The 144,179-nt window shown below is 43.5% G+C and overlaps 2 protein-coding genes across 2 annotated transcripts; both read left to right on the forward strand.

Moving 5' to 3' along the window:
- Nucleotides 1-21,710: 21,710 nt before the first annotated feature.
- FIBIN (fin bud initiation factor homolog) lies at nucleotides 21,711-22,331 on the forward strand. The gene has a single exon (XM_059826148.1). The coding sequence runs from the start codon at nucleotides 21,711-21,713 to the stop codon at nucleotides 22,329-22,331; it is 621 nt and encodes a 206-aa protein (XP_059682131.1).
- A 16,689-nt stretch (nucleotides 22,332-39,020) lies between these two features.
- BBOX1 (gamma-butyrobetaine hydroxylase 1) lies at nucleotides 39,021-84,272 on the forward strand. Its single transcript, XM_059825817.1, has 7 exons — nucleotides 39,021-39,445; nucleotides 41,141-41,255; nucleotides 69,383-69,581; nucleotides 77,789-77,894; nucleotides 79,548-79,744; nucleotides 80,419-80,585; nucleotides 82,231-84,272. Exons 1-7 carry the CDS (start codon nucleotides 39,062-39,064, stop codon nucleotides 82,389-82,391), a joined length of 1,329 nt encoding a protein of 442 aa, XP_059681800.1. The 5' UTR covers nucleotides 39,021-39,061; the 3' UTR covers nucleotides 82,392-84,272.
- Nucleotides 84,273-144,179: the final 59,907 nt, after the last annotated feature.

Here is a 144,179-nt window from a genome sequence, read left to right on the forward strand (position 1 = left end):
TCTCAACTGGGAATTAATTGCCACAGCACTGGGGAACCGCTCTTGCGGGGAGCCACAAGCCCCTGTCTTGGTTTCAGTGAAAATGTGCTGTAACTGAGACACTCCAAAGAAGCATTTCAGGCCCAGTCTTTTATTAGGTATTTTTTTCTGATTCTGTTCCTGTGTTCACATTTGCATTTGAATTCCCATCTGAATTACCCCATGGCTAGTACAACACAGTCTTGTTTTAACTATTTTTTATTTGAGTTACAGTTACATCCAGAAGAATCAACTATGTCCTTGGGCTAAGGCAGCACTAGAGAGGGTGTCTGTCCCAGAAACTGGACCCCGTAAGGTGAGAGCCCTGTAGTATCTGATCAAGATGTATTTCATCCCATATGGTTTCATTATCTTGACACTTATGATCTAAATTTTTGCATTAGGGTGTGAGTTCCAAGAGCATGAGATAAGCTGTGTTCCTACAAAGACTTGTCCTATGAAGTGCTAAGAAGCACCCATGAGCTCTCAGAATATAAATAGTACACAAAATTAAGTGGCTTGTACACAAGTATAGAGGCAGAGCCAGGAAAATGTCAAGTTAGGGAAAAGTGAGGGATTCCTAACTCGTGCTGTCTCCACCACTTGCCCTGGGCAGGCAGAACAGGCTCTCAAACTTTGCCACCTGCAAACCCCTGTGAGGTCGAGTGAGGGAGACAGCCACTGAGTAAATTATGACTTAATATAAGAATCAAGGGAGATAAACAACTGGTTGTGCTATGCAGTACATTTTGGTAGTCTGGGAAAAAGAATAGTCTTTCAGTAGCAAAACCAGTACGTATTGGTGACAGCGCACAGAGACACAGAGCTCTGGGAATGCAAGATTTTCATTCTTGAAATAAGGAAGACAACTATCTATTTGCAAGTAGGGGGAAAAACTGATGCACATGGCTGTAATCTGGGGAAATATTTCACTGCAATCTAATCTAGGACTAATTTAAAAACAAGAACAACAAAAAAAAAAACACCAAGAAAAACGGCATCTATTATATTAGCACCCTTTTTTCTTTTTTTTCTTTTTAATACAGTCTGGCAGCTGTGTACAAGTCTGTTGCTGTGGCGTGTGACACAGTGATATATGTCTGTGACCGCTCAGGGTCATGACAGAGATGCTGGCCCCCAGGCCATCTTTGCCCCCTGGGTGTTGCAGAGCTGCTGCCCCCTCGTCCCAGCGCTGCTGGGGTGGGCTCCCTTCAGCAGCACCCGGCACAGCCTCCTGCCGCGCCACACCGCACAGGAGCACAGCGGCCCCTCTCCCCTCCGCTCCCGGCCAAGGCAGTCAGTCTAAAGTCACTGGAGGTGATGAATCGCTTTCTTGTTTCAGAGGAGGAGGAGGCGGCTCAGCAGCGCAGCCTTTAGACATGTGATGCTCAGTGAACCCAGCAGGGAAGGTGCTATGGGTAGAAGAGATAATGCCATGATTTTCCAATTCTTTTTAGCTTGCAGGATCGTAAGTGTCTTCCTGAGCAATAGGTGTTTAAGCAGATCTACATTCAAGCTAAGCACACACTTAAAGGTCAGGAACCAGGCTGCATACTTTGCTCAGCATTGAGATATCTTGATTTCATCACACCACCTCTGCTTTATTTCTTCTCTACTATTAGTTCACTGCAGCAGTGAATGCAAAGATGAAAATACCCCTCCAACTTCAGTTATTAATAGTAATAGCGATTGGTATAATAATTTGATAAAACCCCTCAGCTGCTATTGGGTCTTTTGTTGATGTGGAAACCATTCTGGATCAGATCTGCCTAACGCTAATGTGACACGGGCAATGCTTTCGCATCCTGAAGGGCTGCCACCAAATCATTCATCTCCATTAAAAGCTGTTGCCATCTTTCAGATAACGTTTTCTTTCTGTCTGATTTTTCATCAAGCAAAAAGTTTAGCCATGGCACATTAGAAATACAATGAATGCAATTTAGTTTAGACCCTGTGATTAAACTTAATTCCCTTCAGAAGAAGCTGCTTACACTGGTTAATTGCTCCAATCTGAAAAGGGAATCAATACCTTCTGGCAGAGGCAAACGAGCAAATCGCATGCTCTGTCTGAAGAACAGGAAAAAGGTTATGAGCTTCATCACACCTTAGGTGTGATTGCACAAGCATGTATTGCTCTCACGTGGTAATTTTTAATATACTTTTGTAGAAAATTTGGTAATTAAAAAGGATTCTCTCCTTATTTTGCAAAATAAATTGATACATGTTTGTGCAGCATGCAAGAAAAACACAAGAAAAAATAATACTAAGTTTGTGCTTAACTTAGAGCACTTTCTTGGAGTTAAACCCTCAGGTAACTGACTTGCTGAAGGATGGGCCAGATCCATAAAGAAAGAGATCATTTATAGGCTCCTGAAATTCTACTCCATTAGCAACAGATGGTAAACACAAATACATTAAAAAAAATATTTTTGCAAGTACATTCGATACTGCCTCTTTAACTTTTTACAGAGCTGCTTCACATGTCAGACTTCCCAGAGGGAAGAGCTAGGCTAGATCAGCAAGTTTGCTAGACAGGCGTTCTGTGACTACATATGGGTTTAAAAAGAAACTTAAGCCGCGGGAGGCTTGAATAGTAGTATTTTGCAGCTATGAATTTGCAAGAACTAGTTGAGCTTCTTTCTATGAATTAGCATGACCAGACATTCGAGGCAGAATTGTTTTATTCAAGAAGAAAGTGAACTTGCCTCGTTGCCCCATGGCCGGGCGTGTGGGAGCTGCCCCTGCCCTGCTCCCTGTGTTTCAGCGTTCCCAGCCCTGCCGAAAAGCAAACAGCTTAGGAACAGCAGTTGTTTTGCCGATCAGCTCTGCCGAGAACTGAAAATACATTTTAAAAGCAACAGCTCTGAAGGAGATCAGTTGCTTTCTGCAAACTCCGTGGACTGTTTAGACATATAATTAATGTAGTCTTGCCTTACGGAAACTTGGCCTTTCTGCTTGGGATGGTTTTGGCGAAGGGTGTGTTCTTGCTGCTTTTTTTTAAGGAAGGAATGGCTTGTTATTTATTGCTGAGCGAAACGGCAAGCGCTATTAATATTGTAGTGCTGACAGAGAAAGCATTTTCCCAGTTTGCTGTTCTTTTTTCTTTTTCCCTTGAAATGCTTGTTCTCTTTCCATAAACAGATGCAAACAGACCAAACGTTTCCTGCAAAATAAGACAGTGAGTACAAAGTAGCAATAGCAGGGTTATCTTGTTGATGAAAAGACATATTTTATTGTATATCTGCACACATCGAAGCATAAAAATGTCACCGGGATGAGAAGTTTCTGCATAAAGGTGTTTGCCTGCAACCAGTTTTATACTGTGCTGTACAAAGGTGACAGGTATTCAGGCGTGAACTGATGAAGTAGAAAGTTTTTGGACTCCTGTCTCCGCAGCTACACCATATAATGCTAGTTTTTTGCTCTGAGACTTGCAGCTACACAGCCCTTTTGTGAATACCAGCTGCAGCGGTGCTGCCCTGCCCTGCCCAGAGAGCAAGAGCTCTGCAGGAGATGGGGATGCTCGTTGGGGGCCTGAACACGATCACTGAGTCTGACCGCACCAAAATTGTTATAATTGGTCAAGCCTAAGAAAAAATAAGAGTTTGGGGATATATATCGTTGAAGACTTTTTTAGCCAAATGTCTGATATTGGGCAGACTCGCCCTACCCCCAGCGCACCGAACCACACATACCAAATTTCAGGGCAAACTGAGTTCAAGCCCCTGAAACAGCGACCTTTAAAGCGAAAATGCTTTGCAATCCCTGACTAGTCAAAGCTACCACAACTGAGTCAGAGAGACATGCTGGGAAAACTGAACATGAGCATTTCTCATTGCTATGAGAAGAATGATACGATCTCAACCTGATATTTTTCATTCTTCTTTTTTTTTTGTGCTGAATGTTTACCGAAGCTCTGTCCTTCCTAGCTGACGCTTTAAACACAGGATTATGTTGCCTAGAGGTTTTTTCCCCTGGCATGAAGAATATGGCAAATAGTCTAGTCTTTATTCCTTCAGTTTATCCCTGCTTCCTATGCCAGGATCACGGGAACTGTGAAACTGCTAGCAGCTTCCTAGAATTGGACAAATACAGGTATGACAGTAACTGCAAGAAAGAAAGGAGACTAGGCTGTTACAGGGAAATGCTGCCTTTACAGTAAGCTTGTGAGCCTATAGTGAATTATATTATGCAACCAGAGCTCTACAGCTTTATTTCCTGGTCACATGAGCTTGAAGCCACAGTACAGTAATTCAAAACATTGGTCAGAGGCAAGAAATGTAAGAAAGGATCATTTGAGGAAATAAAATATTTTAGACTAAACTGTTAAATGAGATAAAGAAAGTAGTAGCTTCCTAAAAAACAAAAAACCCCAAACACGCTAGAAAAAAATAAGAAGCAGAAAGCTTCTTATTCATTGGAGAAACAAACAAAAGAAGCCTTCATTTTTTAGGCTTGAGAAAAAGTAGTAAAGACATCTGAAGTCTATTTTACAAAAGAGCTCTTTGAGAGCTTATCATTTAATTTATGTGTTCTTCTGGGTAGAGATTGTCATTTTTTGTTGTTTTTGCAGAACTTATTGCTGCAGGGTTTTATTCATAAGCGGAGCTTGTTGGTGAAAAGTAAGTAAGAAACGGCATCAGGAGATAGTAAGAATTGCACCAACAGCCCAATGGTACATCAGTCTCTTTTCCCACATTTCACATTCCCAGCACTTAAATGTACGCAGGGCTTAAACTGGTTGGGACTTCATGCTCTTATTTGGGCCGGGTAACAGTAAGGCTGTGGTTATGCCCACACAAAAAGGCAAGCAGCATAGGTGAAGTAGAAATGGCCAGCTCCTAATAGAAATAAATCCTAGTGAGTTATATTTACGGGTTTCCCAGACACCGTTCTTTCCAAATCCACTGTGAACGACTCACCTTATTCCAATGCACAGGATTACGCTAACCCAAAGACCTCTTAAACTATTGTATTTGTAATGCTTAATGATTCTCTTCTCATTTTCCCTACATACAAGTGGAAAGTACCAGAGAAATAATCCTGTTCAGCCTCCTCTGCGGTGTATTGGAAAAAGCGCACGTGCCTGGTTTTAGAAGTGGTCTCAGCCAGTTTGAAGCAGAGGGATGTTTTTTCGGTTGTTACCTGCTAGAGCTGTCGTTAACAACTGCCTTGTTCCTCTCAGGTATTTTGTTTTAAAGAGCTTAAAATCCGAAAGTGCTGGGGTTTTGACTGAAAAGAGTTTTTTGGGGTGTTTCAGGTTTTCAGTAGCGTGATTCTGGCTCAGCGAGTTATGTGGGGATTTAATTTTCCTCTGGGTTCCTTGGAAACCTGCTATAAATGGTTTAAACTTACTAGGCTGGTTTCTTTAGTCTGCCTGGTTCCTCGGAGTGTGCTCTCCATAAAGTCTGCCTTGGGTTTTTATCACCTCATCATTGCTCCTGGTTCACTGATAACAGCTGCCGATAAAGGAAATCTCCATGTAGGCTAAAGTCCCCCTCGCTCCCTCAGTGCTGCTGTGATACAAACTGCTCAGATTCTTTTCTTCCATAGTGGCTGTCGTTAAAAAAAATGAACAGATGGCAGACAAAATGCTTAACCTTGCCCTTGTTATCATCCCCACTGGGTGTTTCCAGCGAGGATGCTTTCACCAGGCTAGCCTTTTTTGCCCCATATTGGGACAGAACATTGCTTGAAGTTTGAAAAGGCACTTCTAGTCGTATTAATACAACCATAGCTGTGGTAGCTGGTGCAGCTGCAGGAGCTAGCTGTGAACCAGCCAGCTCTGTATCTATTTGCTAGCAGCGTAGCCTTTGCGGTCCAGAACTCACTGCAATCTGCAGTGTCATGAGTGAAGCTGGGTAAATACCTGGACATTTATCTTGAGCTGAGATCTGGCCACAACTAGCTGCTATCGGTACTCCCAAGATAACGCAAGTCTGGAAGCTGTGCCTGTATAAGGCAACCCAGTACGTTTTGACGGCTGGCAAAGACGGCGGTAATCCCAAGGATTTCCCCAGCATGGAGCCCAAATCTCTGATTTATCAGCTAATGGCTTTCAGTCTCCAAGGTTATCATTCTGATAACTCTCCTGAGGACTAGGATTTATACCTTCAACAAGCAATTAGGGAAAGGGCATGTCTAGCTGAACTCTTGATGGCAGTATTTTTTTTCTTTAAACCGATGTGTTTCTTCCCTGACGCCCTTCCAGTTCTCAGAAATCATTGGATTCATGCCACTAGGTCCATCATGTGAAAATTCAATTATATGTTTCATTTCAGGCAGCACTCAGGATCACAGAGAAATTTGCCATATTTACAGAATATATAAGCAATTACAAGACAGCTTCCCACTACTATCTAGGAAGAGCAAGTGTCCAAGAAAAATACAGCAAGAATAGTACAGCTTGATCTTTGTTAGCTCGTATCTTAGAAGAGTCACGTGGTTGATGTGCAGCACGCATTTCCACCTAAATAATGATGAGAGCCATCAAACCGAGGTCCTTTCTTCTTCTAGAGTCGTACGCTAACTGTCCTGAAACAGATATTGTTATTAAGGAGAATTACAAAATTATCATTTAAGGAAGATAAGCAAGTGGAGGGGCAACATCTGTGCATCACGTGCTAAATGTAGTGCAGGGGGAAAAGGACCCAGCAATTCAGAGAAAATATAAGATGGTAAAAATAGTGAATCTCATCCCACTCTTGATTGGAAGGCACTGTGGTTTTTTTCTTGGATAAAGGGAAAGGGGAAAGAAGAGCTGTTCAGCTTATTTCTCCATGGCCTTTAGCTGTAAACCTTATCTTCGTGAGAGCTGACACAGCGCTGAGAAGGATTGCAGCCCGGAACCCCACCTGCCATGGAACAGGCGTGAAGGAATGGGCTTTCTGGGCTGCATTTTGATGCCTAGCGCTCAGTTCTGAAACCGCAAACTTTCAGCACGCCTGTTTTCTGTGGAACGAGTGTTTGTCGGGAACAAAAAAAACCCTAACTCATTGGGATCTCTTGCACAGGTGACACTGGTGTGGGGAAGCAGATCTCTCGAACAGAATGGCCGGTCGCTGTCTGGATGGTGGTGAGAGCCTCCGCTGCAAGGGTCCTTGCAACAGCATCTTCAGCTGGATCGGGTGAGACGCTCCAGGCTGCTGTTCTGCTGCATGCTTATAAGCAGCTGAGCTGTGGTCCCATGGGACCGCTCTGGCAAATGCATGAGCTGTTTCTATTACCTTAAACTGTGAACTAAGCATCTCCTACCTATATTAGCGATGTACACAAGACCGTCCTACGCGAGCATCTGTCGGAGCAGTTTCTACTGAACATCTGTAATTCTCTGTGCACGGTTTGGTCAGTTCTGCAGGCAGAAGGGCTTGGGGCAGCTGCTGGGACTGCCAGGTTCTCCACCTGGGCTGTTGTTCTGCATGCTGGAGCGTGCAGCTAGTGCCTATCAGCTGGGCTCTGCACAACAGGCGCTGCTCAGGGGGATTTCTCTGCCTTCCTAGACTTCCCCCTGGAGAGGTCCCGCAGCAATAAGTGAAGCGCTGTGCTGTGCTATGGGGTGACTCCCTGTCCCAGGTCAGCTCAGACAATGGGTGGAGATCTGGGGACATCCTGGACCACCCCGGGAGCTGATGGCTGAAATGCGGTGGGTGTACGCACAGGCGCTGCCCTGATACCCGGCTACCCCGTGGTTGTAACTGTGGGACAAACTTGAATTTGTTGTTGTAATTTATTATTATTATTTAAATTCCACATATCTTGCCACGAGCCTTTCATGGAGTGTTGCTGTGACAGTATTCATACTACCACTGAGATTGTTTTGTTTGCATTTTTTCTAAAATGGACTCTTCTCTGGGTAGCTCTGGAACTGACTGTCTCAGATTATTCATATGGGCCTCAATTTCTTCAGCAAACCAGTGAACTAAGTGTTATAATTTGCATCAATAGGAACAAAATTGCTTATCTCAGCACTGTGTACCTTTAAAGGCCCTCTGAGCTCCCACCCTGCTGAAACACATATCCCACAGAGTAACTCAGAATGGTTTGCAACCCTGCTCCGTGCTCCTTGTCCTGTTTAAGGGCAGGATGTGGCTGCTAAGGATTTGGCTGGTCTATGAAGGCATTTGAGGCTTAGGTCAGCATGGTCCAACCAGCTGCCTTGACCGCAGGCAGACCTGGCCCATTGCCCTTCTCCTGGAGGAGACAAGGAACAGCTGCTTCAGCTGCAAACTCAAATGGGGCCGCTGAAGGTTTCCTCCTGCACCGGCCCAGATGCCGGGCAGCGGGAGTGATGGCTTCAGAGTGGCGTGGGAGCAGCCGGGCAGCGCTGCCAGCCCCAGGGCACGTAGGTGGCAGCAGCTGGGCTGCCGGGCTGGCACAGAGGCACCAGAGTCTGCTGGTGGGGGGAAAAGGCTGTGGTTGAAAGAGGAAACTTTTGTGAAATGGAGGCCTGGGGCAGCTACCTACTGAGCTACAAGGCGCTCAAGTTGTCAGCCTCTGAACTGGCACTATAAGCCTGCAACTATGTATATAGAGAGAATATATATATACCCACACAGAATAGATTCTGCTATAGAGTGTTTCTAACTGTGTGCATGGCTAAGAATTAGTGCAGGGAACAGATTAGTAGCAAGCGGTGCCTGAACATGTGCTTGTCCTCAGATATTTTAGCAAAATAAAAGGGATTGCATTGAAACAGCAGGGGAAAGTTGACTTTAAAATGAGGAGATGTGTATGGTTTAAATATTCCATAGTGATGTCATGGCAGGAAGTTAAGTCCTATTTTTTTTTCTGGTTTAAACTTAATGGAAAGGGTAAGAAAATATTTCAGCTGTACAGCTACTGCTATGCCTCGAAGTGGTGTGCTGCACGGAGCAGCTGTGTCTCTGCATGTGCTGTAATACACAGCATACATCCCCACGCACCCTTGGTGCAGAAGTCACTGTTCCCCTGCGGTTACGAGGAATTACACTGCCATGATCCCATTGCCAAATACGGCCCACAGAAGTCAAAGTGTACACATAAAAAAACCCACTAACGAATCCTTGCAAAATCCAGAAAGGTAAAAAATATGTACTGTTATCTGTGTCCTACAAGGGGATGGGCCAAAAAAGAGAGAACCTGTCAGTGACTACTTGTAAGTCTTAAAGCCCCCAAATCTATGAATCACTACTTTCAGTGCTTCCCTGGATGTCATGGTATTTTCTCAAGGAGGCAACCAGCCTCATATGCACTAAGGGCAAAGCAAATTTCTGTGCTAAATATCCCAAACTGCATACCAGATCAGGTTAGGTATTGATGGCAAAATGAAAGATGATTCCAGAAGATAATGTATTGCAAGAATCGCACTCGGTCTGATCAAAGAAACTGTTTCAAAACTGGATTTAAACCCAGAGCAAGTGCTCAAACACCCTGCAGTGAGACAGGCTGCCCAGGCTGCCCCTCTGCCCCAGCCCTCTGTGCCGAACAGAGGCTGCGTGCGTTACTTAGCTGAGGGCAAGCACTGCCTGGGATCTGACACAGCAGCAGTGATGAGAAGTGGGGAGAGAGAGAAAGGAGGTATTACTATTCCTACTTACACCTACTTTTGACTCTCCATGTTTGTATGGGCCTTTAAGCTTTTTATAGTTGGCCCAAGTGCAGCGAGAACAAATCAAGCAAGTAGCTGGACAAAGCCTTTGCATATCTGACCTGTGCCAGCGTGGGAGCATCCAAGCTTGCATCCAAGTGTGCCTTGGGATCCAGCAAAGCTTTCAGGAAAGATTTGACACTTTCTTTTTCATGTTTGAGTGGTGCAAGTAGCAGCAACCCTGGATATTGGTTTGTTAGTAGATTGCGTTATTTGAAAGGCAATGTTTTGATTATATTAAGTAGCTGTCAGCCTCAGATGTTGTTCAACAATTTGAACTGTTGATCTTTTACATGGATTTTTTCCTGAAAGAAAATATTTAGTTAACGCTCACCATTAAATCAATGAAAAAAATACACTTTCCTGGCATATATTCTCTTTGATCTTTAGTAATTTGCAAGCATCTCTGTCCATACTTGTGTTTATCATCTCCATAGTCACTGTGAGAAAATGCTATTTTCACTTTTTTCTGGCTTATACTTGTTTATATTTGTTCTGACATGGTCAGCTTCTAGTATTACATGTGGTTTAAACAGAAAAGACATGGTGGTAAAACAAAATTTCTATGATTATTTTGTGGGTTACCCTTAAATTGACCGGTATAGCTTCAGAAGTATAAAGCAATTAGTGGGAAAGGGAGAAAGGGCTGAGGCGCCTGGAAGGGGCATGTGGTCAGCCCGTTTTCCAGAACTCCTCTCAGGAGATCACCCATGGTGTTTGAAACTTGCTGGCTCACCAGGGTGACCCATTGGTGGGGATGAACGTACAGAAAACATCTGCTTCTTTAGACCCTTGTCTTGTGAGGACTCAGCATATGCTTCGCTCCCTGACCGTAACTAGCCCTGCTGAGTTTGGTAGGACTGTGTACATGAACACAGCTAAGTACAGATGGGAATGTGGCCTTCAGCATTCATTTGTCCAAAAGCACAGATGGAAAATCAGGTCCATTTTTTTCTCCTTACGAATCTCGATAGGAATTATCATGTCATAGTGTGCTCTGTCACCTCAAGGTATGTGGAGATCAACACAATTTTAACCAGGCACATAAACAACAAATGGAAGGTTGTATGACAGCTTTAGAAGAGTCCCTTGGGGCTGGGAATGTGTCCTGAGTCCTGCCCGCGTCGGTTCAGGAGCCACCGAGAGGTAACTGAAAGGGTCTTCTCACATGGCAATCTGCACAGGTGCAATACTGGCCTTTCCAAAGTCAGTTCAAGCTTCTGCTTGGTGTCAACGTGGCCAAGATTTAACCTTAAATAGTTCTAGTATTTTGGATAGACACTGCTTATTCTTTGGAAAAAAAAAAACACAAAACCCAAAAACCAGAATTCCCATAGATTCCTTCAGAAAGGACTATTACCGTGGTTCTCACCATGCCCTACGTGCTCCTCTCAAAATGGCATTGCTGCCCAAAGTGTTGCTTCCTAAGCAGAGAGACTGCAGGTACATTCGCCTGGTGGGCAAGGTACATCTCCGCCCCCATGTTGCCCGTCAGGCTTTTCTCTGCCACCCTCTTAGAGATCCAGCCGTCTTTTGCTGGTTTTCACTGCCATTGCTGATTTACTGGTGATGAGTACTGAGGAACTCTCGTTTTGGGTTTGTTACAGCGTCACAGAAACGTGTGTGCTGGCTGCTCTCAAAAGACCTGGTGGTTAAGCCTTTCAAATCCCCCATGAACCCTGGCATGGACCAGCTCTCTCCGAAGAGACACCTTCAAGATCCAGAGTCTTGGACTTGGCAGTGGAGCCTCCTGTCAACATCTGGTCCAAGAGAGGAGGGGAGGTAGGACTGGAAGGGTATATTTCTTGTGCCTGTGCTGTCTCTCACAGATCCTACAGCTGCTGATGGTAGTGTTCAGAAGTGTGAATTTGGGCAAACCACTGAGGACTGCTGAAATTTTGATGCTTCTAGAGGCATTATTTTGAGGTCTTAAAGGTCTGTCTGCTTACGTCAGAACGGGTATCCACATTCAACACATGAGTATATTCTGTTTATTAACTGTTATGTATTAGCTTCAACAAGCGGGATATGGTTTTCTTCATACAGTCTTCCTTCACCTACAAACCCTTCTGCTTCTAATAGACACGGGAATATGATGAAAGAGAATATTCTGTGCCATTCCAGAGAAGATTAGACACATTTTTGTTTGCTAGTGCATTCCACTTCCAACATACTTACTGCTGTAACACCTGGGCCAAAAAAGATATTTGGTAACCAGAGAAGTAACTTGATAAAGTTACGACATCTGGAGGGGATTGCTATTGCGTTGCTATGTGTTAGTCCCACACGGTGTGACTATATATACAGTCAGTTAGAGTCCCAGGTTTATATATTTGATGAGGAGATGAAAATGGGATTTTTAGTAGGAAAACAACAGAATGGAAAGGCTTCAGAGGGGAGATAGTTTATTCTCTAAATTAGATTTTTTTTTTATCATGTGAGGCAATGAAGTGTTTTGTTTGTATTAGTTAAGAAATTGTTGTAATCGCTCAGCTGTTCCTAATCAAATCATACAGCTAATTGTTTGAAAATGTTTGATAACCAAAACCATTTGTAAATGCCAACACTTTTGTACACTTCAGCAGAAATGAACCTCTGCTGAAAATTTGTACCAGAAGTATTCTTCGCCGTGATGATTTTTCTCATGCAGCAACTTTGTCCCAAGGCTAGCCATCACGGATCAATAATTAGTACCAAATAGCTGGTGGTCAAAGAGAACTGTTAGAAAGCATTGTGTGGGCCGTAATTTGATTAACAATAGCAAATTCTTTTTTGTAAATCATCTGGAATTAACACAATGAACAATCTAGGAATTACAACTCATATCTGGAAATGCCTAACATTTCTGGAAACTTACGTTTCCAGAAACAACTAATGGTTGCTGTGTTATTCATTGTGCTGATTCCCAGATGACTCGCCGCCCAGAAAAAAGAAAAGAGAAAAGGCTACTGTCTGCAAGTAATTTGCAAGTAAGCCAAGTGCAAGCAAGCCAGTTACAGTATAGAGCAAAATATTTCCAAGATTCATCTTCGACTCTGCCCCGTTGAAGGCATGGCTAAAGTCCCCATCACTTTCAGCAAGAGTTAGAGAAAACTTGTTTAGAAAATGCAGTCCTCAATGTCTTTTTCTGAGTATCTTAGTTACTAAGGTAGTTATTTTCTCCATTTATGCTGAAGCAGCTTTGGACTCCCTTTTTGTCACTGCAGCAGAAGCTACACCAGCTCATGGCCAGAAACCTCTCTCAGAGGTGTGTTCACATTCTTGGCAGTGAATTAAGTTTAAACTGATCCCTTTCAGAAAAAAAGGAAGGGAAATAATACTGATAAATGGAATAAGACAAACAAAAGATTTTATAATGTGCAAATAATACAATTTAAATTATTGCCACAGAATTAGTGGTCCTAGTTATGATGTATAACTTGCAAGTCTTCCCAAAAGCTGTAGTACAACGCTCATTGCTCACTTTAACACTTTTGAAAATCCTGCGCATACATTTTCAGGAATGCGAGAAACCACCACAAAATAAGCTTGAGATTGCAGCCCGTAGTTATATATGATCCCAGCTGGACTAGTTCAAAAGAAAGGTAGGTTAGTTTTAATAGATGTCTGAGTATGTTTTGGTTAGTGCATCCAGCTCCTTGTTAGTCCACATTACTCAGTTTTACAAGTAATCAAAAGATTAACAAACTACCATCCAAGGTTATTCAGACAGTAATGTTAGAGAGCTTGGCTTGATACTTTGTAGGTTGGATCAGTTCCAATGTATACTGTTTTTTTAAAAATCAGCAATAGGAGAAAATGAGCAAAATGTAGTTCTTTGAAGATAAATACATAAAAACGTATAAGTATGTTTAACGGCAATGCCTCTTACTTGCAGCATGAGAGGCAAATCCTCAGAACCGTGCCTGGACGGCAGCCCGACCCAGCAGCCCCTCTGAAAGCGCCGTTTCCTGGGGCAGCAAAGGTCAAGCACATCTCAAAACTGTACTCTGCACAAGTGCTTTGGGAGGTAAGTGTGAAGATAAGTAGAAAATGGGAGAACCTGTGTGGTTTCGTTACCCAGAGAAATCTCTGCTGCTATTCCCAGCGGTTTTGTTTGTCCTTCATCAAATTTACACACAAATGACTCCAGTGCAACAAGAGGTTAAGAACACACAGGATACGTCACCCCTTGCCATCATCCGATGTGCAGACTTTCTACAAAAAGGGAGTGATTTTTAAGTCCGATGACATACCACTCTAGGAACATAACCTGCAAAACATATTGTAAGAGAACAGAGTAAGTAGTGATTTAGCAGGTTTGAAACCAAGGGTGAATCCCACCTCCCACCAAAGGTGTGGCACAGTGCCAGGGGCCAGGTTTTACCCGGAGGTTATTGCTGGTGTATCACACTGTACAACAGGGGAGCCAGAAAGGGGACTATTCATTGCCTTTTTTTTTTTTTTCAAAGTAATATTTGTGCCTCTGAATGTGTCTGCCCTAAGCTATTTGGAAAACGGGGTGAAAGAGGCCACACGCTCCCGCTATTCCTTTCTGGTCGGCTACTGTTGCTGCTACCTGCAGATTAAGTGCTGGAAACGTTATTACACAGGGTCTTCCTTGGGAGAAGAGTGGGAGGGGAAGGAGAAGCAACCCTGTAGTTGTAGAAAGGCTCCCTCTGCTCCGAAGGCTGCTGGCACCCGATAAACAGCGCGTGTAGCAGCCGTTTAACCCACGGAGGTGTTCTGCCTCTTGTAGAGAGGATGGGTTGTCCAGCCCTGCCTTCCAGACACTTCTTGGTTTTGAATGTACCCTCTTAATTTTAATTTCAAACAGTTGTCACAGCATTGCTTTGGTTTGGTTGAACCTTCTTAGGGCTCCGAATAGGAAAGTGTTCTAAACACCTCCGAAGTTGCCTACTGTGAAAGAGAAGCGTTTATTCTGTTACCAGAGGGAAGCCGCTCTTCTTTGTGCTTCTGTGGGTTTGGGCGCCGAGATCCTTCAGCAAATTTACGCTCAGGCGTCACCTGCCTAACCCTGGAGGAAATCCTCCCAAGTCTGCCGCAGCACTACAGCGCTGCTGTCTCGGGCTTCCCAGCGCCCCGGCAAGATGGTCCCTAGGGAAAAGCAGGTTTATCAGCTGGCACAGGCTCCGGGAGCATAAACCCTAGTGAGATTAAAGCACTAGAATGGACCGATTTGTGAGATGAAATGTGGTGTTCAGAGGCCCTGAATGCCAGCAGCAAGGCTGGGGCTTACTCATCCAATGCAACCAAGCTGGAAGAGCCATATATTTCCTAAGCCTAAATTAGCCCGCAAACTTTATTCAGTCCAGCTTCTTTCCATTCCAGCCGATCGTACGTCTTTGCTTCTTGACCGTGAATGTGGAAACAGGCGGGTTGTGTTCCTGCAGCTCTGCAGAGCACCCCGTGCACTCTGGTTCCAAGTCAGTCGTAGCAAAGGACCATGCTGGGGCTCCAGGTCAAGCTGCGGAGGCAAGTCTTACCAGTGCCCATCGCATCCTCTGCAGAAGGGCCCACAGAGCCACAAGCAAGTCATCTCGAATGCCGGTCCCTAAGCCATGCTATTTTGAATAAAAGTCATAAATTGTAGTAGAAGGTATAAATCCCCTATCGATATTCTGCACCAGCCTCAGGCATGGGAGAATAACGCAGTGTTAGGGCTGCTGAATGAGTGCTCTGTATGCACCGAGTCATTAAAAACCTGGGGAATAGTCAACCATGACTGCACAAAAATAAATATAGAGCCGACTGTAAATAGTACCCCTTCACCTGCTTCTTCAAGTAGAAATTTATAAGAATGTTTGTTAAAGGGAATAATTTTTTTTTAACAGGGAGATTTTGGTCTATTTCAATTGGAACCATATGCTTGGTCTTATGCTGCTCAAAAACAAAGTCAGTCTAGTTTTAAATTTAATACACTGTTAAAAACACCTAAATAAAAATCCGAGTGAATGTGTTAGGATACAAAAAGGATATTTTCCAACTCCTAAAAAACACATCTGGGAATACAAATGACTTTTACTATAGAAACGTGTTTTGTTTTATTCTTTATTTGCTACTTTGGGAAAGGTATGGGTAAGAGGAGATTAAACCAGTTAAATCCCAGGATTTTATTTTTTGTCATTTCCATCTTCTCTCACTTTTATCTGCACAAAGGATACTATTATAAATCTTTCATTTTTGTCTGAGGGAGAAAATAGAAAAGCTAAACTGTTGTGGAGACATGTTTAATAAAACTATGTACAGTTGGTTAGCCTGAACATGTAGGCTCCCACTCTAAATTCACAAGCAGGGACTTTAAAGAATTGGTGAGAAGAGGAAATTTGATGACTAGTCAGTAAAAAAGGATCTAGCTTTTATTCAGGAATTCATCCCTGATCTTAACACCTAAGATTATGTGTGTAAATCAGAAAATGCCATCCTTATAAAGGTGGCAAAACTGGAAATTATATAGTGTAAAATCTGCATAAATTGTTGGGGAACCGACCTAGAGAATAGGCCTGGTGAAATTCAGTTTTTAGAAAATTTAGATGTTTTCAAGACCCTGCCTCAAATGAACACATTAGATCACAGGACTGCAAATCCTGAGCAACTGTATCAATGGATTAATCCCGTTGGAAATGACATCAGCATTTCTCCAGCAGACTCTCTTAGATTTCTTCCAAGGCTTTTATTCAAATTCTTTTCCAACCCTGCCTGAGCAGAACATGTCAGGTTTTAAGCTTTTTCTGTTTTGTAAGAGAGGGAGAGAAGGAAAGAGAAGAAAATTTGTGTTTTTTTTTTTAAATCCTGAAATAAATATTATTTTATTCCTCACAGGTTAGAAGCAATAATATCATGAATAATTAGTGAACTATGTTTCTGTAACATCTGCAAAGTATATGTTTGCACATACAGCCTTTTCATGTTCACGTAGAGCATTAAATATAACACAGAAAGGACTGAAAATCAAATCAACATTTTAACAGCATGATACGCTGTCTCTGTAACAAACCACATCTACAGTAATGGGAAAACTTCTCCCCGTGCTGGCCAATGATGATGCTTGTTAAAGTGTTTTCATTTCCACCGCGGAAATGTTATTACTTCCACTTCGGGAACCTTGCTGAAGAAATACTAGCGATATCCCTTTGGGGGTTCGAGGTTTTTCATCAACAGACAGCAACTGCACTAGTATAATACCAGTAGATCTTCATCCCTCTTCATCTCTCTCTTAATCTCTTCCCTTCTTAGGAAGCATCCAGCTGCATCACTTCTCTTTTCAAAAATAACCTGAGCACATCCTCAGTTTTCTGCTTTAAGCAAATTATATTTACATAAAGTAAACCAGCACCCGCTACAGAGAAGGGCTGTGGTAAAATCTCTTTCTGTATTTTCCTGCCAAGGTTGAGCTCATTTTGGTGTTGGCTAAAGTTGAAGTAGATTCAATACTAATTGCATATTCTTCTGAGGCAACCAGCCCGACAGACTCTATTAGTTGTATTCACTTTAAGCCTCATACCCAACACTTCCTTTAGCTACTCGTGCTTTTTGAATTCGTTTTACTGTATTGCTTATCCAAGAAGGGCCAGTGCTACAGGACTGAGAGGACTCTATGCCCAGACACAGCTGTGGTTTCAGCCTGAAATCTGTGAAGAAGAAAAGGGTTATTGGAATCTGTCAGCCTTAAACATAAGCTAACAACAAAGTTGTTTTCTCTACAAAGTTGTATTTGAGAAATCTCTTGTTCGGCTGTTCCAATTCTGAATTAAACGCACCTTTCTGAGAAATTCAAAATCTCAGTGTAACCGCAGACAAGCGCGCTGGTCCTGGAACATTCAGTACGGTTCGTACTTCAGCATATCCATTCCTAATTTCTGTTGTATTCCAAAGTTACACTGAATGAATATTAAGTGCTTTATAAAAGTTTCATTCGACAAAACTTTTTTTATTCTGCAGAATTTCTGGTATAGTCTTATGGCAACTTTCCTACAAAAAGCTGGCATTATTCTTTCATGGGCTATTTCGTGCCCACCTAACTCGATGCCATTTGAGCATTTAGTACTACACCCTACAATTAGAAATTACACACGCATACTTGTTAGTCTCATGTTTAAACAAGGTATCTTTATGTAAAGCTATAGAACAGTTCCCAGCAGGAAAACAGAAGCCAGTAGTCAGAAAACAACATTTATACCTTAAAGCCTGTGGGGCCTTTAGGACCATATAACATATATCTGTTCTCCAAATTAATGGCCATTTACATCTGAAACATTCTGATGCTGCAAAGTTTACCGTCATCTGAGACAGAAATAGCAAGCACATGTGAGCCAAGAACCAAAGATGAAGCACTGCTTGCAGAGGAAGATTATGCAAACGTCACCTGAAATCCAGTGCCGAGCTGCGTATTTGCCATCAGTTTATAGGCAATTTCTGGACTGGAGGCTGATTTTTGGTGCTGTTGCATAAGAGGTTATGCGGAGTAAATTCTGCAGTTCTTTATAGTACTATAAACCTAATACTGTTCAGTGGAAAAACAATGGCTTTACCACAGCAGAGTACATCATGCCAAGTATTTGTAAAAAGACAGTATCAGTATGCTGCTTTATTTTTGTTTCCAGTACTTTTTCCTCGTTTTATGCAAAAGGAATTTTTAAATGCTTGAGCAGGCACAGAGAGTAAAATACTGTCATGCTGAAATCAATGGGCCTTTTGACAATGCCAGGATTTCAATGAAGGCCTTCATGGGAGCGTGCCACAAGGAGCAGCTGTTTCTTGGATGCATCCCAAAAGCTCCCCAGATATCTGATCTCATACAACTACCCCTATGGGTTCCCAGCAGAAAATGCAATGTTCAGCGGAAAATGGCTTGCTCTCCTCTCCTCCCTGGTTCTCTCCACCCCGCGTTTCTGGTATTCCTGAGAAATTCCCTTCTGTCCTCCTTGGGTTTTATTGCCCTCTGTGCCTTCCAGATAATGCCAGAAATGACTTTTAAAAGCTCTGCATTGACACTGATTTTTATGTTGTTATTTCAGCCATTGCTGTGGTGTTCCTGCTGCTGTTAACTGTGATGAAAATGTCTGACCCTCCAGCCCAGGTCTTGATGGATAAAGGTAATCGTTACTTTCAGTGTCTGTCTTTCAAAAAAAAAAAAAAAAAATCTGATTTTCATTTGTATGCACGTGGTTTTATGGACAGTTTAAGGGTATTCATGTTAGAGTATCTCACTGCAGTCTTAAGACTTTTGTCTTTTAGATGTGATTTTGGAATGAGTAATGGCTACTCAGGCACAGTATTGTTCTGTCATTGTGAGCCTACACGTTTTCCATTGTTTGATGCTTTTCAGTTAAAACTTAGGATTCTGTTGCGTTGTAATCCTGAACCATAATAGGTATTGCCTTGGATCAGGCTGGTGTGTATTTTTCAGCAAGCTCCAGCTTTTACCAAAGCTTTGCCCGCTGAGCCACCAAGGCTGCAGATCCCGTATTGCAGACTTCCTTCAGAAGCAGACATTCCCAGTGGGTTACTTGGGGAGAGACTATTTTGATGTAAATTTTAAATAAAACTTGGATAATGCACGTTGGATCGAAAACAGCAGTGGCCGGGAGTCGGCAGCTGCAGCAGGGAGCAACAGACACCTCTTAGACTCTTAATGTATGAAGAGACGGAGAAAAAGTATTTACTAAGGTTGAATTTTTTGCCCACTGTGGCACTAGTGAAAGCATAACCATGCTGACAAAGCTATAGCTGAGTGATTTACAGTGTGGTACTTCCATGAAGAGACCTCAAAAGTGGAGTCCACCACAACCCAAGTATCAGCCAAACCAGTCAACTGGCAGCAAGGCCAGCCGGGGTGGAAACTTATGTAGATAAAGTACTATGGCTGGCAAAGAATTGGGAACCAAATAAAATATTAGGTGAAAGAGGAGCGTCCTGGGAATAAAATTGTTTGAAAGAGCCCCTGTTGGCAAACACAGACCAAGGACGAATGCCAAGCAGGCTCAGTTGAATAAGCTTTAAGCCTTTTATAGAAAGCTGAAGCACAAAAGCTTAGCCTAATCCAACCTATTTATATGAGTGTTTTCTGAACTTAATTACAAATTTAAAATGTTTCCAAATGTGTGGAGTGTTTCTGTTTGGATAGCTTGTCTGGCCGGGGTTCTCAGCAGTGCAAAAGAAGTTGCCTGGACTCTGCAAACATTGCTCACCTTGAGGCGTATGTGCGCGTGGCCTTAACGGACTCTGGGGCTCGGAAAGTCTACTTAAAGCAATTCAGCCAGTGAAGGGTTCCACTATTACCCTTGCTGTCTCTGGGTTAGGCTTTTGTTGGTTGGCTGACTGGTTGGTTTAGTTTTTGCTCTTGTTTCTTGGTGTTTGTTAGTCTTATGACCTCCTGCGCTGACGTAAAGCACCTCAGTAGGTGCTGAAGTCAATAGCTGGGAACACTGATAGCACAGGGTATCATTAAGTATTAAAGGCCACACTGACAGTGAGAACTTGCATCCAGTGCTGCTGTGTTGTACTTGAAAGGGCCTGGCCACGGAGTTAAGCCCCATCACTGAGCTCCCAGGAACCTACCGACCTACCCATTGGTAGCGGGGCACCTGGGAACAGAATCAGCAGCCAGCCCCCAAAGCCAGCTACGTGGAGAGAGGGGCCTCGCCGGAGCCTCTCAAGGAACAGCAAGTGAAGAAAGGAGCAGCTTGTGGAGCTCGGCACGCTTGAGCTGGAGAAGAGCAGATGGTCTCTGCAGCAGCTATTTTCTTCACATGTGCGCAGAAACAGGATAGCTTGCGACTAGGGAACGAAGCCGCCACGAGGGAAGGGGCTGGAGACTCTGCGTTTGAAATGTAGGTGTCTAAAGTCATGGCAGCAGGAGAAATGGTAGAGCTGAAGTCCCCTGAGCCGCACAAGGCTCTAGTCTACAATGCCCAGCATAATAGTGAATAAAGCAGCGATAGAACATAAGCGCCTGGCCTATTTCCCAACAAAGTTAACTGAAAGCATCATAGTTACTTACAACATGCAGAAAGTATCAGGATGACAGTTAAAATATTTACAATAAAGAGGCGATATAAATATATTTGCATGCAAAGCCCTCACAAACAGCAGTGGGAGGGAGTTTTAACTCTGGATGACTGCAGGATTTGGTATAATCTCTGCTAGCTGGTGCGCTTTTCCATGAAAGAGGAAAGATGATGTGAAAGGAGCTGGTAACTTTACAGACCCTTTCTTTTTGTGATCTCGCCTTGATTTAACAACTCAAAAATAGTAAAGGCAGATTTATACTAGTTACGTGCAAGGTTCAACCCTGCTGTAATCCAGCTACTGGATTCATGCAGAATATCGCTTCGTGAGAGAGAAACGCTTCAACTTTTACGTAGTCAGCCCCGTAGGATGAACTGTGTTTGGATTTTCCTAAACTCAACTGACATTTTGTTTAAGAACAGATTTTGTGTGTCATTTCCCCGTCTTTACCCTATCAAGGTGTATCTACTTCAACCTGCGTCTTTCTCCGGACGTTTTTAATCAGTGACAAACCACGCGCCCTCAGCGACCAAGCGCGTTCGCAGCTCTGCTGTGTTCCTCTGCCCCGCACCCTGTGTTTGCTGAGGGGCACGCGGGGCCGCCGTGAAAATTAGACTGTCAGCAAAGTAGTCGTTTCTAACGGGAAAGTGGGAAAAGCGGAGCAATTCCAGGTTGGGGGGGGGTGTTTATTAAGGGGAGAAAGGTGTACGTGCCTCCCCGCCCTCCCCGCGCCGGACAGCCCCCGAGGGGGGCGATGCCCGGGGGCGGTGCCCGCCGGGGCCCGGCGGCCGATGCCCGGGGCGGGGGGCGGCCCGGCGCGGCGCGGGGGCCGCTTCCTCCTGCGCGGGCTGCCCGGCTCTTAAAGGCGGCGCGCCGGCAGCCGGCCCCAGAGCGCCGCCAGGCCTCCGCCCGCGCTGCGCGACGCGACCCGGCCCGGCCCGCGGCGGAGCCGGCCGTGCCCGCGGGGCGGCAGCGGCGGGGGCCGGCGAGCCCCATGGGGCGTGGGCGGCGCGGCCGGGGGCAGCGCGGCGCCGCCCGCCCCTAGGCTGCCCGCAGCATGCCGGCAGCGCTGCGCCTGCTGTGGCTGGGCTGCCTCTGCAGCCTCTGCCGCGGGTACTTCGAGGGCCCGCTGTACCCCGAGATGTCCAACGGCACCCTGCACCACTACTTCGTCCCCGACGGGGACTACGAGGAGAACGACGACCCCGAGCGGTGCCAGCTGCTCTTCAGGGTGAGCGAGCAGCGGCGGTGCGGCGCGGCGGGCGGCGGCGGGCTGAGCCTGCGGGAGGAGCTGACGGTGCTGGGCCGGCAGGTGGAGGACGCGGGCCGGGTGCTGGAGGGCATCGGCAAGAGCATCTCCTACGACCTGGACGGGGAGGAGAGCTACAGCACCTACCTGCGCCGCGAGTCCGCCCAGATCAGCGACGCCTACTCCAGCTCGGACCGGTCGCTGAGCGAGCTGGAGGGCAAGTTCCGCCAGGGGCAGGAGCAGGGGGGCCGGGAGGAGGCCCGCCTGGGCGACAGCTTCCTGGGGCTGCTGCTGCACGCCCGCGCCCTGCTCCGGGAGACCCGCCACATCTCCAGCGGGCTGCGGGACAAGCACGACCTCCTCGCTCTCACCGTCCGCAGCCACGGCGCCCGCCTCAGCCGCCTCAAGAACGACTATCTCCGCGCCTGAGCCGGGACCCCCCCGCCCCGCCGGGGGCGAGGGGCTTCGACGGCGCCCTCCGCCCCCGGGAGGTGCCCCGGGGCGAGCGGAGGGCGCAGCGGCGGGGCCTGGCTGGAAGGAGCACCGCCTCGCGCAGATGCATCCTTCAACCCAGAGAAACTTATTTATTGTACTTGACTTCCTAAGCAAACGGTGCGTTTCTATAAACCGGGAGGTTAGAGGTATGTTTAAGTTAATATCCCGTATTTAAAGAAGTACTCTGTGTTATCTGGTTCGCCTTTGGGTACAAAGCGAAGTAAGCTTTCTCGTCTCCGATTCCCTGTTGTCGGTTTATGTAGCGCCTTTTCTACCGCGGCTCACCTGCCACAAGTGTGGGTAAAGCGTGGTGCTCGCCAGCCGCGTCCAGACTCGCGTGTAGCGGATACTTAAATTTCTTCCGTTGTTACTCTCCTCCAGGGTGACACCGCTGGCCCTCTATTACCTTTCTTAAACTTTTGTAACGGTATGTATTCTACGCACGAAAAACATTGTTCTACTACGCAACTTAAGCTGTGATTGCCATTCGCGTTGTGAAAGACGGGAACTATTCTGGCAGGATTTGTACTCTTCTAGGCTTGCTTATCTGTGACTCTAAGCTATCGTAACCCCCAGAGCCAGCCAAAAAGGCTTATGTCAGATCCTGACAATGCCGATGCGGATTTTTATAGTAAGAAGAAGGAGCCCGAGCAGTGATGGTAGTTTCAGATCCCAAATTTGAGAGGCGGGTGTCTTAGAGCATGTTTCTAAAGCAGCCAAAAACGTTTTGTCTGTGCCAGCACAGTGACATGTCTTGTTGGTGCCTTTGTACTTTTGCTAGCTAAGCTGTTAATAAAGTTATTTGTGCTCCTAGACAATAGCAAAAGTGCCTCGTGGGAATGAGGGGGAGGATTGTTTGGGGTTTTTGACTCATTGCTATTTAATTGTCAATTTGGGGTAATATGGCTACTAGGTTACAGATACTGCAGGCAGAATCACTGTTTGGATGAAAGAAGTTCATATGATGTTCTAATAAATATTTGAAAACAATGTTAAAGCGCTTTTTTTTCTTTTTATTGTTCTGCTTGAGACTCTCTTGATTTAAAACACGCTGTTACGTAATATGTCTTTTCAGCAAAAAATTGGGAGTATGTAGGTCTTGCCAAAAGAAATAACTTGCTTTTTAGTAAAAACAAATAAAAATTTACAGACTCAAGAGGTAACCAAGTTTTATTAAAAGCAACGATACAGAAGGGCGCGTAGGGTGGATTTCTTTGGAGTTTGTAAGCCTTTTTAAGAAACTAGCAACCTCATGGCACTAGAAGAGAAGCTGTTTGCACATTTGAGGTCTGATCTTGTTAACCCTACTTGCGTTCAGTTGTACTTCAGTCTGCAAACCATCCAGCTGGTAAGTCACTCGGAAGTGCAGTAGATCAACAGAAGTCGCTTGGGACCAGAGCGCTGAAGGCACTGGGAAACGTCTGATGAAGGTACGTGCTTACAGAACCTCTGGACCATCCAGGCAGCTCACTTTTGCTAAAGGCAGCACGATGTAGCTCCCTAGCAGGTTACTTGAGATGTCAGTTTGCACCTTTAGATCCCCAGTATTTTTGAAGGTTTGCCTGAAAAAATGGAAACATTTTATTGATTGAGTTCATTGGAACAATTCAGTGTTATTTTCAAGCGTGTTGTCAAATGAGAAGGTATGACAGGTTCTAGCTCTTAAAAATAAATTCATTTGTGATACTTTCCTTGCCACTAGGGTTAGATGTAACAACACCAGAGCGAAAAGGGCTGTCGGAGTCACTGAGTCTTCTCTGCCCGCTATCCCGGCAGACATACAGCGTTTCTGGGATGGACCAAGTTCTAGAAGTGCCTGAGGGTTTCGTTCTCGTCCAGTCTCTCCTTTCTCTCTGCATCTTATCCCTTCAGAAGTAGGTGCCACAGATGTCGTGCGGTTCCGTTTGTGCCCAGATGTTTCTTAAAAGACATTTTAGTCTCTGCTTACTCACTTTCTGAGTCACTGGGTATAACATAAGCTGTAAACATCAGTAAAGAAACTGAAGTGGCAGGCCATGCTGGTTTTCTTAGCCATATGAGAACAGTATTAAAATCCTGATAGAAAACTAGTAGCAGTAGTGTAAAATAGAGCTTCTTGAATAAGCTTGGAGCTGCTTGGCTATTCTATTTGCAGTCGCAAACTCCTAGTCAAGCTCAAACTATCCCAAAGTATTTAGCATACCAAGAGGGTAACCGTTTGCAGAGCGCTTACTTTTCAAAGCAGGAGATTACGTGACAGGTGGAGATTTACAGTATAACTCGTTCCGCTCAATACCCCGGTCTGTAAGTTGTCATCTAATGAAACAAAACTATGGTTTTTCAAAATCCACGCTAATGTTTCGTATGATAAATATGAATATTTTGATAAATATCTCCATTGATTTACGTTTCAGCAGAATATAAACATTTTTGTATTTGAAATTGAAACAAAATCAGAATTCTGCTCTATGACATTGATTATAAAAGGCTTTAAATGTACACATTTTCTTTGTAAAAGAACATCTCAGTCTGGTCTATGCATAAGTTCACATGTTTAGTAAAAAGGGTCAGTCTTATGTGGATTTTATAAAGCCAGTGCAAAACTTTTAGGACATTTCGATCTACGTGAATTTGATATACATCATTTTGGCTGATCTAAGCAAATGTATCTGTTAAACGTATCTGTTAAATATATCAGTTTTGAGTCAGAGCTGACACCTTAAATGGCCTTTCTAAATCTGCAGTGCCTGCAAGAACTGGGTGTTCAGTGAATCCAGCAGTTTTAAAGTTTTAAATTTAAAATATTTTTTTAAAAACTATGAAAACTACATTGCAATCTTATAATTTTTGCTGCTTTTGCTTTTTTGTCTGATACAACTTGCTTCATTAGAAGAGATGAAGATCCTCGGGTTTTATACAACCTACTTCAAATAGTAAAGGGCTTTTTGTCATTGAAAACTCGGTAAGGACATTTAAGCAGAGAGCTTTAACAGGATGATTGTAGCAGCTGTTTTGACCCAATAGCTCCTTCTGTTGTGTTTAAATATTGCATCAGTATTGGGCTCTTTTTTTCTTTCCTTTTTTTTTTTTTTTAATGCAGAGGGTTGAACTAAGATTAAGCTGACTTGGTCTTTTTTTGTCGTGTTCTGGAGATTTTTCAAAATGATATATTGTTTTCTGAATATTAAAGAATTAATAGTACTGAAGAGCAGATGACAATGTTTTCTGGAAAAAAAATAATCAAGTAATGCAGTGGGAACAGTCATGGAGAGCTTACTTAATGCTTCAGTTTTCTTTGCTACTCAGCCTGTGATGTAACTCATCAAGAGTCAAAGCAAGACATTAAGAGACAAGCCTCCACTCCTCTCCAGGTAACTTACTTTTGAAGGCAGTGCTGTGCTGTAGACATTCTGCTGACTACTGATAAACACACGGAGAGGAAGAAGCTCCAAGTGTGAACATGGAGCAAACTGTGCTGTCTCCCATCAGCACTAATAAAAGCTTGGAAAAGAAAAGGCTGCACAAATGGCAGCATTTGAGAACAGCCACATCCATGGCAAGTCGATGGCTAGGAATTCAGGGGGGTGGTGGTGGAAATTGCAGCTTTCTAAATTGCAACTTCCAAAGTTTCACAGGTTGACCTACCCAGGGCCATTCTGAGAAACAGGAAAGTCGAGGGAAGCTTCCGAAAGCACGGTAAGCCTCTCAAAGAGCCTGTCTGTGCCAGGCTGGGTGTATGAACTGAAGGTAAGTTGTTGCACCTATAGGTTGTCGTCTGCTCAGATGCAGGTTGCCGAGATGTGTACCTCAGAAGCAAAAAATATACTTGCTTAGTTAATAGACACAACTTGGTGAGCTATAAAGAAAGCATCAGCTCTCGTTATAACCTTACCTTGAAAACTTGTATTTTGTGGAGAAATTCTGTTAGGTCTGTCTGTTACTGGTGGTGTAGTTGTTTATTCAGATGGGCTTCGTGTTACTTTACCAGCTTCTTGCTCTTGCTTACGGGATATTGCTTTTCTGGTTGGTAAAGAAGTTTTCTGCTAATGCTGAAGTGTTGTTGAGTGAAATGTATTTGACAGCCATTATTCCTGAAGTAATCCTGTATGTTCACAATCTGGCATTTTTCTATCTTTTAAAATGTATTTTTACTTACAGCCCATTGGGGAATTTATTTTCTATTACTTTGATTTTTGGCAAGCCATTAGCAAAAATTGAACAATTTGTGTGTCCGTATTTCATTCCTGAAGTATGTGAAACTGGCAAAAATACTGACCCCACTACATCCTTTTTAAAAAGCTTTTATTAGAATATATACATATAAAAAGACTATAACTCTGTGCTTATTTTATTTTCTTCATAAAGTTGTCATCCTGCCTACAAGATCAGTTTACAACTGGAAAAGGCAGAATCTAATGACTAATTCTGTAACAAGAAAAACATATGGTCTCTATAATCATTACATTTTTAATGATGTGGCTTGGACAGAGTCATTCATGGCTTGTAGGGTCATTCGTCCTTGAAAACTGCCTTACCTTAGGGAGGTATCGCTGGCAGTCTCCAACATGCCATTAGCATTCTTTCATAAGAAAAGACAATGCCAAGCGTATCATATTTTCTCAGATTGCAACCTTCCTTAGGCTGTATGTATACTTCTTCTAAGTGCTTAGAAACTGCCTATGTAACAGTAATTATTCGTGTCTGAACTCTCTTGAGGGGAAAAAAAGACTCCTTGGAGAAGGCTGGCTTAGGGAGAGATTCATTATCCAGTGCTAGATATTGGCAAGTGCAGGATGACCAAAAAAGCTAGGTACCTGCATTGTATTTTTCATACTTTTTCCACACTGCAAACATTTCACTGTGATGGGAGTTACCGCCATAAATTAGTTTTAGTGTAAATAATAGAGACTTCACTATAGACAGACTGTCCGAACTGCAAGATGTTTTTATCTGTCTGCTTATCCTCTCTTCTCAAAAATAACATGACCAAGATTTTTCAGTTTAGTGCTAGGTCCAAGACAATTAGTTCAGTGGGCCTTTGGTCTTCAGTTCTCGGGTTTCTTACTTAAATTTATCTAAGAGCTTGTTATGCCTTTACCTGGGTAATGATAAAAAAATTCTTTCCCATATGCTTTCTGTGTTGACAGCTCTTTGGATAATCAAGAGCAGTCAACTTTTCTTGCTAGCAGGCTTTGTCCTTTGTTATGAATATGAATTTGTTTCTAATTTCATGTGATTTAACTGAGATTTGTGTTAAAATTCAGAGTAATATGAGTGCATATGTTAAATATCTTGCAAATTATTTTTATGTTTTGATGCTTGCTTACAAAGTAAGACTCTGGATTCTAACAGAGGCACAACAAAACACACGCTAGTTCATAACTGGGTCAGCACACAAGTCAGGATGCTATTAAGTTTGTAATTTTAAATAATAACTTGCATATCCTCTAATTTCAGAAAAGTAACCCTAGAAAAAACAGAGTGAATGAAGAAGAGGTAAACCACACTCAGTTATTTTTCCTGATACGAGCGCAGAGGGATAAATCTGACCGTGTGCATCCAGAATGAACTGAAGTTCACCCTGTGCTCATTTACCTTAGAAGCTAATTTGCAACCGGTCCAAACTTTTGTTTCTAACATTTCTATTTCTGTGGCAAGTAGGGTTTTCAAGAAGCCAGGCACACGTGCAGAGCTGAAGCTTACAGGACCAGGAAAACATCATTATTGTTGGTACCTCTGACTCAATTGGGAATGCTGGTCTATTTTTTTTTACCTTTTACTTTTTACCCTTTTCTGTCATGTCAGGGTAACAAATTTATTGGACGAACATTAGAGTTTGCTGCCTGAGGATGTTCTGCTTCTTACGCTGTTTGCATGTTAGCCTGTGACTTTAAATTTTGCAATGCCCTTTACCTACTAATTGCTGCCATCCTTAAATTTATTTGGCAGTAACTTACTGCATAGCCTAGCAGTCGCATGGAAACCTACAGCATAACCCCCACAGTTATCGTACTTCCCCATACGAATGATAGCAACAGAGTAAAGCCCAAAGGGAATCGGTGAACTGATCCTGCACTACAGGATTCAGCAAAACGATGTTGTGACAGTAAAAAGGCACCATGTAAATGTACTGTAAAATAAATAAGGTCCAGATTTTCATTATATAGCACTTCTGACATACCTCTTTTAACATTCATTTTTTTGTAGATCCTCAGCAAATACAAGCACAACACTAATGAGTCATATTTTGCTGAGTTATGTCATCTTGAAGGCAGTTTGTTTTTATTTCCACTCGGATAGGATACTTTTCCACTGGCGTATTATGTAACACTCCTCATAAAAATAGAGACCCGGTCTTGCAAACACCTTGGAGCGCTCCTGTTACCAAATGAGACTTAACGACCGTTTCAATACTCGCACCCTCCTTATTATGCTTTTAATACCTCGAAACCTTCCCCTTTTGGCTTGAAAAAGTTCTCCATTCTTGGTCTATGTACAGCTTTTCCTCCTAAGGTCTAAACAAAATTTCTTCTGGTTCTTTTTTTTTCAGCCTGATGGGGATTTATAATGTATGCTTGTATACTTAGTTTATGTTAATAACAGATTTCGCTCATTAAAAACCTCTAAATATATTATTTAGACACAACTTGATTTGTTTCTCCACACTTGAAACAAATTGATTTACTTGATTCTCCCTTTCATTAGTAAAAAAAAGAAATTAATTACAAACGTATACAATATAAAATGTTTTCTTTCAGCCAGTATGCATTTAATAGGGTGTGCGCTGGTTCTAAAAGAAAACAAAGAAGCAAAAATACTTAAGAAACCTAGTGTTAATGTAATAAGGAAACTAAAACCACGGCTTCTCAAACAACAATCTACATTCAGCACAGGCAAAATGTTCACACTGCCCTTTCCTAAGAGCTGCTACTTGCAGATTAGCGATTGACACAAGGAATAAGGTACGTACTCTTTATAAAATATCTGCAGGTACAGAATTCTCTTTTTTTTTTTTTTTTTTAATGAGGAGTAATTAAAACTCTGGAATAAATACATAAAGCAATTTGAAAACAGTATATATTTTGTAAAGAGTATGAAATGAACCCAGTTATCTGCCAAACATCCAATCTATCAAACCTTGAAAATAATTTAGTGTTTTCAAGCTCCTGGTTTCAAATAACATATTTAAATGGAGGGGGGAGGTATACATTTGTTACTTATTAAGAAAACAAAAAATACAGGAAGCCAGCTATGACAACCAAGAATGTGTGTGTTCCACAGAGCAAATGGGTGAAAAACGAGGCAAGAATGTGAAAGAAAGGTGGAAAATGGATTTGGGACCTAATTTGAAATCAACTGATTCCTACCACTCTTTCCTTAAAAGAAAGTAATGCATCCAACTCCATGCATTACAGCACTGCTTTGGCACGTGAACATAGCTTTTTATTGAAGATGTTGAATGATAACTACCAACAAAAAATATTTAATTTCCTATAAGTCGCAGACTCAGTCTTAGCCCTTTTTAACTGCCAAAATGCTTAGTCTCTAAACAGTCATTGAATATTTTCACTTCTGCATGTACTTGTTTCCATCCAACTAGCCAACTTTTCATCTTTGTCAATGCTTTACTGTCTGTGAAAAGTGCTGCTTAGGCAACATTTATGTTGAAGGTTTCCCCTTTATTGGTTATACTGTGGCACCAGGACTTTTCTGGGTGCTTTGCAGACCACAGTACGGCCACTGAGCGTCCAGTGGAGCAGGTGCCTCTTGCACAGCTGGGAAAAAGCTTCCCATCAGGAGGAAAATAAAGGTTTTCCTTTTCCTTTTTAGTTCAGCTCTTCTTTTTCATGTCGGTCATGCCACCAGCTTATGCATACTGAAGAAGCTGCGGATTCCAGACCGGTACAAGCTGAAAACTTGAAGACCAACATGGGCCGCTCCAGCCGAAAACTGGTAAGTGCTATGTCCCACCATTGCCTTCAGCAACACAAGCCATATTTCTGTCTGTTAGAACCTCCATCCCTTCAGCCATGAGAAACACACTGTTCAAATAAATGCAGCATTAACGTGTTTGCCAGCCACAAGGTATTGGGCACTAAATAATGAGGGTATGTTAATGCTGTTTTTAAATTTATTCCCAGAAACTTATCTGCCTGAAGCTTACTGCTCACAAGACTTATGTGACAGGAAAATAATCTCATAGTATCATAGAATCATTGAGGTTGGAAAAGACCTTTAAGATCATAGAGTCCAACTGTTAACCTAACCCTGCCAAGTCCACCAGTAAAGAATGTCCCCAAGCACTGCATCTACACGTCTTTTAAATACCTCCAGTGAGGGTGACTCCACCACCTCCCTGGGCAGCCTGGTCCAGTGCGTCACCACTCTCTCAGCAAAGACGTTTTTCCTAATATCCAGCCTAAACCTCCCCTGGAGCAACTTGAGGCCATTTCCTCTTGTCCTGTCACTCGTCACTTGGGAGAAGAGACCAACACCCACCTCCCTACAACCCCCTTTCAGGCAGTTGTAGAGGGCGATGAGGTCTCCCCTCAGCCTCCTCTTCTCCAGACGGAACAACCCCAGCTCCCTCAGCCACTCCTCATCAGACTTGTGCTCCAGACCCCTCACCAGCTCTGTCGCCCTTCTCTGGACACGCTCCAGCACCTCAGTGTCCTTCTTGTGGTGAGGGGCCCAAAACTGAACACAGTATTCGAGGTGCGGCCTCACCAGCACCGAGTACAGAGGCACGACCCCCTCCCTGCTCCTGCTGGCCACACTCTGATACAAACCTGCACCATTAACGCGGAGGATACAGACAATGGCCGCTCCGTCTGAGACAGCAGGGATGCTTTATGCCACAGCATAGGCTCTGTTTGGCCATAGTCCCACTAAATGTTGCCTGTAAAGGCCATCTTTCGTATTCAGTGATGTTTACTGTAGGCTACATCTGGCATATAAAGACCCAAGTTTGGTTTTGTTTTTTTTTTCTTTCTTTTTTTTCCTTCTCCCTCTGCTTCTGTTGTAATGGCATGCAGCCCACCACACGGAGTGAGGATAGCCAGGACACCCTGTGGCATATTTCCTCGGTCCTCGCTTTGGTCCCGTCCACCAAAGCGGGTCCTTGGTCTGGTCTCTCTCTCTCTCTCTCTCTCCTCACCAAAAGCTGCAGGCCTGAAATGGCTGGGAAGTGTTTGTTGCAGACAGAGGAGAAGCAACCACGGGGAACGATGGCTTTTTCCACCCCTTCATCCTCAAATCAAGGCCAAATGCCTTTTTGAAAGCCACCCCTCAGTCAAGCGCAAGGTCAGTGCGGTGGTAACAAGGAAGGAAGGGAGCCCGGTGCTCTCTGGCCTGTTTCAGAGGGGAGTGCGTAGTTTATGAAACCCCCCCTTAGCCTGAAAGAGACGCCCGAGCCCAATTCCCTGCGCAACACCACGCGCGGGAGGGCTGCTGCGAGCCAGCGTTCCCGGCGCTGCCGGCCGGAGGGCGCTGCGGCGGGGCCCTCCCCGGGGCCGGGGCCGGGCCCGCCGAGCCGAGCCCCGCCGAGCCGAGCCCCGCCGCGGGGGGAGCCGGGCGGCGGGCGGGCAGGTAAGGGGGGCCGGGCCGGGGGGCGGGAGCGCGGCCCCCGCCCGGCGCGGGGGAGCAGCGGGGGCGCAGGGCGGGCGCGGCAGCCCGCGGCGGGGCTGGGAACGCGGCTGCCGCCGGCAGCGCCATCGGCCGCAACAGCCTTCCCGGCCCCGCCCGGGAGCGTGGGCACGGCCGCGGCTCCGCGGGCCTCGCGTCCTTCCCGCTCCTCCGAGGGGAACGGGCAGTATGGCGTTCGCATCCCGCCTCCTCTGCGGGCGCTGCCGGCGTAAAGGCGCTGCTTTCTCCTTTACTCCGGTCGCGCTCGTTGAGCAGACTGAAAGCTGGAGCGGGAGTGGAGCCGGACTCCCACGCGGGAATCCTCCAGACAGGGTCTCTTCCCGGGCCGTCGTACACAGCGCTGTGCAGGCGTGAAGCTATGTAAATGGGTAGATTTTTATTTTTTTTTCTTTATGGTACATATTCATGTCTTTCTGTCGTAATCTGAGCTAACAGTATCAGGCAAATGTTTTCCTGCAGAGGCTTTTTTGGTACACTTGTACACGAGATGGTATAATTCAGCCTTGCAATCAAAGGCGGTGCGTGCGCTGTATTTAGTCTAGGGTTATTCTTTGTCTGAAGTTTGCGTTAATTTTTGACTTGGGCAATACTTACAAGATAGAAAACCTCAGTCCAGACAGAGGCCAGTGCCGGCTCTTCCCGCAGTCATCTGAGCTTTTACGTGCCCACGGTGCCAGCGCAGGTGCCAGCGGTGTTAAATTCTGTTACATCCCGCAGGGCGCTGGTTACATTGACCAGCTTCTGATGCAGCAAACTGGTTTTACGGCATGGCTAAGACTTGCTTATGACACAAAATTATACCCTTCATTTCTCTGCAGCTTCTTATCTTTGTGTGAGGAGAGCACACGTTATACAGCGTAGCTCAGCTGTCTTGAAGTACCATTAACCAGAATTGTATTTTAAGTAGCCGCGCAGGTAAAGCTAATAAATATACTGCTGATGGCAGCAAACAGGGGAGTCTGGATGATGTCTAGTGGGGTGAGGTTTGAGGAGACTGAAGGCGACAGGTTTTTGAGAAAGAGAATAGCGAGCATTACCTTTTAACTGGAGAGCTAGGGAAGACTGAAAGCATAGCTTCCAGGTGCTGGAGATCTCCTCAAATCGTAATTGCCTGTCAGCATCCAGGCTGACCCTCGCCTCGTCACGCTGTTGGGGATTACGAAATCTGTGAGCCTGAGACGATGTTCACATGGGACGGGGTTACTCGGAGGAGCTATTAATAGTATTTGTTTTAAACTACACAAATCTGAGGTCTGATAACTGAGCAGAGTTAGGTAGGGTGTCTTCCAGGTTCATGCAAACAGTAGTTCAGAGACCAGAAATGGGGAGAGCTGTGATGCAGGGAATTTGTTTTGCATTATCAGTTGCTCTTCGATTTGACCGTGGTTGTGAGCATGCTAACTTTAGGTGAACTAGTCAGTTCTGCTTCTAGCTCAGTACAGAATGCAATTTCAAGTGTAAAATAGCAGCACAGGGATAAGCATCTGCCTGAAAATTTTGAGGGGGCAAGGGGATAAAAACTCCTGAAACTCTCACTGGTAACTTAGCCTCCATTTCTTTAAGATTAGCACCTTACTTTTACTGTAAAAATGAAAAAAAATGAACTAACAAGGCAAACCTCTAAACAACTGTCAAGAATTTAAAAACTACACTCAACATGGTAAGAGAATGTTCTGTGATTGTCTCCATTGAGCGTCTTCAATAGCCTCCTAGAATAGGAGATGTGTTTTCTGCAGTGGCCTGGCACCATCAGCACCAAGCATGTGGATTTGTTCTTCTTACTAGCAGCTCAGCTGTCTTGGACTCCAGGGGTTTTTTGAGACATAAAGTTGTATTTTTCTAGTATTTAGTATCGTATCTTAACATAAAGGTTTTGGGAAAACAAGCCGTATAACGCAGTAGTTATAGTTGTGCAGATCACTGATTAGGAATGGAAATGCTCGTTTTGCCCAGTTACACCATTTATAGATACGCTTACTAGTAAAGGAGGAAGAATGTTTTCGTTGTCATCAAGTGGGAAGGTAGTAGTTGGCTTCTGTGTGGTACTTTTAAGCATGCAATTGCAGGATTTTCTGAAGGTATCGGTATGAGCACTTCTGAGTTCTTCACTGCCATTTGCAGACTCACCTTAATGTCCTATATGTGCTCAATGTAAAGAAAAATCAATTAGAAATCAGGAACAACACACAGTTTCCAGACAAATCCACCCAGTCTATGGATGTCTTTCCTTACAGCGCCCTGGAAACATCAGAGCCGTCAGACGGGTTTCTAGTTCACGTGGCAGCTAGGGGCTTGCTAGTGCTGCTTGTGGAACATTTCATCCCAGCTCTATGCGTTCTCTCACCCATTGCTCCAGGAAGGCAGAATGCCAGCACCGGGCTGCCTTTGTCATTCCAGCAGGAGCTGGTAGTTACCCTCTTCCCCTTGCTGGTTTGGGGCGCTGGAGGCTGGTGGTCCCTGGGAGGGACAGAGCGGCTGGGTGCTGCATCTACGACCTGCAGCTGGATAGCCTGACGGTCCAGGGGTTGTACGGTGCAGGTGAGAAAGAGGGGGCTCGATGTGCCCGACACTCACCTGGCGCAGAGGTCCCAGCTGGGAAGGTTGAGCACCGTGGTAGAAGTCGTGACTGGTTGGTGTGAAATGCCTTATTGGAGTAGTCCCGTGAATCTACACCGGGTGGCCTCTGTGGAGAACTTGACCCAGAATACTCTAGCACCTCATCGATGCAAATTGGAAAAAATCCTGCTCAAGGGAGAAGTTTCTGCTGTGGTGCTGTGCGTATGGGACAAAAACTAGACTTGCAGATCTATTTAGGTTTTTTATTTAAGAAGAAAAAGATCTAGAGGGCATGCTATAGCAGATATTTTTAATCATTGTCATCTGGGTTTTCATTTTAATAATGACACCATGATATGACTAACTCAGGGAAAACCATAAACAGCCTTTTTATTGTTACAAGATTTCTCTCAGTAGGTGGCTAACCCGAACAATTGCTTTACAGCGAAGACAGAAGTTTAATGCAAACACTGTGGTGTATTTAAAGAGTAAATGCTTGACTTCACCATGAGGGAAATCTTTATGCTATAGTAATTTTCGTGGCTTCCTCTTGCATAACCAGCAAACTGAATAATACTAGAGCTGGAGGGCCTGATTCTCTCCTAATTAACAGTGGTGTTATGCAGGTACAAGTTCATTGACTTCAGTAAATAGGCATAAATGAAAGAGCTGAATACGTTTGGAGTCTTGGGGCAGAGTAACAGGAGACAAAGGAGATCTGCATATTAAAAAATCCACATATAATGATTTTTATTAACATTGCAAAGCGTCCACTGGAATCGTTTCTTACCCTAAACCCATCGAAGGCTCCTGCTGCAGCCTGTGAAGAAGATCCTCCCCTCTCTCTGTGGGATGCAGTGCTGTTTCAGGTTTTGGCTATTAGGACTGGGAGTATTTCAAGGGAGCTCTTTGTGATGAACAATAGGTTTGACTGACGACACCAAAAACTGAAGTCTCGTGGAAAAGGGGTACCACCACCAGCAGCGTAGGCTTTCTCTGGCTGGTAGTAAAGTTTAGGGCTGCCACCATTCACGATTCTCCCAGCAATATGGTGTTTAGTGAGTTGTACCTAGCGACGGTTGTTAATCATAAAATTAATGCCATGAAAAGTAGTCTTGCTGAATGCGAGCACCGACGGTGTAACGTCCACGTCGGAGCTAGTCACTGAGGCTCTTTTCGTAGACAGTGGAAAGAAGTAAGAGTTCAGTTCGTCTCATCGTCTCAACCTAAAGGAGGTTTCTGACAAGGTCAGCTGAATTGTGATCTAGATGTGCCTGTTAGGAGTGTTGGGGGTGGTGTGTACGGTGTTCGGGTGTAGGTCACTATGGTACGTGTCCGAAGTTAGGCCTGGCGAACCCGGCTGTACAAGCTTGTCACATCCAAGCAAAAGTGAACATTCCCATTTGGCTTATGGCCTTCACCATTGTAACATAAATTACATGTAACTCACCTCAGTGGGGTCCAGAAGTTTTATTATTCTTTTTTTATCTAGAAATTGTGTCTGGCAGGATTGGTTGCATCTGGGTTTTTTAGGTTGACCTTTTGTTCCCAAGCATTTACAAAACTTACTGTCACGGATTTAGAAGAGATTCTGCTTGACATGCATTTTGTGTGACTGAGTTATCCATTACCAGGTGAACAAATACCAGTTAAGCGACATCTGTCATAGGAAGACAATAAACTCACCTCAGTTTCTAGCCATACAAGAAAATTCTGGCGTGGTTTTCTATTACTGCTAGTGTTATGAGAAGTCTCTTAGAAGCAAGTTCAGATTTCTTAATTGACTGGTAAAATAGATGCCTAGAAGCCCTTTGAATCTGGAAAGCTTCATGTAGGACTTTTAAACTTAGTGATGAAGCTTTCCTGAGAGACAGTCAGAAAGTAAAGGCTTTTTTTTTTTTCTTCCTGTCCCTTGTTTTGCCATTTTGAAGAAAAATATTTATAGTAAGTTCATATACAATGTCTGGGTAGTTACAACCTTCGTGCTAAAGAGGAAGAGCCTTTGCTTAAGTTGAACACTAAGCATATGAATAATACTTTGTTTGGTGAGCCACTTAAGTAAGATGAGAAAATTGTATGCAAAACCAGTACATGAACTACTGGATGGATGGATGTAAGGAATGTATGAAATACGTTACAGACAAACTATGTCATGAACTATTTAGGGGGGTGTATTATGTGTATCCAGTTGTCAGAATTTCCCCTGCCCCGCTCTGGTAAGCCAGAGGAGCTTTCTGGGGCCTTAAACTTCAGAAGCAAATTCTGGTTCTCGTGGTCTTGTCTTAAGCAGATACCTACAGGAGTACCTACTTATATTTAGTACACAGAGAAAAACATGCGTATCCCCAAAGGAGCTGGGTAGTTGGTTCTGGGGAGAGTGGTCTGTGCTTGAATTCTTTTTACACTGAAAGACAGGTGGAATAAATTGATCGGACCGTTTATGTTGCTCCTATGCTTTCTAGCAGTGTTCTTAAATTCAAGTGGATGTGAGTGCCATGCTTTGTGCTGGACAATTCAGCATTGTTGTCCAGATGTCAGGAATTTTCTGTCCTTGCTTACCCTAATGTGCCTTACAGGTTTTCTGGTGTGCAGCTACCTCTCCATCAATCTTAGGCAAACTGGATAAGGGGTATGTGTGAGGATACTCAGTTCTGTCTGTACCATGCTGACTTTGGATATGGGTAGTATTAGCATTTTAGGGATTCAGGTAACTTCATATGCAGAAGGGCAAGCATCAACAGCCTCTGAGTTGCCTAAGCAGTTAGCCAATGGTTTTGTGACTTGCGCTCCTGCGCCTTAATTGTCCTAATTCCATCTAAACTATATTCTGGTTGCTTAAATGTATGTGTGGATCTGACCCATTACCATCAGGTAATCCGCTGCCTTGAACAGGAACTATCCTGAAGCAGTACAGATGTCGCAAAAGTTTACAGTATGTTAAAATGGTTGTCCTCTTTTTTTTTTTTTTTTGAAACCAGATATTCTAAAATTTCAGTATATTGGAAACATTTATTGTGTTCCAGTACTAGTCTTTTGTTTTCTTTTGTTTCAAGGAGATTAGAATAAGTATCCAATTATCACATGTTAAAATCCCTAAAACATACCACATATTTGCAGTCACATATAATAAAATTTTGTCCAAGAAATCTCCGAAGGAGACTGCAGCCAGTCTTTTTTACAGTTAGGAGGAAGACTGCAGTACTTGAATAGTGCTTTACAATTAAGGTGGGATACACGTGTATATATATATTTACATATATATGTTTGTGTATATATTTTTATATATATAAAAAGAAAGATATTGATATGAACCCCTTTTTTCGGATAAAAGAGGCTTAAGTCTGTACACACGAAACTGTAGCTGTGGCTTGGACTGCATTGCAAGTGAAGGTTGGTAATTACTGGGTTCCGATGGGACTACTGCATGCAAAGAAGAGAAAGTAGAAATCGATGTTCTGCTTTGCTATACGCAGTCAAATGAAATTAACAAAAAAGGAGACGCAAGGGTCCTGTATAACCTAGTTATAACTTGTAGTAAAGGAAAAAATAAAAAAAAAAAACCTTCTGACTACTCCAGTAGGTCTTAGTGAGTCAAAATGCTGAAATCCATGAGGTTTTTTCCTGCAGAAAGACAATTGGGAAGACTTTGGTCCTGGCAGGGCATCAGTATTTTGCCCTGTGAGCTTAAGAACAAAAACAACAGAAAAAGATGCTGAATAAATATGCAATATTTGAAATGGTTAAACAGTCTATTAAAAATACCTGTAATGACTTATTGATTCAGGGGAGGCTAAGTATTTTTCTGAATAAGAAAAACATTAGACCAGAACTTCTTTGGTAATTTAAGATTTGGATGCATCATCTTTCTGCAGTACAGCGTGCAACTAGCTTTAAGTAAAAGAGTGTACCTACAAGAAGCAGTCTGACTGTGAAAGGAGAAAGGAGCGCTTGCAGAACTTGCAGGACTCTTTGTCTGCAGAACTCTCTTGCTGTAGCTAAAGTCAAGTTTACAAAGCTTTTCCTTGCAGGGAGGTGGATTCTATGCTCTCTTTTCCGTAGTATCCACAGCAGGAATTAAGGTATGTGTACTTTAAATCTTTAGCTTTTGAACATGGTTGGTAGCAGCTCCTGCTTTTGATTCGTGGAACTCATCTGGAGGTGTCTTTTTGAAAGACACTATTTGTGCAATACGTATTGAACTGACTGCAGAAACAAAAGACGGCCAAGATGATGAATCAAATTGAAGCCCTGCTAAACTAAGGGATTTTTTAATCGGTGGGTCTGAGTACACCCTCCGCACCTCAAAAAATGTAAGCAACTGATAATGAATGTTCCTAAAGGTCTAGGTAGGAGGAAGAGAAGGGATAATCATCTCAAAATGGTCTTTGCTATAGAGACTCTTTCAGTAATAAACTGCTTTTCATGGTGTTTTAGGAACTCCGCGAAGGTGTTCTCCCTCCGACGATTTCATTAAAGAAGCCAAAATGTGGAGGGCGGTGGCGAACGTCCTGCGGAGGGCCAAAGTCCCCGGAGGCAGGGCGTGCTGCCTGCCGCCAGCGCAGAAGGGCAGGAGCCTGCTCCCCGGGACCACCCGGCACCGCTGGCGGGACGCTGCTCTGGGGCTCCACGCTGCCCGGCCGCTCAGCATGAACCCGGGGATACAGAAGGTGGAAGCTTTGGACGCGGGTCATTTCATCCGCGTGGAGTGGGAGGACGGGAGCGAGAGCCGCTACCCCTGCGTCTGGCTGAGGGACAACTGCCAGTGTCCCCGCTGCTTCCTGCGCTCGGCCAGGGCGCGCAAGCTGGTCCTTGAGGACCTGGACGTGAACATCGTGGTGAAGGAAGTCGCTCTGGCAGGTAGAAAAAAGGTATTTGAAGCAAACCTTCATTCGCCTTCTTGTGAAACTTGTCTGACAGTGCTCGTTAATCTGTAGATTAGAGGCAATCCCGGGTTATACTGTAATCATGATTTGTTCATCTGCAAACCCTACTGTGTATTTACAAAGCTTTTAGGAATAATTGCAATTTGGGGAACTCAGACCTTCCCACCTTTATACGAAACTTCACTTTATAGATATTATGCAGAGGCCGCAGAAACCCAGGCTGCGGTTTTTAGAATATAGTTGTGCTTTTTAAAATTCTGCTGCGTGTTTCTTCATCCCCAGATGTTGAAAAGAAAATAGAGGCATTCCCCACACATTTAATTACACTTACGCTTTTTTTCCCCTCTTTATTCTATAAGTAAATGGATTGAAAATCAGAAAAACAAATGGCAAAGTGATGATGACCTTAATCCATAACAAAAATATCAGTTTATTAGCTAATTTCCAATGTGTAAAAGACTTAATCTTAGAGCAAGCAGTCAAACCAAGGTTGAACCCAATATTCAGAGTTGGCCCAGTGTCTGTATCTATATCTGTATCTGCATTAACATTTGTTCACGAAAAAGAGGAGGCTACTGGGCAAGAGAGGACAGGAACTGCCCTCCCTATGAATTTTAAGCTTTCCTGCCGTATAAAAACCTAATACATCGTTTAGATTTTATAGGTTGTATTAAAAGCAGGATATGGCTCCTTTGATATGCAAACTCATTTCCTTCATTTTACACTTAAAGATGTTTTAAACATGTTAAAGATGCAGCAGTCAACCCTGTAGCAGCTGGGGCAGCCTCGCTGCAGGGTGAGTTTGCAGAGGCTGACCCGTGCGGGAGCATGGCTCAGCCGCAGGGTAAGGGTCTGGATTGAGGAATTCTGGGCTCCCAAGTTTATTGTTAGTTACCAAAATCAACACCGTGTAAATTCGTGCTTTGAGTAGGCAAATGTGTTATGATAGTAGAGGGATTGTCTGCTTCCACTTATACTCAGGAACTGATGAAAGCACAGCAGTCATCCTAAAGTGATACGCTGTTTTACCATCATGTGAACGAGCAGAATTACGTGAAATGGGAATCACTACCTACTCAACAGCCTTGAGAATTCAGCTGAGGGTGTGTGCTGCACTGAGCTCTTTCAGTTCATGACAAGCAAAGCCGTATAGTTTCTTTCCATGTTTTTTTCAGGAATTAGAAAAACCAACACCTTTTTAAAATTTGTTTGAAAGAGGGAAGACTTTTGAAAACTAGGAGAGGCATTTCTCTCCTAGCATTTCTTTTTTGCCTATCTTTCTTGTCCTTTTTCTTTTTTAACAAGCTGTCAGTGTTTTGGAAGATATTTTTGCTCTCTCCTGAGTTGTGGTGTGGCACTCTCCCCAATGATACGTGCCAGCTTCTGTGCTTCTCCTCTTTCTGCTAAGCACAGCTCCCACAGTGAAAGCAGCCCACACAAACCAGCAAATTAGGTCATGGGTTCATGTGGAAATGACTGTTTATAAAAGGTGTCGGAATTTGGATGATGTTCAGGTTGGGTTTTCATTACTCATTTGCCATGATGCTACAGGGAAGGCTTAACTGTGATATTGATCTAAATATTAACATTTCTGTACTTTCTAAGGATACTTTTAGTTGTTTTGGGTGATGTTTTTTGAAATTCTTTGTTCTAAAATTATCTTTCATTTTATATTGGAAGATCTCTATTACATGGCCTGATGAACACGCGAGCGAATATGAAGCTGAGTGGTTGAAAAAACGATGCTTCTCTGAAGAAGCCAGAGCAGAAATGCAAGAAGACTTATTTTTACCAGGTAGGAATTAAAACCACATCCGTCATGCTTGTTTCACACACGAAGGGTCTGACACTGACAGTCCTGGCTAGAGGTCCCTGTGTGAGGACCAGGTCTACCCAGCTGAAGCAGTGGCAACCGCTCTTGTGCCAACGGTGTGCCAGGCTGTGCCTGCACAACGGGAACCCGTGGTTACTCCTTCCCTCTTCTAACCTCTGGATCTGAGAGGAGTTCAGCTGCTTGGGCTCTGTGTGCTTTCCTAAAAGACTTTTCCCTCCAGAAAGGATTAGCAGGTCTCAAGGTCTCTGCAGGTCCACAAGGTCTCTGCTTGTGGACCAGCAGTGGTCTATGTGACAATGCAAGTGTGTGTGTGCTGTTTAAATTATTTAGATTTTTGTTTTTAGAAAGATTATTTAGAATTGCAAGGGAGTTATAGCTGAAATTTTAAAAATTCCCTGTCCATGGCCTTCTGTTAAAAAGTAACTGTGTAGCATAGCGGTGTCTAGTGCTAAAGTTCAGGTTGTGTTTGCTCTGCGTCCCTACTTACGGCCGTAGTCGACTGTCTTTTGGTCATGAAGCATTTTGTGCAATTGGCAGTGTAACATTTACCCAGGGCAAATCACTTACCCTTTTGAGTGAGTAATTATAAACCCACTAGGTTTGTCACGATGCACATCATCGTTTCTTTGGCAGCCTTTCAGATTGTGAGCATGAAATGTGTGAAAACTTGCAAGATTTCTGCTGTTGCTCTTGACAGTGTTCCTGTAAGATCTGCTGTTGCAGAAAGTTGTGGATCTGTGTTCAGAGTTAAGATTGCAGCCGTTAAAACAGGACATTACTTTAGAAAAAAGAAACTAGAGGCAGGCTGATGGTGTGAAACTCAGATCCAGGTATCGGTTTCCTCAGAGCTCAGCAAAAGGCAAATCCGCGATTGGTTTATGCTCCTTTTTTGGGTGGTTTTTATTCTAACAGAGAAAAGAAAGTTTGTTTGGTTGGGTTTTTTCCCATGAAAGATGAGAAATGGGAAAATACGTGGCCCTGTGTATCTCCTGCATCTGAGCTTTGTTTGCGACTTTAGGGAGAGCTGAAGGGACCAGTTATCTTGCCCAGTTTCTGCAGGTCAAGTATTCCTTAGCTCCTAGCACCCGTTCTGCTAAACAGAAGTCAGTCCTTAAGATTCAGCGTTTTATATCTGGCTTAAAACTTAAGTGATGAGTAATATTTCCATTCATTTCAGTGAATCATATAACAGACTCTTCATAGCTAAGAATGGAACTTCGTCCCCCCAGTGATATGAAAGTTTGTGTCCACTTTTGCTTTGGCAAGAATAAACTATTTACTATTAAACTATAAACTGTTTACTATTTTGGAGGGTTGGACATGTTCCCAGAATGAACGTGGTGAAGATGCAAACCTCATTCAGGGAAACTAGACTTGATTTCTCAGGTAGTAAGAATTTTTATTTTGAAAAATGAAGATGCTGTGGAAGCTAGCAAGATGTTTTGTAGCCTTTGAGGGGATCAACGTAAATCGAACATTGCTTTAATTAATTCCCGGGCAAATGAGTCTAGATCTCTGGTTATGTTTATTAGCAAAGGTGTCAATAACTGAGATTTCAGATGTAAAGCTCCTTTTTTTCCCCCATAATGAAGTCTAACTGGCTGTGATTTGCCTTCGTACACACACATTTACACAGTGCTTGCTCTCAGCATCTAAATACAATGCTTCTTTTGGAGGCCAGTTCTCCCCTCTGCTAACGCTCTTCTCCAGTGGAGCCGTCCAGGTAAAATATACACCAAAGATATGTTTTATTCTTTGGGCAAAGCTTTTGCAAATTCTGTTTTCCATAGTAGGTCTGAAGAAATACATTTATAAAAGTTACACTAAATAAGGGCCTGCATTAACTTTGGCTTTGTTTAGTAGTGTCACTCTGCTCCTCCTCATATTCTGAGAGAAGACCTGGCTGATTATGACGGACAGCTTCTCCCAGCTTTTCTCAGGTTTCTGTTGGAAAAAAGGCTGCAGTTATAAAGCACGTGAGTTTGCTTGCTGGCTGTTTAAGACCTGTTTCTCATTGTGTATCAGGGTAAGTTTAGAATTTGCTTCCTTCTGGTCAGTGGAGTTATACAGTGCAAATTACATGCCCTTAAGTAGCTAATCATACCCCAGCAGTATAGTATTACAGACGATGCTATGGAATGCCAGCCCTGCACACTGGTTCAACAAATATAAGAGCAAGCTCACCAGACTGCTGTAGTTAGAGGTTAACCTTCACTGCTGACATTATCACAGCTGTGGCTTTTTTTTTTTGTTCTTTTCTTTTCTTCCTTTTTTTTTTTGCAAGTGGTTATTTGCTTTTCATGTTGCTTTTATGATGTTTTTTCATCATAATTTCTGATTCAAAAAACTAGATGTCAGGCATGTGTCAAACCCGAAAAGAAGAGCAGGTCAGATTCTCACTGCACGATCAGAGTGACTATAAATAGCTCTATGGCAATATGTCAACATTCCCCTTTTAAAAACACTGCCAGATCCTATCCGTGTAGTATGCAAAGTCCGCTATTTGTGTCTATCAAGGCTCTTTTCAGCCCAGCTTACAAGACACCTCCAAAAGAGCAGCAAAAGAGCCATCTTCCACTTCTCCAGCTCTGATGTCTCAAAGATGCTCTTTTTTCCCCTCCTGTTTACTTGCGTTCTCCCCAACAGATGTCACAGGAGTGATTTACCACCTCGTGCAGTCTCTACTCAGTCTAACTCAGATTTCGTGTGTGGTAGGGGAAGTTTGGGGGAGACACTGAGTACACCAGGTGCTTTCCAGTATCCAGCCTCTCACTGCATTGCATTGCGTTTGCTGAAGCTCATTTTCCAAGACGCTGGCATCCCAACGACAGGATGGGAGGCAGGGGGGGAAAGATTAAATAATATCACAATGATATTTTCCTATTGGGTGGAGGAGAAGAAGATTCAGCAGAGGTAGTACCTGGTGCTACTTAATATTTTTAACCTTAAGTTAGGTTAAGGTTTTAACCTAAGGTTAAAGGTTTCAGATGATGATTGTCCTTTAAAATGTGAATATGATATTAGAGATATATCCAGCTCCACTGAAGTTTGAATCAGGATGTTAACAGTGGTGTTTCTGTTTTTCTGCTGGGTCCTGGGAGATGACAATTTTAAGAGGAAGAAGTTAAAAGGGTTTTTTTAGTAAAAGAGTTTGGTCATTTAAATTTATCCTTTAGTAATAATTAATAAGAGCTGCCCCCATGAGTTAGGCTGCCATATATATAATTCACAATACAGCAAAAATACACTTGGCCTTCAACAAACATTAAAACATACATTGTAGACAAAATAATTTTAGATGAGTAAGTTGACCTATGATGTCTAGACATTATTTCCCACATGACTCCAGTACAGAAGGTTTTGACCAGCACTGTCCCAACCTGCATAGTAAATGCTGAATAATTCCAGTGTTTGTTGATGCATGCACACCGTCTGCAGGAACTGGGCAAAGGCCATCTTCTCATTTTGTGCAAACTCTAGCATAGGTGGCTTTTTCTGACTAACCTGGTATGATCAAGAAACGAGATTCCTTTTTTCTCTTCCCCCTCCTCCCCCCAAATTATTGTTCTGAAATGAGAAGAGGCAGTGACTCGTTAATTCTTTCAGAAGTATTTCATTCTTCCCATTTTGAAAAGCACATAGATCTGGGGGTTTATTAGTCATAATGTAAATGATCAATAAAGACACAAAATAATTCTACAAGACCTTTCTTTTTATCCCTTACGAATTGTTCAGCTACAGTTGTAAAGATAAAGATTTTTAATTTGGCAACTGCAACTGTGCTGTGCAAGTGAGACTTAAGGCTGCCCTGCCACTAATGGCTCATTCCTATCTTTTTTATCCCTTCAACTTTTAGAGCTTATGTTCTTAGATTTCTATTATAGTACAATAGAAGCTGTATTAACTGTGGTTACACAGTGGGAAAAAACATGCTATGCTGACATGATAAAATACTGAAGAACGTGAGTGGGATCAGTTACCACCAGGAAATACTGGGAAAGAGTGCAGTCCCTGTTCAGTGCAGCTTCTTGACAGATTTTCAGGATGAAGGGTTTTTGTGGATAAAAATGGAAATAAAGTTCTGTTGTTTGGTATATGGGAGAATAACATGCCCTGTGGGGCACACAATTTTCTAAGACTTTCATATAGACTTTTTACAAAATATTGTTGAATGGAAGATCTTCACGTCACAGGTTCTTTTTCTGGTTTTATGATGTGTGCTTTCCCGTCTCTCTTCCAAAGAATTATGGACCTGATAATTTGTTAAATTGTAAATATTTGACAGTGTATAACATTTTCGTCTGGGGCTGAGGAGAATGAAATCTTTATAAATACTGCTTATTTTAGTGTAGACCTATTACTTGTCTCCCTCCTACTACTGTTGTACTTACCTGGCTGTGATGGTCTCTGGGATCGGTCAGGAGAAGAAGTCCTTCACTGCTTTTCATACAAATATGAGTTGTTTAAAAGTAGGTCATGCGTATATCAGACATAAGTGTTAGAAATTAGACTTCAGATCTATTGCAGCTACTAGAAGGATTAAAAATGGCACCAGTATATTTGAATTAAGCTCTAAGATCTCTCTGAAAAAACCCTACTGTTACTAATATGTAAAGCATAAAGATTAAAAAGGCTGTAGGAAATTCTGTGCTAAAATGATGAGGAAGTCACCATAGAATCTGCTCTCTGCAACTTACTATATGCACCTGGTGTATGTAATTGTCTGATAGTCACTGCAGAAAGGCAGTATGATTGTCAGCCAATTTCCTCTTTGCTAATAGTAAAAACGCTTATTATGCATAGAGCCTTGAGCTGGGGTGTAAATGCTGCAAGTTTCTCCCCATTTTGTATGGCTTTATTGCTGCAAATGAATCACTTCATTTTAGTCATGGCTTTAAAATTTTTTCCACTTCTTTCTGTTCATGGAGGTCATGGCTTTCTAATATTTTAAAAGGTTTATGCAGTGCTGTAAAGACAGTGGTTTGGCTTGTGCTCTAAGTATGCGAGTTTGTTCTCTGATTGTTTTTCATCATTTTCCTTGACATATTTAGTATTAAATGAAGTGCTTACATTCATATTCTTAGAGTAAACCATTTGACTCTGTTGCACGTGAAATTGTCATGAATGTGCTAAGGAAATGTGTCGTCTTTAAAAAATACTCGGAGTAGCTGTAGTGGTTTACCATCAAGGAAGACGGGTGTATCAAGATAGGCTTTGTAAAGGTCTGTGCTCTGTGCAATACTGTTCCTTATTTTTGTCCATGACTTCAATGGCAAGGAATAGCCACATTAAATTTGCAGATGACACCAACCAGGGGTTGACTGGAAATGTGCTGAAGGACCAGGGTTACAATTCTAAACGACCTTGACAAATAGGATAAATGGTAAAAACATAAAAAATGCGTTAATGGGTGGGGTGACTAGTTCATCTAGCCTAATACTCAGTCTCCAGCAGCACTGTAGTAAAAGCATGTGAGCCAAGCCACTCTCTGCAGTCCGTTTCCTTCATATTTCTTCAGCATCCACGGTCATTGCATCAGGGTTTCCTGTAGGATACTGCAACTTGGCAGCCGTTTGAGTGCAAGGTAGGGAAAGAACCACCCGGGTTGGGGGGGGGTGGTACTGATCACAGGTTGAATGTGAGCCTAAGCTGGCAGACTGGTTTGGGATCAAGGCAAGCATTGCTTTCAACTGAGTCCAAAGAGAAGTCTAACCTGCAGAAGAGATGAAGTAGTCCTTCTGCTCCATTTGATGGAGTAAGGCTTCTGTAGCATGTATCAGTTTTGGGCACCGTACATCAAGAAAGACTACATAGTGCCCATTGGCAAGCACTGTACATGATTAGTGATCTAGAAACATGGAATAAATCAAGTGGGGGGAGAGAGAAGGAACCACCTGTTTTCCATGTTCATGGTAGATACAGCACTAGACAAATGCATGTGTACATTTGTGAACAGATCTTCTTAATGCCGTTCAGAATAGGTAAAAATTTGAGCTCAGACAAACTAGAAAAAGTTTCAAATGAAAAAGAGGGTTTTAAGACACCAAGTGAGGGCATGTTTTTAATAGCAATAACTTCACAAGCTGCACTGGATTTTTTTTCCTCCCAGATACTGCTGCTGCGTTCCATATATTTCCCAAGATTAATAATACTTGGAGCTGTACACAATGCGTTTTCAGCTTTTGGCGTATTTACCACAGTGTCATTACAGAGTGCATTGGCAAATGTCAAGGGGGAAAGGTTACTCTTGCAGTAGCTCAAAGACTGCGTTCTTGGCTGCAAGATGCCACTGAAGGTCTGGGAACTTGGAGCCTTTCTTCTCTAAAACATGAGGTAGGATTTATAAGCATTTGTGTAGCAGCCTGCACCTTTAAAAGGAAAAACAAACCCAAACCACTAAGGATGCTGCCTGCACTTGTCACTGGAAGTCAATTCATGTGGGAGAACTGGAACTTCGAGGACAGAGTTTATAGCCGCACCAGGCAGGATTTAACTGTATTTACCACTTTCTGTCTTTGTTTGAGCTTGGGTTTTTTTAACACAAAGTAGCTAAACGTCGAAAAAAAGCCCAAAAACCTGCTTTACTTGAACCGTTTCTCAGTTTTAGTAACTGCCTGGAGAGTATCAGTGAACAGTTCAGTTGCCTTGAAATGTTGCAATTTCCACATCATAGCAGTACTGTGAAGGTTAAACACCTCTTCAGGCAGTAGGCAGTGTTGACTCCTGAACACACTGCAGAGTCTGAGAAAGGACAAATTCCCAGCCCCTTAGCAGGATTCACGTCATTGATAGTTTTTACACAGAGAAAAGATTGCTCTTGCAGGTTACTTACAGAAACGTTTTGAATTGAGCTTTTGTCTCCCTCGGCTCCATAGAGTTGGAGATGTGCGGCCAGATGACAGCCACCACTGCAGGGGATCTGGTTGGGAGGAAGACCAAATGGGTTGTTGTTCCTTGAATGTTCTCCACAGGTCAGCTATAAGGGTTGGCAGATCTGTTTTACCAAAATCAAGGAGAGCCCCAGACAGGTATGCTGAGCGTGCACTGTCTTGCAGTACTGTTGCAAAGCGTGTGTTTGCAAGAAAAGCCAAAACCACCCCAAAACCCAACACCACAGCCCATGTCCATTGGCCGCAGAAGGGGCATCGCGTATTAGGTGGAACTTCTAGCAAGCACAGTGGGAATAAGGAATTTAAATGAGGACTTTACAGTCCATGTACTTGGGGAAGCCTGGGGCTCCTGGAGCTGCAGTTAAATTCCAGCTGCGTAAATTTATTTTCCAAAGTGAGGAAAAATCTGTTGGTATATTCCTTGAAATACTCATATTTCTCTATACCTTGTTTTATGTAAGGAAGATTAGGAAAATTTTTATCAGCAAGACAGTAAGAAAGACTAGGAAGGAAAAGTTGAAGCTTGAATATTCCATTAGTTTTCACATGGTTATTTACATGCACCAACGCTGAAGCTTAAATTTGTCTTTCAAAGGATATTCTTGGCAGTTCACCCAGCATACCTAAAGCTATTTTAATTTCATAACTTTTAATATAGAAAAAGGAAAACAGTCATATTTTATTTTTCCTCATCTTTCAAGGGTGTGAAAGGATGTATATTCAGTTAAACACACTGGAGCAGTGAGTAGCAGGCCATGGAGTGGTCTCAAAAAGGAATTTAACGAGGTGAGATTATATCCCTCCTCAAGGATTGCGCTTTTTTCATTTCGTGAACATGTCGTGAAATTCAACAGCTTGTCAATCATACTACAGCTTCTTTGAAAGACAGGGTAGCGTATAAAAGATGGTCTATGTGGATAGCTTATATTTGGGTGTGTGCGTTGTGTTTCTTGGACAGTCTTTAAGTAGCCTCAGCCAAAGGGGAGAGGAATAGCAGTGGTTGGAAATTTGCAGACTTTGCAACTGTTGAAAAATGTTGTAACTATGTAGTGTCTGGGTTGGCTTTTTTATGAGCATGTTGCATTTTGTACCTGCTACCTATACCTAGAGAGAGGGGAAAGTCAACCCAAACCTGGCTCTTTACATCTCTTTGCAGCGCAGCATGTCCCTCAGTCACCAAGTGAAATCCCCAGAGCTCCCATTCTGAAACTGCTTGAAATACATAATAGTTTTTATTGGCCCTGTCTGTTGAAGGGATGTTGGAATAAAGAGATATAGGTGTTTAATAAATTATGCCATCTACATTTTTCAAATGTTTGTGGTCTCATTTCCAGTATGTAATCTCTTTGATTGATGATTGGACAAGTTAACTGAATATTAGCTAAAATAGCAGGTAAGCTAGATGTGATTCAAACAAAACAAATATTCTATGGAATAGGTAAAATCTTTTCATGCTCTATTGTGCACTCACTAAAGAATAAGCAGCTTCAGATGAAATATATCAAAGCAGGGGAAACCAATTATGGCTTTACTGTAAGAACAGGAGCTCTGATTCAACATCTAAGAGAATGCTTGCCTTAAAACTAATGTTTAGAGTTTTGCAAAAGACTAGAATAAATGTAAAATTTATGCAAAGCAAAATGTAAGAAATAGCATCTTTGTCCTGTTTACCCATTACTGTGCAACATCTTTGGTTTGAACGTGTGTGTGTGTTTATTTGTGCATACAAACTGGTAAACTGGCAAATTTATGAGATATTACGAGTGGAAATTAGTGAGAAGAGAGCAAGGAGGCAGACAGTGTTGTATTCGGGGAGTATAAATCTGAAATAGGTCCTTCATACAGGAGAAAAAGGAATTACCCCGCATCTATTTCTGTGCCTTACAGTAACTTCGAAGGGCGGGTGTGTATGTCCAGTGGTCTTTTGTATCTGCCACCAGCACTGCTTTTCAGATGGAGTGAGCAGATCACACCTCATTTCCTCATTCTGCAAATTAACGTGTACCATTATTAATACCCCCCAAAACAGTCTGAGATATCTAAGACCCAAAGTTGCTACCAAAGAGCCTGGGGAATCGCAATCACCAGGGTTATTTTGCTTCTGAAATCAGCCGAGCCATGGCAGCTGACGGCGAAAGAGACAATAGTCATGAGATCGGTGGTTGGACGCTGCCACTTTGTGGTACCACGGCAGCCTGGCTGAAATCGGTGGAGGGGACAACATGTTGTCATGGTGGGGGGTTATAAAGGCTTGCATGCTCTCTATTCAATGATAAAACGATTTCTTCCTGTGAATTAGAATTGAATACACTGTGTGAACGTTTTGGGTGGTAGCAGCCAGTGTGAGGGGAGGTGGGAGCAGAGCAGAGGTCCATCGAGCGGCTGGCGCTGGGGGTACGGCTGTGCAGAGCCTCGGAGCTCGGCAGCTGGTGGCTCTCCGGGCCTGGGCCACCCATCCCCTCAGCACCTTCCGCTCCAATCCCCCCTCAGGAAATGAATTACGCTGTTCCCCAGGCAGAGCGTTGTCACCCCAGAGATTACACAGCAACGGGAGAGGCTGCTGGTCGTGTCTCAGTGCAAGACACCTGCTGCCAGTTTCTGGCCATTTATACAAAAAGGGAAAAAATGTTTACAGTCTGATGATTCAGTTAGAAGAGTCTCAGTGTTTTCTGGAGCTCTGTCGCTTTTCTTTCAGCTCCCAAGCTGCCAGACTGAGGTACCCCAGCTCTCCTTACTTGGCTCCAGCTTTATTGGCATCCAGCAGCAGCTTTTACTCAGTCTCCGGACCCAACTTTTTTCTACCACCCATCCCCTATGTCCATTTCCCTGACTTTTTCCCCAGGTAATGCATCTCTTTCTCCTCCCTGACAGACGCTCCCGTCCTTCAGTTCACACCTCGCCTGCTCTGGGCCCCAGGAGAGAGCCTCTAACAGACAGCACAGGCATGGCTCAGCTCACAGAATCATAGAATGGTTTGGGTTGGAAGAGACCTTTAAAGGTCACCTAGTCCAATCCCCCAGCAATGAGCAGGGACATCTTCAACTAGAACAGGCTGCTCAGAGCCCCGTCCAACCTGACCTGGAATGTTTCCAGGGGTGGGACATCTACCACCTCTCTGGGCAACCTGTGCCAGTGTTTCACCACCCTCACTGTAAAAAATTTCTTCCTTATATCTAATCTGAATTTACCCTCTTCTAGTCTAAAACCATTACCCCTTGTCCTATCGCTACAGGCCCTACTAAAAAGACTCTCCCCATCTTTCTTAAAAGCCCCCTCTAAGTATTGAAAGGCCACAATAAGGTCTTCCCAGAGCCTTCTCTTCTCCAGGCTGAACAACCCCAGCTCTCTCAGCCTTCCTTCCTTCTTGTCTCTCTCCATAGTTTGCTGCACGTGCAGGCAACCTCCTGCAGCGGGTGGTCGGCTGCCTGGGCAGCACAGTGGTGGGGACACTTTTGGGTGTGGAGCTGTAGGAAGGTCTGTTACCAGGTCTCATTGTGGACTTGTACCTCAACAAGCTTGGGGGGGTTGTCAGAGGAGTCACCAAAATTTATTTGTGACATTGCCTCAGTCACCAAAATTAGAGGAATTAGAGCCTTTGCTGGAATTTTTTCAAGTATGAGTAAAAAGTGTCCACCCATGCTCAGTCGTGTTCTAAGAAACAGCCGATCCTTTTGACTGATTGTTCTCTTCATAAATTCAATATAAGGGATCTTTCGGCATAAAAAATATCAGCCCAAAAGATTATATTTTGCTGAAGTTGTAAGCAATTAAAAGCAGAGTTTTACTATAGAAAAAATGTGTTCTGAGGAAATGTTAGTACCACTATTATTAACAACTCTTTCACCGTTATAGCTACTGGTATGTGTGGGGTGTGTGTGTGCACTATCATAAATATATATAGATCAGTGGTAGTGCGAATACAAGGGAGAAATCAATTACTGATGATGCTTTCTACCAAGGCAGCTTAAAAAAAATTATATCTCAACCTAAGATTCATTTACACTAGTAAATCTTGTAGTCATTTCAGTTTAAATGTACTAACAATGCTTGCAAACTCAATCCGTAACAATAAAATCACTACCAAATCCCTGTGGCAGCTTTCTTTCAGGTGCACAGGCAACCATTCCACTTGGCTTTAAACGTTGTACTATTTTAAAATCCCCGTGAATAAACAAATAAACAAAAGACCAGGGTGGGTTCAGTGGTCCAGGGACACCGTGTGGTTTTTTAGGATGTTCTTCTCTGGAATTCTTTCAGCTGCAGAAGAAAATCTCTATTAGTTGTAAAGTACCAAATGTGACCCACAACTGTGGATTCCAGTGTCCTCTGCCAGTAGCACAGACAAATTAAATTAAAGTTTACTGCGTTGACAAATGACAGACTCCAGAAAGTATCCTGGTGAGAAGCTGTGCTTTGGGCTCCGTGATTAATTTCCTGCCTTCTCCCTTTCTGTCTACATTACGGATCCCTTGAGTTCTTGGCTGAACGCACTGGAGCCATTAAAACTTAGCTGCTATCTGGTTCAGTGCTGTCTAGCAAAATTAGTCCTGGCAGGATTAGTCTGGGGGGAAAAAATGGGGGGGGGGGGTAGAATCTTGATTATTTTACAAAATTTTCTTGGCCTGTGAATATTGAGGCCAAGATAAAGAAAGAATCATGGGGTTTAGTTTTTGTTATGTGTTTTTGCCTGGACTAATGAATGGCTGCAGCACTGCCTTTTATTGAAGGAAATGAATTTGATTTTGCAAATACCTCTGAAAATCTTAAAATACACCTGTCTGGAGCATTTTTAAACAGATGATGGTTAACAAAGAGGTTCTTCTTGCAGCATCCCGATTTTCCTAGCATCTCCACATGGACAAATTACTCTATCAGTAGCTTTTTTCTAAACCTCTTGTATGCTACTGCTATGATATGAACATGATTTGAGTTTGTGCGAAATTATGTGTGGAATAATGGAAAGTATGGATGTTGAGCTGATGCTCAGATATATGTCAGTCTGGGGAAGTCAGTGACACATCCCGTCACTTGAAGAAGAACACTCAGATTGTTATTGTATGTCTTTTCAAACTTCAGAATATTCTGAAACCAACAGGCAAGAGAATTCCCAGGGGAACAGATGTTTGAGATTAGAATTACACAATTTTTGAAGCTCACAGATGGTGCTATATTTGGCCTTGTTTCCTGTGAGTCTGCTAATTTTACACAGAAATTACTTTCCTCATCTGTGTTTTGCAATGGTCCTGCTATATCCCTCACCCAAGCTCTGGAGCATACTCAACGTGAAAGGAATATTTGGACAAGTCCACTGCCAAATTGAAAAAAATGGCTGTGGAGCATCTGCAAGGTGATATTTTCCAAAGCTGTAACTATTGGCCAAACTTGACGAGTTTCACAGGAATGGCAAATGTACATTCCTAACACGTGAACAACTTATTTGCCAAAATGTGACACTTGAAAGAATGAAAACACTAAAACTTCGCTGCTAAGCCAATGTAGAAGTTTTGACTCGGCTACACTACTAATTTTTCACTGGTCTAGGCTTCTAGTCCATTTTCATTGTTGGAGAAGCTCTCACAAAATTTTTTCTTACAGTGTCTTACGATGAGGAGCGGCTGAGGGAACTGGGGTCTGGGGAAAAGGAGGCTGAGGGGAGACCTTATCACTCTCTACAGCTACCTGAAAGGGGGTTGCACAGAGGTGGGTGTTGGTCTCTTCTCCCAGGTGACTTACAAGAGGACAAAAAGAAATGGCCTCAAGTTGCGCCAGGGGAGGTTTAGGCTGGATATTAGGAAAAATTTCTTTACTGAGACAGCGGTGAAGCATTGGAACAAGCTGCCCAGGGAGGTGGTGGAGTCACCATCACTGGAGGTGTTCGAGGAGTGTGTGGAGGTGGCACTGCGGGGCATGGTGGTGTTGGGTTGATGGCTGGAGTTGATGATCTTACAGGTCTTTTCCAACCTTAATGATTCTGTGATTCAGCGGATACTGCCGTGGAAAACCTCAGCCCAAATGGTTAAGGTTTACCAAAGTCACAAGCAAGTGAAACACTCCCAGCGGGAGGTGCAAGGCAGCTCAGTGGGAGCGAGCTCCACCAGCTGTGCTCCCTCACGAAAAATGTTTCATGGACGTGGCCAAGGGAAACTGAAACCACTGCCCTCAGGTTATTGAGCAACCTTCTTCACAGAGCTCTGCCAGAAGTTTCAATAGTACATAATTTTCCTCTAACATATTCTGTATGTTTGACGCACATTTTTGAGCTGAAGGAGTAAGAGGCAGGAGCTTGCTATGGAAAGATGGCGGAGGAAAAAAATCCATAGCTGTCCATTGAGGAAGTCCTGGATATCTCCAGTCAGAGTCTTGGAGATAAGCCATGCAGAGAGCCATAACCTTCACTATTCTCTGGATACATCTTTCCTTGGCCATTAGAATAAATTGGCCTTGCTTTCAAAGGGGCCAAACTTTTGGTAAGAGGTAAAAATCACTTTCAGCAGGGAAAAAGTTTCAAATTATTCACAGCTCTCATTGAAAATTATTTTAAACCTGGCTCTTTTATTCTTCCAGTTAGTACATACATAGAGAGTTTATTATTGTTCTTGGCACTAGTATGCTTTCCACCAAAATGGATGGGTTTTTTTGTGGGATGATGCTGATCATGTTCATACATAAAGATGTTCTGGGAGCTGAGGGTAAAAGGCTAAGTCAAATCGAGTGTGTCACAAACCCTACGCCTTATAGCTGAAAGGCTGACAGTTTCAAATGGTTGGAGGAAAGCTCCATACAGAAAAGAAATCTTATTTACTTGCACTAAAAGGAATGGAACTATTAAATCATAAAAAAGTCAGTAACAGCATTCCTAGGGTGAAGGCATCAGAAAACAACCTGCAGCGGCCAATGCGGGCAGCGCTGGCTTGTCCTGGAGAAAGCAGCTAAAAGTGGACACACGGCTCCTAGGGTGTTTGGAAAGCCGGGGCCTGAGAAACTCACTGGGGAACAAGCGACACTGTACCGTAGCTGCCGCAGCAAGCTGGGCGAGGTTTGAAGAATTAGAAACTTGGGTGAGCCCAGGTGACAGAAGCGTGGTCCCCAGAGAGGAGACTTGACCTCAAGTAACCCCGAGGACTAATTGGTTGACCTCAGGTGACCCCGGAGTGGTCCCCAGTGAGAATACATGACCTCAAGTAACCCCATGGGCTAATTGGTTGACCTCAGGTGACCCCGGAGTGGTCCCCAGTGAGAAGACTTGACCTCAAGTAACCCTGAGGGCTAATTGGTTGACCTCAGGTGACCCCAGAGTGATCCCCAGTGAGAAGACTTGACCTCAAGTAACCCCGAGGGCTAATTGGTTGACCTGAGGTGACCCCAGAGTGGTCCCCAGTGAGAAGACTTGACCTCAAGTAACCCCATGGGCTAATTGGTTGACCTCAGGTGACCCCAGAGTGGTCCCCAGAGAGGAAACTTGACCTCAAGTAACCCCATGGGCTAATTGGTTGACCTCAGGTGACCCCAGCGTGGTCCCCAGAGCGGAAACTTGACCTCAAGTAACCCCATGAGCTAATTGGTTGACCTCAGGTGACCCCAGAGTGGTCTCCAGAGAGGAGACTTGACCTCAAGTAACCCCATGGGCTAATTGGTTGACCTCAGGTGACCCCAGAGTGGTCCCCAGAGAGGAGACTTGACCTCAAGTAACCCCATGGGCTAATTGGTTGACCTCAGGTGACCCCAGAGTGGTCCCCAGTGAGAATACATGACCTCAAGTAACCCCATGGGCTAATTGGTTGACCTCGGGTGACCCCATCATGGTCCCCAGACACACAACATGACCTCAAGTAACCCCGAGGGCTAATTGGTTGACCTCAGGTGACCCCAGAGTGGTCCCCAGTGAGAATACATGACCTCAAGTAACCCCATGGGCTAATTGGTTGACCTCGGGTGACCCCAGCATGGTCCCCAGACACACAACATGATCTCAAGTAACCCCGAGGGCTAATTGGTTGACCTCAGGTGATCCCCAGCGTGGTCCCCAGAGAGGAAACTTGACCTCAAGTAACCCCATGGGCTAATTGGTTGACCTCAGGTGACCCCAGCGTGGTCCCCAGAGCGGAAACTTGACCTCAAGTAACCCCATGAGCTAATTGGTTGACCTCAGGTGACCCCAGCGTGGTCCCCAGACACGCGACATGACCTCAGGTAACCCTGAGGGCTAATCGATTGTTCTCGGGTGACCCCAGAGTGGTCCCCAGAGAGGAGACTTGACCCCAAGTAACCCCATGATCTAATTGGTTGACCTCAGGTGACCCCAGAGTGGTCCCCAGAGAGGAGACTTGACCTCAAGTAACCCCATGAGCTAATTGGTTGACCTCAGATGACCCCAGCGTGGTCCCCAGAGAGGAGACTTGACCTCAAGTAACCCCATGGGCTAATTGGTTGACCTCAGGTGACCCCAGAGTGGTCCCCAGAGGGGAGACTTGACCTCAAGTAACCCCATGGGCTAATTGGTTGACCTCAGGTGACCCCAGAGTGGTCCCCAGTGAGAAGACTTGACCTCAAGTAACCCCATGAGCTAATTGGTTGACCTCAGGTGACCCCAGCGTGGTCCCCAGACATGCAACATGACCTCAAGTAACCCCGAGGGCTAATTGATTGACCTCAGGTGACCCCAGCGTGGTCCCCAGAGAGGAAGCTTGACCTCAAGTAACCCCGAGGGCTAATTGGTTGACCTCAGGTGACCCCAGAGTGGTCCCCAGTGAGAAGACTTGACCTCAAGTAACCCTATGGGCTATTTGGTTGAACTCAGGTGACCCCCAGAGTGGTCCCCAGAGAGGAAACTTGACCTCAAGTAACCCCATGGGCTAATTGGTTGACCTCAGGTGACCCCAGTGTGGTCCCAAGAGAGGAGACTTGACCTCAAGTAACCCCATGGGCTAATTGGTTGACCTCAGGTGACCCCAGAGTGGTCCCCAGAGAGGAGACTTGACCTCAAGTAACCCCATGAGCTAATTGATTGACCTCAGGTGACCCCAGCGTGGTCCCCAGAGAGGAAACTTGACCTCAAGTAATCCCGAGGGCTAATTGGTTGACCTCAGGTGATCCCCAGCGTGGTCCCCAGAGAGGAAACTTGACCTCAAGTAACCCCATGGGCTAATTGGTTGACCTCAGGTGACCCCAGCGTGGTCCCCAGAGCGGAAACTTGACCTCAAGTAACCCCATGAGCTAATTGGTTGACCTCAGGTGACCCCAGCGTGGTCCCCAGACACGCGACATGACCTCAGGTAACCCTGAGGGCTAATCGATTGTTCTCGGGTGACCCCAGAGTGGTCCCCAGAGAGGAGACTTGACCTCAAGTAACCCCATGAGCTAATTGGTTGACCTCAGGTGACCCCCAGAGTGGTCCCCAGAGAGGAGACTTGACCTCAAGTAACCCCATGAGCTAATTGGTTGACCTCAGATGACCCCAGCGTGGTCCCCAGAGAGGAGACTTGACCTCAAGTAACCCCATGGGCTAATTGGTTGACCTCAGGTGACCCCGGAGTGGTCCCCAGTGAGAAGACTTGACCTCAAGTAACCCCGAGGGCTAATTGATTGACCTCGGGTGACCCCAGCATGGTCCCCAGACACACAACATGACCTCAAGTAACCCCGAGGGCTAATTGGTTGACCTCAGGTGACCCCAGCGTGGTCCCCAGACAGGAAACTTGACCTCAAGTAACCCCATGGGCTATTTGGTTGACCTCAGGTGACCCCCAGAGTGGTCCCCAGAGAGGAAACTTGACCTCAAGTAACCCCATGGGCTAATTGGTTGACCTCGGGTGACCCCAGAGTGGTCCCCAGTGAGAAGACTTGACCTCAAGTAACCCCATGGGCTAATTGGTTGACCTCAGGTGACCCCAGCGTGGTCCCCAGACAGGAAACTTTACCTCAAGTAACCCCATGGGCTAATTGGTTGACCTCAGGTGACCCCAGAGTGATCCCCAGTGAGAAGACTTGACCTCAAGTAACCCCGAGGGCTAATCGATTGGCCTCTGGTGACCCCCAGAGTAGTCCCCAGAGAGGGGACTTGACCTCAAGTAACCCCATGGGCTAATTGGTTGACCTCAGATGACCCCAGAGTGGTCCCCAGAGAGGAGACTTGACCTCAAGTAACCCCATGGGCTAATTGGTTGACCTCAGGTGAACCCGGAGTGGTCCCCAGTGAGAAGACTTGACCTCAAGTAACCCCATGAGCTAATTGGTTGACCTCAGGTGACCCCAGTGTGGTCCCAAGACAGGAGACTTGACCTCAAGTAACCCCATGAGCTAATTGGTTGACCTCAGGTGACCCCAGCGTGGTCCCCAGACATGCAACATGACCTCAAGTAACCCCGAGGGCTAATTGGTTGACCTCAGGTGACCCCAGAGTGGTCCCCAGTAGAAGACTTGACCTCAAGTAACCCCGAGGACTAATTGGTTGACCTCAGGTGACCCCGGAGTGGTCCCCAGTGAGAAGACTTGACCTCAAGTAACCCTGAGGGCTAATTGGTTGACCTCAGGTGACCCCAGAGTGATCCCCAGTGAGAAGACTTGACCTCAAGTAACCCCGAGGGCTAATTGGTTGACCTGAGGTGACCCCAGAGTGGTCCCCAGTGAGAAGACTTGACCTCAAGTAACCCCATGGGCTAATTGGTTGACCTCAGGTGACCCCAGCGTGGTCCCCAGAGAGGAAACTTGACCTCAAGTAACCCCATGGGCTAATTGGTTGACCTCAGGTGACCCCAGCGTGGTCCCCAGAGCGGAAACTTGACCTCAAGTAACCCCATGAGCTAATTGGTTGACCTCAGGTGACCCCAGAGTGGTCCCCAGAGAGGAGACTTGACCTCAAGTAACCCCATGGGCTAATTGGTTGACCTTAGGTGACCCCAGCGTGGTCTCCAGAGAGGAGACTTGACCTCAAGTAACCCCATGGGCTAATTGGTTGACCTCAGGTGACCCCAGAGTGGTCCCCAGTGAGAATACATGACCTCAAGTAACCCCATGGGCTAATTGGTTGACCTCAGATGACCCCAGAGTGGTCCCAAGAGAGGAGACTTGACCTCAAGTAACCCCATGGGCTAATTGGTTGACCTCAGGTGACCCCAGTGTGGTCCCAAGACAGGAGACTTGACCTCAAGTAACCCCATGAGCTAATTGGTTGACCTCAGGTGACCCCAGCGTGGTCCCCAGACATGCAACATGACCTCAAGTAACCCCGAGGGCTAATTGGTTGACCTCAGGTGACCCCAGAGTGGTCCCCAGTAGAAGACTTGACCTCAAGTAACCCCGAGGACTAATTGGTTGACCTCAGGTGACCCCGGAGTGGTCCCCAGTGAGAAGACTTGACCTCAAGTAACCCTGAGGGCTAATTGGTTGACCTCAGGTGACCCCAGAGTGATCCCCAGTGAGAAGACTTGACCTCAAGTAACCCCGAGGGCTAATTGGTTGACCTGAGGTGACCCCAGAGTGGTCCCCAGTGAGAAGACTTGACCTCAAGTAACCCCATGGGCTAATTGGTTGACCTCAGGTGACCCCAGCGTGGTCCCCAGAGAGGAAACTTGACCTCAAGTAACCCCATGGGCTAATTGGTTGACCTCAGGTGACCCCAGCGTGGTCCCCAGAGCGGAAACTTGACCTCAAGTAACCCCATGAGCTAATTGGTTGACCTCAGGTGACCCCAGAGTGGTCCCCAGAGAGGAGACTTGACCTCAAGTAACCCCATGGGCTAATTGGTTGACCTTAGGTGACCCCAGAGTGGTCTCCAGAGAGGAGACTTGACCTCAAGTAACCCCATGGGCTAATTGGTTGACCTCAGGTGACCCCAGAGTGGTCCCCAGAGAGGAGACTTGACCTCAAGTAACCCCATGGGCTAATTGGTTGACCTCAGGTGACCCCAGAGTGGTCCCCAGTGAGAATACATGACCTCAAGTAACCCCATGGGCTAATTGGTTGACCTCGGGTGACCCCATCATGGTCCCCAGACACACAACATGACCTCAAGTAACCCCGAGGGCTAATTGGTTGACCTCAGGGGACCCCAGAGTGGTCCCCAGTGAGAATACATGACCTCAAGTAACCCCATGGGCTAATTGGTTGACCTCGGGTGACCCCAGCATGGTCCCCAGACACACAACATGATCTCAAGTAACCCCGAGGGCTAATTGGTTGACCTCAGGTGATCCCCAGCGTGGTCCCCAGAGAGGAAACTTGACCTCAAGTAACCCCATGGGCTAATTGGTTGACCTCAGGTGACCCCAGCGTGGTCCCCAGAGCGGAAACTTGACCTCAAGTAACCCCATGAGCTAATTGGTTGACCTCAGGTGACCCCAGCGTGGTCCCCAGACACGCGACATGACCTCAGGTAACCCTGAGGGCTAATCGATTGTTCTCGGGTGACCCCAGAGTGGTCCCCAGAGAGGAGACTTGACCCCAAGTAACCCCATGATCTAATTGGTTGACCTCAGGTGACCCCAGAGTGGTCCCCAGAGAGGAGACTTGACCTCAAGTAACCCCATGAGCTAATTGGTTGACCTCAGATGACCCCAGCGTGGTCCCCAGAGAGGAGACTTGACCTCAAGTAACCCCATGGGCTAATTGGTTGACCTCAGGTGACCCCAGAGTGGTCCCCAGAGGGGAGACTTGACCTCAAGTAACCCCATGGGCTAATTGGTTGACCTCAGGTGACCCCAGAGTGGTCCCCAGAGAGGAGACTTGACCTCAAGTAACCCCATGAGCTAATTGGTTGACCTCAGGTGACCCCAGCGTGGTCCCCAGACATGCAACATGACCTCAAGTAACCACATGGGCTAATTGATTGACCTCAGGTGACCCCAGCGTGGTCCCCAGAGAGGAAGCTTGACCTCAAGTAACCCCGAGGGCTAATTGGTTGACCTCAGGTGACCCCAGAGTGGTCCCCAGTGAGAAGACTTGACCTCAAGTAACCCTATGGGCTATTTGGTTGAACTCAGGTGACCCCCAGAGTGGTCCCCAGAGAGGAAACTTGACCTCAAGTAACCCCATGGGCTAATTGGTTGACCTCAGGTGACCCCAGTGTGGTCCCAAGAGAGGAGACTTGACCTCAAGTAACCCCATGGGCTAATTGGTTGACCTCAGGTGACCCCAGAGTGGTCCCCAGTGAGAAGACTTGACCTCAAGTAACCCCATGGGCTATTTGGTTGACCTCAGGTGACCCCCAGAGTGGTCCCCAGAGAGGAAACTTGACCTCAAGTAACCCCGAGGGCTAATTGGTTGACCTCAGGTGACCCCAGCGTGGTCCCCAGACAGGAAACTTGACCTCAAGTAACCCCATGGGCTAATTGGTTGACCTCAGGTGACCCCAGACTGATCCCCAGTGAGAAGACTTGACCTCAAGTAACCCCATGGGCTAATTGGTTGACCTCAGGTGACCCCAGAGTGATCCCCAGTGAGAAGACTTGACCTCAAGTAACCCCGAGGGCTAATCGATTGGCCTCTGGTGACCCCCAGAGTGGTCCCCAGAGAGGGGACTTGACCTCAAGTAACCCCATGGGCTAATTGGTTGACCTCAGGTGACCCCAGCGTGGTCCCCAGAGAGGAGACTTGACCTCAAGTAACCCCATGGGCTAATTGGTTGACCTCAGGTGACCCCGGAGTGGTCCCCAGTGAGAAGACTTGACCTCAAGTAATCCCGAGGGCTAATTGGTTGACCTCAGGTGACCCCAGAGAGGGTACATGACCTCAAGTAACCCCATGGGCTAATTGGTTGACCTCAGGTGACCCCAGAGTGGTCCCCAGAGAGGAGACTTGACCTCAAGTAACCCCATGGGCTAATTGGTTGACCTCAGGTGACCCCAGAGTGGTCCCCAGAGAGGAAACTTGACCTCAAGTAACCCCATGAGCTAATTGGTTGACCTCGGGTGACCCCAGCATGGTCCCCAGACACACAACATGACCTCAAGTAACCCCGAGGGCTAATTGGTTGACCTCACGTGACCCAAGTGTGGTCCCAAGAGAGGAGACTTGACCTCAAGTAACCCCATGGGCTAATTGGTTGACCTCAGGTGATCCCCAGAGTGGTCCCCAGAGAGGAAACTTGACCTCAAGTAACCCCATGGGCTAATTGGTTGACCTCAGGTGACCCCAGTGTGGTCCCAAGACAGGAGACTTGACCTCTAGTAACCCCATGAGCTAATTGGTTGACCTCAGGTGACCCCAGAGTGGTCCCCAGAGAGGAGACTTGACCTCAAGTAACCCCGAGGGCTAATTGGTTGACCTCAGGTGACCCCAGCGTGGTCCCCAGACAGGAAACTTGACCTCAAGTAAGCCCATGGGCTAATTGGTTGACCTCAGGTGACCCCAGCGTGGTCCCCAGAGTGGAAACTTGACCTCAAGTAACCCCATGAGCTAATTGGTTGACCTCAGGTGACCCCAGCGTGGTCCCCAGACACGCGACATGACCTCAGGTAACCCTGAGGGCTAATCGATTGTCCTCGGGTGACCCCAGCGTGGTCCCCAGAGAGGAGACTTGACCTCAAGTAACCCCATGGGCTAATTGGTTGACCTCAGGTGACCCCAGAGTGGTCCCCAGAGAGGAGACTTGACCTCAAGTAACCCCATGGGCTAATTGGTTGACCTCAGGTGACCCCAGAGTGGTCCCCAGAGAGGAGACTTGACCTCAAGTAACCCCATGAGCTAATTGGTTGACCTCAGGTGACCCCGGCGTGGTCCCCAGACATGCAACATGACCTCAAGTAACCCCAAGGGCTAATTGATTGACCTCAGGTGACCCCAGCGTGGTCCCCAGAGAGGAAACTTGACCTCAAGTAACCCCATGAGCTAATTGGTTGACCTCAGGTGACCCCGGAGTGGTCCCCAGTGAGAAGACTTGACCTCAAGTAACCCTATGGGCTATTTGGTTGAACTCAGGTGACCCCCAGAGTGGTCCCCAGAGAGGAAACTTGACCTCAAGTAACCCCATGAGCTAATTGGTTGACCTCAGGTGACCCCAGAGTGGTCCCAAGAGAGGAGACTTGACCTCAAGTAACCCCATGGGCTAATTGGTTGACCTCAGGTGACCCCAGAGTGGTCCCCAGAGAGGAGACTTGACCTCAAGTAACCCCATGGGCTAATTGGTTGACCTCAGGTGACCCCAGCGTGGTCCCCAGAGAGGAGACTTGACCTCAAGTAACCCCATGGGCTAATTGGTTGACCTCAGGTGACCCCAGCGTGGTCCCCAGAGAGGAGACTTGACCTCAAGTAACCCCATGGGCTAATTGGTTGACCTCAGGTGACCCCAGAGTGGTCCCCAGAGAGGAGACTTGACCTCAAGTAACCCCATGGGCTAATTGGTTGACCTCAGGTGACCCCAGAGTGGTCCCCAGAGAGGAAACTTGACCTCAAGTAACCCCATGAGCTAATTGGTTGACCTGAGGTGACCCCAGAGTGGTCCCCAGTGAGAAGACTTGACCTCAAGTAACCCCATGGGCTAATTGGTTGACCTCAGGTGACCCCAGAGAGGGTACATGACCTCAAGTAACCCCATGGGCTAATTGGCTGACCTCAGGTGACCCCAGAGTGGTCCCAAGAGAGGAGACTTGACCTCAAGTAACCCCATGGGCTAATTGGTTGACCTCAGGTGACCCCAGAGTGGTCCCCAGAGAGGAGACTTGACCTCAAGTAACCCCATGGGCTAATTGGTTGACCTCAGGTGACCCCAGAGTGGTCCCCAGAGAGGAGACTTGACCTCAAGTAACCCCATGGGCTAATTGGTTGACCTCAGGTGACCCCAGAGTGGTCCCCAGAGAGGAGACTTGACCTCAAGTAACCCCATGGGCTAATTGGTTGACCTCAGGTGACCCCAGAGTGGTCCCCAGAGAGGAAACTTGACCTCAAGTAACCCCATGGGCTAATTGGTTGATCTCAGGTGACCCCAGAGAGGGTACATGACCTCAAGTAACCCCATGGGCTAATTGGTTGACCTCAGGTGACCCCAGAGTGGTTCCAAGAGAGGAGACTTGACCTCAAGTAACCCCATGGGCTAATTGGTTGACCTCAGGTGACCCCAGAGTGGTCCCCAGAGAGGAGACTTGACCTCAGGTAACCCCATGGGCTAATTGGTTGACCTCAGGTGACCCCAGAGTGGTCCCCAGAGAGGAGACTTGACCTCAAGTAACCCCATGGGCTAATTGGTTGACCTCAGGTGACCCCAGAGTGGTCCCCAGAGAGGAGACTTGACCTCAAGTAACCCCATGGGCTAATTGGTTGACCTCAGGTGACCCCAGAGTGGTTCCCAGAGAGGAAACTTGACCTCAAGTAACCCCATGAGCTAATTGGTTGACCTCAGGTGACCCCAGCGTGGTCCCCAGACATGCAACATGACCTCAAGTAACCCCGAGGGCTAATTGATTGACCTCAGGTGACCCCAGTGTGGTCCCCAGAGAGGAGACTTGACCTCAAGTAACCCCATGGGCTAATTGGTTGACCTCAGGTGACCCCAGCGTGGTCCCCAGAGAGGAGACTTGACCTCAAGTAACCCCATGGGCTAATTGGTTGACCTCAGGTGACCCCAGAGTGGTCCCCAGAGAGGAGACTTGACCTCAAGTAACCCCATGGGCTAATTGGTTGACCTCAGGTGACCCCAGAGAGGGTACATGACCTCAAGTAACCCCATGGGCTAATTGGTTGACCTCAGGTGACCCCAGAGTGGTCCCCAGAGAGGAGACTTGAGCTCAAGTAACCCCGAGGGCAGAAAGATAAAAGAGCTCCAGCTCTGGCTTTTCTGTCTGGTACCACCGAGTCTCTGCGTATGTCTGTCCATACATATCTTTACCATTACATACCGCAGTTACAGATTTGGGGATATGTTTAAAAGACATCAGCACAGTTTGAAACTTCACACCAACGCTCTAGTGGGTTGACATTCATTAACAGTACACAGCACCGAGGATTAGGCCTTAATCGCCATCAACACAGAGGTGAACAATTAGTCCTTAGCAAGCTTGTGCTAAATCATCAGCAAGTATAAAAGAGCAGAGATCTGCCATACTGGGCTTAGCAGCTGTGCCTTGGGGTTGGTGCTGCGGTTTGTACAGCTTTCAAGGTGAGGGGGGAAGAGCACCTTTTGGTGAAGGAAGCCAGACCAGAGTAGCATATTTTCTTGGGGTTTTTTCTTTGGTTTTTCTCATTGTTTGTTGGTGTTTTATTCTTCTCCTTTCTTCTTTGAAAGGCTGGGGGACAGCACACCTCCTCTGCACTGAGTTGTTTTATTTTTGCAACCAGGACTTGCTTTGCAGGTTTTTTTCCAGCATGTTTCCTGTTGTCCTGTGGGGTTACTTGAGCTTCACAAATTACCATCTTTACTTGCTCTGTGTGTGGGTTTTTTATTCTTTTTCACCCTTTACTTCTACTTGTTTCCTATATTTCACATGCAGTTGTCTTCCTTTTTAGGCTTTCTTATTCTGTATGTATTTTTTCTTACCTATTTTATAAAATGCCAGTTGCTGATTTTGCTATTAGAAGTGATACTGTGCTATAAAATGCTGTACACACAGTCACTGGTTACATTATCTTAACGTGCCTATGTCTGTGTTTAAGGCAAGCCTTATATCTTGCTTAACTTGCTTCTACTTCTTGTGTGCAACAGGCCACCACTTTGGCTACCTTGCTCTACGGTGGGTGCCATTCAGCCACAGTGGTGAATGTCCCCATTGGAGTCCTCTTGAAGGACTATGTGTTTACTTAGGAGAAAATGTCAAGAAAATATCATCCTGGGGAGGTTCCCAAGACTTACTTTAGACATGGATGCCCTCAGACATAAGTAATTGGACAGGCTTTCCCCCATCTGCTGTTGTGGACCACCTCTTTTCCTGAGCCCTCTCTGAAAGGAGGGCTCCAGCAGCACCATCGACCTGAAGGGCTGCTCTCCTGCGTAATACTTTGCTCTGGGCCAGAGCCCAAACGTCTCTGCAAGCGTCACAGGAGCTGGTGAGGCCTGGGCTGGGAGAAGAGGTTGCCTGCTCTCGTCTCCTGGCTGCACTTCTGAACTCCTCAGGGATATCTTGAGACTTGGCTCACCCTTGGGTGAGTGCAGGCGCATTCCTTCACCATTTGCCATGAGCCATCCAAAGCCCTGAAAATGAAGAGCAGTGAGAGACAAGTTCTGAATTCTTCATCTCCTTGTGTCTGTATCTCACCTAGAGAAAGCTGAATGTTGCCTGTAATTGGGAGGAACGAAGTGGAAGGCATGGGACTTCTGTCCTGGGACAGAAAGGATGGAGGAAAGGAAAAGCTGGTTTTAGGTGCACGTGAAGGCATTACCTACTCTGTAAACATTTGGACCATTCCTATGGCTCATGCCAGAATTGAGAGTGCCTCCAACAAAGGCTAAGACAACCCACTCCATTTAAGAAGATTCTTCATTAGACCCACCGATAGAAATTCCTTCTTACTTTTGTATTCAAGATTTTATGAGTGAGATAATCCCAGTCTTGACATCTCTGCTTGAGTCAAGGCCTCAAAATTCAAGGTTGCCTCATGGAGAAGGAAGGAAATGCATAGGAAAGAAGACACAAAATAAACCAGTAAGAAAAATAAAAGCAAGAAATAACAAATAACTGCACAGCCCAGAATCTGAGTAGGGGCAGCCAGAATTCAGATGCATTCATGCCTTAATGCCCAGACAGGTTTTCTAGCAAAGCAGAGGAAAAATACCTGCTCCTAGGAAGACAGGAGAAGCTAGCTTCAGCTGAGTTTCTCTCCCACTGCCTGGTGGGAGCTGTCCTCTTCACATCTAGTGCAGCAGTTCAGAGGATGCTGGTTTTGGTTGTCAGCATGCACCCAAGTGACCTGCAGTGACATACCAGGAGGTCACAGAGAGGGGGGTGCTGGTCTCTTCTCCCAAATGACTAGTGACAGGACAAGAGGAAATGGCCTCAAGTTGCGCCAGGGGAGGTTTAGGCTGGATATTAGGAAAAAATTCTTTACTGAGAGAGTGGTAACACAGTGGAACAGACTGTCCAGGGAGGTGGTGGAGTCACCATCCCTGGAGGTATTCAAGGAACATGTGGACATGGCATTGTGGGACATGGCTTTACGGGCATGGTGCTATGTGGTGTGTGTGGTTTTTTCTGTGGTGGTTTTCATGTGTAGGTGGTGTTGTGTTTTTGGTTTTTTTTGTAATGGTTGGACTTGATGTTCTTACAGGTCTTTTCCAACCTTAGTGATTCTGTGAGTTACAGGCAGCGTGTGCTCCTGGAGAGCAGAGGGGACAACCAAGGGCTTTGCCATAAGGCCTTGGCTACAGTAGTCGAAGTTATGGCTAAAGCTTCACCTTGCCTTCGGTGGTGACCAGATGCCAAGATCAATGCTAGAGGAGTTGTATAGTCTCCCCTGGGGAAGCCTAATCAGGTGAGAGACGTATCCCGACACTTCAAGTAGGCAGAGTAGGACTTACACTGCGAGCAGCCACTGTGCCTTCCCATGGCGTGCTTGGGGGCTTCGTGTCCGTCTGCCTGGGTAAACATGGAACAAGCCTTTCCTTTTCCAGCTGCAACCTCCAGCACTGTAATCCAGATCAAAATTTTAAGTGTACAGTTTTCTTAAATGCAGAACACTGTAGGCATAATTTTTAGAACTTACTCATATTGGAAGATGAGATTTGGATTGGGTAACCCATCATAAAATGAAAAATCTGCCTAGATTTCATGATCTTACCTAATTATTACTTTTGTCACCGTATGTTTATGTTTGTCTCTTGTGTAGGTTACCTTTACAAATGGATATAAGGCCATGTTGTGTGACACCCGAGTACATTCTTCCTCAGAGAAGAATACTATTAAGAGACAATACTTGTTTTTTTTCTAGTTACGACTCAGTATTTTAGGTTTTTTCCTTCTGTTTGTATTAGGTGACTTACCTATTTGGGAACTCTCCAATTCAACCAGAATGTGATTGCTTTAGGATAGGTTATGAGATTTTTAAAAGGCATTATTAAATCAAAGCAAATAACAATTACAGAACTGTGATACTAGAAAATAGTAATAAGAATTGGTCATGCATTAAAAATCTACATCCATAGATACAGGTATAGATATACTGTTAGAGAAAGGTACAGACTTAGCAGTATTTGGGCAGCTGTAAATGCATAAAAAGATGAGGCTAACCAGCATTTCATTTTAAAGCTACATAGATTTTCACTGCTTTTATAGCTGTGGATGATGTGCCATGCAGCTGCTGCTGCTTTGAGGGGACAAAAAGAAAGAAGAGGGGAGCAGCAAAATGTCTGGAAGAAAGCCAGGCTCAAAAGCCCTTTCCATTCTGCCTGCAAGTCTATACCTGCCTCTAACAACAGCTGTGGGTTTCCACCTTTTATATCACAAGGTCTATTCAGCAAGCAAATACCTGATTGTGGTAGAAAATAGCAGTTCTTAGACTCTTCTTCTATTGTCATTTGCTCTTATAATCAATTCTGTTTGAGAATGGGCATGACATAACTTCTTGCTCAATCTTTCCATCATTTTCTTTACCTTCTAGCAGTGCTTGGATTTGTTAACATCTTGGGGTCTCCTTTGCATTTTCCTGAAATAAGATTAATGTTCACAAAAAACATCTGCAGAGGAAAAGACAAGGAATGACACCAGCCTGCAGAATTTAATGTAACTGGACATCATTTTATGGCGACAAATCCACAAAAGAAAATTGATTGGTCACTTATGCAATTGATGTAGTTACTCTGCTTCTAAGCTGTTATATTGATATATGTCTACTCCTGTCCTGCATCAGGAATATAATCATTATTATATATGCATACCATAATACCTCTGAGGGAGATCTCAGGGTGCTCCATGCTATTTTACCCTAGACAAGAAACTTTCGAATAAGTCTTACTTTCAAATTTTCACTCTTGTGGTTCACCAGTACAGACAGAAAAAGGAATTTGCACATTTCTGATGTCCTGTTAACAAAAAATATCCCTTTCAAATGGTCTTTCAATCAACTTCTACTTTAAAATTTAACTGCAATGTTTTGTTGAATTTTGTCATAAAGATTGCTTGTTATCCATGCAAACTCAGGGACCCTGTTTCAGGTGGTTGACTGCAGGCTTGAGGACGTATTCACAAATGCGTAGAAATCCCATTAACTTCTTATTTCAACTATGTCCTGAGCTTTGATGCTAAAACAGCTAAGTGCTTGTTTTTCTTCCTTCCCTTTCAGAACGCCAGTACTGGGGCTCAGACCTGCAGCTGCCCAAAATGCCTTTTGAAGAAATCATGTACAGTGATGAAAGCGCATACAAGTGGCTGTGCACCCTAAAGAAAGTAGGAATTGTGCTACTAACAGGAGCTGCTGCTAGGCAGGGAGAGTTGGTTAAACTTGGCCACAGGATTGGGTTCCTGCGTCTCACTTTTTATGGGTGAGTTTGTTTTTTAATATCCTTGCTTTGCCGGCTATGTAATAACCTCTAATGTACTTCACTTCAGCTTGCTAGACCTATTTTGTAGATTAATTTATTAATACAAGGTGAATTTTTTTCTCTGCATGTTAGAAAATGTGGCGCCAATTAATATTCTATGAGAGGATTGCTTTGCTGTCACAGGCAGGGTACATAAAGAGCAGCAGCAATAACACGAACTGCTGAGAGAAGGAAAAATGCCTGAAAAAAGATGATGTCAAATAAAAGATAACCACAAGACAGCTGTACTTATTTATACCATGGAACATAATCAAAAATCCCTAATCCAGTCCCTTCTAAAAAGAGGAAGTTATCTGTACTGAAACTCTCTCTTACCCTGAGCGCAAGTCATGGAAGTAGCTTAGACTTCTATGATGCTGTTGTGTCTCACACCACCGAGAAGATGGGCAGAGTACCCATTTCCCTGCTTTCAACTGAGCCTGCTCTGGAAAGCCACAACCAGTCCCAGCAAGCATTTTTTTAAGGCTGCTTTTTTGCAAAAGTAAGAGCTCAGCCTGTAGGAATGCAAGCAGGAACTTGTAAATCATCCTTTTAATGCCAAGAGGTGGTAAACTGAACCTCTGTCTCCTCAAGCACCTACTAGGCAAATAAACAAATGGTGATGGTAGCTCATGTCTTGCTGAGCTGAGTCAGTGACCTCCATCTAGCCAAGTAAAGGAGCAGCATTATTAGCTGACGTATTGCCCTGTCCCTCATCCCCAGCTGTTGGTATAATTTTTTTACGATGTATATTAAAAAACCCTATTACTTGGGTGTGTGCTTATTAAAAAAAAATTTGACAAAAATAGATAGTAACATTTAAATAAAATTGTGATTTCTTGGTGCCTGAATAGCCACCAAAATGAGAACATTCAGTGTTTCCCATCTGAAAAGGTCCCTTCACCCCCACAGTAGAATAAAAGATAATAAAAATTACGGCAAGGGTTCTCCTTCACTTGGATTTACCTCTAGTTCAGAGAATAAGCAAACAAAGCATGTGGGCAATAACCAGTGCCTCCTCCTTTGTCTAAAAAAAGCTAAAATAAAGGGAAGCGGGGAAAAAATTTCAGCCTTGGCCAGAAAGACCACCTTCCCTCAAGACTGCAAGTCAGAAGGAAAGATTTTCTGCCCCTTAACACTCCTGTGTGAACGCATGTATGAGCCCTGCAGGAATACGCAACGCAGGTGAGATTGGTAAAAGTGACACTGTGATACCAGAAAAAATAAATTAACTCCATGTTAATTGTGAGGTGAAGGGGAGGAGGGTGAACAAAAGGTCCCATCAGAGAATCATTAAGGTTGGAAAAGACCTGTACGATCATCAAGTCCAACTGTCAACCCAACCCCACCATGCCCGTTAAACCATGTCCCGCAGTGCCACCTCCACACGTTCCTTGAACACCTCCAGTGAGGGTGACTCCACTGCCTCCCTGGGCAGCCTGGTCCAATGCTTCACCACTCTCATCAAGCTATGATGCTTATTAAGACTTATTGTTACATCTTCATTTTGCAAGTATTGTTCCATCATCAACTATGGAAGAAGATGTCATTGATGCTGCCAGCTTTTAGATTGAGTGAACAATTTCTAAGAGGCGGAGAAATAGCTGTTGTGATATACTAGCAACTTCTAGCAGCATATAAGTTGTTTCTGACCCCATCTCCTTTCTTCATTTTTGTTTAATTTATGTTGAAAGTCAACCTGTTTGTGCAGAATTTTTCCCCACACTTCAAATCAGGAAAGCTGGCTCAAGAAATCTTCTAGAAATTGCCACAAACTGAAGGAAACTCATAGCATGTAGAACAGCCTGGAAGAATGGCATTTTTAAATCTTTTTTTTTCTATTGTCTTCCAAAAAGAGGGGATGGAGAGAATAACTGCTTTAAAATACCATGAATCTTATGAACCTGTTTTGTCAGTTCTAGCAGCCATGATAAATATTTGTAAAGCTTTAAAGGGAGTAATGTATAGATGTACTAGGGTAGTTAAGATAATGTACTTTCATTAAGGTGTGGTTTCATTTTTCTGCTTACTGTGCCAGAAGAAGTGATTGGCGAAGTTCACTGGGATTCTGTCAGGTTAATCCTACCAAAACAAATGGGAGCAGAGCCCCCTGCTCAACTCAGAAACCTCATCCAGTACTAAGAAACATTTTTCTACTGTTAGAAGTATTCCTAATGTCAAGTACTTTTACGTTTGGCAGTTTACTATGGTCTCAATTTAAAACTTGCATCATTGTGAAAATACTACTGCTTTCTATTTCTGTTTTGACGTGATCCCAATAACAGGTCCGATGAGATTCTTAGGGGTATCCAATCCTGATCATATCTGAGGGTGTTTCACAGCTTTCCTCGGTGCCTGAAGGATGAAACATTTGTTCTGTTTGTATCCAGACAGCTGCACAAGCATTTTGAATTAGGAATGAATATAGCAAGCCCCAGATAACAACAAAAAATGTTGGTTCTTTGTTAAAGCATACCACTAAAAGAAAATATATAATATCTCCAAAATACATCAGGGGAGAGGAAAAAACCCATACCCAAAAAACCTAAACAACAACCAAAAAAACCCCATACAACCCCTTTAACATACACCATGGATTTGTGCTTGGGTTACAACAGAACCTTTAGCTGCTTTCCTAAGTTTCAGGGATGAGGAACTGAATGTAGAAATTCCTAGATTCTAAAACTGGAAACAATCTTTAAATCTTCTAGACCAATGTTCTTGACAGGGCAGAGCACTGTGTTTCACCTGTTGTCCATCTGCTGAGCCCTGTAACATGTTTTTCAGTAAGGCATTCAGAAGTTTTTGATATTTATCTCAGCAGCATTTTAAGATTAAAAAAAGTCTACCATTCCGCCTGGTACTCTGCCTCAGCTCTTAACCACCCTTGCTGTTTAAAATTACTGCCAACTGTCTGTTTGAAACTGCAACATCAGCTTGTGATAACTCTGTGTTTAAGAGAGACTGATAAGTCCCTTACTCTATAAATGTGCATTAACTGTTAGGATATACCTTCCTTGTCTAAGTTCAGCTAACGAGAAATGCAGACTGCCCTAGGGAGACCTGCCAGTTCATCAGTTGTGTCATCAGAATGGGGGTTTTTTCCAATTAAAAAAATTAGTCTTGTCCCTTTGCTGACTATTCTCTAATACAATTATAAACAGTAAAGATTAAATGCTTCACCTTGTTTAAAGTCAGCTTGAATTATAGTTTACTCTCTTTAAAGGTGGTTTCAATAAAAGTTATTTATCAGGATGAGTTCTGAGTCTTAGTCATACATAAATATACTTAAAAGTATTTTAACGCATCCTACAAAGAACCTCCCGTCCATTAATGCTCCATACAAGATCAAGGTTGAAATGTGACCTTGGTCCACGCCATTTGAGCAAGTGATGGTTAGAGCTCCTTTTGCTGTTTACATCAGGTTTACTATTGGTGTTAATTAAACTTTATGTCTCCTTAAGTATTAGGGTTCACAATAAAGGAGTGATAAAAGGCTGTAAGTCTCCTTGCTTTTCCAAAACCTATTTGCTAATTCATGCATTTATTAGGCTGCAGAACGTGGGTTTCAATGTTACAGAAATTTTCCAATTGACTACAAATTCTGCGTGTAAAAGAAAACATACTTAGTTAGAATATTTATTTAGTTGAGCTTTGTTTTTTTCTTTTTTGCTTTTAAACACAGCTGTAGTATTTGAAAGTCTGAAGTCTGGCTTACATCATCCCAATTGAGCCACCATGGTTAGATTTACTCTAGGTCATTTGACAGTTGCTAATTATGTTTCTGTAGATGATTAAATTCATTTTGCAATATTAAATTGAAATCGGAAGAGCATAAGGTCAAAGAGAGCCTGACATCCAAAGACCAGTTTTGCAGACTAGTCTGGATTTCAAGTAACAAAAACCAGCTCTGCCACGGGGTGAAGTCAACAAGCTACGTACAGACCAACGTCCAGCTCTGAAAAAAGAGCGTATGCTCCTGTGCTAAAGGAAAGGCAGAGTTATAAAAGGGGCAGCGTGCGTATGATACAATGTGCATATGAGCAGAGCCAAGACTGTCGGTGGGAGAACCAAAACCGTTGAACCCACTTACTTTCTTTTTCAGAATATGTTGCCAACTTGCAAGGAGAGAAAGTAACTGTACAGACAAAGGCAGCCCGCTCCGGAGCTCGGAGCCAGAGTCAGTGAGCTGAGTTGGGGCGAGCCTTGGCTTTCATTTCTCCAGTTCAGAGGTCAGACACCGTTTAGCTGTCTCCGAGATGCACTGTAAGGATGCCTTTGTTCAGGCGACACAGGAAAAGCATACGTATTCAGACATAACCCTCACAGTAACACAAAAGTAAGCTGCCAGAACTGTACAGCCCCATTATCCTGCCGAGGAGGTGTACAAGACGAGTTTGTTACTTCAAGAGATGAACCTTGACCCAAAGCTTACTTGAGTCATTAGAAGGATACTGCCTGCCCCTGCCCTTGAGTTCTGGCATTGGATGAAGTCTATGGGAAACGTTTTACAAATGCAAGTATCATCTCTTCGCGTGTGTACGGCTTGCAGGCAAAACTGACACACTGCTTCTGAGCGTTGGTTTCTCAATGCCTTGTGAGGAGTTGGGTTTATCTTTTATCTCTGTTTAGGAGGATATTCTTTAATGGCAAAGGGTGTATATAGAAAGTTGGGTTGCAAAATATTACACCTTTTCAAAAGAGTTGTTCGCCATTTTGCTGCCCAGCTATCCACCGAGTCTCCTTCCTCCCTGGGCTCATGCACACATGTAGAGGCACACGTGCTGCAGCCTGACATCTTCAGCAACATTTAGCGGCTCTCATTGCCATACTGGTGATGGTAATGATTACTGCTTTGAAATCTTTTTTTTTAAATGATTCTTTAGACCATGTTTTTTCCTTAATAGCTCTGCTTGAGGCGGAGGGGGTAGGGAAGAGAGGGAGAAAATCCTAAAATACTGGAAAATACAGGCAAGGTCATGCATAAGCTTTGTATTGTTACGTGTAGCGGTTTAAGAAATTATCCATAAAGTATTTTTAAAAAATCAAGTCACAAAATTCGTTTCAAATGTTTTAATACAGATGTGTATGAAGTGGTAACATGCTAAACAGATCAGAAAACCATTAGAGAACTGTATTCAAACAGCTTAATAACCCAGTGTTTGTTAAATGTGTAATTCATCCCATGAAGTCTTGAGAAAGCCTTCAATGGTTTTGGCTTTTTTGGGGGTATTTGACGGGGGTAAGTGTTTTATAAGGAAGAAATGTCTTATTTTTTTTAGCATGTATAGCTGGAACCTAGCCTAAAAATATTATGGAGAACAAAAGACTTACTTCTTTCCCTTCAATATCTTTTCTCCTACTTTAACCTGTTTCATTTTCAGCTGTAGTTAGTGTAGTGCCTGGGCTTGTTGCTCTTACATATTTCTGGCAGTAGCAGAAACTCCATTGAGTTTTCAGTCTTAACAGTAGACTTAGAGAATGATTTTACAGTCCATCTCTTCCTGTCTAAAACAGAAGTTCATTTCTTACTGGCATCTAATTCTGAGGTGACTTTTACAACTGTAATAAAATAATAACTTTGGGTAATTCCCTTGCTATTTCATTAGCAGCCAAATACAAGGCCTACCAAATATTATAAATAAAAAGGATAAATTTGGAATTGGTAAGCTTGCCAAATAAAACATTACCTCAACAGGGCCATGAATTTTCAACTGAAATGTAACAGCAATGAATATAACCCTGACACATGGAAAAACAAAAGGTTTTTTTCTTGTCCAGATCTCCGTTTGGTACTTGCTACCTGAAACGTTATTACATTCCACTTTAAAAAATGGAAACGGTCTCTGTATCAGCCATATAACAACATCAAGGGGTTCCACACTTTTCAATTAACCTTTTTCTTTACATTACAGAGGCACAACTCCATTAACAAGGTCTCCAGTCATACCACAATTCACTTCTCCAACTTCTCGTGCCCAAGACCTTGTGCCCCTCCCCTATTCTGAAGCCTTGTCCAGGGCTTGGGGTGGCGTGAAGGGCTTCCTTCGGGGCCCCAGCGCTCCCACCGAAACAGCCAAACCCTCTGCACCTCCCAGAGGGTTTCAGCCTCAAGAGAAGGACCTGGGTCCCAAATCTCTTAAGAATGAGACTTAGATTTTTAATAAAGTGCAAGACCAGATGATTCAAGTGTGGCTTCAGTTCCTAGCGCAGCGGTTTTCGAAGACTAAGGATGTAACAGACAGGCTAGTTTTCTGCTCAGGGAGACTGAGCCCACACTACCACTTAATGCAAAAAATTGCTACACCTGCCTGGTGCCAAATTTCCTTCTCTGTCAAAGAGCCTGAGCAATTGATGTTGAAATCTGACCCTAATTACAAAACCATAAACCATTCCACCCTGCTTTGCTCTCCCTAAGGGCCAAGACTCCTCTGACATTACCCACATTTTCTTCCTTTACTTCTCCCGCGATCTCCCCATGACTGAGTTGATACTTCACCTCAGTTGAGACTTAGACAAAGTAAGGTTGATTTTTCCAGGTTCAGTGCTGAGCTCCCTTTTAGCATCGCTGACTTCAAGTCAGTAACTTGAGCTTTGACCGAAGCTCCTTGGGTGGAAGGAAAGCTCCCAGGGACCAGCTCCCCTTGCAAAGCTTAACAGCACGAAAGCACTGACCATCCCAGGAATTGTGTATATTGCATATAAATGAGACAATTAAAATGTGTTAAATTGTTTTAGAACCATCAAGTGCCACTAGAGCCTTTTAAATTAAAGATACAGTGAACGGAGCTACCTTCAACACTAATGACAAGGATGATATAACAGGCTATTTTTTGGCTGTAAAATTGGGAACTACGGAAGTGTGGTTGAAATTATCATACTTGAGTACTGAAGTCATGTACTGATGAATATGTGCTGTACCAAATAATAAAAATTATCTCTCCCAGGCAGTTAAACACATTTGCAAATATTCAAGGGGGCTTTCCCCCTGGCGATTTCAGAAATTTGGTTTTAGCATTTTTCATAGTTTCTATACTAAATACCACTCCTAGAACAAAAGTGTTTGTATGCTATATATAAATCATTTTGGTCTGCATGTTCTTTAGCCTATTTTCTTTTTAAACTATTATTAAGAAGTAATGCTAGACAGACACCATCTGAAACGTAATATATTTGGTCTATAGTATTCCACAAGGGAAAATGAGTTTCATATTTTCTTTTAAATCACTTATGCTCCTGTGATTACATGGACTGCGCATGGTGACTTTTACACTTTTCCAGACAAATGTCTGGATATATACCATGCATCTGCTGAGGACCATCTTCAATCATGTGAACTCTGTGCAAACAAAACATGTGGTTCTTGGTCTTAAATCCTCCTGCATGGCGTGTCACTCAAAACAGATTTTGACTGTGTGGCAAAGTGATGTATTCACGTCTTTGTCATACAACTAAGACTTTTTTTTCCCCCCTGCCATTGTCAGTAAACTTTCTTAGTGAATTTTGTCAAATTTCAAGACCGAAATTATTTAACAAAATTAATGGGGGTAGTTCTCCAAAAGAGTCAGAGAAAGGGGAGAAGTTACAAAGTCTTTCATCAAGACATTTTCGTTTAGCGGCAAGTCTTCAAGTTACAGGAAAGATCCCCCTGCAAAGGATACTCTATATTTTCTAAGATCACTTTTTGGGGGAAGTTACATAGCCTTTAACAATTTCGTATTTCATTGATAATGGGCTCCATGTGGTAGGGAAAAATGGAAGGTTGATAAAAAGAAATGGACCAACTTCCACTCTCTTATTTCTGAAGCCTCAGTAACAATATGATGATTTACCCTAGCTGACACCTCTTGGTTAGTGTCTTCATCTAATCTTTGCATTCAGCAAAGTACCGCTACTGGAAATACATAATTCTTCTAGATACTACACTGGGCCCCGATGTCCCTTGATGCACTTAAGTTTCTAGCTGGAATTTAGGACTGCTGAAATAAGCCTTCTTTGCTGGGGGGGGGGGCACTACTAAATCATTATTTCCTTATAATTTTACAATATTTTCCTGTTCAAAGATGGAATGACTCTTTTGTACCGTCATTTCACAGTTTCCACATGTACTGTCTGGCATGCTGGCTGGCTGTTTTAACATGTTTTCTCTTTTCCCTTTCATTATAAAGACCAACTTGGCAAGTGCAAGACAAAGCAGATGCTAACAATGTGGCTTATACAACCGGAAAACTATGTTTTCACACCGATTACCCTGTTCTGCAGCATCCACCTGGGGTAAGGTGAATCTACTGACCTTTTCACAGCGCTAAAGGGGAAAGGGAAATGTTCCTACAGCGTGAAATATGGTTGGCGTTCAGTGACTCTGAATTTTGTCTTAAAAGAGCAATGTAAAAATAACAGTATATTAATCTGTATATAACAATCTATATAGACATGGGTATGCAATATATACATTATGATCTAAGTTCTGCATAACAAGCCCATTATGTATGCCGTAATTTTTAAATGGAAACTCACAAAGTATTGAGAAAATTACCATATGAGAAAGCATTAGGGTCCTGTATGTGCTTTTGATGCTGCTACTGAAGAAGTTAGGTGTCTACATGCTGTAGGCAAGTTGTGACAACTTAGGACACGTCTGTTCACCTCAAGAGGAGAACATATTAGAAGAAATATGATTAAGATGTTCTATTCTGTTTTCTATAAATTGATTGAATGAGACCCTTATCTGCCCTTTCATAATTAGACAAAAAAGGGGCGTGTTGTAAAGCTGGAAAACAACCGCAGAAAATATATTTTCACCTAGTCCCTATCATATCAAAGCCTAATCCACATAATTCACCAGAGAACTGAAAAGTGGTAGGAACAGAGATAACCCTGGGAAAGTTTGCATCTATAAGCTTCATACCAACAACTTCCCCTTCTCATGTTGTGGAGTACTTTGTATCAGTTGTTTCTATAATTAAAAAAAAAAAACAACGCGATTTATCTACAAGTAATTGCCACTACTTCACACTAACATCACCTATTAAAGTCATTTAGATGCTGTTCGTTATTGTGGAGTAAGAATGGAATAGGGCTTCATTAATAGATATCAATGTCCCCCTTCATCACCATCATCAAGGTCTGCAGGTCCAGCTGGTGAAGAGATTCTGGGACAAACCCCGTTCTCTGCTCCTTCTTCTGCTCCCGGGTTTTTTTGTTTTTTCTCCTAGTGTTCTCAGAAATAATTCAACATCATGAAAGGGAAAGGTGAATGCTGTTACCATCGGTATGACAGATGGATTTTGTGTAGTTTGGTTGAGAAGAACGGTTACACTTTGTCTGATGCTGGGCTCTCTGACACCACAGGGAGTTTTACAGCCTGTGTCAGCACCTCAGATTTACTCTGGTGCAACCAAGAGCCCAGGTTCGGCTTTCTGCTCTGTCTTACGCCTTGGCAATTTCACTGTGAAGTGAAATGAAGCTGTCTTAATCCTACTTTATGGTAGAGACACTGGGCCTGTTGCCTTCTGTGAGAGCCACGTTTTCGCCTCTGTGAGCAGATAATTCACAGTAGGTTTTGTTTCTGCAAAAGAAAACTAGTCCTCCTTGTTGAGATAAGACTGCAACGCATTTAAAATTATATGACTGCCGCAAAGAGGGACTCAAAGGAAAGAAGCAAGTCCAGAGCTTTGCAGTTGACTCACAGGTTGCAAGCATTAGAAGATACCCCAATTGGGATGGATTTATGAACACGCTACTTTAATTTTCTGCCTGTGTGATAGTGGTGGCAGAGGGCTGTGAAGCTGCGGTAACGGGAACTCAGTCTTTTGCTGGAAAAAACAAAACAAAAAACCAGAACCACAGATATGAGGGAACCGATACTAATGAACTGCTAAATATGCAAGCTAATTCTTCTTGTAATGAGATGTTAACTCATTCCAGGTTCAGTTTCTCCACTGTATAAAGCAAACAGCTGCAGGAGGTGAAAGTGGAGTTGTGGATGGATTTCACGTATCCAACAAGCTGAAGAAACAAAATCCTCAAGCGTATCAGATCCTATCCTCTACTGCTGTAGACTATACAGATGTTGGGGCGGACTACTGTGATTTTGCTGTGCAATGTAAACAGAGGATTATAGAGTGAGTAGTTTCAACAACATCGAAAAACAAAATCCCTGTTGTATGGTGGGTTACATGTTGGTAGGAGAAGGTCTGCTCCTGCCACCTCGTGGGGAAACACTGGTTTAACTCAGTCTGTCGTTATTTGGGTTTTGGGTTTGGTTGGTTGGTTGGTTGGGGGTTTTTGCCAGTGTATTACTTGTTCTTTGCTTTGTACCACCACAGCATAGTTTTCCTTATTTGGTTTTGCCACACACCAGCAAGAAGCAGTGGTCATCAGAGCAACTCCTAGGTACGGACACAGGTTAACAGCAGCTGGGTCTGTTACTAAATTCCAGCTAATGTACATCTGTATCATGCCAAAGAGAGGTCATAATTTGAAACATTTAGATTAAGAACTATATATTTTTAAAAGATCAAATGCAAATGATCATAATCTCTTCTGAATTTAAAGAGTTTACAATTCTACAATTAAAGTGCATAGAATATACATGTTTGAGGAAATCAAGTGTCTACACTTTCTCCTGGTTACCTAGTTAGGCTTAATTATGAAAATACAACCCAGTAACATTCTGAATTTCACTATAGAAACATACTGAAATTCCAGCAGGAGAGTTCAGCTGCTGTTTAACCATCTTAAAATGTTTCAGTACCAACATAATACATTCCTTTTCCTTTCCTTTTCTGTTTCATAGCGTGGATTCCAGAGGCCAAGCAGTTCGCATCAATTATAATAATGCAACAAGAGACACAGTGTTTGACATACCAGCTGAAAAAGTGAGGCCATTTTATGCAGCTCTAAAGGAATTTGATGATTTATTAAACAGCGCAGAACACAAGTTTACTTACAAGCTGAAACCAGGTCAGTATGTTGCTTCTCCTCGCAATGATTTTTTTACATTTTTCCTAACAGTCAAAACACTTTGAGCATTGTTAGCACTGGTACCGAGCGGAAATTTTAGTCCTCATCTATTTTATGTCATACTGCATCCTTACATTCATCTCATAGATTTCTTTTGCCATTGTTACACTGTAAAGAAAAAAAAAAAAGCAGGGGGGAATAGAATCTATCTATTGATTAGTCCAATGTATCTTTATACTACATCAAAAACCCATACCATATAGGAAATTGTAACTTGTCATATCAATAGCACCACAGCTGTGAAATATCACGTGTAAGACTGCTGTGCTATCCCAGTTCAGTGTCTGTTCAATAAATGATATACAATCACATACTTTTTCCTCTGCTTCATTTGATGCAGAGTACAGATGTTAAGCCAAATGATACGTCTTTCTTTATGACACTTAAGTTCGTTAGTGGGGCACCTTCCCAACGGCTGCAGGAGTTGCAGAACATCTAGAAGATGATACAGATGCATAATGTGCATAAAGCTGGAGGAAGCTGAAGAGCGACGTGGGGAATTCAGTTATCGTCTTTGCTTAGACCCCGAATGGCAGCGTAATGCTAGACGAGTTACCGAAGGCCGCTGCTGCTGTGCTGCTTTTTCTGGGTGGCCTACGCAAGACATCTGGAGGCAGAATTGCACAAGTGCTAAGTGCTCCAAACTTCAGCTAGAGTTGTACAGGGCTGTGTTTTGAACATAAAACATGCTGCAAAAATGTCCTTTACTCTTTAAAAGTCAGTCTGTGCATATACCTAACTACTTTGGCCTTAATCTCTGTTCTTTCATTCCCCAACTATAAAATCAAGATATGAATAGTCCCTCAACTCTCAAGAGGCATTGCAAAAGTAAATTCATTAGTGTATCTGACTGCCTCATGTACTATGATGGTAGTGTCTTTAAAATGTCTATGAGGGAATTAATCTCTCTCTATTGGGAACATGCAGTAAAATAATTTATAAGATCACATAATAAATGGTAAAAGAAAGTACCTCACATTACATTAGTACCATACATCCCATCAATTAACGCACCAAAATGGTGATAGAGAGAAGAGGGAGAAGGGAAGAAAGACTATAAAGTTATTTTGTTAGAGATTTATCATAACAGTGCCACACAAGGGAGAAAAATTAAAATGGCATGCTAGCCTTAATTATATCATTTCCTAACTTTCAATGGCTTGACTTTGTTCTCATAAAATTCTCTTAACAGGGATAGCAATGCAGGATGTCTACAGTACAAATAGCACCAGACTGATCAACTAAAAATCATCCTAGCGGCTTTCACCCTTTTCATTCTTCCTGTGGATTTGGTGTAGTCACCTTTCCCCTCAAGGTCTACTTTTCTTACCGTGGACTCCCCTACCACTCTGCTTCTTAACTCCTGGTTCTACAAGAAAAGCAGCAGAGGTCGAAAGGGACCTGCCCGCTCTGGCTGAGAACAAGCAGCTAAACTAAAATTACTGTGTCGTTGCTGTGTATCTCCAGCCAAGCTACTTGGAATTATTGCTCCCTAACTGTCGATATCAATCTACCTCCATGTTACCTGTTGGAAGGAATCAACTACAACAACCCAATTATTAAACTTTGTGTAATCTCTTTATAGGAGACATAGTGACGTTTGATAACTGGCGCGTGCTTCATGGTCGCCAAAGCTACCAGTCGGGATCAGAAGTGACTCGTCACCTGGAAGGCGCCTATGCAGACTGGGATGTGGTCATGTCAAGGCTCCGGCTCCTCAGGAAAAGGGTCCTAAATAGGGACTAAGCTTTCTTCTAACTACAGTGAGCAAAACCTAGATTGTTTCACCTCAAAAAAAAAAAAAAAAGTTTAAAATTATGTTTCCTTTTCAGAAACTAGCATCACAAATATATTTTTGAGTTTCATAAGCTAAGAAACCTGTTGTGCATAACAATTTAAGATTTACCTGTGCCCTGGTCTTTGAATCTATAAAAAGCATTGCTACCTCTGCCACTTTATTTACTTTTTAAAATCAGTGCACAAAATGGCTTGAAAGATTATCACTTTACTGGGCTGACTGGGTATCACGACATCTTAATTTTCCTCTACAAATGTACCTGCCCTCCCTAGAAAGCTTGGAAAGGAGCATCAAAAAAGAGCTTAAGTATTACTAAAGATTTGTTATGAACAGCACCTTCCTCTGTTTTCAGAGAGGCATTCTTTATTGCATAAATCATAACTAAAATTCATTATCAAAATAAGCAACCACTGCTGCGGAGTTATTTTTATATACACACCTTTCTAGATAGAACTCCACTTTAATACAAGGTCTCATTCAACAGATGCTGTATTCTGTATATCCCGCCGTACATGCGATGACTATCACAGCCACAAATAACTTTTACTACATTTCCAAGTCCATAAGCTCAGAAACCATAGAGCTACCAGAGAATGCATTGTATTAATTTTCCTCTGCATTAGGAATAGAACTAAACCTCAGTGTAGAGGTGGCAGACAGGGTCAGACATCTCACCAGATGCTGTGCACAGATGTAATACAAGTCTGTCTGCCCTGCAGATCTCAAGTAAAGTCAGGAAGAGGAGTGCTGATGCTGCTTTGCCACTAGAAATCACAAAGCACAAGAGGTGGTTATTGACTCCACACCTGACAGAGAAGTGGCGACTGAACTCAGATTCATTTTTGTTACACCAAATACAAGAGCACACCTCCGACAGACTTGGTCTGCAGGGTATTTTCCTCTGGGTTGCATTCTGAATAGAGATCACGCTATGTAAAAATTACTGCAACCGAAGTAGTGGTTTTTTCCCTATATTCAGATGCCAAATTCAAAGAGAAAGAATTTTTAAATACTTGTTTTTATACCCAACAGTATTTCCACCGAGTTTATTCTCTGCTGTCCTTATAGCTGCAGAGTTAACAGGACACCCTCTCACCCATGCTGAGAGCCCGACAAAATAACCCCACCTCCACCCTCAGATATGTTCCGTTCAATGGTTTATTTTCAAACTATTCCTTGAAAGCCAGATAAATCCTAGTCTCTTCCTAGTAAGCTGAACCAGTAGAACTACAACTACAGAATCAAATAACTGTAGAATTAAATTTGTTGACACAAAAAAACCACCAACATAAGTGAGACTAACATAAGCTTGCTAACACTTCCATAGCTTCTACTCATCACTCACAGTCAACAGGTATCTTAGCTGAATAATCAAATAAAACTAAATTAAGATTTGGTCATGACATAGCATAGCATGGTTCGAATCCATTCCTCTTTAGTAAGTAGTGAAATGTTTTTATCAAAGTTTTGACATTAAGACATAGCATAACAAAACAGGCTTTTAGTGGTAATTTGATTTCTCAGTGCCTCCTTTAATAATCAATTTTGGAAACATGAGGAAAGTATTTTTTGCCTTTGCTATAAAAGGGGGAAAAGATGAGGAAAGGTTAATACGTATATTCTGTAAGACACCAGCAGTGCTGTGCTTCAACTGTGATATTTTCCATATAACAATTTAGTGACGATTGCAATACATAACTTTAAAAGAAGACATCTTGGGATTTATACCATTGGTTAATAGGGAAGAGATATTTTCTGTTTTTATTCTGTACTTTTCTAAAGACTGTTTTATTCAAATTTCTGTTTATTAAAAGCTACTATGGAACTGATTACTGTTTTGGGCTCATACCTAATCCCACACATAACATCTTGTACAAAGTTATGAAGTCATTATTGTTATTTACAAATGTTTGTAACTATGATTAGTCCTGGATCTATTCAGGTTTGTCCCCTATACTTAACATATAGTTAAAACACAACTAAACCCATAGCTTTGAACAGCTGCGGGGAAAACAAAAAACAAACCCAAAATTAATCAAGGCTCTCAATGGATCTAGTTTTGCACTGCTGGGGTTTTTTGTCAGTGAAGTATGCCCTAGTAAAAACTCACACAAGAGATCCCTGAAGTTCATACTTTATACCTGAGATATGTTGTACTTTATATACCCACACCTCCTTGAACTCTCCGCATTTCCCCAAAATATGTAGTACCAGTGTTAAATAAATAACATAATAATAATAATAATTAGAAATAAGGCAGCTTGGCAGATCGCAGGCATATGCCACAAACCCCAACAAGATGGGTGGGTGTAGGAGTGGCTACAGGTTCCCAACAGCACAATCAGTCTGCTTGCCTGCAATTCGCAGCGTATAAATCCTTTAGTATTATATATAAACATAATTCAAGCTACTATATATTCAACAAAGTATTTCATGCAGAGTAGAGTACAAATAATGATAAAAACTGTTAATCAGTGGAAACGTGAAGTCCTGCACAAACAAAATCTAGTCCTTGCAACACCTCCGTGAGCTATAACATGATACCCAGTTTAACTGGGAAGGAGTCAGACTACCCACCCAAACCTGATGCACAATCAAAACTTATGTTTCTGGCTGCCAACCCTCTGCTCAAACTCTAGGATCCAGCTACTATCTATATCACAAATTTTAATTTTAAACATTTTTGTGTATTACTGTAGTCGTACTGGGAAAAGAGAGTATTTCTGTAACTATCTGCAAAGTAGATCTCCTGATGACTCTACTGGTACCTGGTCAGGCTAAATAACGGAGGAAGCCCAAGATGGGTTTATTTCCCCTTCGTCTCCAAATCCACACCAAGCAATGACATCGCAAAGCTTTCAGACAGGTCTGGCTTGTGATCTGCCTGCAGTACCGACGTGTGCGGGTCACCCAGCACGGGTAGCCTAGCCTTCGGACTCCCAGGCCCAACTGGCTCGACTGTCTTACAGCAGCAAGAAAAATGAGCTGGGAACAGGTGATTGCAGGAGAACTCTGAAGAAGCTTTGGGCTGTATCCAGAGGGTGCTAACGACATGATTTCACTTAGCTGGCTGCAGTCCAGAAGCTGTAACGCCACGTTACCTTTGTGCTCTTCATGATATATCAACTACCCAGCCTGTGGTCAGCAACTGGCTGCATCTCATGGGCTCACCGCACAGGCAGAGAAACAGGAAAAATACGTATCCATTTTATTATTTGCAAATGCCTTTTCTTTTTTGTCCTAGCTTTCTCCTCCTCCCATTGCAGTTTGTAGCAATGGGCATTTGGATCCAATCCCATGGCACTGTTCTCATATGCAATTTTTAAAATATTATTTTATATATGAGATTTCCAGCTAGTTTTTAAAGCCTGCTGAAAGTAAGCAGCGTCTTGGGCATTTCGGTATACTCTCATCTCCGTGGATCACTTCGCACAGCTCTACTTTAGCCACTGCTGAGCTACCTGCAGCATGTGCCAACTTCTTTTGGCTGGGTGAACAGTAAAGCTGAGTCCAGAGAGATTTCCAAATGCCTATTGTGGGAAGAAAGCTGGATTAGCTGCCCAGCTTTGCAAGTTGAAAAATATTGCATTATATATGTCCAGCAAATTAAATGCAGCCTTTCATCACGTGCAATATATTACTCCTGGAAAATATGTATTTATTCTGTACTGTGTTTTTCTCTGACACAAATCAGAGAAAGCCCTTATCGATCTCGTCTAAAATTTTCCCTAAGGGAAATGAGTTTTTATTCTAATCTACACACTCATAAAGCTAAATGTCAGTTTAGGGCAAGTCCATATTTGAAAGTTTCATGCTGGAAATTTGAAATCACTTTTGGTAAAAGCTCACATAATAAATATATTTTATACACACATTTTAAACTTACAGAAAAAGATCCCTGCACCTTGTTATGCCAGTCCAGTAGTGCCAAAAAGATGGTAAAGACTGAGATAAAGGAGCACAAAAATGCACCTCCCCTTTAAACAAAAAATAAACCCAAACAAACACACAATCCACCCCACGCGAAAACTAAAAGGAAAGTAAATCAGAACTGCTCATAAGAAACCCATTTTTCCACACGATGTCTGGTTAAACTCTGGAAGAGGGAATTGTCAAAGGCAGGGAACTAGCTACAGGACCTCTAGAAAAGAGTCAAAGTAGTACTGAACTTTAAAGCATAGACGTGGCAGCTATACGGGATGTTTCTGGCTGAAACCCATCTCAATATTGGACACAGGATGAGATCTAAGAGAAGGAAGAGAGGGCATTTAGCAGCCACCCTTTCCCCACTGGTGCTGGTGTGGGCAGGAGGGTGGTACCGCTCCTCCCGGGGGCACGAGGGAGGGGAGAGGCACATCTCCCAGTCTCCTGCAACATCTCCTGCAGGACGGTGCTGGGGACCAGGAAGAGCGGCCAGAGCAACCAACGAGCTGCTGGTTTTCCCGGCTGCTTAAAAGGATCTTCAGCAGAGCCACAGCAATTCAGGGTGGCCCCAAGGCTGCTCCGCATTGTGTCAAGGGCATCTGGTTAACCAAAGGATTAGGAATTGCCTTTGGGGTGTTTTGTAGGATCTGAGCTGGTTTAGTTAGCTAAATATATTTAAAGTCAAATGTTTTATGTATTTCTAATTACTTTTCTTTAATATTTGAAAGTGTCCAGTAACTTTAAAGCAGGGAGAGTATTTTCTTTGTTGCCTTGCCATGATACGTGTCTTTCCCCATTAGCTCAAACAAATGAGACAGGAGGTCTAAACATGTGGATAGCAGAGCTTGGTTTCTCTATCGTCCTTTCTTTCCAAGCAGTCATTTAGATCAATAACTACCCATGTTGGCAATAATTGAGCCGCACGTCTTTCTTTTCAAGTTATTTTTGGAAGCATTGAAAGCAGCAAAGATCACAGAGTAATGGACGTGGAGAAGATACAGCAATTTTCAGAGTATGTCATACTCAACTTCTGAAATCCTGGGCCTGCTTTTTTTCTTTAATCAAACAGGAATGTTGTTATGAAAATGTGCTAAGGGCCATATAATGCCCTTGAAAGGAAGCGGGCGAGGAGCAGGCGGCTGCAGCGAGCTCTGCGGTAGCATACCTTTGAAACGCTGCTCTTGACGGAGGAGCTGGTTTAACTCCCCACAGGACGCCTGGAAATCAGCAGGACACAACTCTCTCGCTTCTAACTGCCCAAGTCCATAGCTGTCTCCAGCCCTTTGCTGTCTTCAATATACCCTGTTCACATTAAGTTTTCCCACACCGCTCCCTTGCAACTCTTCACTTTGACAGGTAAGCACAGTAGACCAGGGTAGGTACCCAGTCATTTCTTGGCTCCTTTACCAGATTGCCAAGAAAAACAAACGCTACATAGCCAGAACATATGATTATTTTTTTATTGGCGACTGCAAAGCGTTAGAAAGAGCCTCTCCTCATCCTTTTGCATTTCCCCAATGCCACGTGGTGGCGGTTCTCTTACAGGCATGCCCTGCAAGAAAACGGAGGCAGTTCTGCGCATTGTATTTGCAGCTTCTCCTTGACTTCATCACTCCCCTGCCCTCACAATGACATCCCTTTGCCCAGAGGCATGCAATCCACTAGATTCTTAACTCTGGATATTGTTATAAGTTATATGCTTTATGCACTATTTACTTTTTATCCATTGCCATTATTTCCATCACTATTAATTTATAAAACATAATTTAATTGTTTTTTCATAATGAGTAGCTATCAAAACTGAAAGCAGCACCGGTGTCAGAGGGCAAAACATTGTCTCCTCTAGTGCACTTCACTCATCTCCAGAGCTAAGGATTTACTTCTGACTCTTTTTTTTTCTTTCCAGTCAGATTAATTCTTTTTGAGTAAGAAGATGCAGCAGAGGGGTAACCCCACGTGTTTCAGAGTCCACTTCTGGCTACACCTGCTGTGGGAAGAGCTCCTTTCCCACTCTGTAGGATTTAGCTTAGCAGATTTCCACTTGGTTGTTTGAATTTCTTTCCCTGGACTCGGCATTTGCAACCTCTTAGCAGCAGCGATACAAACATAAGCTGATGCACAAAGCCATCTTCTTTGTATGGGAACCAAATGAAAGCCAAAAGCTAACGCACAGGACTATACCCGTGGTTAAACTGGGGCCTTGGTTATCAGGTGTTCAGTCGCTTTTATGGGAATTCAGATGAAATTTGTGGAAATGTAATGAGATCAACATCTTGTGAGAGGTCCACTAAGGTCCAGCGAGACTAACTATGGCTGGTGAGACTACAGCTTCAGCCCAGCTGGAGGAAGACAGTAAGCTCCGCTCCTTTTTTCGATGCAACCCACAACCCAATTCAAGTCGAACCAAGTTAAATTCTGATAACTAAGGTTTACTCTTCTAATCTCCCCCCCTGGGGCTGGAAGCCACATGCCAGCCCCGGCCAGTGTCCCCTTCAGCAGCAGACCAGTGACCTGGCCACAGTGGCCCTCAGTCTGCCCACAATCCCTACTGCGGTGTACGGGATGGAGGGTGCTCAGCTGGGAAGCACAGAAGCCAAGGGGAAGCCAAGGTTCAGGGGAATTTCATCTCCATCAGATGAGTAAGGTAAAGCAATACGATAGGAAAAACAGACCACGTTGTTGCTGCAGCCAAGACAGATGTTTGCTGTCAGATGCATTGCACATTGTACAGCCACATCTGCTGGAAAAGCACTTTATGGATGATTTATCGCATTACTGTGCCAAGGAGCTGAAAAGCCCCCGGAAAGTTTTCCACTTAATCCTAACGTTCCCAGCTGGGTGATCCTCCCTGACATTTTCTACATTACTATTCAAAGCAGTTCACGGAGGGGGGAGAACCTTCACCGTCCCCCGGCTTGCCACTGGTACCCTCGCAGACAGACCCAGTACAGCTCAGGGAGCCAGAACACCAAGCAAAATTTAGGACAGATTTGTTGCGTTCACTTCAGGTTTTTCCATTTATGGCATATCACTGGAGAAAGGATGGTTTATCCTGGCTGCCAATGTACGCATCCTCCGCAGAGCCTTAGAGCCGAACACCACGTGGGGTGAGGTTTGGCCAGGCAGCTGCCCAGGTGTGCGGGCTGCAACGCAGCTCCCGAGGTGCTCACAGGATCCTGCCTTCGGCAGGACTTCAAGCGAGTCTCCCGGCATCGGCTGCCATCGCAAGGACAGGTTTAAGCCAAAGAAATTGCAAAATTACTTTGGGGTAACTAATGATGACCGGAGCTGCACTGGAGCAGGTTGTCCTGCACACCTCTCTGTGCAGTCAGCTGGGTTTCTGGTCCACGGTCCTCCCGAAAGGCTGGTCTCCCTCCCATTACCATTGCCGCATGCTGTGGCAGCGGAGGGAGCCCAGAAACAGCAGAAGCCCAAGTTAGGAAGGGATACGGATTGGTTTAATCCTAACACTATGATTTTCAATCAAATTCGCACCAACAGCTCTTCGCAGGATCACTTGCTGACAGGGATGACAGGCAGGAGGCTGTGGCTCCCTGCAGCTTCTCCCGCCAGCAGCAGCCCGCCCGTACCCCGCAGGGAAGCCAGGGCTGCCCAGCCCAGGACAAGCCTCTAGTACCTGCTGTAGAAATCATGAATAAGAAGCGCTATTGATGGCCTCATGGGAAAATGCTTAAAAATAGCTTTCAGTAGCTTTGATTTTTTTTTTCCTGAAAAATGCAGTGGCCTATTTTGGCTGATAGGAAGGAATACCCACAGCACTGAAAGCATTTTGTTTTACCAGAGCAGGTGTTTTAAGACCTCCTGGGATCAGCACATTAGACAAAAAAAAAAAAAAGGGAGCAACAAGTGCCCTTGGACTTCCTCTGCGTGGGGCTGAACCCAAAGCCACCAGTGCCAGTGGACAAGACTCCCATTAATATTATGTACCTCTTGGATCATGTGCCAGGGTCTGAGCACCCGTTTTGTTTCCTTTCCCTTATAGTAAGGTGCCCTCCTCAGTTTTAGTTACAGGTGACAAGACAGGACCTCCATCCAGATGCTCCAGGGAAAGCCCACAGCCTCAGCAACCCAGATGCGTTTGAGTTGAGAAACTCCATTACCCCACTGCAGGCAACCTCAGCTATTAATATTTTAAGAAACCAACAGCTGGAAGGAGTCAACGAAATCACAGTATGCCGAAGGATGCATTTTCTGTTGGGGAGCCAAGGTCTTCAGGTCAGTTGTGGTCATACCTGCTGCATTAGCAGCAAAGTTATCCTCCTAGTCTGGTAGCGATTTGGGGTGTGCACCAAGCTTGCTCAATGCCCCTCTCAGCCTGAATATGGGTAGGAATATGGATTTCCCCTTGAGATAATTCTTGAGCACGAATTCTACGGAGGTTGGGCCCATGGGTGGTAGCACCATGGTCCCAACCTGATGCTTCATTTTGCAGTCCTTGATTTCCTGGAGCTCCTGCACTCGGAGCTCCCCCAGCATTTTACTCTCTGCTCTGAAAAGGAAGGTAACAGCTGGGCACGGTGCTGCTTACTCCCCTGGGGAACCAGATACAGCGCTAGCGACAGCAGAAAGTATGGCCTTCCTTCACATTTGACACAGGGCATTCAGAAACAGCACGTTCAGCGAGGATGAGACTTGTTTCCAGCTTGAACATGTATCTGGGAATCCTGTGTTCCCACTGGGCTCTTTATCCTGGCTGTGTCCTTGTTTCAACATCACTGCAAATGCACACTTAGAGTATTTCTCTTTCCACATGTGGCACAGGTCATAGGCAGAGGAGCTGAGGAGCTGTAAGCGTATTCCACTTCTCCCATGTTATCCTGCTGTCTGTATAGCAAGCGGTTCATTTGCAACTGGATTTTTGTGAGCTAGATGAAGAAGAGATACTTCAGCTAGACTCATCTTCATTTCAGTGAGGGTGGTTTCAGCGCTTGTGGGAGAGCACTGTGCTGAGCTGGCACTAGTGGCCAAACACACAACATCTGCACACGACGCTCTGGTGTGTAATCAAACCTCACCGGAGCATCAGCTGTCTGAGGAAGCCCTGGTCCACACTCAAGCTCCAAACTGAACAGTCATAAAAGCGGCAAAGAAATCCGTCTTTCCATTCTACACGTGCAATTCATTCCCATGAGCAAGCACAACAACGTATCTTTCTCTGCACTGAAATATTCCCTCTGAAACCCAATGCTAGGCACCTCAGGAATAATCTTCTACATTATGGACGCAAATTCCCCTCATCCAACTATCCACTTTTAACATTATTCATGCTGAGAAAGTAAGGTATAAAGTGGGGCTGAGGACCTAACACAGTAATCCTGGTTCAGTGGTTAGAAACATGACTCTATGTATGCGGTGCCCAGAGGGCTGCAGCCCAGCACCCGGAGCAGCACAGCCCCGCGCACAGGGGGTCGCAGGAAATGCACCAGGGGACAGACTGCGAGGTGTCATCCAGAGCTGGATCCACCAGAGACCTCCAGCATCTCACTCCAAAGCCTCCGTTAAGAACCTCCCCACCTCTGCCTATGCAGGAGAGCGCCCAAATTCACGATGCTCCCATCCCACTGTTTGACTTCAAAGCTTCCAAGGCACCTGCTCCCAAGTTCAGCTCTCCTGCATCCCCAGGACCACTTTTGCCTGCGCCCCTGGCACCATGCCCCACCTGACCCACCAGCATCCCAGAGCTGAGCAGAGTGGTATCAACAACATCCCAGGGGCCAAAACCAGCGGCCCCCTCCCCAGCAGCTCGGTGCACCCCGACAGGCTCAGGTGCTGCACCAGCCACCCAGACAGACGTTCAAAGCGCCATCCACACCTGCCTCCGCCTCCCAGCAGGGAGAAGAAACCCATGTTAGGCACTAACTGCCTCTCACTAAACGTGGGGGGAGCTCTGGCATCCATCTTGGCGTTGCTTTGCGCTTGGTGCTTTTCAGCTGTTGAGAGCTCCAGTCCCCTCCACAGGGCACACAAAAGCCCAGAGCCACTGAAGATGCTGGTGAACTGCTGTGTACTATTATTAGCTTACATAGGTTAGAAATGGGGTGTCCAAGCCATGGACCCAACTTGAAAAAATCACCATGGTGTAGGCTAAGCATTAGTAAGCATTGCCACAGTCTTCTCTGCCCCTTTTTACCTTCTACAGGAGGCTTCACTGGGGTTATGGACTGACTAATGGGTCTGATCTGCAGCCCAGATCTGGAGATTAGACAGCACGTAGGATGAGTTTGGCTCTGCAACTGCCTCTCCCTATCAGATCAAATGTCTCATCTGAGTAAACACATTTCTATTCTCTTTTTACCCATAGGATTATTTGTCCAGAATAAGGCGAAGAATCAATAATCCTTGAAAGCCTCCTTTTTCCTTCCAAGTATTTTCATTTAGCCCACACGGCCTATAAATCTGAAAGCATTTTGAACAGAGGCATAGCTCCAGTCAGCTTTTACGTGGCCAAGGAGCTGTATTCTATGTTTTGCAGTGAGCAATTTTGGCAGTATTTTTAGGTTCTTGTTTAGGAAAGGAGAGACAGGACGAGCTCAGTTTTTCTGCTGCCATGCACGACCATCCTCGCTCATAAACACATCCCTCACTGTTCCTTCTGGAGGGGGAAAAGTGCCCTCTCAAAAAGGGTTGTTGAACATAGAAGTGGCATGAGCTCATGGATTCCTTTCCTTCACAGGGCATGTTTCAGAATATTAAAAAAAAAAAAAGAAATGAAGGACAAGAAAGATCTGAAACAGCAAGACCTCCTCTCACCACTTGAGATCCCCTGCATGCTCTTGCCCACAAGTGCTGACCCAAGGACTTGCAGAAGGGCCACAACACTGCTCAGTAAAGGGCAAGGGAAACATCATAAACCAGAAAACTATGCAACAGATGGCTATCACAGTGTTAAGCACAGACATTAAACCAGGAATGAAAAACCCTGTGTTCAAAACTCAGCATTGCTGCAGCTGCCCTGTTAATTTGAATGCATCAGTGAGCTGAGTGCGGAGGGGTTTGGATGTACTCCAGTTCCTTTCTGGGTCAACACAACCTTTGGCATCAGGGTACCAGCATGACCCTGAAGCTGGCTAGATATACAGACGAGTGCTCACTAAAACTTGTTTAGACTTTACTAACCCCAGAGATCACTGTTGCAGGGAACACAAGCATACGGTATATCTGAAGACGGGGGCAGCTGCAGCAACTTTTGTTGCTGTCTGAGCATAGGTGTATCTGTGAGAGGACAATCCTGTCACCAGGAGGTGGATGCTAGAGGAAGAGCACTTAGCACTGGGAGCCGGGGCTCAGCAGGGTTAAAGCCAAAGGGTGCTCAACTCTCGGTCGGCGATGCTCAGAGCCTGCGTCCTCCCTCTCAGGCTGCAGGGAGCAGAGGCAGCGGCGCTAACGTTCCCTAGGGAAAACAAAGCTACCTCCAGGGATGCTACTGCCTGAAAGCTTTGCACCATGTCTCTGACGGAGCCAGGCCCTGGACAGGGTTACTGTGACCAAACAAAGCAAAGATTCCTGTTTTTACCACTTTTACTATTTCACCCAGCCCAGCCAGATCAGGCTGATGGCGCAGCAAGACTTTACACGAGGCTGCGGATCCACTGTTTGAACAAATTAACTGCAGTGCTTGATTTCAAATGAGTAATGGTGCTGAACACCACTTCTCTTGTTAAAGACAACTCTCCCAGCAGAGATGTACCTTTTCCTCCGAGTAACACTGTGTCAACACGAGCTCACGTTTTCTTTTTAGCCCAACACCCTGTCAATACACCCAAACGCACACAAGGCAATATTGACAGATGAAGTTTGAGAACATGAGTTTTCAACAGGAAAGTCAACAGGAATTACTTCTGGGACACTTGTATTATTTGAGTTGTGCAGAATGAACATGCTGTTATAACTTCTGTTTGAAAACTGAAGACTTAACATTCAGCTGTAACCCATAAGCATGAAATTGGTTCTGTCAGAGCATCCTGTGAAGAAGATTTTCTGAGTTCTAACATGAGAGGCTTCAACAGCAGACAAATATCATATGGATCAAGGTGGAAATTATCTTTGGAAACAAATCTGAAGAGAGCAAAAAAATATGTTCTTCTTTAACTAAGGATCTCTTCTACTCTTGAATTGCTAGCAATACTATGTGTGTTCATATACATTTATGTATGTGTTACAACTGTTCATAATACTAGCCTCAAAGAAAAAAAAGTAATAATAAATGATTCTTAAAAAAACCTTTTTTTTGCTCTGATTATGTCTATACAACTCTTAGTATCTGTATCAACTTTGCTAAGTCATTTAAATCAAAAGAAGAATAACCAGTTCTTTTAAATTAATATCTCTGGGAATTCTTTCATTTAATCCAATGGATTATTGCATTTCCTAGAATCAAATTTTAAAAAGTCTTTTTATATTTGCTTCCTGAACTGAGCAAAATATTTGAAGAAGTGTAAAATCAATGATCTGCCAAAATCAGGGAGGAAAGCAAACCTCTTAGCACGCTTGAGAACTAACGTAAATAATAGGAACACTATTAGTCTCTTTCCTATAGATATTTTAAGTGTAGTCCTCACAAGTGAGGCACAGTTAAATAGTAAACCCCTATGTAGTTGGTTGCACAGAGGCACCCAAAGAGATGCGGGAAATGCTAAATAACATGCGCTAAGCTACAGTTTACAACAGACTCATGCATCTTGCACTAACGCTTGCATCAGTTTCTGACCTCACTCTTTCCTGGGCCATCACCAAATGATGACGAACCCAGAGAATTCTTTCTGGAAAAGCAATATATCCATACACAACATCCAGGGTCATTTAGAGTACAAATTACTTCTTTACCTGTGCCGATACTCACATAGTACACACAGCGCAACTTAATCTCTTTTCCAAAAGGGCAGCCTCTGTATCACCCAAAAATACTACTTTAGACCTCAGGGTATCATCTTTCTGTTTTGAGTGAAGACTTACTCTAAGTGTTGCAAATAACAAGGTAAAGTTATCAAAGACATCTGAAAAGGCCTTGATCAAGACCACCGTCTTCCCACCACAGAGCAATCAAGCATGAGGCCAGACCAGGCATGGCAGAGGGCAACCAGAGAGAAAAGACACATTAGCATCAGCCCTTTCTGAGTTTGTAAGGGCTGTGCTTCACATGGGGGAAAAAAAAAAGGAAAAAAAAAAAAAAGGCACTGCCTAATTTTGTTTTTAAAGATGCTCACAGTAATGTGATTTCCAGATGTTTAAACTCTGGGGCAACTCAGAGTGAAAATATGCTGGGCAGGACTCGGTCCCTGAGGCCAATTTTCTGCTTCCAGGCTATTGACCTACCCTGGGAGCAGGCTGGGCGCTAGATGCCTGGTTATCAAAACAGGCGAAAACATGGAACAAGAAAAAGCCCCCACCAACAAACAGCGTGATCAGATTGATGCACTCCCATACATGAACTTGGGACGCAGCAACAACAGAGCTAACATCTTACGGGTTCGCTTTCTCTAATGAACCCATAGATAATTGTTTGTCCTAAGACAACACTGAAGTATTACGGACTTGTTGACATAAACATGACTGTTTGGCCCTGCTGCACGTGCCCTGCAGTTCCCTGGCGCCAGGACACCAGGAGGTACCTGCAGGCTGGGGAAGCCGCTTCAGCAAACAGGCGCATTGGGGTCAGCACTGTGGTGGTATTCAAGCCATTCTTTGGGTTTTGGCTTATGGTTATAAAAGCTTTTTGTTTGTTTATAAGCCTGTTCTGAATTTGGAAAGTAGAGTGATCAAGCATATTTCCGTCCCACATCACCTCTTTATTATGAGAGGATTATTCCATAACAAACATGGAAATAGGCTGCAGCATATTTGACGCCTTCTAAAGGATGTTTTCACATTATAAACCAGCAAGAAATACTTTAGTCTCTCTGACCCATAAATATGCCCGGCCATTATGACAGCATTGTTTAAAAAGCAAAAACAACACAGAAAAAAAAGCCCATCACTTGCATAAAACCTCGCTGTGCAAGAGATTCACACGTTCAGATGCCGCATTTCCCATTCTCCCCGTCTCTACCTGGCGGTTGCAGCATGCTGGACACCCCCCTTCTGCTACATGCTCCAGCAAACGCAGCTGTATCAACAGGCAGCTCATGAAGCTGGACAGTCCAATTACGTGACCTTCACCAACACAGGTTTGTTACCAAGAGTATCCTGAGGTCCATTGCCTTTATACAAGTAACTATTGCTAAAGAGTTTGACGGAGGTTCAGCTCTTTGCCGTGTGCTGTTGTGAACTGCAAGACCAGAGACAAGGATGTCCACTAATACTGCACTGCTACACTGTGAGCGGACACATCCATGAATTGAAATTGAACTATACATACCAATTCCGTAACAATTATGGAAAACAAACTGAACCGATCTAGTTCCCTATTTTCTGCCACTGGAGGGCATTCATTGCCCTTAGAAAACTTCCCTATTGCAGTTTGCAAGCAGCAGAGTTGCTGCAGAAAGGCATGCGGTGGGTCTGTGCTGTTCTATCTTACCCCGTGCAACGCTAACACACGCGTGCATGTGCTCTCTGGCATTTTCCCCATAGGAGCTCACAAGAAAACCAGGGCTCTTCTGCATCAAGGTATTTGAGCATGCATTTCATCTGCATGCTCAGAACAACCCCGCTGAAGTCAGGAGGCTTCTTCAACCAGCTTAAAACTAGACATCGGCTCGAGAGGCACGGTGCCGAGCATGGCTGTGGAGCAGCGTTTGGCCCCTGTCCTGGGAGGAGATGGGGTCAGTCCTTTGGCACTTGTGTTTCCGAAGCTCTGGCCCAGCAGCTGCACAATCCTACCTCTCGAACCTCATTATTCCCTTAGATGCGACCCAGGTTGACAGTGCTGTTGAACATCTCACATCATACATTTTATGAAGCAGGAGCAAAGAAGTGCATTTTTTCCACTGGGGAAAGTTCAGATAAGCCCCTGTACAGCTCACATCACCGAGGTGGCCGAGTGCCAGCGCTCCCACGTTTCAGGGAGCAGCAGAAACTGGATTTCTCTCTGAGTTACTTAGGGCAGTTTCACCTCCCTGAAGAGTTATTCATTATAAGAAAATTTCTTCAGGCTCAAAGCAGAGAAGTTGGTCCTTTAATATACCAGGGTTACATATAGCATGATAGAAGCACTAGTGGCATTGCCAAAAGTGGAGACTGTCCCAGCTCCAAGGATCTCACCAGAACTGAAGTATGCTTACCAGCAACACCACGAGTTTCAGGGCAAAGCTTTTGCTTGCTTAAGCCATTTTTTATTTGCACCCAAGATTCACAAAAGGCTTGAAAGGGTGAAAGTTTGGTAAGGATAAAAAAATTGGGGGGGGAGAAAGGAAACCAACTATAAATAAACCTAGCTGGTTTCACCCAGTGTATATATAGAAGGAAAACACTTGCGTATCAGTTGAAGATACAAAACTGGTGTGTTGGCACCTCGGGCAGGCCTGGATTTTCTGCAGCTAGGCGTGAGAGCGAGGACATGTGAAACGACCCATATAGCTTCACAACGCCGCACCTGGGTTTCACGTATTTATTAGCAGCCTGTCCCTCTCGTTACTTTGTCCGTCATGTACAATTGCTGTACCTCCTTCTGCCATCGCTCTGCCCACCCTGAGCAGCCAGGAAACTTAAAGCAGCTCACTTCCCCTCAGCCTTGCTGAGTCCTGCCCACAGGCACCTCAGCTACAGAAACACGCACTGATGAGGATTAAGTGGGGAGCTGAATATCTGCTCAAGTAATTGCCCTAAGGGTGTGTGAATAGTATGAGCTTTTGACTGGGCAGGGGAGGAAGAAACCTCTTTCATGAGCACTTGTGGAGTCAGTCTACTGCGCAATGTTCCCTCATGCTTTGTATTCAAGATCACTGGAAAATCATGTTGGCGTCAAATGACAGCCCTCTATAACAGCCTTCATCCCTCTGGAAGGGTTTTTACTAATGTGTTTTCTTTAAATGGACTTTTCTGCTTGACATAGTGCATAATGTGTTTTAAAAAAAAAAAAACAACAAAAACCACTAGTCGAGGCTTGAATAGGTTCACAAACTATAATCATTCATTCTTTCAACTGATTAATCAATTCAAAAAACTGTCCTTGGACTCAAGTGCAAACTCTTTTTCCCTTCATTGCAGAGTAACACAAGCAAGTGTAGAAGACAGCCTTTAATCAATGGTTAGGCTGAAAGAGAACAAACGATTTGTGTTATCCTCAGATTTTGGGCGTAGATGAGGAGGCTCAGGAATGTAGAACTCCAAGTGTTACATTAGTTCAGTTCTAGTCTCCAAAAAAGTTAAGGGCTGCAGCTTGCAAAACACTGGGCTAACCTAGAAGGCAAGCAGCACAACAGCCAGCAGAAAGAGACGGTGGCTTACGCTTTGTCCTACTCCTATGTCCCACTCCTATGTCCCATTCCCCATCTTTGATCACTTCGCAACTTGACTGTGAATTGTATAGGAGTTAAGCACATTACTTCTTTACTAGAAAGATTTTCTTCAGCTCTTATTTGTTTGTAGGCAGAAAGTATGAGAAGGAAGGTACAGCTATAGTGTTTGGTTGGTTCCCATCACAGACTTGCAGCTACATTGTCCATCCAGAAACATGACTTGGAGGCTAAACTTTGGGTGCTGTTTCAATGCCTGCAACCACTTCTAGCTTTAGGTAACTTCATCAGAAAAGGAGATAGCAGTCAGCAGTATGGGCACAGATATGTATTACATATACGATACCTAGTTGTCATCACAGTACAAAACTGTACCTGGGAGGTTACTACAGTGTAGAATGATTTGTCCAGTACCTTTCAGTAACAGTTTTTACCTGGGCAGTAATAATTATATATTGTAATTTTCATGTGTTAATTACTTATTAGAACTCTTCCATAAATTTAAATTGTGTGTGCAGATATATCTGCATATCCATAGATAGATACAGCATACATACGCATATTTTAATATTTATCCATAATCTTATCTGTTGGAAAACTAAATACACCAAGAAGCAACAAACATAATAGAGTTTAATTAAACTTTATTAACATTTATGATGGTTCCTGGTTGGCTAAATGTAGTTTCAAACAACTGTCGTAATAAAGCAGAATTCCAATGAAGTTAGTTGTAATAACTTGTTCTTCACAATCCATCCAAACTTTCTTGGGACTTAGTAGGCAAAATATAGACAACAGAACCATATATTTTCAGCAATAAGATTATTAAAACAGCCTCAGTGTTTTTACTTAAAGCTCCCTGAAGCAGTAAACATTAACTGGCTCTCCCAAGAAGTATTTTTGGGGTGAGTATTTGGGGGAAAAGAAGTACTTTAGCTTAAAAAAAAAAAACTTAAAAGAAATAATATCAGTCTGTTGATCCAAGGATGTGGGGTTTTTTCCTTCTTGGTTTTCAAGAAGATGAAGTATTTCAAGAGTCTCAACACTGAAACTGGTTCATTTAAAGATTTGGTGTAAGTTGATTTATTTTCTGAGAACCATGGAATCTAAAATACCAAACAAAGCAATCCTTTAGTTGGGGCATCGCTTTCAAAAGGAGATCACATATATTGAAGTTCTTTGCTGGCAGAGATGTTACTTTTCCCACGATTGGCACAATGACGGAGCAAATGGCTACGTCTTCGTATTTGGAAAGATGAAAACCAGTGTCAAAGGAGGTCCTCAGAAGTTTTCAACTGCAGTTAGCATGCAGGTTTCCACCTGAAATGGCTTTCACTACTTTCTTTCACTTGATGTTAGAATGTTATTTAAAAAAAAAAAAAGTGAAATGCATTTTCAGCCAATTGAGCTTTCTGATCTCGATTAAAATGGAAATATTTAAAAGACTGCCTGCCTATTAAGAATGCTTTGCTTCTTATTTGGGCTCATGTATACATACAGTGGTGGCACATGGTGAAAAAAGTTTCTCTAGCAGCCGCCTAGAACATTTTAACCCTAAATGCTTCAAGGAAGAGCAAAAGCTTGTGTTTTGTCTGTCCCTGATAAGGGCATCTCAAGCTTATTCCCTCCTCCTGCCTTCTAAATGCACATTAGTTACTGTGCATAGTACCACATAAAAACATTTTAAATTTTTTATAGCCCTGGAATGACAACTGTCAATGCTCCAATACCCTGAACAGACCTGAACGTTGTATGCCTCAAAGCAGTTAGAAATATCTTTAAAGCATTTCTTTTCAAACACTGTCCTAGAAACTGGCATGCCGAATGGAACACAGTTCACTTAAATACAGGAACTTGAGCAGATACAAGAATTTGGCTACGTGACCTGGAACAAAATGTTGAAAATCTTCATCTAAGATGTACCAGTTAGTAAACACAGAACCAACAGTTGCTAAACAACCCTTTCCTCCTGATTTGGGCAAGGACATGGTACCTCAGAGGTGCAGATTTGGTTACACTTAAAAGGCAATGTTACGCCTTCACCTCTAAATCAAGGGAATTATCAATCCCCATCCAGACAAATAAAAATCCAGAAATAAGTTCAGTGCTAAAGAAAGATCAAAAGAACAATGGTTCACCAACTTAGTCACATGAAATCTTTATTCCAGCTTTCTTGGGCAGGTTTGTCCAAGAGCTAAAGCTTAAATATATGTTTTTATTCATTTTCATATAGTATAAAAAGAACTTTTGAATAAGAAAAAAATTGAAAGTAATTTCAATACCTTGCATTCAGTCCCCAAGTTTTTCTTCTGTTTCAGATCCCAAGTCTGTGAAACTCTCTACCAAAAGCACCACATTTGCAGATATGTCAACTAAACAGTCAAAGGTCAAGAGGCCATCTAAAACATGAGCCAGACCAGCAGTGCTGACAATTGACACAGTGACAAGTAAGGGACAAACACATAAGATAAGGGACAAGGTACTCGGACTCTTATTCCTGCATGTGGAGGAGGCTAAATACAATGTAAAGTCTGCATGCTATTCATTCCTGACATAGGGCACGCACCACACTGCAAACTCCCCACTCCCATGTACACTGGGGCAGAAGCAGAGATTAACGGATCACCAGAAAACCCCCTCTTAACTTCAATGAGTTTTAACTGCATCTTCTAAGGTTTAATCTGGTCTCCCAATTCTCACTGCTTTTGGTGATTGCTATAAACTGTTTACAGAGCTCGACATAACTCCAAGAACATCTTCATCCAAAAATCAGAGTGGTTCTGACAAACAGAACATAAATTAGGAGAGTTTTAGTGGCACTGTGCATTAATTACAGGAGGAAACGCAACAGCATTTAAAGAAGACAGAAGAGAAATTAGGCCAATGGTATGTTCATCTGAATGGTAGGATAATGAGAAACTTTGATGAAAGAGTAGTAACATGAAAGAAGTTCTCAAGATTACTGCTTGACACATCCTCTCCAAAACAGCCACTACAGAGTCCTGACGCTTTCTGGAGCGTATTACTTCAGTCCTGACTACTTCAGAAAAATCCTGGAAAATAAATTACACACATCCATGTTGTAACCTCACTCAAGTTGGAAGGATGCGAATTAGGAAACAAGGCTTATAAAAATCAGAAGACAGTATCTCCCAAAGACCCAAATGCTGGATTTCAACTGTGATTCCCAGTCTTTATTGCTTTCAGGCATTGATCCAGCAGCCGGCATGAAAAAAAGGGCAGGCCACAGATCAGTCTACTCTACACCATGTGTCATAGGACCCAAAGGGACTCTATAATTATCCAAAATAAGTGGAGTACTGGACACATCCCCATTATCCAAGATAAGTGACCAAGAGTCATATAGCACAGAGCTGCCATCTTTGCTCCATCCTGCCTGGGGATTCCCTGACCTGAGACAGTTGTCCTGGTAGGCAGTAAAGTAAGTTGATTCGCCCCATCCAGCTGCCCCAGTGCAGCAGGCCAAAACTGGTAATGCAGAAGCGAGGGGTAACCACATCCCCAAACATGAAGGAGAAGGGGGGAAGGTAGAGGGGGAAGAGAGAAAGCTACAAAGACACCGCTATTGAAGAACTGAGATTTGTGATGGAGATACTGCTACTTTGCTGGCTTACAATAACAGCAATTTTGTGCGTATTTTAGCATTGCATTCACTAACAACAACAAAAAAAGCCTGAATTTGCCCACAAAAACACATCTTACCAAAAGTATAGGTCAGAAAATAGTAAATCTTATATTTCCTCAGATATCTAGACAGCCACAGTCTCGTTTCCAACTTCTATCCTCTCTAACACACTGCTAACATATGCAAAGCAAAACTGATCTTCAGACATGTCCCCCTTATTCTCACACTTAGTTTTTCCTTGGAAAAAATCCTTACAGTGTTTTCGATGCCTGCCCCTCAGCCATCACCACATACCTTTGGCAAACAAGGTGGTGACAACTGAGAGTACAGTTTTAACTTCCCTTCTGCTTTCTTCTTTTATCAAACAACGTTGCCATGTCTCAGCAGGACTTGCAACCAAGGCATTTGGAGGTCAAAGGTTAATGAAGGAAAACAGAATCTGATAACTATATTACAGACAATCTCGGGGCTCACACCTCAGTCTGTCCCTGCTGTGGTCGCATCCTCACGAGACTGCTGTAGGGCAGTTACAGGGGGCTCTCTTTTGGTTTTAAGCTGTTCTGAAACCATACTGAGGAAAAAGAGGGTAAAGTTCTTGTTGAATATACTCATTTTGATACCTTTTATACCTGAGATTCACAAGTCTGCTTTTTGCATTAATAAACATTCAAAATTAAATGCCTCATTTTTTGAGTGTACTAATTCTTATGGAAAAAAAAAATCGGTGCAAATCACCTGGAGACTGGTTTTTACCACTAAGTTCTCTCCTACCATGTAGGCATCACATTTTGGGGTGCTATACCTCCCAGTTGAAATAAAAAATGCAGTAGAAAGGCAAGATGACCAATACAGTACATTACAGAGCCTTTAGCCCACGTTTCTCAGCCCACATTACACTAGAGGTTCACTCGAAAGAGGGAAGAAATTTGATTTTGGATCACAGACATGTTGTTTGTTGGTTCAGCTGAAGATTATCCATTTTGTCTCACCTGTCCCACAGTTTCCTTTCCACCAGCCTTGCTGTCTACATTCTCAGCGGTTACAAAATGACATTGCCTATAGGACACATTCAGATCTCTGCGTGACAATAATCCAATTCTGCCATTTCAATTCATTTTGGAAACTCGGCTTCCTACCAGTCCTTCAAGCAATAAGGAATACCAAACCTAGAAAGAGGTAGTACAGGTATAACACTTAGGTGGTTGAGCCATAGACCCTCAGATTGTTACCACAGTCTCTCATGATTTCCATTAACTTGCGTTCAAAAAGAAAGAAAAGCATTTGCTAGTTTGAGCAGAAGTTCTCTGTAGCTCTTGGATTAGTTAATACAGCCTTAATAAATCACAGTTTAAGAAGCAGTGAATATCTCCTGAATATGGTGACAGTAGTCTACAGAAACTCAGAAAAAGGAGAAAGGTACATAAGAATTTGGTTTTGTAATGAAGGTCACTTAAGGGTTCATTGCTGTTTCATACATCACTGCAGCATCGCACTGGAAGATAGAGAACTGTTTTCTAGTGTGATCCCAGGTCAGCCAGATAACTTCTCCACCCTTCACATCCAAACCACAAATTGCTATTTTGAGTTCTTTCTGGGAGAACAAATAAACCACGTTTCACACATTGCTCAATCTCCTCCTTCATCTCACAGCAGCCTATGTTAAAAGCCAACTCTCTTACATACTAACTAAAAACACTTCTGGAGACTCTGAACAACCTGGAAAATCCTTTAATACACAAGCTTTCCCAACAAGCATTTATTGCTTACTTTAAACAGTCAGGATCTTTCTCCATTAACTATAACAGGAATAGCCAGGCTCTCGGACTGTCTTTGTTCGCAGACCAAAAACCAAAACCAGTCAACAAATCTTCATTCAGATTCACAGCACAGCACAAACCTGATCAATTCAGAAACGCATGGAGCAACTACTTAAAATTCTCAAATTTGTAGGTGCAGATAAAGAAAGTGCACTTACTTCCTGATGAAAGGAAGGCTGCGATTTCCCTGGCCGCAGAACTGAGGGTCAGCAAACAGCCACGCCACTGCCGTGAGCTCTGTCAGGGAGAGGCCAGCACACATGAGATGTGTTAGCACCCAGGTGCTCCAGGGAACTGGGATTGGAAATTGCACCTGTGTGAAGAAAAATAGGTTTAATTAGAAGCAAATGGGCCTGGATACATGGAAGAGATGAGAAACTAGACTTCTGTGCTTAACTTGATTTTATTCCCAGTTAGAGCACCTCCTATTAACAGATGCTCCTTCTATTTCATTGAGTGGTGTGACTCTAAGTTGTGACTCCAGCAACCCACAACAATATTGTTCATGTGCTCTTCAGTACTGTGTATAGTCCAAAAGGTACAATTTAGCAAACACTTATTCATTTAATTTAACCTCATACATAACCATATTGACATCAGTGTGTGAGTAAAGTTTAGTAATCATGAGAGTCCAAGATCAAAGTTAGACTTGCCTGAACTGTCCAGCCCAAGCTGAGGCAGCAGACGACTACGGCTCCAGCAGTCAACCTGCCTTCACTCTGCCTTGGTTTTTTGTCCTTCTTTTTCCTAGTAGTCTGGCCTGCATTTTAATCCAGATGCTTTCCCTTAAATCCAATAGGTCAATCTTACCAAGTTTAATGGTGGCAAAAATCATAAAGGCTGCATCAGTCTATGCAGCAATGGATGGTTTTTAATGGGCCTTGAAAGCCTGGAGCAGAATATGAGGGTAGCTTCTGGGAGCGAACGCACCTTAGGAACATGAAGGATGACCACCAAGGTCATTCCTTCATTAAAAGAGGATCTGGATGGCAGAAAGAGGAAAGTTCATAAATGTGATGTTCCAGAACTGCTCAGAACATATTGCTTTCCAGCTGAAATATTAATTGCCCAATACCTTCACTTTTGCATATGTAAGGGAAGTCCTGCACAGAATTCAAAATAACTTTCTTGTTGTAGAAACAGAGTAGAAACACATAGATCAACGTCCCTCGTTAAGCCTTCCAAGTAAAACCACATGCAGATTTTAGTTTGTGTGCATTTCCTTGAGCCATTCCAAGGGAAAAAAATTACGGGGTAAAGGGAAACTTAAAAACACGAGTCCAGCTGTGTAACTCCCAGAAATTATCAACTCAAATGAACCGACCATGTCATAGACTAACCCTCAAGAGGTGCTTAGTCACACTGCTGAAGGAGATGAAATGGAAAATACAGTAAGGCTGGAAGACACCCAAAAAAAAATGAGAAAGGAGCTATATTCTGAAAGACTGTGGGTCAAGAAGCAGATCAAGATACACTGTGCTTCACAAAGACAGATGCTTTTCTTGAATTGCTTACAGCTTGATTCAGGCAAACATCCACAAAAGTCAAGACACCAGAATCCACCCAGACTTAAAGCTTGACCTTGTCTAGTTTGTGTGCCCAGCAGTATAGAGAGACAAGTGTTCAGAAAGAAGGATATTTAATAGCAAGTTTTGAGTGAGGAAAATCCTTCATGAATACACCATTTTTGAGACAGAATTTCACCACAGAAGTCAGAACATTTTGCCCTGAAAAGTCAGGACATTTCATTCTGAAAACGCTGTTTTGAATGAATTCAAATTAAAAAATGGAGACAGACATTTAAAGAGGTAAAAGAATACTGACAAGATAATGAAATATCTAGTAGAATGTTAAACAGAGATTTCATTCATGAGAACTGAGGCTAAGGGATGAGATCGCGGTCTCCAGGACCTGTCTTTACACGTAGCAGTCCAGTACTGCCCTGGGACCAAACAGCGACCTCGGCTTCAAGGCTTGGAGACGTCGTCTTGTGGAGACGACGTCTTGTAGAGACATCACAGTCACTTTCCCAGGGTGTCCTCATCTTGCCACCAGCTACCAAGAGACTGTCCTGGGGAGCACTGACGACCTTGCACAGAGCCTGGCGGTCCCTCGGTTGGGCTCTGGAGGCCATATGGGTGGGAGCACTGGCAGCATGCTGGTTGCTTTTTGGGGTGTCGGCAGAGGATCCACTCCCACAGGGGAGAGGCAGAACTGGCTGTGCCAATGCCACATGCTGTGGCTGTAACGGAAAACAGGCCAAAGCCACTTAATTTGAAAAGGCAGACAAATATTCTTCATGCCAGCTTTAGCGTAGGTCACGCTACTGATGCCGATACTGAGTGCTGCAAGGATGAAGAGTCACAGCTCCCGAAGGGCTCTGTCTCTGCATTGCTGGCAGAGGAGCAGCACACACCAGAGTGCTTTCTGGCATGTCACAGTGCCAGGGAAGTTCACTCTTTAAACTGATGTCTCCGTGCTGAACATCAGGAGATCTTAACCACGCTGTAGGTAGTTGGGTGCCATCCGTGTACAGAACCTGACCATGTTAAGATTAGACCAGATTAGACAGGAGTGCTGTCTGCAGCCAGGGATCCTGTGCTATAGGCATAGGACAAGCTGGAGCAAGAACCGTCAGGAAGGAGGACCTGGGCAGTCCTCCATGGTCAGGGTTCAAAGCACCACCCAATAAGCCCCGAGCAGTTGGTGGGGTTCTGGTCAGTCATCGATGGGCAGCCGGCCAGGCTCACAGCCCAGCCCTTGTGTTTAGGCAGACCAGCTGCCGTCAGGCAGCTAGTTATATCTGCTCGCCTCGCTGCAATCAAAGGGGCCTGACACCTAGTCACAGATACCAACACGCCGACACACCGCCCCAGGAGCGCAGAGGCTTACGGGAAAAAACAAGCGGGCAAAAAGCAAGCGCGCATGCGCGAGGCTGGCTGGTCTGATGGAAGCGGTGGGTGAGGGATGGAGGAATGCCTCGTCCCAAGCCCTGAAAGAGCAAAAGAGGCACTGCTCCCCGCTCCCTGGGTGCAAAGGCTGAGAGAGATGCGGGGTGCCTCAACACTACATGGGTGCTGATAACTGCATCTCTGAACTTCAAAGTGTGTGTTGCCAGAACACCCCACAAGGGACTATATAGGCAGCCACTAACAGGAAAAAGGGGGTTTAACAACTGGAATAATAACTGATAAGGAAGTGGGAAGCTGTTGCAAGCAAAGAGTATAGCATGATACGAGGAAAGGGAAGCATCTACAGCACAGGGAGGCCTGCAAAGCACAGGATAAAAGCAAGCAAACCAGCCTTATAGAATTGCAGAGCGCCCTTAAAGTGACAGTTTGGGCACAAATTCTTAGAGGGACTTTTGCAAGGTGGATCTTAGCAAAGCTCACCGGCCTCCAGAGCCACACGGTCTTAAGGCATTCCCCAAATTTCCCTTATCCAGTCAATCCAGAGAGATACCTGCAATTAAATTCCCATGAAATAGGGCAAGAGGGGCATGTGGAGGGCACTAAACTAGCAAGCAGGAGATGCAGAAGAGGGAAATATCTCTGAAATAATCTTTCACAGACTGAGAGCCATAAGTCATCTAGGTGTGAGACCCAGATCATCACGAGCTCAGAACAGCTTTCTGCACCAAAGTGCCTATAATCTGTAATTGACTGATCAATTTTTTTTTCTTTTAAAATGTGGTTCATACAATGGACTGATGGTTCTCATATTCCTTCAGGCTGTGGAAAACCAAAGTTACAGGACATCTGCGGTTCAACCCTGCTCCCTGGCAAGTACTTTAATGGCTGAGTTGCAAGCATGCACTCTCCTCCCTTGACATCCTTTCCTCACTGGGCAACAGACTCATGCTTGTACCTGTTTCTTCTCCTGCTCTAGGCGTGCCCTCTCCAAAGTTCAACCCAGTTTGAGAAGAAGCGTTGAGGAACGACTCTACTCCTTCTTTCTTTTCTTGTGTAGAAAGCACACTTCTGGGTGATGTGAATTTAAGTCCCTTAGACTAAGAAGCGCCCTGCTCCCTCAGCTGTTATGCAGAGGACAGGCACACTTCAGTTGTGGAATTTTTTGGCTCACGCTCAAGTTGACTTCCTAACCCCAATATAACTTGCTCCTTGTTCTTGATGTAAAACAGGAAGAAAATGGAAAAGTCTCTTTGGAGAAACCAGGGGAGCAACAGGGCACCAGACAAGTACTAATGGGACGTAAAAGGCACCAGAAAAACAGTTGCAGTGGCTAACAGGGAGGTCCAAAGGTGTAGATGATAGAGATCATAGATGAAGCAAAAAGGACAGACGCTATGGACAGCTCATAAGAAAGAATCAACAGAATTTCACAATGTTGTTTACTTTATTCATTTAAAATACATCCTGTTCCCTTTTCACGCTAGATCAGTCAGTCTTTGCCAAACCTCTGCTTCCCATAGGGCTGTCTGCCGGTTGGGTCAGTTCATTGTTCACTCAGATATTTGGCTTACCCAGAGCCAGTGGAGAGATCTGGAAATGGTCCTTATTGCATTTAAAGAAGAAATATAAAAGCTGCTGCTGATTAGTTCACATTCTGACTGCACATTTTTGCACCCAGCTTGAAATGTTGAATGTTCTCAGCATGATTCATCCAGAAAAATAGCAATTTAATGTACAAGGGCATGTTGGAGCAGGCAGAAACATTTCAGGGGATGTTAGCCAGAGGATTTAAATATCAACATACAGAAAATTATCTGGCTTTGTCTGAATGAAGAACACTTTTACAGGCTAGGATTCTCAAAAGGATAAAAAGGGAAGTAGGAACCCAAAGCCCATCAAGTTTTTTCAAAGCTCTTTTTAAAATCCCATCCTGGAATGTGACTCTCTAGACTAGAGTAATGGATCAGATTCAAACGTGCATAAGCGAGCACAGACTTAATGTGGAATCACGGAAAAACAGGGAAAGAAAATACCTCATGAAGTCATCTGGTTTATCCCCCTGCCTCAGGCAGGATCATCTATACCTATATCATTCATGACAGATGTTTGTCTAACGTGTTTTTAAAGACCTCCAAAGACAGAAACTCCAATATTTCATTATCCTCGCTATCAGAAAGCTTTTCCCTAATGTTTAACCTACATCTTTCTTCCTGTAGTATAAGATGAAAACTCCTATCAGATAAAACATGGGCTTTTAGGAAAGACTATTTCTGTCCTTTTTACAGCTTGATTCTACCTTCTACATACTTGGGGATTATCCCTGCATTGCTCAAAGTCTTCTCTTCTAAAAGCTAAACCATGTAACTTGATTAGGTCTTACCTCCTTGGTCACATCTGAGACCTCTAATTACGCTCAATGCTCCTTTTCGGGCTTTTTCCAACTGGTCCATATCCTCTTGAACTGCAACACCAGAGAAATCCAGCTGAGGTTTTTCCAGTGCTGAGAATAGCAGAAAGATTACTGTATATATCAAGCAGGCTACATTCATCCTCATGCGTTTTGGTATTCAGCATTGCACTCCATCTTTTTCACAAGACTATGACTTTTTTGACTCATTCAGCTCCCAGAAGAAAACCTTTCCCAACTTACTGAGTTCCCTCCCTCCTTTTCATGTCCCTCTTATCCCAGCTGTCCACCTCATAAAGACATTTTTCTTTGATAGGATCTCTTACTTCAGATCCTAATTAGCAACTTCCAATTGACTGATTATTTAAAGCAGATTTAGCTCCTATGGGGCTTGCTTATCTGCTAGCGTGATGCTGTTGAACAGAACAGTTAGCAATTATAGAAATGAACCCCTATGTTTCCTTCCAGCCTGTGCAATTTGTTTTAAAAAACAAAACAAAAAACCCCATTAGAGCATAAAAATAACCTGAAACAGACTATATAAAACAGCAGCCAATCTCCGTTGTTCACTATAAGCATGACTGGCTTGTAAGGTTTCAGAGAAGATCATATCCATTATTTAGGAAATTAGCATGATGCTAAACACATGTAGTTGTTACTCTTAATTGGCAAACCTGGTTATCAGCTGTAAACACAAAAACTGATTTTTAGCTGAAAAAACCTTGCAGTGAAATCCTCCTGATAAAGAGTCTGCAAAGAGATATGTTTTCAGCATATGCTATGTTTAAGACTGCCACTCACATTACCAGTAATTGTGCTTGCAGTGGATGGTACAATGTCTGCAAATCCTGTATTTACAGTGCTCTGTGAATAGCATAGTGCAGAGAGAGCAGCCCTTCTTAAGGCTGTGAACCTGGAACATTCAGGCTGCAGGTTAGTATCAATACCCGCGCTGAATCAAAACTGGCTAACTTGTTACGACTGCAATGGGCGCTATTACATATTCAACAGTTTCAGTACCAGAACATAACATCTGAGTTCCTGTACGTATTTCCTAGTGTATACAGCTATATAGACATGCATATATTTTCTACTTTCTAAATGCAGTGCATTTCTAAAACCTACTCTAAAAGAATATCAATGTTGTAAAATCAGCCACTCAGAAACTATAAACTGTGAGATGTTTGTCTGGGAAGACTGGAGAAGGTGCCCTTGTGCTCATACATAAGAAAAGCAATCACTCGGTTTTTCTGCAGAACCTCTGACCATTTCATGGTGGACATTTCTGGACTTGCTGAATGCAAATTTTTTTTTACCTTCAATTTTTACACTGCACAAAACACAAATCATACATAAAAAACATTATCAATTTTCTTCACGGATATTTCCAGTGTGCATTCACCACAAGATCACAGACTAACATTTTGAAGGCATTCGGACACTGAGGTCGCCAGGAAAACAAGAGAAGCTTCACTTAAGCATCCCTGAGACCTAGGGCACACAGTGCTACTGTCCATGAGAAACCAGCAGAGCCCAAATACGCCAGATCCCATGGATACCAACTGCCTGCTGGCACTGCTGCTGCCACCGGGCAGGGTTTGCCCTGAGTATGCAAAGCACACAGCAAAGGACTCCAAATCCTCGCTGCAGGTCTTCCTATTTTGCATTTGGAGTTTGCCAGTATAAAAGTCATGAATAGTGCTAAGTGGGATGGAGCTGGGCTAGCACAGCCTTCCTGCATTGCACTGAAGAAAGCTGAGCTCTGCCTGCCGGTACAGGCGCTGGGTGGTACGCGTACGACCCCAGGGACCGTGGCGTGTCAGTTAGTGGTCAGGGCAGCTGCCCTGGGGCCGGGGCACCAGGCACAAAGGCTTTGAACACAGCTTGCTAGAGACGTCCCCCTTCTTTCCACCCACCAGACCCCGTGTTAACCATCGTACACCCCTGCGAGGATGGTGCCACTCGGTACCCTGGGAAAGATTCAGTAACTCCATAGACGATTGGGAATTTTTACTGCCAAACATTGCCCTGCTGGAAGTCATTCTAGCAAGTGATGTCACCATCCGAGCTGTTGTGATAGACTTCAGCAACAGAGTGGAGGCTCATGAACCTTTTCTTTTTTTCTAAAATGTGCATGTTCCCTCCCTATGAGCATATCCTCTGAATATCTAAGTCTCCAGCTGCAGAAGCTGTACTTAACTTCCACAAAGCAAGGCTTGTTATCGACCTTCAAACAAACCGTATGCTCCAGTCAGTTCCGAGGCACCAGGCGCATTTGTTCACCTACTACTTTTCAGTAAATTCCAACCAACCTTGCACTAAACTGGAATTTCAGCTCAGTTGTCCCTCCAACGCTCAAAAGCTAAGCAGGCTTTTACTGCGCACTTACAGAGACTCCCAGGCCCCTGCCCACCGTTATGTGTGTGGCACTGCTGGCGTCCTGAGCAACACTCTCCAGGCAGGATTAGATAAGATGCAAGACTTTGGCTGCATGAGTCAACCGCCTCACCCTGTTTCTTTGTTAGTGGCTTTAAAACCTTGTCTCTACTTGAAAGATATACCTATAAAACAATACTGTACATGAGACGGCGCTTAGACCAGTGCCCAAACTAAAGTTATAATAAGAAAACCTTTTTTCTTACCAATTCAACCATGTTTACAAGCATAGCATCATCCCGAGAATCGTACCCCATGACCAGCGTAACTAAGCAAACATTTCAGCATTGATGATGTCAGCTGTGAGCCCAAGCTGTGAAGCCCAGAGAGGCATTTACACAATCGTTTGTCTCACATTAGCAAACATTAACAAAGGCTTGCATCCTGTAAGAGTGCTTCTTACTGAGCTTGCAAGGTCACTACTGAGCTGACTGATAAGTTATGATCCAATTGAAAAATAATCTCTATTCCTTTCCATTCTGCCCTAACATTACACAACTACGATTGAAGATTGAACATTTTCCAAGTCACACTTCCAAATTACAGTTACCAGCCCCTTCTGCCTTCTTGGCGACTCATAAAGGTTCAAGAACATTAAAACAATTTGGGGGGGCTTTCTTTTTTTTTTTAACATTTTTCAGCAGAACTGTCATCAGGGTGAGTTTCAGAAGTCTAGCGATTGCAATGTCTGAAGACACTGAGAGTCCTGTACTTCATTTTTATCTTACTGTATACTTCAAAATTAGAGAAGTCCTTTTGTGTGAGTGTTTGGGCCACCCATAGAGAAAGGAAGATGAATAGACGCTCCTATGAGTCCCTAGAGATATTCATACTCCACAGGTACTTATTACCTTATTTGATACTTATTACAATGGCATCTTGCAGCTTCAACAAGGGCCTGGTAAAATCTTACAAAGGACAAACTGAGTCCCAGGAGCCAGAGACACATAGGAAGCCTGCAGCTAATCAGAGCGCCAAGCACCATCCTGGAGTCTGGGAGTCAAGGCTGCTGGGCAATATTCTTTTCTAATGCACCCAGCATTTTCCTGTTGTCTTATATTTGCAGGTATACTGCCTCGGTGTGGCCCAAACAGCAGACAAGACATACCGCCCATTGTCTTGCACATTTAGACAAGCATTTTCCTGGTTTCGCTTTGCATCACTGTGCTCCCTTGCAATAGATGCATTGAAAATAGGAGTATTCAGATGGTTTTATTGGCAATCTGGCCTTTAAAAGGAATATCCCACTTCTTGTGGCTCTATTTTTGATTCAGAAGTGATGGGCAGAGCTCTAAGTCTTGAATATGTTGCTTTTGTTCTATCTATTTTTCTTTCCTCTAAGACATAGATTTCAGGAATTTGCTGCTGTCTTATTACAGGTTATTCTGACCAGACTCATGATAGCACAGTAATGTTTGAACATCTGATCTGGACATTTTTTCTAAGTTTTTTTGTTTGGTTTTTTTGTTTGTTTGGTTTTTTAATTTGCCACCAGGAGGTGCAAATGATCTTCTCACCAACACCACTTTGGTCTTCGTTATAATCACCACCTATGTTGCGAGGCAGAAATGGATTTCTTTATTCTTTTACTAGTATTTTTTTTTCCTTATTGCTATCCCTTCAACCCTTCTACTTGCTGGCTGTGAGGGCTTTCAAAGTCCTTACCAAACAGGATTTGCAGCCTGCCTTTGAGTCAGCTTTCTCTGTGTTGCTGTTGGCAGAAATAGCTGGTAGTGCTTACACATTGGAAAACTGCATGCAGAACACCATGACATGACTACAGCTGATTTCTGTGGGTGCTTTGTTATCGGCCTTTAAACAGCTTGGCCGAGCTGTACAGTCAGGCTGGACGAGAGCTGACTGCCAGTCACACAGGGAAAGCCAAGGACCCCCAAATGCCTGCGATACGCTTCTTAAAGGAGCGAGGAGCCAGGGCTGGTGGCAGTCCCCGAATTAAAAGCAGGAGGAAGCGGAAAGAGAGCCCCATCCTTCTCACCCCGTGCAGAGGTAAAAGCATTAAGGATGGGTGGGGTGTCTGTCCCACTGCACGCATGTTCAAACCCAAATGTAAATTTAGCCCCTGTGAGAACTGGCATCTGAACTGAACCCAAATCTAAGAGGAGGCATTTCTTCCATGTGAGAGCAGCCAAACATGTAAGATATAATCACAGGGTGATGGCAGGCTCTCCAGATTAGGTCATCTCACTGGACTTCTAGTGAAGACAGCAGAACTTTCAGCAGATTTAGCTAGTTTCCACACTTCTAACTGCAGAATCTAACAGCAGCAGCTCAGATATGAATCTGGAAAGCTCCCTAACACTAACATGTTCCCAAACAATTTCCTCTCTACCCTTTACACACACAAACACATTATCAGTGGGCAGCATGGTGATGCTACAGTATGACTGTAATACCAAGTGTGCAAGACATGGCACTACTGAAACAGCCAGTTCCAGTACCCTCAGGAAATACAGCGTCTGCAGTGCTAACCTGTGCCCCATCCCATCTGAGCAGCCTCGCCTCTAACCTCCTCTGCCCTTTCTCCCCAAAAAAGTGGGCAGGGTTACCTGGAGAGCCTCTCTGCTTTAGGAGTAAAGTAGCAGAAAGTCAGAAACAGACCACCCGTCTTCTCTCCATGACCCAGAGAGCATCATAGCCTGGAGAAGAGGAGGCTGAGGGGAGACCTCATCGCTCTCTACAACTACCTGAAAGGGGGTTGTAGAGATGTGGGTGTTGGTCTCTTCTCCCAAGCAACAAGTGATAGACAAGAGGAAATGGCCTCAACTTCCTTCAGGGGAGGTTTAGACTGGATATTAGGAAAAATCGCTTGACTGAAAGGGTTGTCACACATTGGAACAGGCTGCTCAGGGAGGTGGTTGAGTCACCATCCCAGGAGGTATTTAAAAGACGTGTGGGTGAGGCGCTTCAGGACATGGTTTAGTGGTGGACTTGGCATTGTTAGGTTTACGGTTGGACTTGATGATCTTAAAGGTCTTTTCCAACCTAAACCATTCTGTGATTCAATGATCATACCTTGCTCTCCCCAGCAGAGCCGCTGTGCTTATGCTCCCTGAGAAAGAGGTGGCACCAGGAGGAGGTCCAAGGTCTCAGGGTCTTGCAAACCACATGCTGCAGCCTCCAGGGTCAGATCCTGGCCTCCTCATGAGACCGGATCAGCTGCAGCATGCTCTGTTAGACAACCTCCCTCCCATTTACAGACCTCACAACCCTGTTAAGCTGTTTTCAAGTGCTTATTCGCACAATGACATCTTGCTATATTGTGATACCTTCTTTTGTTATCAGCATGAGGAAAGATGTACCCATCACTAAGACACACACTAATACCTTCAACATAAAAGTGCAAACACATGTAAGAGTTTTAGTGATTTCCAGTGGATCAACCTTGAACATTTATTTTAAGCTTGGTCTCTTTTAGAGCCCAGTGTGAGCATTCTTGCAATAAAACTACTGTGAAGCTGTTTATAAGTTTCAATCATATTTGAAAACTTGGCAAACACTGAGTGTGTGGTGGAAGAGAAAAAAGATTAGAGAAGTCAGCAGTTTATATGTATTTCTATAGAGAACACAGTCAGGATTAGCTTGCATTGAAAAGACTGCAGGTTTTTGGTTTGTTTTGGGGTTTTTTGTTTTGGTTTGGTTTTTTACTCTTTTATAATTATTATTCTGAGTCAGGTGCATGTTTTCTCTACAGTTTAGAAACTGGCCAAACAAGACAACATTTGAAATTTCTTTCTTTGTCTGTCTCAAAAATACCAAACTGAAAAATCCAGGGAAGGTTCAAAGTCTAAATGATGCGATTGGGTTAAAATTACACTATTAAAGTTAGATTTCCACAGCAATTCAGCGGTCTGCTAATGGCTATGCACCTACCAGCCCCACCTCTACAAACAGCAACATACACAGCCTTGCAGTCAGCAATCTGGTCTTCATTTTTGAACATGGCATATGATCCATGTCAAAACTTCAGGGTGTGCTCACAATCAGCAGCAAGGTATGGATTCAGAAGAAATTCAGAAAATGCTAAGGAGAAAATGAGCTTAGTGTGTCTAAACAAGTATACCTCCAATACTTTCAACTAGCTCTATATTAACCATCCAATGGACCTCAAAACAGTCAGCCACTGATGACTTCCATCTTAGTCTCATCTACCATGTGTGCTCGTCCCCTCCTTCTAACGCAAGAGCAACCTGCTGACACGCTGCACGACTTGTTTTGCAGAAAGCAAGAAATACCGAGGTGGCCAAGGAAGGGAGGAGTAGGTCCCAGAGGAGAAGAGGAAGGTGAGGTGAAGGTGAGGTGGAAAACGAAGGCTCACAGCTCTGTATTCAGGAGGAGAAAGAAGAAGGGAGAATGAAGAGAGAGAGAATAGGGGAGAATAAAACAAAACAAACATCATCCAGGGCCTCTGGACTGTGGCAGATGTGAAAACTGCAGAGGGAGCAAGCAAGGAGAAAAGAGGGATGGAGGTGCTCCAAGGGTGTATGGTGTGCGTGGCCTGGAGGCACAGCAGCACAGGGAATGCTGAGGGTTTATCTGCTTCGCATATGCCAAGTGCCAAGGCCAAGGACAAACTAGAAAATTGCGAACTGTCAAAAAGCTTAATTCCCTCCTCATTAACAGGCAAAAGCATTGGCACCAAAGCATGCCTCTCATTATCTCCACAGTTATTTTAGCAGTAAATCTTGAGTTATCAAAAGGAGAGTATGACTGCCTCATCAAGTACAGAGGAATCTAAATTCACTTATTTGCACCCTCCAGCAGATTGCAAGTACAAAATTGCAGGGCACCTTTTTTTTTTTCTAAATATGACCTCTAATTGAAAAAAAAAAAAAAAATATTATTTTGTAGTGCTAAGATTATTTCCTAGTGCTGAGATTATTGTCGAGTGCTCAGCTGGGAAGGAATTAAATAGGATCTGAAAAATAGTTAATTAGAAGGGCATGTTGCGGTTAGCGGTTCTGGTTCCTTTTTATCCAAGTTTTACAGCTTTAATGTGACTCAAGAACGTCAAGAACTGCTTTTGTTACCCAGTGAGCTATATTCTGAGATTGCTAAAGTCAAGGGGATTTTTCTCATTGACTCCAAGAGTAAATCACATAAGCACATTGGGGTATTTAATCAATATACACAAGTTGCAGAAGACAGGAACACTGTAAGCATTGTTAAGTGACACACAAATCTTTTTGCCTTCCTTTTGTTTTAAGAGCATTTTGGAAGCTCCCTAGTCAAAGGGCACAAAAGCAATAGAGCAATACAGGAAGGTGACCAGGACACGCACCACCGGCTGACCCATAGCTAGAGCAGCTGTAGTAATAGAAGTGCTACAGCTAAAACGTCAGTGACAAATTCACACCTGGCCAGAATTCTCTCTGAGAAAGTATGGAGATAATAATGTCTAGCAAGAATTTTGATGGTCAGTGAAGACAAATACAGCACAAAGGTCTATTATTTTTTATTGGAAGCATGTAACAATATCAAGATTCATCCTTCTAATTTTGGGATAGATCTGCTCATTTACCCAACTGTGTGTAATACACCAGGGACTTTTTTTTAGCATCCCAAAAGGAAACATGAACTCATAACGAGACTCAAGGCTAAACCTCATCTCAAAGTAAAAGATGAAACTGCAAAGTGCCTGCCTGGCCATTTGCACTTGCACTCTAACCCTAAGACAGACCTTTGCCTGTAGCTGAGCAAGCAAACCTATCCCAAAGGCCATATGCAACCCTGGCAGCATTTAAAAGAATGGTTTGCCTCCAAGAGAAGCTCTTTTCCAGACCAGAAACCAAACAAAACCTTGTAAACCCAGTATCCGTGTATTCTGGGAGAAGAGAGCAACAACCTGTCAGAAGGTATGACTTGAACCGCTTGTAACGGTACAGATAAAGCTAGAAAATACTTAGAAAAATATTGTGCTGGAAAAAAAAAAAAAATACGTGAATGTTTAAAGAAGCTGGTGACCACAATGATGGGTGCAGTTTAAAAAACCAGAATAGAATACAATAGAGTGCGTTTGGCTCTTTTCATGACAAACAGCATGTTTCTAATCACCAGCATCACAGTCAAGCTAAACATTTCAAACCACACCACCAAAGACAATAAAACTGTACGTGCTGATGTGTCCTACCCAGCAGACTGCATTATTGCTTTACGCCCACCTCGTCTGTTGTCACACCAACTTTCTTACTTGTTACCAGCTCCTTTTACTTGTTTGCAACTTTTATTTTAAGCACTGTAACTCATATTTAGATAACTGCTCAGATTTCCTAAAGGATTTTGTTCCCATTACAGAACTCAGTGAAATAGCCAGTTATTCTGGAGTGCTTAACACCGAATAACTCCCTCTGAAATATTATTTGGGGAAATCTAATTTGAAAACGCTGTACCTCACCAGCTTTCTTAAAGAAGCAGCAATTCAGCAATTTCATGGTATTCCCATCCTTCTTCTCTTTTCTTCAATATATAGCTGGAGAGGAGCATGATGAATACCAGTGGCTGGCTCCAACATGCCTGTCTGGTTTTCTCATTAAGAAAAACAGAGTAGAGCGGCTGTTAATCTCAGGAGAAGATGAAATAGAAAGTTGCTGCTGTCCGATAGGCTGGCAGTCTGTCTGCCTGCAAAAGCTACCAAGTCATACAACATCTATGCGTTGCAATATTAAAAATTTTTGCTTTTAGTGTGCAGTTATAACTAACGCCACGTGTAGAGCGAACGCACAGGCAATTCTGATAGGCGGCTGGCAAAGACTCGCCTTGTTGGGTCTCATTAGCGAGGGCGATAAAAACAGCAACGAGTGAAAATGAGTCAGATTGAAAATGTACTAGAGCCTGCCGTGTTTTCAGTGTCCAATTCAATGATTTTTCACTAAAGCCAGGGAGGAGCCTCTGCAGATAAGGCCTCTGGAGGTCAGTCAGAAATGATTCCTGGCTCTTCCCCAAACTCCCTGTGTGATCGTGTTTAAGCGAGTTTATTCTTCTCTACCTCAACCCTCTGTCTAGCTGGAAAATGCACCCTAAGTCTTTCCTGGCAAAACAAAAAATTGCACTTAGGTAGGATTAATCAGCTACACAAATTCAAAATAGGGAGCGATTAGCCAGGGTTAGACCTGTTATTTTTCAGAACGGGTCTTGGAGGTTGTAATGGATCACCAGCTGAGCACGAACCAACCACGTAATCTGTTATGAAAAAAAGCAAACACCACGCTGGGACACAAAGAGGAGCGGAGTCTACGAGTCACGCAGGAGTCCTCCACCCGCTGGTAGTGCCCCGGCTGAAGAGCAGCCTCCCGCTCTGGGTGCGTTTTAGGGAAGACAGACCACTAGGAAGACTTGGGAAGAAGACAAGAGAGGGAGACCAGAGGCCCGGAGTGGCCGACCCACAAGAAGAGCCTGAATTAATTGCTGTCATCTAGCCAAAAAGAAAAAGGAGACTGAGGAGGAAGGGGGGACTAAAATAACAGCATTCAAGGCTGCTGCAAGACAGAGCAAATAATCTCTTTTCCAATTTCTGTGGTGGCTAGAAAAGAAATAAAGAGCTTAACCTGCAGTAAGAGAAATTTATGTTAAACGTGATGGAAAAAAAGTTCTCTAACAGGAAGGGTAGTAAAGCACTCGAATAAATGGCCCTGGGAAGCTGTGGAGTGTCCATCCTTGGAGGCCTTCAAGAACGAGTTAGACAAACATCTTTCAGGAACAACACGGGGACAGTTAATCTTGCCTTAGGGCAGCATGATAAACTCTGATCTTTCGAAATCCATTCAGCCTGTGGTTCTGTGATAATATCCGTGCAGATGCCGTGAGTTTGTACAGCACCTTGCCCATCAGAGCCCTTTTCTTTCTTCCTGAAAGACAAACAGTAACTTGTAACTATAACTAGTTTTATAATCGTTGTATTTCAAAACACACGGTTTTATGCCACATACATGTTATCCGAACTATAACTTCAATTTCAAAGAAAAGACGTGTTCACCAATTTCTCTACTGAACTAGACTACCTGTTAGGAGCAACTGTTTATTTTTCAATGCTGCATTTACAAAACCAATTCACACAGCTTTCACTGATAGTGGGAAGAGAGATCACTACTGCTTTGCAGATAAGGACGTCTTCATTTTCACATGCTCTCCTGCGCTGTAAAAAGTAAAAACAAAATATATATATAAACCATCTATCTATTCTGCTTCTTAAAAACTAAAAAAAAGCAAGACCCAAAGCTTCATCTTTGAATATCTTTTTGCCTTAACCTCAATTAATTTGAAAATGGTAGGACTGTAACTCTGAATTAATTTGACTATTGTCTCATGTGACATTTATCATTAAAAATAAAGAAAAGAAAAACAGTTAATTCCTAATATATATATTCCAACTATTATTTAGACTCATCTTATATGTGCAGGTGACACCGTCATCAGAATTGATCACTTCACAAGTTACTGCCAAATGTTATCTTCCCTGTTCAGGTCTGTTAATGCTGTATTTGCTCTCTTTCCAGACTAACTTCAAGTGCATGTAGAGGTAACCCCCTAACCGAAGCAAAAATAATTCAGCAGAACAGAAGATGAGTCACATCGCTAACGGGAAAATTCAATGGCCGTACTACTTTCCCCTCACAGATATTACTGGTAGTTTCTGTTTAGTTCAGTGCCTTGTTATTAAACCGACACCAAAGCCCCACTAGGCAATAACAAAATTTAACCAATGTTTCATTTGTGGTAGTCTCAGATACACTCTTATGCTTGACAGCAAAGGGTGTGATTCACTTCAATTCTCATTTTTTAGGATTCTGTACTGCATGTCGATGTCTACCCAATGAATTAAAAATGTCAGAGCCCACCTCTGCTTCAGTGTAAATCTGACTTAGGGGAATTGATTCCCATCAGATTTCAAAATTGACACACCACACAGATTTTCTAAGTAATGCAATTTGACACAGTGATCCACCGTGACTGGATGAAGAACAATAAACTAATAGTGTGCCAGCTACACAATTGTTTCCCAGATATTAAGTTGGTCCACATGTATTTAGCTACATTTCTACATCATGTAGAAAATGTTACAAATTATCCTTCTTTTCCGTGAATATTGATATATTTTATATTTAAGACTTGGCTCCTAAATACATTATTAGTTCAGCTTTCATTAAGAAAAAATAATATCTTTCCTATCCTAAAAGATGCAAAGGAGTCCCAGTAAAGCACTGTCTCATGTCATATTAATTACAGTAGTAGCCTGAGAAATTATAAGGGAAAGGCTTGTCCATTAAGCCAGTAAGGATCTGTTGACAGATAGTACTGAGAAAAGCAAAGTATTTAAAGCTTTTTATACACTAAAATTCAGAAGGTAAATCACAATTAAAAAGCAATTTTACATAATCCTAAGAGGCAAGAACAGGTTAGCGAGTACTTAGATAAGTTAAATACTTCCAGCTCAGGCTAAGATATAAAAAAACCTGAGGAAGACTGGCAAAACCTCAGAGCCCCCTGGCAATTTCTTGTCTATGGAAATCTATGGATAACATACCAGAAAACTGCAGAAGAGTGAAAACGGTGATTATTCTTGCAAAGAAGCAAAAAACACAGCAGCTGGGAATTTGCAGGTCTGACAGCGTACTTCATTTATCAAAAAAATACTGGCACATATAATTAAACTATTTGTAAGCACTGAAAAAAAAAGAGCTCCGTGAGTGACAGTCAGTGTGAACTGGTGCTAAGGGCAAATAATGTCAAACTGTTCCGGTTTCCATCTATGATACAGTATCAGGTCTTGTGGGTATGCAGAAGAGAATATATCACAGAGTTTTACTTTAGTAAATCTTTTCATATTTTCTTTTAATCACAGCAACCAACCAGGTCCTAGATTAAGATGTAATAGGTACAAAACTGGTAAGAAACAAGATTACTTATCAATGTTTAATGTAAATGGAAGCTAAGATTCTGCCAGGGATTGCCATGGGATTTTTACTACAACTACACGACCAGGAGTAGGTAGCCTGTAGTCAGGAGAGTGGAAGAATCAGCTTATTAATTGATGAATGACATGAAGATAAGGGGGGGAAACCAAGAAGTTGGAGGGCAGACTTGATTCCAAACAAATATGAGAAACGGTCTGTGAAGAAGATGCTGTTCCATAAAGACAAGTGCAAGGTGCTACAAGTACAGGAATAAACAGCCTTATGAATACCAGCCAGGGAACTATGGGCTGGGTAGCAGTTTTGGGTAAAGGGGTGCAGTAATGCTGTCAGCCTGAGCCAGCAGGTCGTCCCCTGGAAGGGGCGAGCATCACACTGGGAGGTCCAGCCAGAGCACAGTCTGTTGGGCTCAGGCGGGGAGCGTCACTTCCAGCCTACTCAGACGGAGCACAATGCTAATTTTGGGGTGCTGCATTTTGGGAAAGAAGAGGAGCTATTGGAACTGGATGAAAGTTGGAGGAAAACCAGGACGTAACTTGGACTGCTTAGCCTGTAGATGAGCGTGCAAGAGGTAGGTAGAATACTAAATAAAAGGATGTCGCAGAAAGGAAAGGAAATTTATTCTCAAAATGCGTGATGAATAAAAGTAATGGGGATTACAGTTCACCACAGAATACTCAAGAATTAAGAAAATTAAGAAAAAAAATTTTTGGGGTAGTAGAAGTCAAGAAAATGTTTGGGGTAGTAGAAGTCAAGAATGCATTGTTTGGAGAGACTACAGTGTGTTCATCATTGCAGATGTCTAAGAATAAGCGGGAAAACATCCGTGAGGACCCTCATAAATATGGGCTGTCTGGCCTCGCGTTGGTGAAGAAATTAGAGGATCTGTCGAGGTCCCATTTAGCCCTATGTTTCTGTGTCATTCAACATTTAAACAAAAAAAATAAAGACAAGACAAAAACTCAAAACTTTCAGATCTATAAATCTCGAGTTCGGGGTGATATAATCCACTTTTTTACGCTGAGATTGAGTCATCTTGTATAGTGCATGTCTAGGTACTACAAGGAAAGAAAAAGGAAGAAACAAAAACCAGTAACACATTTCTCTGCGGAACAGTGACATTTTTCCATTACAATGGTAAGGCACCACAAAAAGCCTACAGAAGAATAAAAAAACCTGCACATTGGCCTCCCAGATTCCTGGCAATTGTCCTAACAGCTTGATTACCCTTTGAATACGCCCTACCTCAATTCTTCTCCAGAACTATCTCCTACAGAGACAGGTCTGGCTTGCCTGGACCCCATCCGCATGTTTTGGTGGCTGGCTGTAAGACAGAGTGGGGCTTGCTAAGGCGCAACCTAAACCATGTCTGTGAGAGGCGAGTTAAACCAGTTATGACTGTGAAGCAAGGGGAAGATGTTGGCAATCTCCTTCAGTCACCTTTTAGGACAAACACAGCTGGAAAAAGTGTCTGAAGGCATCTTTCCCTCCAGACATGGATTATTCACCAACAGGGGCATTTCTGGATTCCTGAGGTCTTCACACTGAGAGCAGTGTCCCGGCCGGGAAGCGGGCCTCCACCCAGACCACAAGCAGCAGAAGCAATGATTTCTAATGTCTTCAGCGAACCAGCTTGAGGGCGGAGGGGACATGACCAAACCAGCAACAAAAACAAGGCAGGAAAGCAGTCCTGAAAGACAGGAGATACAAGGAGAGAGCAAGACAGACAAGAACGATGACCCGAGGGAGGCAAGACAGCAAGGTAACGCAAAGCGGAAAGTCACTGGGAAGACAAACAATGTGTTTTTACTAAAGCTGTTAATTCACTCTTCACGTCTCCCACTCAAGTCATCCATCACAACATAAACTAAATAGAGCTCAGAGCGCAGCTGCCTTCCTGCCACTGTAAATGAACCTTCTGTATACGCAGCACTGCTCTGGCAAGCTGGCGTCCTAAGAAGAAAAAAAACTCAGCTGCAAAAATAAACAAATCAGGTACCACAACCCTCCTCCTTACATTTTTTTTTCCCCAAAGAATGTGTGCTACTAAGTTTTAACCCCTTCTTGCTTGTTAACTAAGCTCAATATTTTTTCTCTACTTAAAACACCCCCAGACAGCATCGTCCTGAAGCACTTAAATGATTAGTGTGTTTTACTGAACAGTACAAAGCTTTACTGAGCACCAAATCTGGGCTCATGTAAAATTTTTCCTCCGCATCAGAGAGGGCATGAGGCAAGCTCCAACACCCACTGTCAGATCTGCCTAACAAAAATCCATGGACCTAAGATGTTCTCGGTCTCAGAAAAAACATGTTTTTCAGTCTCTCCTGAATCGACACGCTGCAGTTACGGCTTCCCGTCTTTGCTGCAACCCTTGCTTTAGTGGCAAAGCGATCAGCAAATTTTCTTTTGGCAAAAAAGGTTGATGGATTACACAGATGTTAGGCACTGTTTGGCGGTTCACAGATTCAGGTGATCGGGTACTGGGATCTACGAGGGGTCTCGATTTCATGCCTGTGGCTAGAACAGAGGTGCTAAGGGATGTTGCCACACAGAGAGCAGTGGCCTGGCACTTCAGTTTTCGAATGGGACATGCAAGTCCCGCGAGAGAACACAGAGAAAAACCAAAAGTTTTGGGGTGGCAGTCTGAGCCTGTCGTTGGGCCTCCTGTGACTCAGGACAGCTTGGGTCTGGTCCTGGCTTAACGCCCGAGCAGCCCTGCCCTCCAGCGCCGGCTGCTTCACCTGCTCATCGGAAGGGAAGCATCTCTCTCCCTGCGTCTAGATATACAAAGAAGGCTTCCAGTTGAACTACAGTCTCCAAGACATACTAGAAGTAAAAGCAGCATGAATTAACCCACCCTACACCACAGAAGAAAGGACTTCCTTCTTCTCTCATAAAATCACTGAACACCATGTAGGAACAGTATAGTTCCTAATGTATGACCACATGGTAATAACAGCGTAGAAATACCTAAATACATAGGTCTGCTGAACTTCCAAGCTGCTGCTACAGCAAGCGATGTTGCATTGCAACATGTCTGGGCAGTCTGAAAAGGAAGAAGCAGGACAACTTCCCATATGTTTACAGAACAACAAAACAGCAGACAAACTCTAAGAAAAATAGGGCAACACTGCTAGTTAGGTCATCAGGCTTGAGGAGGGGTTCTCTGTAACCTTCACGAGCAAGACAGCAACCTGTGTTTCCAGGTAAGAAGCTACTGACTACCAGCAAGCATAGACGTTGTTTGATGAGGCAACTACCATGCAGAATGCAATGAATAAACTTTGTTTTATGACTTAAAATCATATTCAAACTAGATGGTTTTTAATAAGAAAGGGTGGATCATATCTAGCTCCTGTTTTGTTCCAACGGAGCACGTTCTGTAAAAGTCTTGGTTTTAATCTAAAATTATTTAAACTTTAGGGTAGCTTTTAAGGATGTTTAGACAATAGCCTGCATAAAATTTAACAAACGCTGAATCAAAATTAATTGCAGACCTTTTGTGAGAACAGACTAAATCAGTGCATAAATACCTATTCTAAACTTTGACAACATGACAGTGAAAAGATATGGAAATTGCAACATATGATTTAAAAAAGAAACAAAACCACAGAGGAAGAGTAAAATAAAGCTTCTGCTAGCTGTGAGCATGGCTCAGACTGCCCTAGAAATACTATTTTATGATACAAGTTAATCACGGAGTCCTGAATGTAAATGCCATCATCAGCAGTATGGTGGGTTCCATCGTAGATCTATGTAGTCAGATGCAAATGTAAATTCTGAAGAAACATATAGATTGGCAAAAACAATACTTACTACCTTCCCAGGCAGAATATTTGCGGTATTTCTGCTTTAACCCAGGAAATGTTACAGCACAGGTAAATTGCAAAGTTTCTCAATTTGTATGAGGCCATACAGTTACCTATTTCAGAGGGTGCTGCACAAGCCATTACTTTAGAGACTTACATAAGAAGTTTCAAAGTTGCAATAATACGGAAAGAAAAAAGGAAGGTAAGAGAAGACCTGGTTATATCAAAATGGCAAAACTGCTGGGAGCTGGATATTGTTAAAAGGATGAAATCCTGACTCCACTCAAGTCAGGGTGAATAAAAGAGATAGCATGGCATCTAATCCCATCTGTAGTTAGGAGGTTACTTTTCTTACCTCTGAGAATCCTGGAACAAGCTGTTAACAAAGAGCATATTGGATCCAAATTAGCTTGCAAAGTCCAGTAACTTTCCCGAGGCTAACCTAGCATCGGGCCTTTCCATTCCTGTTATGTCACACAGCTTGCTTTGGCTAGTCTCACTTCCATGGGCTTAATCAGAAATAGGCCCATGGGCTTAATCAGAAATAGGCTTCTCCTGCTGTGTTTTTGTTTGTTTTGCTTTTCCTGCAGGTGATTAGAGTATCTCTGTAACTGCTTGCATTATGGATTAAAAAATCACCTGCAGGTAGGCTGAAGTAATCACATTCTGCTGAACGTTTATTAAAGCAGTAATTGCTTTCATTTCTCCAAATACACAGTGCACACATCATCTACTGTATAAAATTCTGTTAAAAGAAGAAAGAGGTACAATCATAAACCTTTACAGGCACAGAAAACCTTGCTTCATCTTTAGTTCAATTCCACATGGTAACTGTAGATGCAAACAACTTGTTATTGCAGCGACTTGTATCACTGAATAATTCTCGGTACTTTAAATATCCTTTGCCAGTACTTTACAAATAGATGTAGCATTTGGGATGCTCAAGAAGCTGCATTTATACAAATGCTCCATTCACCTGATTAAACGTTGACCTTAGGCAGGAACCAGTATCAAGCCACGAACTTGCCATGTTCAGGGAAAACACTCATTTCCCTCAGTTAGATCTTACTATGTTGTTCTTTCTAATACACGGACTGAAGAACTTCAGGAGTGAATGTCTCCTTCTGTGTGTTGGTGTAAACTCTTCTGATTGATGAAACCTGCCCAGACCTCTGCAGCGCCTGCACTCCATCTCCCTCCGCCTGAGTGACCCTGCATCTCAAATAGCCTCTTTTTTTGCTGCAGCCCAATGCCCTCCCTGTCAGAGATGTTATCTGGCTTATAGAAGAATGCCAAATGCTTTAAGTGCATGTAGACCTATACTCCCACAAAATCCTACGCTGATTAGAGCAAATATGTCATGTTGTACAGTCTGTGCAATCAGGAGCTAGATGCATTACAATGGCCAGGTGGTAAATGGAGTCTGCTATGTTCTCCTTGTCCGACTCTGCTCCTCATAAAGCTGACTGATGTGTTTTTGTATGTCTAGCTCCTTTGTTCAATCAGTGGCAATACAATTGCCAATGCCTATGTTTGGTTTTGGCAATATAACAGGGTCATTGTGATACCATATTGTACCATGGCTGACTGAGCTTTCTCACGTGGGAGATATCACACAGCAAGTGAAGAAAAGCTCTTAAGAACAGCATGACTGAGCAGGAATTAGCTGAAAAGCCACGTGCATGTGGACATATGTCTTCTAATTAGGAAATTAGCCTATTCTTGGGAATCACTTCTCATGCTTTGCAAATGCAGCAAAAGTCTTGAGCCCATAGTAGCAGACTGCTGTCACCATCAAGTGAGAAACTAGGAGTGGAAAAATGACACACACCTACATCATGTGTTCCTACATTTTGGAAAGCTGAAGTGGAGTGTGTCTTCCTCATCCCATCTCCATAACAAGAGGGAAACAAGTGTGCTGCGAATGCAGCACAGTCTTCTGGAGCTGGTATGTGTGTCCATAAAGGACACCACCAGTTCTGCAAGCTCCAGCTTTGCAACTCCTGCTCTTAAGCTGCCAGCTCTGGGTTTGGAACTTCTTCCTCAAGGGGGAAAAAAAAAAAGAAAAAGGAAATAAAATTCATTACTTCTTTTGCTCTGCGTGACTACCATTCTTTCATTAGCTTGCCTGTTACTAAAACTCCAATATTAACTAAACTGTAACAGATTTACCTTGAAACAGATTTTCAAGGAGCACTCATGGGCCAACGTGACAGGTAGCGTAGAAATATCCCTCCTAGAAAACGGAGGGAGAGAGAAAGAGACATATTCTACGTATCTTTTAACTAAAAAGTGCTTTAGACTCATCAGAGTTTTGAACAGATAGAAACACGCAAGCTCTTGACTTACACAACAATATCCCCTCCAAAGCATTGCTCACACAGTGTGTATGCGTGTGTGTGCAAATGTAGCAGGTACAAAGGTAATTACAATTTAAGGAAGTAAGTGATGAATACAGTGATAGATAAGCTAAATGGCATATTTAGAAACCACTCAAACCAGGCATATTCATTAAACACAACTCCACTGTCCATTAGAAATACTGAAGTCTCAGTCAAGTGATTTTAAGTGGTTTAGAAACTGATAGTTGTAAATGTCTGAGACAACTGCGTTCACTCCTCAAAACATGGTGTGGTTATGGTCAATAAATAGCTGCAATTTGCACTGCAACACACCCAGTCTCAACTCAGGGTGAGCTGTCAAAGGGAAAGGAGAGCATTTGTGTCAACAGACAAACAAACAAGCTATCGCCTTCCTTTGTTTCAGGCGTTACTGTACCGTTTGGAGAGCCCTTGTATCCAGATACCACAAAGGAGTTGCCACATGCTTTTTGCGGCAGAGGGGTCTTTCTCTAGAGAAGGACTTACCCCCCAGCCACCGGAGAGGGCTGAGGATTATGCTCTGGACCCCACTTGCTGTTCCACACACGCCGGGAGGGAACCATCCCCAAACCCCTGCTTGTGGTGCAGCAATCTCCCCAGCTCATCTGGAGCTGCTGTTCACAACATCCTTGATTGCAGCTGGCTTCCCAAGTGTCTTGAAAATTACTCAAAATTCAATTAAACTGTAAAGCTTGGATAAAACATTATGATTTGATTTGCCAAATTAGTCTTTCAAATGAGCCAATTAAGTTCCTTGCTAGCATGAATTCTTGAAGAGCCAAGAACTGCTGTTTCCCAAAATAGGCTTAGGAAAAATTGGAACTGATCTTAGTTTTTGGAAGCGAACATGGCAGGCGAGGCATTGCCATCATTATTCTAAAAACACAGTCTGTACATAGGCAACTAACCAAGGCATTTTCTCCCAGATGAAATACCAATGTTTGGTTTGGAATCAATTTCACAACATGCTTGTGAATGCAGATCATACATCAATGCCAACGCATATCATGAATTCATCTCTGTGTGCTATTAGAAGAGCAGAGTATAATTTTACATAAAAGGTGTCCACATCTGGTACTGTTCACTTGCTCGTTCCCCCTTTCCCATTCAAAATAAAAATAGCAACATAGGAAAAAGTTGGGAAGCTTTCAAGAATTGCTGTGAATTACACGAGAAGGAAAGCTTCAGTAAGTCTGGAGATTTGCCATGGACTTTTGCACACCGATTCCAGTGAATTTGTACTGGCGGCATAGCAATTTGCCAACATGTTGCAGACAGCAATTGAGAGCCTGCCTTGCTTTTAGGAACAGACCCATGGCCCCTTTTATACCCGACGAGGACAAAACCTCCCAGGGCCAACTTGGAGATGCCCTCTGAAGGGTGTCAAGAGCCCTCTGCTTCCCAAAATTCCTCGTAAGAGAGGATCTGCTTTAGGACACACAGAGTAGAGAACTGGAGGGCCTTTTGCTAAAGTCATCTATCCCTCTCCCAGTGGAGGGCAACACTTGCCCAACAACTGTCTCGGTACAACTGCAAGGAGCACACGACTGACCACAGCTAACTCCTTGAAGAGAAAGACCATTGTGAGAAAGAAACTTTAATATCAGTTTCTTGACAGTTTGCAAAAATTGTCCTTTATCTGGGAGAGTGTAAAGGGAAAGAATTACAAACAGGACAAAAATAAACAGTCGCTCTCCCTGATATGTTTATTCATGTGCACAGATACCTGGAAAGCATTAACTGTGTTTTAGCCAAACTACTGATCCAGACTTTCTATTGCTTTTACAAAAGGAGGACTCTTCCCTGCCTCTCAATAAATTGTATTGCTTCTGCCTGTATTGCCTTCAAATTACTAGCATTTTTCTGAAGCCCACTGATGTGACAACAGCATTCCAGATCTGGACTCAGCAGTGACAAAAAAAAAGGGAATCTCTCAATCCAATATTAAAACAAGCCAAATGCATATCAGTATTTTCCCCAGACCACTATACTCTTCAATTTAGTTCTAAAATTCTCATTTCCTCAACTACTTTTAGTTCTTGAGGCCATGCAGCTTAAATAATTTGACAACATTTTCAACTAATGTTTCCTGATGTCATAAATGTTTACCTTGAATGCAAATACTCCTTAGTCCTTCCCCGGCACACTGGCGCATCTCTCCCAGTGGGGCTTGTTAGAATTCCCTGAGCACTTTTTCACTTTGAGAAATTTTATGGGCTGCCCCACAGTGAAATACTCAAAAATAAAAAATAAAGCCTGGAAAAATCATGTTCCAATACTTCTTAATGGAAATAAAGCTACTGTAAAATTTATTCTTAAGTATGTGTTTTACACTAGCAAATACGATACTGCAAAAACTAAACGCACGGTACCTCCTACTACAGCCCCATTTTCTTCAGTCGAGTTATTCCTGAGGTACGCCGTCCCGTGTGGCCAATATCAAAATTTGCCCCAACAAGCCTTAAGCTCCTTCGAATTTTTTGTTTTCAAAATGAGCTAGAAAAAGATTTTTCCTTAAAAATGTTTTGAAGCACTACAGTGCTTAGCGCTGGCTCGGCACAAAGCCAAACAGCAACCTTTTCTTCTATTTCTGTCGTATGCCTAAGAGTGATATTACTTTTCCTAAGCAACAATTTTACAGGCACCCATCACTGGAGAGCTCTCTAGAAACAGTACTCATACTCAGCCAGCGCAGGGTTCGGGGCAGTCCGTTCCAGCAGCTGAGTTTTGCAGGAGTGTGAGCTTAGCAGAAGCCGTTCATTTACTGTTCATTTGCTGTTAGCAGAAAAAAAAAAAGGGGGAAAAAAAAGGAAAGTAAAAGCCAAGAAATATTACTATCAATATGACAGCAGGAAAAAATATCCATAGCATAATAATATACACAACCTGTATTCCTTTATTCATTCTGTTCAATGGCAGTAGGTACTTACTAGTGACAACACAGCTTTTCTGAAACCTGAATTTGACCTACGCAGTCATAAAAAAAATGTCCTATCATCACCTTATTTATTTGTAGGCAGGGACAGATTTTAGCTAAAATATACTGGCGTACCCTCATTGACTTCAAGAACCCATGCTTACAGGCATGTGCTAAGAATGTGACCCAATGTTTATTTGTTTTTCAGACCACAAAAGTAGTACTGCACAATCTACCAGTGTATTTTAGTAAAGCTGACCAATGGAGACTCCCTTTGCTTTAACGCACATATTTTCATGTTTCCCACAGATCTGCTGCTTTTTCAGGCTCTCACTAAACCAAAAAGGCGTCTGACTTCCAAACACCTCCTGACTTAGTCGAGTTTGTTCCCATTACTTCATTTTTCCTTTTGCACATACATCAACTAATGTTAAACAATGAAGACAACCAAAGCAGAGAGTTTTACTCACAGGTTATTAAATGACCATTAATCTTTTCCTTTCGTTTTTAAGTTCTCCAAATAGCGATGGAGTTGGCTTAAGTCTGGACATTACACAGTTAGAAATACAGATGTGAAAGCTGGAACGGAGAACATGGCTGAAGTAGTAACCAAGATGGTGTAGCAAATGAACAGACATGTTTGCATAATATCATGGCAGCCTCCTGAAAGCCAAAACTATATAACGTGCCAGAGCAAACAGATGGTTACACAGCATGTGAGAATATATTTCTTTTGCACAAATTCAGCTGAAGGAATATAAAATAATGAGCTCATAGTTAAAGAACAGATGATGAATGAAAGGTAAACAATGAACAGGAAAATGTGATTAGTCATCCTTCATTTATTTCACTGGGCCTGATATTTTTGTTACATAAATCAATGATAAAGCTACCCTTAACTGTAGGCGAAAGAGTCTTGAATCCATTGTATGTGCTTGATTATGTTGTGGCAAGCTTCTAGCCGCACCTGCCTACATGGGCTTTCAAGCACTTGAGCAATTCTTACAGAATTAGCTCAGTTTGTCAGAAATAAAACTATGGGTTTGAAGAAAGAGCACATGCAAAGACAAGGTGGTGTAATTTTAAATGTCAAAATACGGCTTAATAATATTTTAAGTGCTAAAACCAAAGATTTAAGGCCACCTATGATATTTGATACCCCATTGCTATGTTTCTCTTCATTTGTTTATGTAACACTGCTGCAAGCTGCTGAACAGGAATAGCTGCATTTTAATGATGGATGTAGTAAGCCTATAAACATAGATTGGGGAATTTAGGGTGAGAGAGAGAAAGGGAGAGGGCAGATGTTAAGGAGGGAAAGAGCAAGAGAGCTTAAAGACCTCAAGAGAGGATGAATTCTTGGCTCCGCTGAAGATTACGGGAGTTTAATCAATTATTTCAGCAGGATCAGTATGGTAATCATGGCTAAAGTGCACTTGGATCTTGTGCAATGAATTTCAGATCAATGTCAGGTATCATTAGCCCACATACAGTTAATGAAGAGTATTTTCTTGAAATTGCCTTTGTACTTGAAATTCCTTATCAAATTGCCTAGATTATTAAATTATAAACCCTGTTTCCATAAAAAAGTAGGTAAATCATCTTCTTAATAATCTCTTCAACAATTCACTAGCTATAGCACAATGAGTAGAAAGCTGACTGGAAATAATGAACTTTGTGATAAAAACAAATAAAATAATTTGCTCTTTCCTTCATTAAAAGTTTTGATGACCATTCCAGAAACAAATTGCTGTGATTGAATAGTTATCCTTTCAAATGTTTACCACAAGATCAATGAAATTAAAATAAAATGGTTAATTCTTTTATATATATATCTGCATGGTTCAAGAATGGAAGAGAAAGCAATACAGAGGATATGAAAATATGGAGCAAGAGTCAGGTTAGAGACATACAAAGATTACGAAGCCCTTTTTAAGTACAAAATACAAAAATTATCTATATTCCTTACAGGAAGTGATTCTATACAGGGAATGGTCACAGAAGGTCTGGATATCATAATAAATTCAATGATGCACAGCTGCTGGTCATCTAGATAATGTCCTAAGACCTTTCCCTTCAGCTGCGTAACACCTATGGGCAATGTACTTTCTCTTTAAATGGCCTCCTTACAATGCTCCATTCAAAACCCTATCCATAAAGACAGCCTTCAGAAGCTATAAATCTGATCTCATGGATAAAGAATATATATTCTTTTAACTTTTCAAATAAAGGAGGAACAATTAAAATACTGAAATTTATTCCCTGCAAAGATATTTACCACGCAAAATACTGGGAAATGTTAAAATCTTCTCTTTGGACTATTTTCCACTGAGCTTTCTCAGCATCTCACAAAGTCCACCTGAATCCCATTTCTGTGCTTTGTGCCAAACTTCTCCGTGGACTACGCCTTCCATCGTGATTGGACTTCTGTCATGCAAACTGTGATGTGTGGCCATAATCTGGCATGAAAGATGTGGCTTTTCCAGTGAACCCAGGCCCTGCAGTGGGAGTGAAATAAGGCACTGTGAAGGTATCATAACAACTGAGATCACCATAAATTAATAAGAAGCAGATCTCAAAGGAAAAGAATTGGCTTAGTTTTACCAACTGATGTTTTTAGAGCTAGCCTGACAAAAAGTAAGTGCTTTCTTCTCAGCTGCAGTTTCTTTTCCAGTAGCAAATCCAAAACTTCAGCAAAACAGTTTTAAAAACACCTCGTTTCACTTTCCACCAGACAACAGAGCAACAGCCTCCAGCTCACACAAAAGGGCAACGTTCTTCCCACTTGAAAATTCAGCTTGAGGGCTCCTCCAAGCGCAGAAGGGGTCTGACACGAAGCTGTCAGCTTTTGTTGGAGCGGACGGGCCGAGCTATCGCAGTGTTTAGCCGGCAGAGAGGGAAGGAAGCGGCAGGATGTGGTCGTGGTTATTCAGTAGGTGGCACTTTTCTCTATGAGGTTCCAGTCTGGCACCAAGCCCCGCTCGGTCAGACCCCAGACAACAGATATATTGTCCAAAGGTTCAGAAATGGAAAAATGTGATTTTTTTTTTTTTTTTCCCCCTGATGCTTTTCACTTGCAGAACATAAACATATGGTAGATTTCAGCTGGACTAAAATAGAGAGGCGAGGAGTCCATCTGCACGGAGCTGCTTGCAGGACTGACCCTGCCACTACTGATGGTCAAAGAATACGGCCTTGTGCCTCGCTGCCACAGGAGGTGCAGGCTGCTGCTGGAGGCTGGTAAATATTGTAGTGAAGCCTTGTGTTTGGTGTTTTGATCAAATTCAAATCTGGTCAACGTCACTCTGCCATCCAAAAGTATCTTCAGGGTTTAATTTGGCCGATATATTCTTCTCTGCGTGCTTCGTACACACTGCTTCTGTCAACTGCTGTTTCTGTGAGCGTGGCTGCTTTCCAGGAATGGAGAAGTTGATTTCTGTATGCAATTAAAAGAGAGAGAAAGAAGGAGAGAGAAAAAAAATCCAACTGAGTTCACGGTTCATCTGCCACTGTTGTTAGAAACTCAGAAAGGACGCAGTACAGAACTCTGGCCTCCTGAAAACAGTTAATCAGGAATTAGACAACACAATAGTTACCTTGCTTCAAGAGAAATTTCTCCGAAGGTTTAATTACGAACCCAGAAGAAGACTAACAAAACAAAACAAAAAAACATGTGGAAGGCATCAAGCTTAAATTTTCAACATGAGCAACACTAATAGACCTTTTCTATAGCCAGGCACAACCCCTGTAATTCTACAAATTAGACTGAGCCCCTGGGAAGTATGTGCCTGCAGCTGCTACGCAGATGTGCAGATAGAAAATGAAGCAGATTCTTCCAAATAACACTGGATGGTTCTGAGGCTAATAAAATTACCAGTGTTAACTGGCAACTTTCCTTACAAAAAAAGCCATGCATTTCATCTTATAGCAAAGCACAATCAGATCTGAAAAGTATCCCCCCATGGATGGGCAACAAATTCAATTCTTCTCACTTCAGAGTGATTCCCCTCACCTCAGAGTGATTCCCATCTTATAAATATCAATTTATTGTTAAATGTCTCTCTGGGAATAAGGAAAGTTGTCCTTGGTGCCTGTTTGGGAGTAAGAGCTCTTCCTGAGGAAGCTGGTTAGTATTTGTCAGGACAAACAAATGCACGTACTCTCCTGCAAGTATTTATCCAACATTTAAACACAAACTTAGTTTCTGCTTGCGAAAGATGAAGGAATAGCCCCAGACAACCTGTATGGTTGGCTGATTGTCAAGATCAGCTAAGAATCCAATTGCATATACTGCCTTCCTGCTTTGCTATCATGTGACTACATTCTTATCTGCTTTTCCTACAGTTTCTGGTCTCCACATGAACACATAGTGAAGCTTGGATTCTGCAACGATCACAGAAGCAGAGGGTCTCAACAGAGCTTGGAAAAAAATAGGTAACCAAACTAAACTGCGCTGCAACAAGCACTGAGAGCAAACCTCCACTTCGAGATGGTTAGACAACTAAATAAACCTTCAGAAATCTGAAGCACTTGAGCACTGGCTCTTTGGCACTTTTGGCAACCACAGCTCTAAGACCTAAAGGATCTGACTGTGGCAAGTATATGTTCGGCATGGAGTCCACATGGATCCTACAAAGAGCTTTAACAAAATGATTCTGAGAGTCATATGAGCTCGACCAACTGAAAACCTTTTGTACCTAAGTCACAAATGTTCAGGCACTGAACTGACCTTCAACAACCTTTACAGAAACCCTAATTAACAGGAACAGTGACAGCACACCAAACACTTCAGAATACCACTCCTTTATGAGAGCGTACTCATTCATAGGTAGATTCAAAATGACTGATGTGGAAAGACTTCCCCTGCATTTGGGGAGGGAGAATCAAAAATAAACAACATGATGATGGATATAGAGGGTGAGGCAGGAAGGGACACGAAACAGAGCAACCAGAAAGAAAAAGGACAAGGACTGAAAATGGAGGAAAATGGATGAATGCTGAGAGGGAATGTTACTGACGTGATGAGTTCACAGGCAGGCAACAGGGGCAAGAGATCTTTTACCCATTGGAAAACACAAGGAAATGGGCAGGTCAGAAAGGAAGCAGAGGTATCTGACAGGAATGCCTTCAGCAAGCATTTTTCCCTCCCTCTGTCACCTTCTGCAGAATTGAAATCCATTTTAATCCGAAAGGTTTTTTATATGCTCTTCCTGGAACCTGATCAAAGTGTTGCCTCCTTAGTCAATATATTTCTTAAAGTCCCCAAACGTGCCTAAAATATTCCCTTTGCTATAACTCTAATGGCCTACAATCACTTCAAGCTGTGGTCTCCTCAGTTAGGATAAACAATGTTCTGCCAATGTTTGGCTGATGAAAACCTCCAGAAACATACCAGGAGGTTAAAAGGGAGACATTGTAATTTTGCAGAGAGCACTCCTCCCTGTGAATTACCCTTCTGTTAGCATCCCACCATGCCATTAGGAGACACCACTCCGATAGTAGCGGTAGCTGTCCTAGGGCTTGTTTACAATGAAGCGTATTTGCTCTAAGGCATCACCACACCAACATAACTACTCCCCAACTACTATAAATCTCTCAAAGCTTCGCTCTACGCACCACAAAAGTCCCAGAGACCCCTGCAATCTTCCACAGAAGTGAGCAGCTTAACAAGAGCACCCTCGCCCAACTCCCAGTATAGACATTGCTAAGATGTTTCTTTAGTTCTTCCTACATATTTTCCTCAGAGTACAGGGCATTTCCATCCACTTCCAGGCCAGAGCTACTTATGTGGACTAATGGGTCAGCTGCCCTTTTCCACCCTCAGAGGCTGGTGGCTGGAAAGACTTGCCTGTAACACCCTGTTTTTAAAGCTGGGATAAATACGTGGATCTGGATAAATATGTGATCATATTTTTAAGGCTGTTTTTCTGCAGCAGTTTAAAACATTACAGATTCTGACACCTACCTCATGGGAAACGCACTCACGGCTGACGCCCAAAGCAGTGTTCGGGGAAGCATCACAAGAGATGATCCCATTCCTAGCCCCCGCCCTGCACATGACCCCCAGCACATGACTGATTCTGTGCACCCTCCACCAGAGACGCAGGTCAGGATGAACCTCCTGCCACGTCTGTTAGCACATGCTGAAGGAAGAGATGCTGGTCTGGCTGCTGGTCCCACTTCCACCCCTTGGGGACCACTATCACTAGTGGGGCTTAGGCATAAACATGATGCCAGAACATGAGGAGCAGCCGCTACTTCTCCACATCCCATTCAAGAAGTGAAGGGAGGAAGCTACGTCTTCACTCGTTGGCTTTTGGCACTGGCTGTTTCTTTACATGAGAATAACTGGAAGGCTAGATGAACCAGGGAATTGGTAATAAGAGATAAAATACTTTTTAGACAGTGCATATGCTTCTGATCAGGCTTGCCTGGACAGCAGTCCAGGGCTGTCATTGTTGCAGAACAAGGCTGCTTTGGTTTTATTTATTATTGGTACCATGGAGGCAGCTAATGGCCCCAGCCAAAAGTCAGGACCGTACTGCATCAAGTGCTGTTTTGTAAAATCGTAAGCAAAAAAGTTTGTCCTCAAAAGCTTGTGTGGGAGACAGGCAGTGGAAGGAAGGAAACGGTATCTGTTTTGCTATGGCAACTGATGCACCGGGATGTTTGTGCAGGGTCACATAGGAAATCTGTAGCAAAGCCAGAATTTGAACCTACATCTTCTGCATGCAATTACAGCACTAGCGCAACAGGTCCTTCCTTCCTCTCAAACATTTGTTGTCTGACTCCTAGCTGAGGGCTTGAACCCAAGAACACAAGCATGGAAAACAAGCCTTAAACCGTCGCTTTGAGAAAGCAACTCCCATCAGCAATCGGCAGTCGAAAGTTCCAACTACACCTGCAGATCAGGAGGAAGCGGTTGTTCCACCGGCGACTGCAGTCAGACACAACCTAGCTCTATTTATAAGGCTCCACATGGAATGTTCCAGGAGGCATCTGTCGGAGCCAAGTTTGAAAGCCATCCGTGAGGCGAAACGGCAAAGCCTGTTTTCCTGCTGTATCATCGCGCTGTGTAGGTGTGAACGCAGTGCCAGGGGATGCAAATTCAGACCTACCCCTCCCGCAGGAAGAGCTGGGCATAGCGCAGGGTATTGTTCGACATCTCTACTGGTTCCCTGTTCACGGCCACTATCTTTGTTTTCATCGAGGAACCCTAAATAAGGTCTTCAGAAATCACTTGTTCTTTCCCAGAACGCCATGACAGTCGCATTCATTTGGGGGAAGGTTTGCAGATATAGCATTCTCAGAGCTAATGTCTCTTGGCTGATGTTGAGCTTGTACAGAGCAGGTTGCCAGTTCACAGAACAAGCACAGCAGCAGAAAAGACAAAGAGCAGAAAGGGAAAAGCAAGGAAACTGATAGCAGCAGATACTGTGAAACTGATAGCCTTAATTTACTGCGTATCCTTCTCAGAAGTTACAGTAACGGAACATTTCATTTCATATCTTCACAGATTTGAATGAGAAAAAGTACGTTGGCTGATTAATAGCACGAATCCTAATATTAACTGTAAACTAGCATAGCAAATTCTACTTCAGAATTTAAGTTAAAGTGCATGTTGCACTATATTTCCCCACTTAGTTATTGCTGCATGTCTCTGAAATACAAGACCTTCAGTTTACACCACTTTTTTTCAAATTTTCCAGAAATCTGATAAAGTACATACATATGGTGACAAAGCATTTGTTTTCTGAAACAAAATCATTACTGCACGTGCAGCTTTGTTGCCTGCTGGCCTAGAAACCCAGATGCTTTAACAAAATGGCATTTCAGAGCCGCTCAGTGGCCGTTGGAGGTTTCCAGACCCCCAGTTTGCTTACTGCTTCAGCTGGGACCCTTGGCCCAGCCCAGGCCGTGGGCTTCTGAGTTCTTGTCTCCTGGACATCCCTGGAGATGCAGCTTCTACAGCTTGGGAAGGTCACTGTCCAGAGTGACCTGGTCATGGAGATGCCAGCCAGATAAAGAGAATGAGGCCAGAGTCCAGTAGAAACCTGCCTGAAAGGCAGTGTTTTCACTGCAGTTGTGCTGCTGGTTAAAAACCCCCTTCATTTCTTCCAAAATCCATCTTATTCCAGAAAGTTACCAATCAGGTAGCAGTTCACACTCTTGTTTTCTCAACAGTGATTGGGAATGAGCCAAATGACAAAAGGTGTTGGTCTGACCAGTACTACAAATTTCACAGAATCACAGAATCGCTAAGGTTGGAAAAGACCTGTAGATCATCAAGTCCAACCACCAACCCAACACCACCATGCCCATTAAACTACGTCCCGCAGTGCCACGTCCACACGTTCCTTGAACAACTCCAGTGATGGTGACTCCACCACCTCCCTGGGCAGTCTGTTCCAATGCTTCACCGCTCTCTCAGTAAAGAAATTTCAAAAGCTGTTTGTCATGTAAGGCAAAATCCTCAATAAGATGGATGAGAGGAATGTGGATTCACTGATTTTCCTGAATGCACTTTTGGAATTTTATTAAGGTGACTCGACAAATCAAAATTTTGATGGTTAAAAGGCGGCAGAAGGGTTCACAGGAACAGACAAGCTGCACTGTATGAAGCACCGTACACAGAATTTCCAGCTAGAAATTCAGATGGAACAGTCAACAAAAATCAAAACTAATATGTGTTAAAATAGCGGAGTTCTCTCTGTGGACCCACAAGATGTTACCTGGAAGGGAAAGGAAAGGGTGTTTGAGGACAGAAGGATACATTTCTGTCCTACTCGCAAAATCTTTCCTAGCATGCCAGGTCATTTAGGAAGTTTTACATACCCCTGTAAAATGCCTTTTTTTCAGCTGTTTTTGACATGCTTTTTCCATTAACCTAAGTGGGAAATGCAGCAAATCAAAATAATCCCCTCGGGCTATTGTAGGGAATGTTCCTGCCACTTCCACCCATCACAAAACCTGTAGTGGGAGAACTGGAGTAAAGAAAGCATCAGTGACTTTGTGCACACTACAAGCACCTAAATCAGAGGGTGCAGGGGTCTGCTGCTCAAGGCTAGAGAGCCCAGTGGTGAAATGTTATTATTCAGAGCCTGATTTACCACTAGTACTTCCAGCATGGTTACCTGGAGGGTAGGTAAGCCTAGGAAATACGAGAGATTTTATGGAGCAAAGCAACTGGCGTCAGGAAAGGTACACAGGCAGCATTCACTGCATCCCCTTAGCTCATGAGATTTAGGCCAATATCTGACCGTACAATATGTACTCATGCAGCTCTGTGCTACTCATGACTTTGAAATCAAAAGTGAGACTTTTTTGTCTTCCCAGTCCAATTTTCCACAAATATTTTACCAGTAGTAACTGGTAACTGCACATAGTAACTGTTGAATCAGTTATTATTATGAGCCACATGTTGATACGCTCACCAGTACAAACAGTCCCACTGAAGCAAAGAGCCCCACTCATGTTGTAAGGTACCAATATTCCACATGAGAATGCAAAGCAAAACCTGTTCCTAAATCTCAAGGGTTAAAATAGAAGAAAAACTAAACACGACTTTTCAGTTACTATGAGACACTTTTCTTTTAGAACTGCTTCTCATAATTGTAATCAGTTAAGTGATTGGCTTAAAATCGTTATTAAACCAAGTAAAGTGTTCAAGAATGTGCTGTAGTAATAGTCAGAGTTTTATACAGCGAGCTGTATTACTCCTCGGTAATTGTCCTCTTTATTGTGGGTATAAAAAAAATTACACTTTACCTTTTCACAGTAGCAGAACTACTATTAGAACTGAGAAAAGGCTTGTTAAAGCATGAACTTTTGGAACTATCTGTTCCAAAGTTAGAAAAACCAGCTGGACGGCTATAGATATAGGACACAATCTAACTAGGAGTAATCCTTAGATCCAGTAAAATTAAGCCCTAAAACCAGGGATTTCACCTGAATAATAAGGGAGATTAGGCTGTGATCCCATGTCGCTGATGTTAATTTGTCACCCCATATTGCCTGGCAGTAAACAATTAAGGGCCAATCCTGGACGGCTGATAGGAGTCGAGGGAACTTCATGCCTAGCAAAGATAAGGAGAGTATATTGTTTCCTGTTTACACTGGACATGAGCTTTATATAATTATCCTACCAGTTAGGATTAACTGGGCAATTATCCTGGCCAACAATGGGACATTGATGACAGCAAAACAAAGGCATCTCAGAGCAGCTCCTTTGTCAGCGCTGCTGCCCGCCGCAGCCCCGCCGAATCCCCTCCGTCCTGGCTGCGGTCCCAGCGCTATCAGCCCTGGAACAAGGGCTGCACAGTTACAGGGGGAGCAGCAAGGGAAACAGTTTTCCTAACCTGTCAGCGTTTAAGAACTCAAACATTTTTCCTTACCACAAAAGGAGTTGAAAATTTGGAGGGAAAAATGTCCACAGACTCGGTGTGTGCAGAACAGATTGGCTGGAGAGAGCAGCTTGGCTTTCCACGCTTTTGAAACGTTTCCTTCAGATTTTGACCTCCTTTATCTGAGCGAAAGCAGCATTTCAACACTGGAATAGAAAAAAGAGAAAATGCCAGAATGGGAATGCCAAAGGGCCTTTTTTTTTTTTTTTTCCTTAACCCAAAAAACCCCTAAGCAGAAGACTCAGCTAGCTGAATCTTTCTTGGCAACAATTCCAGTTCAGTGAATTGACTCATTTTGTCAGAAAATTTCTGACCAGCAACAGTCGGTGGTTCATACAAGGCAAAAGAATAAAACAACACTGCCATTCCCATGACTCTATTTCTAGCACAGGGGACTCTGTTCAGGCCTGGCATGGCAGGCACCATGCTCTGCGGTAGCATTTCTACGTCCCTTGCCATACCAGACCTAAAGAAGGCCTGAGTCGTGGCAGGCACTTGCTCTGAGCACCAATTCCCATGTTAGACGAACCCTTAAAGTTACCCAGCCTGAGCAGCTGTACAACACAAGTTCTAGAAATTAAACTGATAATTCCAAATCTTAACACTGAATTTGTACTTTTTCCAGCATATTTCAGACGCGTCTGAAAATGGCTCTGAAATGCACTGGTGCCTGCTGGTCCCTTGTTAACCCGAGAATCCCAAGACACCAGAAGTTTAGACCTAATTAATAATCTGGCCAATTATATTTAGCCCTAATGTTTTTCCTCCTGTACAGAGAAAAGGGAAAATTCTCTTCTTTTCTGAACACAACTCAAAAGATTATTGAGTCTATAGAACACCTCACACTCAATCTTGAAATAGCTGCAATCTTAAATAGTTAAAAACCTGAAACTTCAGATAAAGATTCAATACCTATGGCAAAATTGAGCTTTAAAACCCCCAATATTCAGGTATTTCAAACATTCTGTCTCTATAGAAGCATCTACAACCACCATCTTGAAGGAAACCAGAGCTGAGAATATCTGTTATCCAAACTCCAGATTTTCCAAGACCAGCTGAACCACACTGTGAGAGCTGGTGCTGTGTACTTCTGACTGATGCTTATTTCAGTCCTTGTTTCACTACCTTACTGAGGCTTAAGTAAAACCTCCAGCAAAAAACCCTCGCGCCTCAATCATATTACAAAGGGACAAATTCTAAGTGGTTCCTGGTCAAGAACAAAGTCTAAAACTCAATGACTACTTCTATGAATTCAAGTTGCTTTTATTCCTTATATTTCACTCTGGAGACCAGCAGCCACAGAATACTCATCCACTGCAAATATACACTAAACAAATAAAAGTTCCCTTCAATTTAAGGAATCTAGTTACAGAATCACAGAATCATCAAGGTTGGAAAAGACCTGTAAGATCATCAAATCCAACTGTCAACCCAACCCCACCATGCCCATTAAACCATGTCCCGCAATGCCACCTCCACACGTTCCTTGAACACCTCCAGTGATGGTGACTCCACCACCTCCCTGGGCAGCCTCTTCCAGTGCTTGACCACTCTCTCAGTAAAGAAATTTTTCCTAATATCCAGCCTGAACCTCCCCTGGCGCAACTTGAGGCCATTTCCTCTTGTCCTATCACTAGTCACCTGGGAAAAGAGACCAACACCCACCTCTCTGCAACCCCCTTTCAGGTAGTTGTAGAGAGCGATGAGGTCTCCCCTCAGCCTCCTCTTCTCCAGACTGAACAACCCCAGCTCCCTCAGCCGCTCCTCATCAGACTTGTGCTCCAGACCCCTCACCAGCTCCGTCGCCCTTCTCTGGACACGCTCCAGCACCTCAATGTCCTTCTGGTAGTGAGGGGCCCAAAACCGAGCACAGTACTTGAGGTGCGCCGAGTACAGGGGCATGAGTTACATAGGTACACATTCTTCCAGAAATTGAAGGAGGCTGTGAGAAGACAGGATGGTATTTCTTTTTTCCTTTTGCCTTTTTGTGTTCAATTTTTGGTGGAATTTTCTTAAGGTGAAGAAGAATCATGAGGAGAGAGGGGGGAAAAAAGTCATTTGGAAGCTGTGCGGGTTAGCAAAATACACGGGAGAAAACAAGAGAAAGGGTCTTAATACTTTCATACTGTTAAGCAGGAAAGAAGCAGAGGATAGACACTTTTTAATGAACGTGATGCTACTTTTACATCCCTGTTCTCTCTGGAGACTTGCACATACTTTTTAGTTTTGACTGATAATAAATAATAGGTTTCCTGCGCCACTAACGACAGGGTTCCCCTCTCCCCTCCCAGGTTAACTGGGTCTGTCCAAGAGATCTGGCCCTTCACACACAATAGCTCACTTGCTGCCGAGCCCCTGCAGAGGCATGCTGAAAGCACATAGAAAAATATTTCTTCTGCTCTCTTCCTGAACTTCTTAAACTCTAGGTGACCCAGAGTAAAATCCATTTTAATGGGGCCTCGGTTAAACCAGTCAACTGAGTCCTTGTTGAACCAGGCAACGCTATACAGAAATAAAAAAAATAATTAGAAAAAGACATTCTTGTTTCTTGTTGGAGTCTTGGTTCTTACTTTCCTTTCCTTAGACATCAAGGAAATAGTTATGTTCCCAGTTTTAATCCTCACTTCACTGTAGAGCTAACCAGCATTATTCAAATAGTGCAGCTACTGTTCATTAAATAGTGGTGCATTTGGGTTTATGGCAGTGCTCCTCCAGTGCTGTAGCAGATGAGGTCCTGTTACT

The sequence above is a fragment of the Gavia stellata genome, chromosome 17, assembly GCF_030936135.1.
Source record: "Gavia stellata isolate bGavSte3 chromosome 17, bGavSte3.hap2, whole genome shotgun sequence".
NCBI lineage: Eukaryota > Metazoa > Chordata > Aves > Gaviiformes > Gaviidae > Gavia > Gavia stellata.

Coding starts and splice junctions, on each gene's coding strand:
- FIBIN (XM_059826148.1), top strand. CDS start 21,711: ATGCCGGCAGCGCTGCGCCTGCTGTGGCTGGGCTGCCTCTGCAGCCTC.
- BBOX1 (XM_059825817.1), top strand. CDS start 39,062: ATGTGGAGGGCGGTGGCGAACGTCCTGCGGAGGGCCAAAGTCCCCGGA. Junction 77,895..79,547: donor TTCTGCAGCATCCACCTGGG/GTAAGGTGAATC, acceptor AACTCATTCCAG/GTTCAGTTTCTCCACTGTAT. Junction 80,586..82,230: donor TACTTACAAGCTGAAACCAG/GTCAGTATGTTG, acceptor ATCTCTTTATAG/GAGACATAGTGACGTTTGAT.